This window comes from Oncorhynchus gorbuscha, linkage group LG24 (assembly GCF_021184085.1).
Source record: "Oncorhynchus gorbuscha isolate QuinsamMale2020 ecotype Even-year linkage group LG24, OgorEven_v1.0, whole genome shotgun sequence".
Classification (NCBI taxonomy): domain Eukaryota; kingdom Metazoa; phylum Chordata; class Actinopteri; order Salmoniformes; family Salmonidae; genus Oncorhynchus; species Oncorhynchus gorbuscha.
In genome coordinates this window covers 25124212-25251217 of record NC_060196.1, presented here as the reverse complement: position 1 = coordinate 25251217, position 127006 = coordinate 25124212, and the positions used below count along the sequence as shown (strand labels likewise).

Here is a 127006-nt window from a genome sequence, read left to right as displayed (position 1 = left end):
GTATTCAAAAGTTTAACTTCATGGACACTGCTAAAATATATTACTGTAAATCATGTTTTGACAACTATGACAACACAACTCATAGTAGCTACACATCAGTTACTACACATCAGAATCAACGTTGTTTCCACGCCATTTCAATGAAATGACGTCAAACCAATGTGGAATAGATGTTGAATTGACGTCTGTGCCCAGTAGGCTCCTACCAATAGTTTTGAGTTGCACCATCAGTATATCGTGATGATTGCCTCTTACTTGTAGTGACAACATCGCTGACAGTAACTGCCCACGACAGCAGCAGATTACTTTCCCGACGGCTTTGCACTATTTGTCCAGATCACCACCTTCCTGATCGGGGTACCTGGCAACATCCTGGCATTTTTTTGCAGAAAAGTGAGCTGCAAACGTGCCGCCATCGACATCCTGCTACTCAACTGACCATCTCCGTACTCATCTTTCTGCCTTTCAAGATGGAGGCGGCTGACAAACCAGGAATAGAACCTTTACTGCTTCCGGTGTCCAGTTACTTCTACATAGGGCTGTGGTGTTCACGAAATTTCATCAGCAAGTGGATTGTCAAGCGAATAATTGTCGGTCTCACGGTAATTGACTGTTAATTAACATAAACACATTTAGTATCTCCTGGCTTCTTTACAAGCCATTGATGCAGATCTTTGGAACATCTACATTTTAAAAAGTCTAATAAATCCATGTAATATAGCCTACACCTTCACAATAAATCCATTATTTATTTTCGAAAGGTCTAACATGATATGAAGAAAATGTGGTCTATTTCAGAAGAACAGAATAGGATACTCTGAGTTGTCCTTACGTTAGGTCCTGATTGAGCTATGCAAATTGACTGTGTGTTACATTAGTTAATTTAGCAGAAAATATTTTTTTAGAATTCAGTGGAATTATTTTATATTATTTTATAGTATGTAGAATACAATTTAACAACGCTGGATAAAATACAAAGGATATTTTCTCCAAACGATTTGAGGGAGTGTTCACATGCGGCTGTTCTGTGTTGAGTGGTTAATGAAGAAACATGTCCCCCTATATGCTTAATTTAGAGTTATTTATGTAACTTTAGTTGTTCTACAAACGTTGACTTATGTTTTGATTTTGAATACATTGTAAGGCTGCATGATGCAACTCTAATGATGATTTGAAAAAAAGTTGAATGAAAGGCATGAACCTTTGCTCAGGCTGTACACACTTCATCAGTCTCTCATTCGCAATTTGACAAGCACTTGCTAATTCCTCTAATTTCCCGGCAGCATCCCCTCTGTGTGGCCATAATGGACCCTAAAAAGATCCATGCCTTTTGCTGACAGTGTCCACTGTGCCCTTGGCCTGGAGTGCTGCGCGCGTCCTTATCCAATTCCAAGATGCATATTGAAGATATAACTGTCCACATCAACATAAGTAGTTTAAAAACATATGTGATTGACTCTGCCATCTGGTGGGCAGAAACATCTGATTATTCCCAGATTATTTCAATATCTCATATTTTCACAATCAAAGTCCAATGATTTCCTTGCTGACCAACTATCTGCCATCTTATTTTACACTGATCTTCATGTGATTGCAACTCATTTCCCTGTAAATTTATCTGAGATACATTACATTGGACATGCAAGGGTTGCTGAGAGACAATGTTTGGAGAGCTTATGGGAACAAAGATTGTGACAGGAGTTTATTAAATTTGCGCAGCATAGCACATCACAGACACTTGGCAGTGGGTAATGCAGTGAGGGAGGAGTGGTCTGATTTGATCTGACAATCAGCATCCGGCAGACACTTTGTGCTGCCAGTACATTTGAGGATCCAGTCGGATAACATAGTGATCATGGGGATACAGATTTTCAAGATGGAGGTGAGTTTGTCATTAGAAAACAGACACTTTTCCTTACAGTATGAATGAGGTATCAGTAAAAAAAAGAAGGTTATTCACAAAACTTCACCACAACAGAATGTATCATCTACTTTGAAATTAATATTGAATAGCATCTATTCACTCTTTTACTGTATATCTTGTTAGCATTCTAAGTCAATTCTGAATTTGCATCAATCCAATCTCTTCTAAAGATGTAACTTCTTCAGAACACAGGTGATACATTTAACAGTAACTCCATTTTTAGAAATAACCCCAAAGTTGAGGCTTATGTTTTATACAGGTGAACAATCAAATCAAAACACAAAAGCAGACAAAATGATGGCTGACATGTAGTATTTCCTACTGCTGACAGATAATGTCTGAAAGTTAGTATCTCATGAGATATTTTTATGGGACACCTTTTCGGTAACACAGTGCCTTCAGAAAGTATTCATACTCACAATACCCCATTATGAAAAAGTGAAAATGTATTGAAAATAAAATAAAGAAATATCTAATAAAATAAAGAAATATCTAATTTACATAAATTATCTTACCCCTGAGTTAATATGTGTTAAAATCCCCTTTGGTATCAATTCCAGCTGTGAGTGTTTCTGGGTAAGTCTCTAAGAGCTTTGCACACCTGGATTGTACAATATTTACCTATTATTCTTTTCAAAATTATTCAAGTTGGTTGTTGATCATTGCTAGACAACCATTTTCAAGTTGTGCCATAGATTTTAATGCAGATTTAAGTCAAAACTGTAATTCGGACACTCAGGAAGATTCACTGTCTTCTTGGTAAGCAACTCCATTGTAGATTTGGCCTTGAGCTTTAGGTAATTGTCCTCTGAAAGGTGAATTTATCTCCCAGTGTCTTGTGGAAAGCAAATTGAACCAGGTATTTCTCTAGGACTTTGCCTCTGCTTAGCTGCATTCCATTTATTTTTCATCCTGAAAAACTCCTGTTCATAAAGATTACAAGCATACCCATAACATGATGCAGTCACCACTCTGCTTGAAAATATGTAGAGTGGTACTAAGTAATGTGTTCTATTGGATTTGTCCCAACATAACACTTTGTATTCAGGACAAAAGTACATTTGCAAACAGGATGCATGATTTGGAATATTTGTATCCTCTATAGGCTTCCTTCTATTCACTCTGTCAATTAGGTTAGTATTGTGGAGTAAGTGTGGGGTACAAAGATGAGGTAGACATTAAAAACCATGTTAAGCACTATTATTGCACACTGAGTGAGTCCATGCAACTTGATAAGCTATTTTTCACCCTTTTTTCTTTCCAGTTGTGTCGTGAGTCTCCAAGTGTCTGAGACTGATGAAGTAGGCTAATCGCCATGCCGATCACTCATCTGTTGCTGTCTGTTTACATTGCCACCTTCCTGATTGGGGTACCTGCCAACATCCTGGCATTCTGCACCTTTTGCCAAAAGGTGCGCCGCAAACCTGCCCCCATCGACATCCTGCTCCTCAACCTGACCATCTCCGACCTCATCTTCCTCACTTTCCTGCCCTTCAAGATGAAGGAGGCTGTTGATGACATGAACTGGAACCTCCCCTTCTTCTTGTGTCCAGTCACTGGTTTCCTGTTCTACTCCACCATCTACAACAGCACCCTCCTCCTGACCGCGGTGAGTGTGGAGCGCTACCTTGGTGTGGCCTTCCCTATCAGATACGCCCTGTGTCACAGGCCACGCTATGCTGTGGTGGCCAGTATCATATGTTGGGTGGTGTCATCACTGAATCTTAGCATTGTGTACATTGTGCCCTGCTCCCACTGGATATATAGCAATGGGACCATTATGGACGATCCCCCGACAACGTGCTACCTAAACTTCACCCAAGGCCAGCTCAGCATCCTTCTCCCAGTGCGTCTGGAGCTATTCCTGGTCCTCTTCTGCGTCCCCTTCCTGGTCTGCACCTTCTGCTATGTCAACTTCATCCGTATCCTGTCTCGGCTGCCCAACATCGGGCGACGGCGGCGCCTGCGGGCCATTGGGCTGGCTCTGGGCACCCTGTTGGTGTTTGCCCTCTGCTTTGGGCCCTACAACGTATCCCACGTGGTGGGGTTCGTCCGGAAAGACAGCGAGAGTTGGAGGGCTGTAGCGTTGCTCTCCAGTACCCTCAACGCCTGCCTAGACCCCATCATCTTCTATTTCTCCTCGGTGGCTGTCAGGAGCATGCTCAGTCACTGCTTCAGGAGCTTCGTGGCTACACTACACATTTTAAAGTGTGAGAGGGGTCAAGTCTGATAGGGGTCATCCTCCAAGACTGATACATACAGAAAAACATGCCCTCCTTGAGTGTTTATGTTCCAATTAGTCATGCATGAAGATGTATGTATGTTCAGTGCAATTATGTATATTATATGTATTAGGTATACTCTGTTATGTTATGTAACTGTTGGCCAAGATCATCTATGATGAATTACGTTCCCTAAAACTGTACCACAATTATAGTATAACCATTACCCATACCTCCACAAACCATATTTATATTTAATTTAAAAAGTTATGAATAAATTGATCATCCGTATTACTTAAATAGTTTATATTACAGTACATGTGCTCTAACCAGTAGGTTACATCCAATAAAAATTATAGGTGGGTGTGAAAGATGTCCAATTTTGAGTTAATTTTGTGTAACAAGCGTGTAAATAGGATGTGCAAACATGGGGAGATTATACAGCGCTGAGTCACAGTGTCTCATGCTCGTTGCTAGGAACTGTAAACAAATCGACAACCGCTCTCTTTTGTGCCGGTCTTGATAAATACAGATAACTGCTCTTTATAGTGTCCTGTGAACTAGTTATGTTAATTATTAGTTTACAAATTGTACACCCAGTAACATTATAGATTCAATGGGATTGAATTCAGAGGGAATTAAATGAGTGCCTTGTTTGACAAGGCAGATTGGCAATTAGGGCTGACCCCATTTAGTCGACGGGTCAGTTGTTTGGTCGATAGGCCAAAAAAACATTTTTTTATGCCACACGAGACACCTGCCTGTTTCGTGCCTGTCTCAGTGGATTAATCCATTGCGGAGGCTGCAGGGATGGCACAGTCCATCACTCTAAGACACATATGTGCTACAGTGGAGGCTTGTGGGAGGAGCTATATGAGGACAGGCTCATTGTAGTGGCCGGAATGGAAAAAATGGAACGGAGTCAAAAATGTGGTTTCCATATATTTGCGTTTGATACCGTTCCATTTATTCCATTCCAGCCATTACAATGAGCCTGACCTCCTATAGCTCTTCCCACCAGCCTCCACTGATGTGCTACTGAAATTGTACCTGGTAATATTATGTCAGAACAATGGTGCAACACTAATAACTAATATTTTATAACAAATCTGATTTCCTGAAGTGTATGTTTATTACTATTAACATATAATGCCAGACATCCCCTTTCATCTCACTGTGTATCCACCTGAGTTTTGTGCAGACGGCACATTTGTAGCCTAAGACTTCTTCTGGTTATCTTGGTCTCAAGCTCCTTGAGTTGGTCATCAAAGATTATTTTCAGTCGGTGACAGCTCTATTGGCAATACAAAACAAATCAGCTACAAGCTCCAAATTACACAGCAACTACATTAAGTATACCATAACTTAAGGGAACATTTTGACATTCGCCATATGGTTAGTGAGAAAGTCCATATTGCAAATGTACGGTCCCTTACTAGACGTCCAAAAATGTTTCTAAAAACGGCGTCGGGCCTGCAGAACGAACTCTCTCAGACATTCGGTTTCCGTTTTATAAAATAATCAAATTTTGGTCATTTTTCCGCTGTCCCGGTAAATCCCACAAGAGGGCATAAGCAATCATATTGCAAATGTACAAAACATCACGAATCACGACGTGGCCTTATCTCCAAAACGGAAAATATTTTGAAGCCGAAACTTGGTGAGCGTAGGTTTGGCATAATGGGCAGTTGGCCCCGAACAAGATGGCGTCTAGGCCTCAACGGTTTTTGAGTTATGGCCATTTTTCTGGGATTACAGGTCCAAAATGAAAATATCAAGGAGCCTCCGGTGTCAATAAAAAAAGAACCAGCCATTTATCTATCGTCATTTAAGAGAAATCGTACAATGTCAAATTGGTGATGTTCAAAAATAGTTTTTTTTTGTTTAAACAGTTACAGATCCAGTTTTAGGGTGTTCATACGAATCTTTTTAAAATGTGCTGTGGAGCTCTGTGAGATTTCTGTGATGTTCTGAAATGACACACACTCACCAAACCCTCCGTAAATAACTTAGTTCTTAACGTAAAGACTTAAAACTCAGGATTCTGTAAAGGCATACCCCAATCAGGATATATGTTTACTTATAGCTTCCTGTGCCAATCAGAAGTGCCATAATTGGTGTCACAGGGGCTGTTTCGAAGGGTTAAAAAAGTCAGATCTTTCCAAAACTTCACATGTGTGATTAGGCAACTCCCATGAACTGTAAATCAGTCATTTTTCCCATAAAATTTCAAAGAAAAACTAAATCACATACAACTTGGAAGGAGAGACGTATTGGGGTGCGTAGAGACAGACAGTGCCTGCAATAGTTGGCTTTGTTAGAGCTAAAAAAAGAACCGTCAGACCTAGAGTTCCGAAACTTTAGAAACCTGTTCTAGACCTCAGGTCGATAGTGTGTGGTGAGTTACGTGGCTCTAGAAGGTTCTCGGACCGAGAAACAGCCTCGTACATTTGCAATAACTTCAATTCATTTTTGCATCACGTGAATGACGACATTTAGAAATGTCCCAGAGTCGCAAGACTAGGTGCATTGCGACCGTCTCGGCCCATATAGACGGACCCCAACGTTTCTGTCTGATAGCTCATTCAAGGACCCCGTAGCAAGTCATGGAAAAAAAGGGGATTTTCAGCACCAATTAGGGTCTTGCTCGGGCACCAAATGACATATCGAGCCGAAACTTGGGATTCGGGGTCGCCTCAGCTAGGCCTACACATAACATCTTAACTGGACCCGCAGCTGGAACGTAACTACGTGTTTTATGTTTTTATTATGGTTTGAGTAGAAGGCATTGTGAATTTTGGGCCAGCTCTGTCATGCTGGTGAATGAGGACCCAAAAGCGACTTGGCGAAAACAGAGTATTTAATCCAGAATAAACTTTACAAAACAAAAAGCATAATACTACACGTAAAGACAAGAACAGACTGGAGACTTGATCGAGAACTGCAGGTTGCCTCGGGAAGGCACTTGAACCTAGCAGACTCAGACACCTGCTCACAACGCAGCATCTGAGGGAAACACGACACGACAGGGCAAAACATAGACACAGCACGGTGAATTATAAATGAGGATCCGACCTCTGTCATGCTGGTGACCAATACATACAAGGATCCGACAGGACAGGAACGGAACACAAAGGAAGAAATAGGGACTCTAATCAGGGGAAAGGATCGGGAACAGGTGTGGGAAGACTAAATGATTGATTAGGGGAATAGGAACAGCTGGGAGCAGGAACAGAACGATAGAGAGAAGAGAGAGCGGGAGAGTGAGAGAGGGAGGGGGAGAGAGAGGGACAGAAAGAGGGAACGAACCCAACAAGACCAGCAGGGGGAAACGAACAGAAGGGAAAGCACAAGGACAAGACAATATATGACAAAACATGACAGTACCATTCCTGCTCGTGTCTGCCGAGCATGGCTCCTTGGATCTCGACGGCAGTGTAACGAGCGTCTGTAGTCGCTGGGTCCATTCCTCGGTCGGATCCTTCTGTCATGCTGGTGACCAATACATACAAGGATCCGACAGGACAGGAACGGAACACAAAGGAAGAAATAGGGACTCTAATCAGGGGAAAGGATCGGGAACAGGTGTGGCTTTCCACTCGCAACCTTCCTCTTACGACAGCTTCTCGTAAGTTGACTCCACGGCCTTACAGCACCTGGTATTCCCAGGAGGTCTCCCATCCAAGTACTAACCAGGCCCGAACCTGCTTAGCTTCCGAGATCAGACAAGATCAGGGGTACTCAGGCCTGTGTGGTCGTAAGCAACCCGAGCTCTCTCTCTAGAGTATGTGTTGGGTTGGAGAGAGAACACAATCTCACACTGGGTGAGAAAGAAGCGGCACTCAGTGGGCTGCCCGGAGTAGCAAGGTGGGTTATTAACCCTAGGTTCTGGAGGCTCGGCAGGCCAGGAAGTAACAGGTGGCACGAGACGAAGACTCTGGAACTGTCCAGAGAGGTCGGAAACCTGAGCGGCCAGGTTCTCCACGGCATGGCGAGCAGCAGACAATTCCTGCTCGTGTCTGCCGAGCATGGCTCCTTGGATCTCGACGGCAGTGTAACGAGCGTCTGTAGTCGCTGGGTCCATTCCTCGGTCGGATCCTTCTGTCATGCTGGTGAATGAGGACCCAAAAGCGACTTGGCGAAAACAGAGTATTTAATCCAGAATAAACTTTACAAAACAAAAAGCATAATACTACACGTAAAGACAAGAACAGACTGGAGACTTGATCGAGAACTGCAGGTTGCCTCGGGAAGGCACTTGAACCTAGCAGACTCAGACACCTGCTCACAACGCAGCATCTGAGGGAAACACGACACGACAGGGCAAAAGTTGACTCCGCGGTTCATTGGTCCGTTCCGTGTCTCCCAGGTCGTCAATCCTGTCGCTGTGCGACTGCTTCTTCCGCGACATCTTCGTCGCGTCCATCCTGTCTTCCATGTCTCCTGTGTCAAGCCCTTTCTTCGCACCCCCGTTCGTCTTCCCTCCCCCCCCCTCCCGTCCTTGTCGAGAGCGCACCTATTTACAAGGTACATAAGATCATGGACATGCGTTCTCGGGGACGGGGTCACCAATACTTAGTGGATTGGGAGGGTTACGGTCCTGAGGAGAGGAGTTGGGTTCCGTCTCGGGACGTGCTGGACCGTTCACTCATTGATGATTTCCTCCGTTGCCGCCAGGATTCCTCCTCGAGTGCGCCAGGAGGCGCTCGGTGAGTGGGGGGGTACTGTCATGTTTTGTCATATATTGTCTTGTCCTTGTGCTTTCCCTTCTGTTCGTTTCCCCCTGCTGGTCTTGTTGGGTTCGTTCCCTCTTTCTGTCCCTCTCTCTCCCCCCTCCCTCTCTCACTCTCCCACTCTCTCTTCTCTTTATCGTTCCGTTCCTGCTCCCAGCTGTTCCTATTCCCCTAATCAATCATTTAGTCTTCCCACACCTGTTCCCGATCCTTTCCCCTGATTAGAGTCCCTATTTCTTCCTTTGTGTTCCGTTCCTGTCCTGTCGGATCCTTGTATGTATTGGTCACCAGCATGACAAGCTCTGTAGTATGTGATAGTTGGCTACTAAACTAGTTGGAAAAAGTGGGTTTGGTGTCAGTTTGTATCAGTTTGGTGTCAGAATGATATCTAATTGACTGATGGACGGTGACTTGCTGGTGACTCTTGTCCATTTGTAATATGTTTAAACAGTGAAGTACCATCACCAAAGTGACATTCTGAAATCAACCCTAACGAGCGATGGAGAGGAACCAGAATCACTGCCCAGCCATCCCGAGTTCATCGGGTCAGTCAATTTCACATTCCTGCAGGATTTTTTATAGCATGACAAATTTGTGATGGTAAATGCCCATTGAACCATATTGCAAATGCACAGTGAATTTGCAAAAGTGAGAAAACATAAACAAATGGACATAATGAAATCAACACAACGAGCGATGGAGAAGAACCACTATCAATACCCGGCCATCCTGTGTTCATCGGGCCAGTCAATTTTGCATTTCTAAAGGATTTTTGAGCATACCAAATTTGTGATGGTAAATGCCCATTGAAACATATTGCAAATGCACGTGCATTTGCAATATGATTCAATAGTGAAAAAAACATCACCAAATGGACATGATGAAATCAACACAACGAGTGATGGAAAGGAACAACTATCACTGCCCGGCCATCCCGAGTTCATCAGGCCAGTCAATTTTGCATTTCTGCAGGATTTTTGAGCATGTCAAATTTCTTATGGCATTTGGCCCCCAAAAAGTTACTTTTGACTTTGACTTTTGACTTCCTATGAAATCATATTGCAAATGGCGAAAACATATTCCTTATGTACAAGTAAAAAAATAAAATATGATAATAAAATATGACTAAAGTATGTTGATACAGTTCTTATACATGTTTAATTGACACAAAATCGAAAGAATTTTGAAAAACGGTCCAGAAAGCACTTTTTAAGGGGTTGCTAGGTTTTTGAAAAATAAATCACTTTTTCAAAATTTCTGCTATATTTGACTTTTGACTTTTGACTTCCAATGAAATCATATTGCAAATGGACAAAACATATGCCTAATGGCAAGTAAATAATAAATAAAAAAATATGATAATAAAATTGGACAAAAGTATATTCATACAGTTCTTACACATGTGTAATTGTCAAAAAAATCGAAAGAATTTCGAAAAACGGTCCAGAGAGCCCTTTTTTCAGGGGTTGCTAGGTTTTTGAAAAAAAAAAACTTTTTCAAAATCTTGCTTTTGGATGTTGACTTGTGTTGCATTTGCAACATGAAAAACCACGATGGAGCGCGCTCGCCACCTGTTGGATTTTCAAAGTGTTACTCCTGGCATTTGCCATATGGCATTAGCAATCAACTTTGAATGAAACGACGCCGAATTGAGTGGTATTAGACACTGTGTATATGGTTTGTCCAGTGCCAATGACTTCCCATTCATTTTAGTCCATTTCAGGGGGGTGTTCCCTTACAAACATTAGGAACAACTTCCTGCTAATGAGTTGCAACCCCCCCCCCCCACCCTCCTCAGAACAACCTCAATTCGTCACGGCATGGACTCTACAAGGTGTCAAAAGTGTTCCACAGGGAACACAGCTGGCCCATGTTGACGCAAATGCTTCTCACAGTTGTATCAAGTTGACTGGATGTCCTTTGGGTGGTGGACCATTCTTGATACACATGGGAAACTGTTGAGCGAGAAAAACCCAGAAGCATTGAAGTTCTTGACACAAACTGATGCGCCTGGCAACTACTACCATATCCTGTTAAAAGGCACTTACATGTATTGTCTTGCTCATTCACCCTCTGAATGGCACAAATACACAATCCATGTCTCAATTGTCTCAAAGCTTTAAAAATCATTCTTTAACCAGTGTCCTCCCCTTCATCTACACTGATTGAAGTGGATTTAACAAGTGACATCAAGTCAAGGCTCTGGCTGTGCCACTCAAGTATATTCAGAGACTTGTCCCGAAGCCCCTCCTATGTTGTCCTGGCTGTGTGCTTAGGGTCGTTGTCCTGTTGGAAGGTAAACCTTCGCCCCAGTCTGTGGTCCTGAGCAGGTTCTCATCAAGGATCTCTCTGTACTTTGCTCCATTCATCTTCCCCTCGATCCTGACTAGTCTCCCAGTCCCTGCAGCTGAAAAACATCAACACAGCATGATGCTGCCACCATGCCTCACCGTGCCTGGTTTCCTCCAGACGTGACACTTGGCATTAAGGCCAAAAAGTTCAATCTTGGTTTCATCAGACCAGAGAAGCTTGTTTCTCATGTTCTGACAGTCCTTTAGGTGCCTTTTGGCAAATTCACAGCGGGCTTCGTGTGCGTTTTACTGAGGAGTGGCTTCCGTCTGGCCACTAAGGCCTAATTGGTGGAGTGCTGCAGAGATGTTTGTCCTTCAGGAAGGTTCTCCCATCTCCACAAAGGAACTCTGGAGCTCTGTCAGAGTGACCATCGGGTTCTTGGTCACCTCCCTGACCAAGGCCCTTCTCCCCCGATTGCTCAGTTTGGCCGGGTGGCCAGCTCTAGGAAGAGTCTTGGTGGTTCCAAACTTCTATTTAAAAATTATGGAGGCCACTGTGTTCTTGGGGACCTTCAATGCTGCAGACATTTTTTGGTACCCTTCCCCAGATATGTGCCTCGACACAATCCGGTCTCGAAGCTCTACGGACAATTCCTTCGGCCTCATGGCTTGGTTTTTACTCTGACAACTGTGGGGCCTTATATAGACAGGTGTGCCTGCCTTAATCATGTCCAATCAATTTAATTTACCACAGGTGGACTCCAAGTTGTAGAAACATCTCATGGATGATCAATGGAAACAGGATGCACCTGAGCTCAATTTCGAGTATCATAGCAAAGGGTCTGAATACTTGTGTAATTAAGGTATTACTTTTTTATTTTTTATAAATTGGCACAAAATAAAGGCTTTTCTATTATGGGGCATTGTGTGTAGATTGATGAGGATACATGTTTTTATTTAATCCATTTTAAAATAAGGTTGTAACATAACAAAATGTGGAAAAGGGGAAGGGGTCTGAATACTTTCCGAATGCACTGTATATGTGTGCACCTGTTGTTTGAGTAGCTGGTTGTCTGCCTGAACTCTCAACACCTCTTTGAAGTGGTCCTGCAGTCGCTGGTCTCAGCTCCCAAAAGTAGTCACACACTTTCGATAAGATCCCTCCTTTCTTCTAAAGAGACGAGGTCGCACATGATTTCGCACAATCTGCCATTGTGGGTGAGTTTCTCAGACACAGATTAAGCCTACTTCTGGACTAAAAACCTATTTCAATGGAGTGTTTCGATTGAGCATGCTTTCTTGTCCAGGACTAGGCGTAATTTGTGTCCAGGAAACCGTCCCATAAAGTCTGTAAACGTCTTAAATTATATAATTTACCACCCCTACTGCTCCAGTCTTAGTACTGTCTATGTTGCAGTCTAGGACGATCTTTGAGAGAGTGATGATCCGGCTGTTGATCTTGTCTCTTCTCCGCCTCTCCACTGCAAATACAAGAATCCCATAGCTTAGTTGTTAAAGCTACAGTGGTTCTTCCTGTAAAAGTTGCGTCATACTGCAGCACACCTTGCGGGCTTCCGCAGAATCCTAAGGCACGTTATTTAATTGTCAGCTATTGTTGCCAATATTGCTAGTTAGTGCTAGTTTGACCACCAGAGGGCATCTTTGAGAAGCATTTGGCAGTCTTCAATATTGGCTGTACTAGAAAATGTTTAAAAAAATGTTTAATTAAGAACATAGTATATGGATTGATTTTAACGAATGTAGCTTAATTAATTAGATTAATATTATGGTGTTTCTATTCCAAGAAAAAAGAAACCTCAGTGTTTCCGTGAGGAAAATATGGTGCTGTATAACGTGACCTTAATTTAATTAGGCAAGTCAGTTAAGAACAAATTCTTATTTACAATTACCGCCTACACCGGCCAAACCTGGGCCAATTGTGCGCCACCCTATGGGACTCCCAATCACAGCAGGTTGTGATACAGCCAATCTAACTAAGAAATACATTTGATGAAACAATTCTCCCCCTACCCTCCTTCTTGGCAAGAGTCTATTGTCCTGCTAATAGCCCATAATGGCACTGTGCAACGTGACCAATCGGGAGTAGGCTACAGTAGTACAGTAAGAGCAAAATAATCCTAACATTTCCACACCCTAATTGTAGTCTAACCAATACCCAAATGGTGATTAAGTGAAAATAAAAATCTCATTGATTTATCAAGACCAGTCCCTATGCTTGTCTCAGAACAGCGCTGTCTTGACCTCTAAATGTTGTCTTTTCCCCCTTCCACTTGCCTCTTCCATTAATTTTGAAAGAGTATTTTCCAGTAAGCATAAGGGTACGTTACTAAACCACAAATGATCTCAAAATCCCGCAGCATAATCTCAAAACTTTTAGTTGAGCAACCACTGTACAGCATGAGCCATACTCCCATTCGGAAGTTAGTCAATACCACTTGCACAAGATAATCAAAATCATTTTGGAAGGACATGAAAACATTTAGTAAGGCTTCTCCTTTTTCTCTCTATGTTCATAGTAAGTCTGAACTTTTACTTTTAAATCTCCATTTGTCAGATAAATTCATTTTTACTTTCATTGTGTTGTGCTCTTCTTATCCCTAGGTGCCCAGGGGGGCATCCATCTTCCTGCATAGAGAGACTAAGACAAATAAATGGTCAAACGTAATGTCACAGTTACGTAAAACCTACGCACATAAAAACAAACAAATTGACAGTGTATTCAAATACATTGTCCACAAATTCAAATTATAATGATAAACAAATTGCCTATAGTATTTTTGCATTTAGGATTTGCCTTTATTTCTCGTACTGCATTTAAGACACCATTTATTTTACAATGGCAACACTTTACATTTGTGCACAACAGTTGAAACAATCTACTTGAAGATGTTGGTCATACTTTATTTGGATAGTCCAGATAGTGTGTTGATCGTATGACCATCTGTTGATAAGCAACTGCTTGAGAAGGTAAGGGTTACGTTTTTAGGGTTAGGATAAGGGTTAGTTGAAATGTTACTGATAGTCCCATCTGTAGATGCTCTACAGACTATCCAAATAAAGTGTTACCGAGACGTTTCCTTGCCCGATTAAAGAGGACTCCTTCGGTCATCCTATAACCCAAATCTAAATATAACATACATCATGTTCACCTGACAGGGACACGAAGATGTATGATTCATCACGACTAGTGGATTAACCACACGTCTGTCTAACAAAGATGGGAGAGGGGCAGTTTTAGGGATGCAAGCAAACGTAGGCCTCACCAATTTCAACTGCCATGCTGTAGAGTCTACTTTTCACCAAGGTCTCTGGGGATGGCAGGTAAGTGAGACAGTTTTTGTTTTCTCCCATTTTAATGTATTTTTATGTCATGATACACACAATCACAAACCAATCACGCAAAAAAATTGGAGGGAAAATACAGAGGGGATCATTTCCTGAAGGTTTAACTAGGGAAAGTCCATTCCAATGTGGAGTTGGGGGGGAGAACTGAGGAGAACCACATAGATGGGGGAGCATTGGGGTGTGATGAATGTGTATGGAATACTAAACTGTGTGGCAGGTGAAGCTGTACGTGTGTGCGCAAGGGGCAATGGTCCGTGGAGTGCCAGCTTGCAACACATCAGGTGGGCTCATCATCACATTGAAGTGACCTGGTGTCAGAGAAAGGGGGTACAAATCAGGGATTTATAGGATTCTCAAGAAAGACTAGTGACTTAACGTCTCTGGCCCTATTGTGATTAAGGCAATGGTCAAAACTAATTTCAGTCAAATGAATGCAACTTTTAGTTTTTTTTTTTAATGGACTGTATTATTTACCGTGTTGAATGTGGGACCTATTTTGCGGACAGACCATTGCCAGGCAACAGTGAGAGAGTGAAGGGAGGACAATCCTTCGAACTCCATGAGCTAGCAAGACAGCTATTTGATTTTTTTACAAAGTTGTTGTAACGCGGTCTGAGTAAACCAAAGTGATGAACCGTTAGCTAGTCCCGCATCCCTGACCACCGTCACCGTGAGGACAGCATTGGAATTGTTTCTGGTTCAACAGTCATCGGATGGTCTCCGCTTTTTGATGCTGTGAGACACAGAGCTCGGTGTGATGTGAGTCACATTAGCAACTGGTTGTGGTAAAACAAGAGAATAACTGTAGCTATATAATTAGCTACATTGAGACCAGTCCCGTTTAGTCTTTCGACTGTTGTTGCACTCGCGCGCTTCTCATCGGTCACGCGTAGCTGATCTGGATTCAGGGCAGTGAGTATTCTACTTATTTTATCGGTTTAAAAGGTGTCCCCACTGTTTATATGAGTGTTCTTAGGTATTAAAACCTGGTACCAGGTCCTTACTAATTAACATAGACGTGATTGAAATGTGTTGATAATTGTTCATTTTTTATTTGAAACGGATTTGGTACGTCTTGATTTTTATAATAATGAATAACTTTACATCTTGTTTGTTGTGATCATTCTTTAACATAGTTCAAAGGATATCCATTTGTTTCTTTTCACTATGTGGGCATCTTACTAGTAAGTAAATACATGTATTTAGGGGTAAATTACTTATTAGGTGGAGGCACTGAACTACAGTATTTATGGTTATGCCCATACATGTTTACACACATTAACCTTCACATGCTAACTATTTACAGACTAAATACTGCCACACCTCGATACTAGATCAAAACTGATTCGAACTAAGGTCCCTCAGAAAACAGGGTTAAAAACTGAATTTGAAAATATATATATATATAATAATAATAATAAAGAGTGACAGTGACACATTTTATGTTGTTTTGGCACTGCACTCAAGCACTTTGGATTTCAAATGATACAATGACTATTTGAGGGTATTTTCATTTGAGGGTATTTTCATCCATATCAGGTAAACCATTTAGAAATTACAGCACTTTTTGTACATAGTCCCCCCATTTTAGGGGATGAAAAGTATTGGGACAAATTCACTTACTGTATATGTGTATTAAAGAAGTCAAACGTTTTGTATTTGGTCCCATATTCCTAACACGCAATGACTACATCAAGCTTGTGACTCTACAAACTTGTTGGATGCATTTGCTGTTTGTTTTGGTTGTGTTTCAGATCATTTTGTGCCCAATAGAAATGAATGGTAAATAATGTATTGTGTCATTTTGGAGTCACTTTTACTGTAAACAAGAATATAATATGATTTTAAACACTTCTACATGAATGCTACTATGATTAGGGATAGTCCTGAATGAATCGTGAATAATGATGAGTGAGAAAGCTACTCACCTCCGACCTGTTTAAATGTTGGGTCAGACTGCACCGACACTGCTTTGGCTGCCCCATCTCTGACTGTGTCAGCAGAGAAATTGGCATAAAAAAACTCCTCTCCCACCATCTCCTCCGCAGGACTACCCCCATTACTGAAGGGGTTCTGAATGAGGAGAGAGGTAAATGAAACATCAATACTTCACTAAAATGATATTGTGTACGCCACGCGTGTACACACACACACACACACACACACACACACACACACACACACACACACACACACACACACACACACACACACACACACACACACACACACACACACACACACACACACACACACACACACACACACACACACACACACACACACACACACACACACACACACACACACACACACACACACACACACACACATATGCTACTGCTTGCTGTGCTCCAGTAAATGCAGCAGTGAAGACCACACTGACTGCCCCAGTACCGTCGCCTGCTGCCTCTAGCTGGTCATCTGTCACCTAGACCACATGATAGGTCAACTGGAGTGAAGAAAGTCAAGGGGAGGTGGTCAGGACATGAATATGCCAAACATTTCATATAGAATCAGAATCCAAGTATATTTAGATGTACCAGGAATTTGAGCCGGTGAAATGGTGCGGACAACCATAAATAGAATATACAATCAAGAAAGAATACAGACAAAATTGACTGGGTCATTGATTGAGCTCACCTATCCACTGTGCAGAACTGGTATTGAACATTATGATCTGCAAAAGCTGCGGCCTGCTGTACACTCTGTATGGTAACTGCAGTCTGCTCCTCCGTCACCACACCCTCTGAGAAAAACACACTAGCACGTTAGAATCCACACTTTCACAATCTCTCTCTCACAAAAACACATTTCAAAATTCCAGCATTTGAACAGAGGAAATTGCACATCCGATACCTACCTTCCAATTGGAGAACATTTACATATTTACATTTACATTTAAGTCATTTAGCAGACGCTCTTATCCAGAGCGACTTAGAAATTGGTGCATTCACCTTATGACATCCAGTGGAACAGCCACTTTACAATAGTGCATCTAAATATTTTAAGGGGGGGGGGGGTGAGAAGGATTACTTTATCCTATCCTAGGTATTCCTTAAAGAGGTGGGGTTTCAGGTGTCTCCGGAAGGTGGTGATTGACTCCGCTGTCCTGGCGTCGTGAGGGAGTTTGTTCCACCATTGGGGAGCCAGAGCAGCGAACAGTTTTGACTGGGCTGAGCGGGAACTGTACTTCCTCAGTGGTAGGGAGGTGAGCAGGCCAGAGGTGGATGAACGCAGTGCCCTTATTTGGGTGTAGGGCCTGATCAGAGCCTGGAGGTACTGAGGTGCCGTTCCCCTCACAGCTCCGTAGGCAAGCACCATGGTCTTGTAGCGGATGCGAGCTTCAACTGGAAGCCAGTGGAGAGAGCGGAGGAGCGGGGTGACGTGAGAGAACTTGGGAAGGTTGAACACTAGACGGGCTGCGGCGTTCTGGATGAGTTGTAGGGGTTTAATGGCACAGGCAGGGAGCCCAGCCAACAGCGAGTTGCAGTAATCCAGACGGGAGATGACAAGTGCCTGGATTAGGACCTGCGCCTCTTCCTGTGTGGGGCAGGGTCGTACTCTGCGGATGTTGTAGAACATGAACCTACAGGAACGGGCCACCGCCTTGATGTTAGTTGAGAACGACAGGGTGTTGTCCAGGATCACGCCAAGGTTCTTAGAGAACCTCCTCTGTTTGCCGTGACTGATGGAGGGATAAGGGAGTTCTTTTAAAACACTCATATTCAATTAAAACAGTTGTGTACTATAGGCAAATTAATAATACTCCAAGGGCTAAGAACCAAATATACATGAGATCCTTCCACTTCATGATACAAGTGTCAAATAATATACTAATAGTATACTAATACTAGATACCTTAAGGAACATTTTAAAGATTGGAGGCAGTCTGGGAAGCATGTCAGTCAACCAGGGTGGCCATTTAATAAAATGGCTGCCATTCGGATTTCCTGTTAATTAAAAAAAATATATAGGGTAGAATCATTCCAAACAATATCAAAATAACTTTATGTTATCTACCCACTAAATAAACTCCACAGATAATATAGACAATCATTCTGACCATAGAATACTCTTGACCTTCATGGGGGTTATAAGACCTTCATGGGGGTTATATTGAGGTCATTTCCAACATAGTCCAGCAGCTACGGGAAAAATGTGAAATATTTTTGGCTCGAGCCATCACAGATTTTGTTCATTACACCCATGGCAGACATTTTCATTATGGACAGCTATGGCCACCAACCAGCTGGATATTATACGCTACGTGGCCAAAGGTATGTGGACTCCTTCAAAATTTGTGGATTCTGATATTTTAACCACACCTGTTTCTGACAGGTTTATACAATCAAACACACAGCCATGCAATCTCATTAGACAAACATTGGCAGTAGAATAGCCCGTACTGAAGAGCTCAGTGACTCAGTGACGAATCTGGGTTTAGCGGATGCCAGGAGAACGTTATCTGTTTTAATGTAGTTGGGTGGAGGCGGAATAATGGTCTGGGGCTGTTTTTCATGATTCGGGCTAGGTCTCTTAGTACCAGTGAAGGGAAATCTTAGAGCTACAGCATACAATAACATTCTAGGCGTTTCTGTGCTTCCAATTTTGTGGCAACAGTTTGGGGCCTTTACTGTTTCAGCATGACAATGCCCCCGTGTACAAAGTGAGGTCCATACAGAAATGGTGTGGAAGAACTTCACTGTACTGCACAGAGCCCTGACCTCAACCCCATTGAACACCTTTGGGATGAATTGGAACGCCTAATTGCCAACATCAGTGTGCAACCTCACTAATGCTGTTGTGGCTGAATGGAAGCAAGTCCCCGCAGCAATGTTCCAACATCCAGTAGAAAGCCTTCCCAGAAGAGTGGAGGCTGTTATAACAGCAAAGGGAGGACCAACTCCATATTAATGCCCATGAGTTTGGAATGAGATGTTCGACGAGCACGTGTTCACATACTTTTAGTGTACATTCATGTAGTGTACATTTACAATGGGATTTTATATAAAAAGTTACGTGTACACAGGTTTCCTGTAATTTGTCTTAAAATTGACATAAAACAGAATATCATTATATATCATTGCAATCAATAGACTTCAGGTAACACACAATAGTTTTTAGTGTTTACATGTAAACTATTGGAACTAGCTATGAAACAATGTACAAACAGTAGTAAGTTGGCACACGTTTTCAACAGTAGTGAGTTGGCACACGTTTTCACCACTTTTCTACTAAGATTTTAAGGGATATGTATATGGCATCTTTGGGCCATTTTATTGTTTTCCAGACCCCCTCAAACATTTTAAGACATCATTGGGCTGTATGTAGCAATCATTTATGGAGATATGGCCATGCGAATCATGTCCAATATGGCCCTATACAGCTAGTTGCCACCTGTACAAAAGCCCTCAGAGTGGAGCAGCATACTACTGAGATGAACTTGATTAACCAAGCTGATTTCACCTGTTGACTCTCTCTAAATGTCACACACTTGTCACTAATTATCAGGACTGCCTTGATAGGCTCATAAAAAAATGTTTGTTAAGATGTCATGTAATTTCCTTATTTGAGATTTATTTGTTGAATAGATTCGTCCTTATCACCTTTACCTTTTATGTTATGCAACTTGCTTATAAAGCCCCACAGTGGGTGTGTCATAATATCCATAAAACCTCGTGGTCAAACAGGGAAATGGTTTTTCCACCATTCATTTTTCCCATATTGTCACACCCTGACCATAGTTTGCTTTGTATGTTTCTGTGTTTTGTTTGGTCAGGGTGTGATCTGAGTGGGCGTTCTATGTTGTGTGTCTAGTTTGTCTATTTCTCCGTTTGGCCTGATATGGTTCTCAATCAGAGGCAGGTTTTAGTCATTGTCTCTGATTGGGAAACATATTTAGGTAGCCTGTTTTGTGTTGGGTTTTGTGGGTGGATGGATGTTTCCTGTTTTTGTTGCACCAGATAGGGCTGTTTCGGTTTGGCCACATTTATTGTTTTGTATTATGTTCATGTTGAGTTTACATATTAAAAAACATGAACTATAACCACGCTGCATTTTGGTCCGCCTCTCCTTCCCAGGAGGAAAGCTGTGACACACATGGGATTTTTGAAACACTTAAATGAGGGATGTGTTTTGATAACTGTAAATCGCTTTTGGACATTGTGAGTTTTATCAATATATTTGGCTCTATTTACTCTCATATTTGAAAATGCTAATTAGCCTCAAAGTAGATATGACAACAAATTCCTGCATGTCATCTTTAGCTGACACCTTTGCAAACAGGTATTGTGTAAATTTGTAACTTGCCCAAGGCAGTTCACAGAATTGTAAATTTAAGGAAATAGAGACAATTTATTAATTACTAAATGTAGTTAACATAATTTCATCCAGAGATTCTTACCTTTCCCTCGATTCTGCAGTCTCATCCAGATCATCATGGCATTTGAATTTCTATATGATAGCCACATTAGCAGCTAATTGGCGCTGCATTTTTTTTTGTGGGGGGGGGGCTAAATACAGGAAAATATATTGATAAAAATCACATTGGTCGAGATATTTACACGGTTATCAAGACGTCACTGCAGGGGAAGCCTAAAATCCCCTATGTGAAAAAAGAATGGTGGTAAAACTATTGGAACCATTTAGGTCTGACCCCATTTAGTTGACTGGTCAATTGTTTGGTCGACAGGCTGTTAAGTCAACCAAGATTTTTTTTAAATTGAGCAGTCTAAAACCTTTACGATACCAGTCAAAAGTTTGGACACACCTAATTCAAGGGTTTTTCTTTATTTTTACTATTTTATACAGAGAATAATGAAGACATGAAATCATGTAACAAAAGTGTTAAACAAATCAACATATGTTATATTTCAGATTCTTCGAAGTAGCCACTCTTTGCCTTGACAGCTTTGCACACTCCTGGCATTCCCTCAACCAGCTTCATGAGTTTGTCACCTGAAATGCATTTAAATTCACTGGTGTGCCTTGTTAAAAGTGAATTTGTGGAATCTCTTTCCTTCATAAATCCTGTTTGGGATAGGGGGCAGCATTTTCACATTCGGATGAAGCATGCCCAGAGTAAACTGCCTGCTACTCAGGCCCAGTTACTAATATATGCATATTATTAGTAGTATTGGCCAGAAAACACTGAAGTTTCTAAAACTGTTTGAATGATGCCTGTGAGTATAACAGAACTCATATGGCAGGTTAAAACCTGAGATAAATCCAACCAGGAAGTGGGAAATCTGAGGTTTGTAGTTTTTCAACTCATCGCCTATTGAATATACAGTGTCTATGGGGTAATATTGGACTTCCTAAGGCTTCCACTAGATGTCAACAGTCTTTAGAACCTTGTTTGAGGCTTCTACTGTGAAGTGGGGGCGAATGAGAGCTGATTGAGTAAGAGGTCTGCCAGAGTGGCATGAGCTGATCACGCGCACACTCGTGAGAGCGACCTGCATACCATTGCATTTCTAAAGACAAAGGAATTCTCCGGTTGGAACATTATTGAAGATTTATGTTAAAAACATCGTAAAGATCGATTCTATACATCGTTTGACATGTTTCTACGAACTGTAATATAACTTTTTGAACTTCTCGTCTGAACTTTCGCCTGGACTTGCCATCGCCTCGTGAGTTTGGATTTGTTTACTACCGCGCTAACAAAAGGAGTTATTTGGACATAAATGATGGACTTTATCAAACAAAACAAACATTTAATGTGGAACTGAGATTCCTGGGAGTGCATTCTGATGAAGATCATCAAAGGTAAGTGAATATTTATAACGCTATTTCTGACTTTTACTGACTCCACAACATGGCGGGTATCTGCATAGCTTGTTTTTGTGTCTGAGCGACGTACTCAGATTATTGCATGGTTTGCTTTTTCCGTAAAGCTTTTTTTGAAATCTGACACACAGTGAATTAAGGAGAAGTATATCTATAATTCTGTGCATAATATGAGTATTTCTGTAAATTGATGAGGCTCTTTGAAAATTCACCAGATGTTTTCGAGGCACAACATTACTGACCATAAAGCGCCAATGTAAACTGACGTTTTTGGATAGAAATATGTACTTTATCGAACAAAACATACATGTATTGTGTAACATGAAGTCCTATGAGTGCCATGTGATGATGATCATCAAAGGTTAGTGATGAATTGTATCGCTATTTCTGCTTTTTGTGACTAGGCTCTGACCTAACATAATCATATGGTGTGCTTTCGCTGTAAAGCCTTTTTGAAATCAGATACGATGGGTAGATTAACAAGAAGTTCAGCTTTAATTTGGTGTCTTGCACTTGTGAATGTATGAAAGTTAAATATTTCAAAAAAATGTTTTGGAATTTCACGCTCTGCTTTTTCAGCGGATGTTGCTAGCGGAACCCCTAGCCCTAACAAGTTATCCTCTTGAACCTCTGGGGGCAGTATTTCATTTTTGGATGAAAAACGTTCCCGTTTTAAACAAGATATTTTGTCACGAAAAGATGCTCGACTATGCATATAATTGACAGCTTTGGAAAGAAAACACTCTGATGTTTCCAAAACTGAAAAGATATTGTCTGTGAGTGCCACAGAACTAATGCTACAGGCGAAACCAAGATGGAACTTCAAACAGGAAGTGAGACAGATTTTTGAGGCGCTGTGTTCCAATATCTCCTTATATGGCTGTGAATGCACCAGGAACGAGCCTACACTTTCTGTCGTTTCCCCAAGGTGTCTGCAGCATTGTGGCGTATTTGTAGGCATATCATTGGAAGATTGACCATAAGAGACTACATTTACCAGGTGTCCGCCTGAGGTCCTCCGTCGAAATTGGTGCGTAATCTCCAGCTGCATGTAATTTTCCATGTGATTCAGAGGAGAAACCAAACTGCCACGAATGACTTATCACCGAATAGATATGTGAAAAACACCTTGAGGATTGATTCTAAACCACGTTTGCCATGTTTCTGTCGATATTATGGAGTTAATTTGGAAAAAAGTTTGGCGTTTTGATGACTGAATTTTCGGGGGGTTTTCTCAGCCAAACGTGATGAACAAAAACGGAGCGATTTCTCCTACACAAATAATATTTTTGGAAAAACGGAATATTTGCTATCTAACTGAGAGTCTCCTCATTGAAAAACATCCGAAGTTCTTCAAAGGTAAATTATTTTATTTGAATGCTTTTATAGTTTTTGTGATAATGTTGCCTGCTGAATGCTAGGCTTAATGCTATGCTAGCTATCAATACTCTTACACAAATGCTTGTTTTGCTATGGTTGAAAAGCATATTTTGAACATCTGAGATGACAGTGTTGTTAACAAAAGGCTAAGCTTGAGAGCCAATATATGTATTTCATTTAATTTGCGATTTTCATGAATAGTTAACGTTGCGTTATGGTAATGAGCTTGAGGCTATAATTACGATCCCGGATACGGGATTGCTCGTCGCAACAGGTTAAAAGGACTCGCTGAGAATTTAAATACAGACCAGAGAACGTGAGGACATGGTCCACATGTAGAAATGGTTAAAACTACAAGACCAGAACATGGTAAGACCCTCTGAAACTCTCTACGAGTAACAAAGGTGAAGACTAGACCAAACATGCACCGTCTGCAGCTGGTGTGTAAAGTAGTCTAGGACAATTGACCAGAGGGGAGGGAAGGACAGTTCCCTCTCAACACCGTGTGGTAAACCTGAAGGATCCATTCTAAAAACACTCCAGAACAAAAGAGGTCTACAATTGAGAAGGACATTGTGACTTCTGGTGGACACCAGAAACTTACATGAACTACTTCCCATAGACGGACCGAGTGGTTTCAACAGAGAGACGACAGAGAAAGACATCTAAGCATAAATATGTTGCATTTCTAATCCGAATGAGCGGTTGTTAGGGTGCTAAATATTCATATTTACGGTGAGCGTAGTTTCCAAATGTATGTAGGACAAGTCCACTCTCTTTGTATCTCCCTGCTCTTTATCTTTCCCACCCCCTTTCCATTGTGTAACAAGCAGTGATATCGGGTTAGTCCACTAGGGACTGTTTTCATTGCATTATGTTAGTAATCAATAACCTATACCGTGTGTGTGTGTGTGTGTGTGTGTGTGTGTGTGTGTGTGTGTGTGTGTGTGTGTGTGTGTGTGTGTGTGTGTGTGTGTGTGTGTGTGTGTGTGTGTGTGTGTGTGTGTGTGTGTGTGTGTGTGTGTGTGTGTGTGTGTGTGTGTGTGTGATTATTTAGTTAGTAAATAAATAATTTAGCCAATTTGTGTATCGCTGATTCATCACTTAGGTAAGGGTTTGTGGAAATTTACGAAGTCAGCTATGTTCAGAATGAGACTGAGGTAATAACTAATAATTGACTGTTACTGATGTAAGAGATATTTATATTATCTTTAGAGCTTAAGTCGGGAGATAGTAACTCGTTACAGAACTGCCATGGTGCCCCAAATTCCTAATGAGTTAATTGTTACATGATGAATTCAATCAAGTAATATTTCAATGTAGTAGGTAATTATGCGATAAATAGCAGTCATCACATTAATGATAGTAACGTCACAACACTATCTGATTACTTCTTATCCCTTGCGCAAATAGCCTACAGCTATGTCTGTCCGGAGCCTGCTGGACCGGGAAAATCTGAGGGCCCAGTATATTTTATACATTTAATACAATGTTGAAAGTTTGCTAGTGCAAATTCAGGCTAGACCCAAGTTAATTGTTGATACAATGTTTCAGGTTTGTTGATAGAATCTATCCTGATAAAAATAAATATCCTATCTCCAGGCTGCAGATATTTTTATTTGTTGGCTTTATGTAGGCTATTTTTACATAGTTGCTAATATAAATTACTTTTAGAATTTTGATTAAGTACATGATAATGCTTTTGAAATAAAGACTTTATTATAAATTGAATGAAACTGTTCCGTGAAAATGTCCATATAAAAAACATAACTAGAAATGGTAAGATAAAATGGAAAATGTTGCAGACCCCTGGTGTAGGCAATTAGGAAACTTAACAGCAGGAGCGAAGGCCAGCAGCAGCGGGGGTAAGAGGGTCAGGCACATTTAAAAAATATATATATATATATAATCTGGTTAGGCTATCTTGATCTCTGTGTCCCTTGAGCCATTTGTGTGTCTTAATTATTTAATCATAGTGTGCTTAAAGCATCAGACAAGTTCAGTAGCCTATATATAGGTGATTTTATTAAAATACAAACGGTGTTGCTATATTGGGAAAAATACACATTTTAAAATTTAAACCAAGCAATTGGTCGAAAGAACAGAAGACTTTTTATATTTTTTATTGGGGACACCCCTAGAATCATTTCCCTGTTTGACCGCTAGGTTTTATGGGTATTACATTTACATTTACATTTAAGTCATTTAGCAGACGCTCTTATCCAGAGCGACTTACAAATTGGTGCATTCACCTTATGACATCCAGTGGAACAGTCACTTTACAATAGTGCATCTAAATCTTAAAGGGGGGGGGGTGAGAGGGAATACTTATGACTCATACTGTGGTACTTTGTCTCATTTGTTTTAGAACCACACACAAATCCAACTGTTTAGTCTATTTTTCAACGACCATATTGAAAATGACAGCTAGGGGACTAACGGACAAAATCTGTGATGGCAATTTAGCCAAAATGACTTACTTAGACATGCCCTAGCTGTGTGTGAAATGTGGTGGCTCTATGACAAATTCTATTACATTTATTCCTGTAGCTACTGAACTATGGTAAAAATGACCTCAATGTGACCCCCATGAAAGTCTTATGAGTATTTTGTTATCAGAAATACATTTACATTTAAGTCATTTAGCAGACGCTCTTATCCAGAGCGACTTACAAATTGGTGCATTCACCTTATGACATCCAGTGGAACAGCCACTTTACAATAGTGCATCTAAATATTTTAAGGGGGGTGAGAAGGATTACTTTATCCTATCCTAGGTATTCCTTAAAGGGGTGGGGTTTCAGGTGTCTCCGGAAGGTGGTGATTGACTCCGCTGTCCTGGCGTCGTGAGGGAGTTTGTTCCACCATTGGGGAGCCAGAGCAGCGAACAGTTTTGACTGGGCTGAGCGGGAACTGTACTTCCTCAGTGGTAGGGAGGCGAGCAGGCCAGAGGTGGATGAACGTAGTGCCCTTATTTGGGTGTAGGGCCTGATCAGAGCCTGGAGGTACTGAGGTGCCGTTCCCCTCACAGCTCCGTAGGCAAGCACCATGGTCTTGTAGCGGATGCGAGCTTCAACTGGAAGCCAGTGGAGAGAGCGGAGGAGCGGGGTGACGTGAGAGAACTTGGGAAGGTTGAACACTAGACGGGCTGCGGCGTTCTGGATGAGTTGTAGGGGTTTAATGGCACAGGCAGGGAGCCCAGCCAACAGCGAGTTGCAGTAATCCAGACGGGAGATGACAAGTGCCTGGATTAGGACCTGTGCCGCTTCCTGTGTGAGGCAGGGTCGTACTCTGCGGATGTTGTAGAGCATGAACCTACAGGAACGGGCCACCGCCTTGATGTTAGTTGAGAACGACAGGGTGTTGTCCAGGATCACGCCAAGGTTCTTAGCACTCTGGGAGGAGGACACAATGGAGTTGTCAACCGTGATGGCGAGATCATGGAACGGGCAGTCCTTCCCCGGGAGGAAGAGCAGCTCCGTCTTGCCGAAGTTCAGCTTGAGGTGGTGATCCGTCATCCACACTGATATGTCTGCCAGACATGCAGAGATGCGATTCGCCACCTGGTCATCAGAAGGGGGAAAGGAGAAGATTAATTGTGTGTCGTCTGCATAGCAATGATAGGAGAGACCATGTGAGGTTATGACAGAGCCAAGTGACTTGGTGTATAGCGAGAATAGGAGAGGGCCTAGAACAGAGCCCTGGGGGACACCAGTGGTGAGAGCGCGTGGTGAGGAGACAGATTCTCGCCACGCCACCTGGTAGGAGCGACCTGTCAGGTAGGACGCAATCCAAGCGTGGGCTGCGCAGGAGATGCCCAACTCGGAGAGGGTGGAGAGGAGGATCTGATGGTTCACAGTATCGAAGGCAGCCGATAGGTCTAGAAGGATGAGAGCAGAGGAGAGAGAGTTAGCTTTAGCGGTGCGGAGCGCCTCCGTGATACAGAGAAGAGCAGTCTCAGTTGAATGACTAGTCTTGAAACCTGACTGATTTGGATCAAGAAGGTCATTCTGAGAGAGATAGCGGGAGAGCTGACCAAGGACGGCACGTTCAAGAGTTTTGGAGAGAAAAGAAAGAAGGGATACTGGTCTGTAGTTGTTGACATCGGAGGGATCGAGTGTAGGTTTTTTCAGAAGGGGTGCAACTCTCGCTCTCTTGAAGACGGAAGGGACGTAGCCAGCGGTCAGGGATAAGTTGATGAGCGAGGTGAGGTAAGGGAGAAGGTCTCCGGAAATGGTCTGGAGAAGAGAGGAGGGGATAGGGTCGAGCGGGCAGGTTGTTGGGCGGCCGGCCGTCACAAGACGCGAGATTTCATCTGGAGAGAGAGGGGAGAAAGAGGTCAGAGCACAGGGTAGGGCAGTGTGAGCAGAACCAGCGGTGTCGTTTGACTTAGCAAACGAGGATCGGATGTCGTCGACCTACTTTTCAAAATGGTTGACGAAGTCATCTGCAGAGAGGGAGGAGGGGGGAGGGGGAGGAGGATTCAGGAGGGAGGAGAAGGTGGCAAAGAGCTTCCTAGGGTTAGAGGCAGATGCTTGGAATTTAGAGTGGTAGAAAGTGGCTTTAGCAGCAGAGACAGAGGAGGAAAATGTAGAGAGGAGGGAGTGAAAGGATGCCAGGTCCGCAGGGAGGCGAGTTTTCCTCCATTTCCGCTCGAAATGTTGTCTATATTATCAGTGGGGTTTATTTAGTGGGTATATAACAATGACTTTGTAATGTTATATTGTTTGGAATGATTTTACCCTAACAGGAAATCTGGATTGACTGGTAGGCTTCCCAGACTGCCTGCAATATTTAAAATGTTCCTTAATGTATCTTGTATTAGTGTACCAAGTTTGATACTTGTATCCTAAAATGTAACCATAATTGACTGTGTACTGTACACTGATATAAGTAGCAAGAGTGCCCCCTGGTGTTTGCGGAAGAAAATGTGGCATACTAGTCTGCTAAAGTTGAATCAGTAAAATGTATACTAACTTAACTTTGGGATAATCAGTCAATGGAACTTGCATGCATCAGCAGGTCAACACTTTCCCTCCAAAACATTGACAAATGGTAACGCCCTCATAATCCTTCAAACCGAGGCTAAAACACGTATGGCTGCAATCTTTTTTAAGGCACAGCTCATAACAGAAGAGCTTTCAATTATTATTATTATTATTATCATTATCAAACCCATAGTGGAATATTGCATAATGATATCAAAATGGAATCGTTGTAAAAAAAAAAAAAAAATTATAATAATACATTATGCAAGCGTGGGCAAAATATAGCCCGTTTCATGTAACCAATAATGAAATATATTACTGAAAATACATTAATAAAGGTGGCGCTAATGTGTTGCTAAGGAAGAAGGTGCCTAGGCTTGGGAAGTTATTACGAGCGGTGAGCATAGGACGCGTTTTCTTACCTCTAATAGCTGTCCAAACTCTGTTCAACCATATCCATGAAGGTTACAGTTTAAAATATGATATTCAGCGACACTGAAATGCGGATATGGGATGTACAGATCACCCGGACAAACACACGAGTCATGGGATAAAGACAGTCCAGAGGTACCGACCTGGTACCGACCTAAATTAAAATGGAAAACGCGAACTAGGAGTTGTTGATGTCGCTTGTTCGAAAATGCGAGATTAGGGCTTCAGAATTTGACACTGTTGAAGGGTCAAACAACATTTACCGTCGGAGTTATACAGGGCCATTGGGAAGATATTTCCGTCATTAACTGGTTTATTTTGTGCCTTTTTGTTTATTGTAATTATTTAAAAAAATCCTGATTGGGCTATTACACTCGTGGTGTACATGTAGCCATCCGCAAGGCTGCGGCAGTAGCCGTGTCGTTGTGGATGATAAAATATTGAGTGGAGTGTACTCGAAACACGCGATTATTCTTGATTCTGCTGAATGTGAACAATGGCATGAGATGAGCTATAAAAGATCACATTGCTCTCTCTGACCCATGGCAAAAAGAGTAGGATTACAGACAATTAGTTTTAAAACCGCAACATTTTCTCTTAGCCTCATGACAAAGTGTGTAAAATAGCATTATAAAACTGCAAAAATTCAATAATTCAGCAAGTTAGCTGCCCCACCAACAACAACAAAAATACATGAAAAAATATATTATTATTATTTACATACATACAAACATACATACACACATACAGTGCATCTCTGCCTGGCCAGTTCCCCTCTTTCCACTGGGATTCTCTGCCTCTAACCCTATTACAGGGGCTGAGTCACTGGCTTACTGGGGCTCTTTCATACCGTCCCTAGGAGGGGTGCATCACTTGAGTGGGTTGAGTCACTGACGTAATCTTCCTGTCTGGGTTGGCGCCCCCCCCCCCCCCCCCTTGGGTTGTGCCGTGGCGGAGATCTTTGTGGACTATACTCGGCCTTGTCTCAGGATGGTAAATTGGTGGTTGAAGATATCACTCTGGTGGTGTGGGGGCTGTGCTTTGGCAAAGTGGGTGGGGTTATATCCTTCCTGTTTGGCCCTGTCCGGGGGTATCATTGGATGGGGCCACAGTGTCTCCTGACCCCTCCTGTCTCAGCCTCCGGTATTTATGCTGCAGTAGTTTGTGTCGGGGGGCTAGGGTCAGTTTGTTATATCTGGAGTACTTCTCCTGTCCTATCCGGTGTCCTGTGTGAATTTAAGTGTGCTCTCTCTAATTCTCTCTTTCTCTCAGAGGACCTGAGCCCTAGGACCATGCCCCAGGACTACCTGACATGATGACTCCTTGCTGTCCCCAGTCCACCTGACATTGCTGCTGCTCCAGTTTCAACTGTTCTGCCTTATTATTATTCGGCCATGCTGGTCATTTATGAACATTTGAACATCTTGGCCATGTTCTGTTATAATCTCCACCCGGCACAGCCAGAAGAGGACTGGCCACCCCACATAGCCTGGTTCCTCTCTAGGTTTCTTCCTAGGTTTTGGCCTTTCTAGGGAGTTTTTCCTAGCCACCGTGCTTCTACACCTGCATTGCTTGCTGTTTGGGGTTTTAGGCTGGGTTTCTGTACAGCACTTTGAGATATCAGCTGATGTACGAAGGGCTATATAAATACATTTGATTTGATAGTGACCCAAGAAAATTGTCCGAAAGACCTATTCAGATAGCAGCCAATAAGACAGCTAACGATTAGCGGGACGCAGATTGGCGTTCAGGTAATGTCGTGAGGGGCCTGTTGGATAACTCCCTCAGGCAGATAACGTCAGTAGTCCAGTTGTGAAGGACCGGTGGGGCTCCGCATCGGCAGTAAAAGGGGTCCGGATAGGTGATTGTAGCCCAGGAGTGGCTGATGGAACTCGTCAGCTGGCTAGCTCCGGAATAATTGATGTTTGCTCCGGGACCCGACGTAAGCCAATAGTCACTCGGATAGCAGCTAGCTAGCTGCAAGATCCAGGTGTAAATGTCCAGAGCTTGCGGTAGAAATCCAGGGATATGGAGAGAAAATAGGTCCGGTATGCTCTGGTCTGACTTGCGTTGTACAAAACTGGCGATAGCTTTTCGAGCCAACCGTGGTTAGCTGAATACTAACGTTAGCCAGTAAACTGGCTAGCTTCTGGCTAGCTTCTATTGTGGATTTCAGATTTGGGGTGAATAATACTTTTTTTTTGTTAATTGGTGAGGCGGGTTGCAGGAGAGTCTTTTGAAGTTGAGTTTTTAGAAAAGAAAATATATAAAAAGATATGCGAAGAAAACATGTAAATATATATATACACGGGACACGACAAGACGAGGACAAAGGACGTCTGACTGCTATGCCATCTTGGTTTATTGCCTACCGTCTGTAAGCTGTTAGTGTCTCAACAACCGTTACACAGGTGAATGTTCATTAATTGTTTATGGTTTATTGAACAAGCATGTGAAACAGTGTTTAAACCCTTTACAATGAAGATCTGTGAAGTTATATGGATTTGTACGAATTATCTTTGAAAGAGAGGGTCCTGAAAAAGGGACGTTTCTTTTTTTTCTGAGTTTATATCTCAATTGCAAAAGGTACTGTCCTTGGCTTGATAAAAACAACATTTTGGGCAGTATTTTGTTGAGAAAACATAAGGAACATTATTTGTTGAATACAGAGGTTCAATCCAGTGTCCCTTATGGCTATTAGCTGGACCACAATGTTTCCATTTGGGATAGTGATATCCGCACATACTATATGTCCTCTTCAGGTTGGGATGAGGAGCAGAGCAGCACAGATGGTCTCCCCCGACTGCCCCTAAGAAGTCAGCAACATACTTCCGTGGACGCTAACACTATCTGCGGGAACGTTTTGTGCCTCTTGCCACGGATAAGAAGTACCAGCTCAACCTACCTCAGTACCCCAATACTGACTGTGTGTACCAGCTGTAGTGGTGCCCAGTGATATACAGTAGTGGAAAAAAACACTACTCATTGTGAAAAGTGATGAAAGTAACACTCCCATTTACCCTCCGCTAAACCACTGGTGCCAACCGTTTAGAAAGGGCTGGGTAAGTACACTTGGTTTTGAGAGGTTATCAACATCAGTGGATCTATTATGAATTTGGTGAGATGTTTACAATGGCAAGATAAAGTATGTGAACCCATTGCAATTAACGGGATTTCTGTATAAACTGATCATTAAATTGATCTGTTCTTCATCTAAGTCACAAGAATAGACAAACATAGTCTACCTAAACTAACAACACACAAACAATTATATGTTTTCATGTCTTTATCGAATACACCATGGGAGCGTTACTTTACTCACAGTGCAGGGTTGAAAAAGTATGTGAACCCTTGGATTTAATAACGGGTTAACCCTCATTTGGCAGCAATAACCTTACCCAAACGTTTTCTGTAGTTGCGGCTCAGACCTGCACAACGGTCAGGAGGAATTTTGGACCATTCCTCTTTACAAAACTGTATCAGTTCAGCAATATTCTTGGGATGTCTGGTGTGAACCGCTCTCTTAAACGGGTTGAGGTCAGGACTCTGGGCCACTCCAGAAGGCATATTTTCTACTGTTGAAGCCATTCTGTCGTTGATTTACTACTGTGTTTTGGGTCGTTGTCCTGTTGCATCACCCAACTTCTGTTGAGCTTCAATTGGCGGACAGATAGCCTAACATTCTCCTGCAAAATGTCTTGATAAACTTGGGAATTAATTTTTCCGTTGATGATAGCAAGCTGTCCAGCCCTGAGGCAGCAAAGCAGCCCAAACCATGATGTTCCCTCCTCCACACAGTGTTGGGTGTTCCTTCCAAACAACACAACTGTAGTTTCATCTGTCCACAGAATATTTTGCCAGTAGCGCTATGGAATATCCAGGTGCTCTTTTGCGAACTTCAGATGTGCAGCAATGTTTATTTTGCACAGCAGTGGCTTCTTCCGTGGTGTCCTCCCATGAACACCATTCTTGTTTAGTGTTTTACGTATTGTAGACTTGTCAACAGATATGTTCCATAGAGATATCCAGAGATTTCTGTAAATCTTTAGCTGATACTCTAGGATTCTTCTTAACCTCACTGAGAATTCTGGGCTGTGCTCTTGTAGTCATATTTGCAGGGCGGCCACTCCTAGGGAGAGTAGCAACAGTGCTGCACTTTCTCCAAGTATAGACAATTTGTCTTACCCTGGACTGATGAACATCAAGGCTTTTAGAGATACTTTTGCAACCCTTTCCAGCTTTATGCAAGTCAACATTTTATTCATTTTAGGTCTTCGAAGATCTCTTTAGTTCGAGGCATTGTTCACATCAGGCAATGCTTCTTGTGAATAGAACACTAATTTTGTGAGTGTTTTTTATTTGGCAGGGCAGCTCTAACCACCATCTCCAATCTTGTCTCATTGATTGAACTCCAGGTTAGCGGACTCCTGATTCCAATTAGCTTTTGGAAAAGTTATTAGCTTAGTTAAGGTTCACATATTTTTTTCCAACCTACACTGTGATTGTTTAAATGATGTATTCAATATAGACAAGAAAAATACAATAATTTGTGTGTTATTAGTTAGTCTATTGTTGTGATTAGATGAAAATCAGATGGAATTATATGTCCAATTTATGCAGAAATCCAGGTAATTCCAAAGGGTTCACATACTTTTTCTTACCACTGTATATACTGTTTACAGGAAACGTTATACCTAAATTGATGGGTATTTTGCTGCAGCAGTTTGATTGAAATGTTTTGGCGTTCTTATAGACAGCTGTAATTGCACTCTGTTATTTAAATAATGAAAATTAAAAGTTCAATATTAAAAATGGCCAATATTCACATAATTGATTTTATGATTTTATTTGTCATTATAATCACATAACATTGTACATTGTAGGCCTATGTCTTCATTACATTTACATTTAGCAAGACCAAATGAACTGAGAAGACATCATAGTCGATCACATTCTATTATAAATACCTTTTGAAGCTTAGTACATTTCATGATGATTGTGCATAATTTATAAGACATACAACAGGTGGAGTGGATGGATTGATTTACGTTTTCTTTAATCCCTTTGGTGCTATTTTCATAAGCATGTGGTGAATTTTCCAAACTTAAGTACAAGACTCTAAATTGACAACACTTGTAATACCCCCTCCCCTATCTTATGTTCAGAACCTTTGATTGTGCATTCATTGGGGTCTTTCGCCCCTGAGTCATTCATGCAAAAAGTTCTATGAAATACTAATACTTGCTTAGTCAGCAATACCTCAGATAATGTTCACTATTTAGTCATTTTAACTACTATTAAATCCATTAGCAAATAATACAAGATACAAATGTCAAAACAGTTATTTTTAAGGTGATGAATAGAGTGAAATGGTAAATATGATTTTCCATGCAGTTTGACTATAACTTGACATGTAACATTTTTTAATTATTTGTATTCAATGGCAGGTTGTGAGCATGTTGAGAACTATGTCAGTCTTACAGTTTCATTACATACATACACTACATGACCAAAGGTATGTGGACACCTGCTCGCTCGTCAAACATCTCATTGCAAAAGCATGTGCATTAATATGAAGTTGGTACCCACTTTGCTGCTATAACAGCCTCCACTAGTGAGGTCTGGCACTGATGTTGGGCGATTAGGCCTGGCTCGCAGTCAGCGTTCCAATTCATCCAAAAGATGTTCGATGGGGTTGAGGTCAGGGCTTTGTGCAGTTCAGTGAAGTTCTTCCACACCAATCTCAACAAACCATTTCTGTATGGATCTCGCTTTGTGCACAGGGGCATTGTCATGCTAAAAGAGGAAAGGGCCTTCCCCAAACTGTTGCCACAAAGTTGGAAGCACAGAATGGTCTAGAATGACATTGTATGCTGTAGCGCTAAGATTTCCCTTCACTGGAACTAAGGGGCCTAGCCCGAACCATGAAAAACAGCCCCAGACCATCCTCATCCACCAAACTTTACAGTTGGCACTATGCATTGGAGCAGGTAGAGTCCTCCTGGCATCCGCCAAACCCAGTTTAGTCCGTCGGACTGTCAGATGGGGAAGCGTGATTCATCACTCCAGAGAACGCTTTTCCACTGCTCCAGAGTCCAATGGCGGCGAGCTTTACACCACTCCAGCCGTCGCTTGGCATTGCGCATGGTGATCTTAGGCTTGTGTGTGGCTGCTTAGCCATGGAAACCCTTTTCATGAAGCTCCCGACAAACAGTTATTGTGCTGACGTTGCTTCAAGAGGCAGTTTGGAAATTGGTAGTGAGTGTTGCAAACAAGGACAGACGATTTCTACGCACTACGCGCTTCAGCACTTGCTGGTCCCATTCTGTGAGCTTGAGGCCCACCACTTCGTGGCTGAGCCGTTGTTGCTCCTAGACGTTTCCTCTTTACAACAACAGCACTTACAATTGACAGGATTCAGCTCTAGCAGGACAGAAATTTAACGAACTGACTTGGTGGAAAGGTGGCATCCTATGGTGGTGCCATGTTGAAAGTCACTAAGCTCTTCAGTAAGGCTATTCTACTGCCTTTGTTTGTCTATGGAGATTTCATGGCTGTGTGCCTGATGTAATACACCTGGCAGCATAGGGTGTGGCTGAAATGTCCGAATCCACTCATTTGAAGGGGTGTCCACATACTTTTGTATAGATAATATACGTAGGACAAATCATCAGAAATAGGGATATTGTAAAGCAGTTGGCTGTTGTAAAAACAGCACTGCCCCATGCAACATTGCACAAGATCACCTTTTCTACGGGACTTGTCAACTGATACAGTATCACCTCTCTCTCTGCTTGAAATTCATCAGCTTACAGTGTCTCAATGAAATTCAGATAATGAGTGGAATCTATTGTTATATACAACCTAGACCTATGTATTTCAGCAGTGTATTGTACACAGCAGTATAATTCCAAATGGTAGCACATACACTACCGTTCAAAAGTTTGGGGTCACTTAGAAATGTCCTTGTTTTTGAAAGAATAGCACATTTTTTGTCCATTAAAATAACATCAAATTGATCAGAAATACAGTGTAGACATTGTTCATGTTGTAAATTACTATTGTAGTTGGAATATCTACGTAGGCGAACCAGAGGCCCATTATCAGCCACCATCACTCCTGTGTTCCAACGGCACATTGTTAGCTAATCCAAGTTTATCATTTTAAAAGGCTAATTGGTCATTAGAAAACCCTTTTGCAATAATGGTATTACAGCTGAAAACTGTACTGATTAAATAAGCACTAAAATGGGCCTTCTTTAGACTAGTTGAGTATCTGGAGCATCAGCCTTTGCGGGTTCAATTACAGGTTCAAAAGTGAAGAGGCGATTCCGGGATGCTGGCCTTATAGGCAGAGTTGCAAGGAAAAAAGTAATATCTCAGACTGGCCAAAAAAAAAAAAAGATTAAGATGGGCAAAACAACACAGACACTGGACAGAGGAATTCTGCCTAGAAGGCCAGAATTCCCGAGTCGCCTCTTCACTGTTGACGTTGAGACTGGTGTTTTGTGGGGACTATTTTATGAAGCTGCCAGTCGAGGACTTGTGAGGCATCTGCTTCTCAAACTAGACACTCTAATGTACTTGCCCTCTTGCTCAGTTGTGCACCGTGGCCTCCCACTCCTCTTTCTATTCGGGTTAGGGCCAGTTTGCGCTGTTCTGTGAACAGAGTAGTACACAGCATGGGACAAGATCTTCAGTTTCTTGGCAATTTCTCCCATGGAATAGCCTTCATTTCTCAGAACAAGAATAGACTGACGGATTTCAGAAGAAAGTTATTTGTTTCTGGCCATTTTGAGCCTGTAATCGAACCTACAAATGCTGATGCTCCAGATACTCAACTAGTCTAAAGAAGGACCGTTTTTTTTATTGCTTCTTAAACAGAACAACAGTTTTCAGCTGTGCTAACATAGTTGCAAAAGGGTTTTCTAATGATCAAATAGCCCTTTAAAATTATAAACCTGGATTAGCTAACACAAGTGACCCCAAACCTTTGAACGGTGGTGTACATGTAGACTGACTCTTTTCGATTTTGTCCTATTGAAACACACTGGCTGATGGGAAAAAAATATGATGTAGTATTTACAGCCATATTCATCTATGATTTGTTTTACCTTCCACCATAAATTGATGTCAAATTGATACATTTTGTATATATTTTCAGTGTTCAGCAGTTATCAAACTACATACGTTAACTAGGCACTAATTATGTAGTGCCTCGTTAACGTATGTAGTTTGATAACTGCTGAACACTGAAAAATTATATACAAAATGTGGTTCAGTATTTATCAGTTTTGAGCAGTATGATTAAGTGAGTTGTGTTGTTTACAAATGACAAGAAAATCATATCAACAGCAAAGTGAATATTGCATTTTGAAAAACAGTTACTTAGATTGAGCATGTATACAAATTGAAAGAGTGATTTGGTGCAGTGAACTAGTGACTTTGAATTTGTTTGTTGTACTCAGTCAATGGGAAATGTGCTTAGAGTTTTGAAACATGATTTTTGTGATTAGAGTTGTGAAAATGTACCACATACTTGTGAAAATTGCACCCCAGTCATTGGGAGAAAAAAAAATGAAATACAGTGTGTGATAAAGTTATCTTGATAGCCATTCAATCAGATTAATTCTCTCACAATACCTCTTAATATAAATGTACATACACTTTAGAGACCGATCATTACAACTGAAAAAAATACCTTGATGCAGGACACACAATGATTAATTATTTGAATTAGAAACATGCTTGTGTGTAAGCACCCCTGAAAAACCATAATCAAAAAAAGAAATTTTAAAAAAGTATATATATGTTTCTCACAAAAGTAGTGTGTATTAGCTGACGATATCCACCTCATTTTTGAAAACTTTTAAAACACAGAAACCAAATGCCGAAACTATGGATACAACTTCCTCCATGCTCATGCATGATCACAATTCATATGTGCACCACTAGAAATCCCTGCATTTAATAGTAGGTTTCTGTTAGCTGATACATAATGACAAAATACACCATATTACTGTCCTGCTAATGTGCCTGGACTTTTTAGGCTAAACTGCCTTGGAAAAAAGCATAACTGATCCAGATGGTTGCCCAATCAGACAACCTGGATGCGCTTATTTCAAAATGAATATACATTCTAAATGCCAGGTTTTTAATTGTTATTCGAATGGCAGGCTATTCACTGCCGTTTACAGCGTAGACTAGAGTTTTTACTCACTTGAAAACAATAACATTCTTCATTACATTGTGTTGTTGTAGCCTATACAGGATACATTGCTTGTCCCTACAAAACTGAAACAATAGGGTATCTTTTCGAGCATCGTACCTGGGTACTGGGAGGGAGCGCGCACATATTGTAAACTACCTAGGCTTTATTTTAATGATACACTTTTTTTTCCCCCTTTGACTGGATATATGCACTGCAGTATTAAGCCTAACATTGGTCTTATGAATTATGGTCTAATATGCACACGCTTCTAACTTAAGCTATATGGTACATGTCGAGCCTGTCTGTCTTCATTGTTCTGTTGCGATATTATGCATCTGGCCTCTCCGCTGTCACGGCTATTCCTTTTAAATGTTGTTGAGTCCCAGTAAAAGCCAAAAGCTTGTTGGACACTTGTTTAAACGTATTTCCATTAGCCTACTAATAGCCCATTGGAGTTTAGATGCATGCTTGCTCTTGCTTGCTGAATGTAAAATATGCTACATCATTAACGGGCGGGGAGATGGAAAAGAGCAGTCCAATATTTATAGTAGGCTACTCCTATTTTAACACCGGGCTACATCCTGACAAAATAGGTCTACTCTACACCATATGAATGACCAGCTAATGTATCTTTCTGGACCTTATACACTGTTGAGGATAGACCCAAATTGACCCAAAATGGTTGTATAATCAGGCCCACGCTGTTGACCTATGCAGTTATTTCGGCATGTGTGCGCAGTTATTCAGATTAGCCTACATCACTGCAGTTTACAGCCCACGGACAATAGTTTCGTATTCACTGAATAACAATAATTCATCCCTCATTGCACTGCGTTGTTGTAGGCCAGGTATAATGATTTTCTAGTCTTAAAAACGTAGGCCTGGGACTAATCAATAGTGGAGCTTTGCGTGCCTGGGGACAACGGAGCGCAGCCTGCTGGAACGCACTACAGATCTGCCATATCATAATTTGTTAATTTATTTTTCTCGGACTTTGACAGGTAACTATTTAGCCTATAGTTTAATATTTAGCTAGTGAATGGCCTAATATCTAGCTAATATTTCGCTTCTTATTCCGGCTAAACATCAATAGCCTCTCTCTTCCAGTTGTTCCCGTGCGCAACAGGCAAGCCTCTCCGAAATAGGCCATTCTTCTTCGTGTGAAATCCCAGTGAAAGTTATAGTCTACAAAAGCTATAGACATTTTGATTTTTTTTTATACTAGGCCTAATAGTTTATTCGGGGTAAGAAGCATGATTGTTCTTGCTAATCGTTGAATGTAAAACAGGCCATACAACAGCATAGAAAATGCATGTCGAGGAAAATTGAGGGAAAGTGCATTGGTGTGATTACTTTTGGCCAGTTATGATACTATTGTTGCACTGATGCATTGCAAATAGTTGCACAGAACATACAGAGACGAGCACAGTGAAAAAGAAGACCCAAAGGAATTGACAACCATTACAAAAATGGAAATCACTTGCAAACCACTGGAGCAAAAAGGCAATGGCATGCAGTACAATATGTGCAGGCTAAATGGCATTTGTTGTTGAATTGCTACATTTAAACACAAGTTACTATATCATTTTTCACTAGGCCTACATGTACATTGAAGTAGCCTATTATTTGCAGTTGACAATGAACACACCCTAAAAGTACTGAATGGTCACTGAACCAGTAGCCTGTCTGTGCGTTAGAGAACTCGTGAATGGTCTTGTGTTACCACCTTATCAATAGGCAGCCTGCAGTAGACTGCTTTGATCAGTTGATTGACAGGTGTAGGACTGTAGAATGATAAACGATCTGCTTTCCTCTAGGATGGAAGCTCACCAATGTTTTATAGTTATGTAGCCAATAGTTTATCATTGTAGTCAACATTAGAGTTATTGGCTTGGTGGATGGCCCAGGCCTTAGTTAACTCTACCACAACAGAACCAGCCTACTAGAAGATCTAGCTAACATTAGCGCACTTGAATCAAATAAAATAAAATACTTATACACTGACACTTACTTAAAACTGTTTACTTGACTTTTATACTCTATGAATTGACTCTTTCAAATAATTGACTCTGGAAAGTTTGCCACCAGCACGCTGCAGTAGGGATATAAAGTGGAAGTCGAATCCATCACATACATTGTTTGGCTGTGCCCATTGCAAATATCACTCCGATACTTGAATTTCGTAGGCTACTATGTGCTGTGCTGCATTCCCATTATTTATGCTTTGAGTTTACGTATCCTTTAACTTGCTGATAACAGTTTTTTTTCATGATATACCTGTTTTATTCTGCCACTTGCACTCCTGCACAGTTATCTTTACTCTCCGAGGCAATAGCTAAATATTCTGCATTCCTGGAAAGAAAAGAGAAAGAGAAGTGGTTAGAATATTGTCTGCTTGTTATCTCAAAACCTGAGCGATAGCATCCCATAGACATAGATAGAGGACTTTAGTGCCCAAAAGCCCATTTTAACATGGGCAGAGCCATTAAGAGCGTTCACCCTTTTGATGTAGTCAAATGGGTGAGACTTCCTATGGGTTAAGGAAGGATCACATAATTCCATCAGGAGGATTAATTATACTTGTGAGCAAACATTCCATAACTGCAGATGCCTTGTCTTTATACCTGTTCAAACGACACCCTCCAGGGGGCACTATGCACCCTTTCAGTTTCTTTATCAACTCATAGAAGTAACAGAAGAAGAAGATCGACTACTTCAAAATGGAAATGGCCCAAATGGCACCATCCATGCTCTGACCGATGCCATAGTGGGACAGATACAATGTTGCTTCCTCTAACTATCTCTATGTTTCATCCTATCCTCAATCATTCATCTCTCCATTCATCCTTTATTCGTCCATCTATAACCATTCTAATCACTGTCATTACTTAAAGAATTTCAATAAATCAAATACATTTTATTGGTAGCATATATATATATATATATATATATATATATATATATATATTATGCAGATGTGATCGCAGATGCAGCGAAATGCTAATGTATCTAGCTCCAACAATGCAGTAATACAAAACAATACAAAATAATAATATCCCAAAAAAAAGATAGAAATTAAGAAATATCAGAACAAGCGATGTTAGATTCCAGAATATAAAAGTACTGTAATGTATATGATGTGTATACATTAAGGACAGTATATGAACAGGTGTGGACAGCAGTAGTTACAGTGCATATAGGATGAGCCTATATAAACTGTATGAAACATTATTAAAGTGACCAGTAATAAATTCAACTACACAGCATATCTCCTACTATTCCTACGTCTATTCCTTCATAACCTCTTTATCAATCCACTTAGCCCTCTAACCTCTCATTCAACATGCCATCCTTTTTTCATTCATCCATCCATAACTTCCTTTATCCTTCCATGAAGCAACCATCCATAGAACTTAAGTAAACAGACATATTGCTTTAATGTAGCAAAGCAAAGCAAGCAGTGGCAGCTGAGCTAACATTCAATCAAAGACTGACCATAATTTATTTTAATGGCAGTTTATTCAGTTTGGCCATTCAGCAAACATCATCGCTTCAAACTGCAGCGCGTTTGCCAACCAGCCCCCCTGCCTCCACCTGCTTTGGTTCTGTCCTTCTAGAACCCTACCTATAGCTTGGTTTTGATCATTTAAGTTCACTGAGAACTTTCCCCAAGTTTAGCACCCCACGGAGCACAGCCTGAACACCAAGGCCATATCTATTATCATAAACATTTTTATGTTCAGTGAAATATGATGTCAATGGAATACATGAGTTTCCTCCTGACACAACTATATTTCACTCCTTTACCTTCTATTCAGCTTTAAGCAATTTAAACATTTCACACAACTACAAAACATAGTTCTAGACTGCTGAAGCAAGCAAACAAACGTTGTACCTTCTTTGGCTTTTCTAGAGGGGCAAATGTGACGATTGAGGGACAGAGGGATGGGAAGAGTGAGAAAAGGGAGTGGCAAAGAAGACGAAGATAGAGAGAAAGACTGAGTACAGGAAGAGAATATTGAACAAGGAACAACAAGGAATTGCACTACTCAGCACTATGGAAGAGAGAAGAGAACACAAATCAACAGGATGAACAGGTACAGAACAGACAAGGACAGTGAGATTATGTAGAGGGAGACAATAGAGGACCAAAAACAAAAGGATACAGCTGCAGGAGAGGAAGTAGGGTTACAGTGTTACTTACGCGCTTTCTCTTATTGCTTCCTCTCCTGCAGCTGAGATCTTTCTGAAGCAGTATACCATCTCTATGTAGAGCCAAGCCTGTAGCCCGATGATGGACACGTACATCATCACCTCAGAGACTATGGAGGCTGTCCCTCTGGTGGCTAGAGAGAGAGATGGCGAGAGAGAGGGTGGGAGTCAAAGCACTCAAAAATGCAACCACATAGGCTCTCAGCACTTACAAAGGCCTTAAAAGCTTTAAATTGCATACAAAACATTAGTCTGTATAGTAATACTGAACCTTTAGCCACCACTTTCAGGTGCACAAGCTTGCTGACAACGGTCTGGTATTCGTAGAACTCGTACGTCAGGAGCCGGTGGAAGAAGCAACGGTAGGTGCCCGAGTCATTGAAGGTGACATTGAAGACGTAGATGGACGCATCCTGTATGTCTTGGCTCCTCTTACTGCCGTTCCAGTCCACGCGGTCCTCAAAGCGCTCATCCACAATGTGGGGGCCCTCCTCATTGTAATTATATATCTAATGACACAATGACATCTGGGTTGTTTACCTGGCATTGAAAATCTCTCCGGTGTCACTTCCTAGATCTCCACCCGTATCTGGCAACATCCAAGTTGATAGACTCAAAAGGATACAACTGTGTTTTGAGAGAGGTTCTTTGAGTAGGAAAGTATACTCAAAGTTCCATAAAGTAGCTGTGATCCTATCTGCCCATCGGCTGTCTCAGTTGCCCTTGTGATCTTTGAGATCTAAAATGGCATCCAGATTAATTCCAATGGAACCGCACTCAAAACTCTGCCATATAATGTAGTTGGGCATTGTGGTGTGTGCATATGTGCGTGCATACCTTTTGTGTGTTGTGCCTTGTGATTGTGTGCTCAGGGATGGGCTCTGGGCCATGTGGCGTAAGACAGTATTGTCTAGAGGACTACTGCTGGCATACTCTAAACAGACTGCAGACTATAGTGGCAGCATGTTTTGTGTGGGCACCAGAGCAAACAAAACCTCGACCCTAATCCTACAATCTACTGCAGTTTGTAGTAATTTGGAATACTATAGCAATCATAATCAGTCTCAGATACTCACATGTGCATAGTCAGCTTCCCCTTTGGCCTTGAAATACCAGTCGACCGTGGCAGAAGCCTCCACCTCGGGCCTCATCTTACAGGAGATACAGCCCAGTTTGAACCCTTTGCCTGCAACGGCCTCAGTGTCCGAGTCCACCTCTGAACAGGCCCCATGGCACAGGGACACTGTTGTTGAGAGGAGAGATGCTATTAATACTTAATATTTTGATATTAGAAATGGGTAGCTTCACAATTCAACAGTACACAGAAGAATATCCATATATTGAAAGATGTTGTCTATTAATGGTCAACTCCACTAAGGTGGTCAACTCCACTTACCAAAGAGGGCACAAAGCAGAGACAGGAGCAGCAGCCGCACAGCAGACATGTCCTCGGGTGTAATGTAGCAATGATAGTACAGATCCTAGGGCTGAGAAGCCTCAAAAGCTATCAAAAAATATCCCAACAGTCTCTTTGAACACTTGAGAGTATGATATTCCTTTGAGATGTTATCCAGAAAGACTTTGTTTGAGCAAAGTAAGAAATGGTAGGGACTGAAGTTGCTTCCTCCGAAATGACCTTGGAAATAACAAAAATAGGAGTCCCAACATCTTCAATAATACAATTGACGTGTGTTAAATTCCTTCAACCAACACTTGATATTATAATAATATATGCCATTTGGCAGATGCTATTATCCAAAGCAACTTAGTCATGCATGCAAACATTTTACTCACTGATGTTCCCGGGAATAGAACCCACAATCTTGGTGTTGCAGGCGCCATGCTCGTTGTGCCATGCTCTTAGTGCCATGCACGTCTCTTTAAAGGGAAACAATCTTCTTATCAAAGACTATTGCATTAATGAATTGACATTGTTACTACCGTTCTCATATGCTTTTTCATGCAGGATACATGCAAGTTTAACCATTAATATTGGTTTACAATTCATGTTTTTTAGGAAAACTCTGGCGCTTGATGACTTCAATTCAATAAAGTGCAAATATAAGGCCAATAGGCCAAGGAGAGACTTTCTAGAGAACAAACATAATACACAATACAGGCTAAGAGTGCTAATCTAATATACAGTCGGCCTATTTAAAAGCCTCCCGTAAAAAGATGACTGCAGCCAATATACACGTTTTTTTTCCAATTTAAATCTAGCAAATAAAAGTGCTTCACTTCTTTGGCTTGAATCAACAAGTTAAACATGGGTTACAATGTTTAATGCAACATTGATCGGATTACTGCTGTTACAAAAGAGCCTACACATCCCTAAACTATAGCTATGATTATGGTTCGTTTTTTTCTATTGTTCCAGATCTTTGTTGATACAGTGTTTACAAATCTATACCCTGGCCTGGGATTATCAGTTCCCTGAAGTCCTAATATCAAATACACTGAGCTATTATTATCTTTACAGGCTATTTATACCAACTGTAGTCTGATGTTCTATTCGAATAATAGGCCTACTTCTAAATTACATTGACACGGTTATATATGACACTTATTTGAATAATCTGTCGACATTATAGGTCTTCGGTTATTTTAATAGGCTACTGTAAAATCGCAAGCCACTGCATAGGCTAAATTAATAATTAATTGCATGCCAGAAGAAAGAAGGCCTAGGCTACATAAGCAACATACCGATTATATATATATTTTTTAGGAACACTGTAAATGTGTTATTGCTCTATTTGGTTTAAATGATCATCATTTGCGTTGTCTCACATTTTACTGTCCTCACGTTGTCCCTTCTGAACAAAATTGCCTCCTTATGCCGATCTGTCCTTTTTCCGGGGAAATGTAGGCTATCTGTTCCTTCTGATGGATTATTATTATTGATTCTTTTGAGTGGCAAAAATTATTCCACCCATCAAATGACCCTGGATTTGTAGGCCTAGAAGAGCTGTTTCTCCCAGGGTTGCATTGCGAATAATAGACTTCTCGCCCCCTGTCTGTCGTTATATATTTTTTTTTACCGCAGTGCATTTGGTTGCAGCATCCTCCAAACAGGACACCTGTGTGAAGCTAGCCACAATAAGGATTAGCCACAATAGCGGAATGAGCTTCTCCTTCAGAATAAAGGTCCTCCATTAGAAGTGATTCAAATGGATACAAATACTGGAATCATGCCATATTTGGACTAGATAGGCCTAATGCTAAATAAGGTTGGAATGTTGTTTTATAAATTCAACAAAAGACAATAATTAGTTAATTTGACACAACGTTATAAAGAATCTGTAGAAATCACACTGTGGATGTATTAGACTTTAGAATTGCATTACTTGGTGACACTGACAGATTACAATTCTGAAGAGTTTACACAAATATTATATTAGGGAACTTTAACTGTGGTAAATCACCTCACAATACAGCGTATTGTGCGTATTGACATTCATATTGCAATGTACAGCCTTACCTATGGATCTTGGGATCTTGGGTTCCACATGAACCCTTTAAAGCATGACAAATGGTTATAGATGCTTTGTAACACCCACAGCCTACTCAGTGACACACACAGAACACTGTGGAGCAGATCCTTTGTTCACTCCCTCCAGAGCAATTAAAGTCATTCCAGAGGCCGACCCAAAACATTGCCGGTGGAGGAGAGGCACTCGAGGCGGCCTGCTGGTTCGACTTAGGAGGGGCGCATACCACCCACCGCTTCTGAGTATATTACTCGCTAATGTTCAGTCCTTGGATACCAAAGTTGATGAGCTTAGAGCAAAGATTTCTTTCCAGAGAGACATCGGGGCCTGTAACATACTTTGTTTCACAGAAACATGGCTCTCGGGATACTCTGTCAGAGTCGGTAAAGCCAGCAGGAGTCTCAGTACATCGCGCAGACAGGAATAAATATTTCTCCGAGAAGCAGAAGGGCAGAGGGGTGTGTTTCATAATTAACGACTCATGGTGCAATTCTAGGAACATATAGTCAATCAATCAATCAATCAAATTTTATTTATATAGCCCTTCGTACATCAGCTGATATCTCAAAGTGCTGTACAGAAACCCAGCCTAAAACCCCAAACAGCAAGCAAGGCAGGTGTAGAAGCACAGTGGCTAGGAAAAACTCCCTAGAAAGGCCAAAACCTAGGAAGAAACCTAGAGAGGAACCAGGCTATGAGGGGTGGCTAGTCCTCTTCTGGCTGTGCCGGGTGGAGATTATAACAGAACATGGCCAAGATGTTCAAATGTTCATAAATGACCAGCATGGTCGAATAATAACAAGGCAGAACAGTTGAAACTGGAGCAGCAGCACAGTCAGGTGGACTGGGGACAGCAAGGAGTCATCATGTCATGGCGTCCTGGGGCACGGTCCTTGGGCTCAGGTCCTCAGAGAGAGAGAGAGAGAAAGAAAGAGAGAATTAGAGAGAGCATATGTGGGGTGGCCAGTCCTCTTCTGGCTGTGCCGGGTGGAGATTATAACAGAACATGGCCAAGATGTTCAAATGTTCATAAATGACCAGCATGGTCAAATAATAGTAAGGCAGAACAGTTGAAACTGGAGCAGCAGCATGGCCAGGTGGACTGGGTAACAGCAAGGAGTCATCATGTCAGGTAGTCCTGGGGCATGGTCCTAGGGCTCAGGTCAGTTGAAACTGGAGCAGCAGCATTGCCAGGTGGACTGGGGACAGCGAGGAGCCATCATGTCAGGTAGTCCTGGGGCATGGTCCTAAGGGCTCAGGTCCTCCGAGAGAGAGAAAGAAAGAAGGAGAGAATTAGAGAAATGTAACTCAAGTCCTTTTGTTCACCCGACCTAGAATACCTCACAATTAAATGCCGACCATATTATCTCCCAAGAGAATTCTCCTCCGTCATTGCCATGGCGGTTTACATCCCACCTGAAGCCGATCACTCAACGGCTCTCAAAGAGCTTCACTGGACTTTATGCAAACTGGAAACCACGTATCCCGATGTTCATTTATTGTAGCTGGGGATTTTAACAAAGCAAATCTGAGGAATAGGCTGCCAAAGTTCTATCAACAAATCGATTGTACTACTCGCGCTGCTAAGACTGTCGACCATTGCTTTTCAAACTTCCAGAATGCTTACAAGGCCCTCACCCGCCCTACTTTTGGCAAATCTGACCATGACTCCATCTTGCTCCTCCCGTCCTATAGGCAGAAACTCAAACAGGAAGTACCCGTGCTTCGAACAATTCAATGCTGGTCTTACCAATCGGAATCCACGCTTCAGTATTTTTTTGATCACGTGGACTGGGATATGTTACGGGTAGCTTGTGAAAATAATCTGGATGCATACACGGATACAGTGAGTGAGTTTATCAGGAAGTGTATAGGAGATGTAGTTCCCACTGTGACTATTAATAAAAACCTACCCTAACCAGAAGACGTGGATAGATGGTAGCATTTGCGCGAAACTGAAAGCGTGAACCACCGCATTTAACAATAGCAAGGTGACTGGTAATATAGCAGAATATAAACAGTGTAGTTATTCACTCCGCAAGGCAATCAAACATGCTAAACGTCAGTATAGAGATGAAGTGGAGTCGCAATTCAACGACTCAGATACAGACAGTGGCAGGGACTACAGACAATCATGGACTACAAAAGGAATTACCAGCCACATTGCCGAGACCGACATCTTGCTTCCGGACTGGCTTTACACATTCTTTGCACACTTTGAGGATAACACAGTGCCACCGACGCGGCCCGCTACCTAGGACTGTGGGCTCTCATTCTCTGTGGCTGATGTCAGTAAAACATTTAAACATGTTAACCCTCGCAAGGCTGCCGGCCCAGATGGCATCCCTAGCCGCATCCTCAGATCATGCGCAGACTGGCTCGTGTGTTTCGGGCATATTCAATCTCTCCCTATCCCAGTCTGCTGTTCCCACATGCTTCAAGATGGCCACCATTGTTCCTATACCCAAGAAGGCAAAGGTAACTGAATGTAATTACTATTGCCCCATAGCACTCACCTCTGTCATCATGAATTGCTTTGAGAGACTAGTCAAGGATCATATCACTTCCACCTTACCTGACACCCTAGACCCACTAGACCCACATTTGCTTACAGCCCCAATAGATCCCCAGACGATGCAATCGCCATCACTCTGCACACTGTCCTATCCCATCTGGAGAAGAGGAATACCTATGTACGAATGCTGTTTATTGACTATAGCTCAGAATTAAACACCATAGTAGGAAGGTAGGAAACATCACCTCCACTCCGCTGATCCTCAAAACACACTTCACAAGGGTGCGGGCTCAGCCTCCTCCTTTACTCCCTGTTCATCCATGACTGCGTGGGGGGGACATCCCAGTGGCAGATGAAGGAAGGGTATTATGGGCATACTCGACCCAGGGTAATTGAGATGACCAAGAGGTGGGATCAGAGGAGACAAGACAACGCAGCGTGGTCTCCATCTTCTGGTTGGCTCTTTCTGCCTGACCATTAGATTGTGGGTGAAATCCAGAAGTGAGACTGACTGTAGCTCCAATGGCCAAACAGAAGGATCTGCAGACAGCAGAGGTAAACTGAGGACCACGGTCAGAAACAATATCACTGGGCAATCCGTGGACCCTGAAAACCTCCCTAACCAGGATCTCGGACGTCTCCGTGGCAGATGGAAGCTTGGAGAGAGGGACAAAATGAGCAAACTTGCTGAATCTGTCCACAATGGTCAGAATGACCGTGTTCCCAATAGAAGGGGGCAATCCAGTGACAAAATCCAGGGCCAGATGCGACCAAGGTCGCCGAGGAATAGGTGGGGGGTGAAGAAGCCCAGAGCTGGGCCGATTGGTACTTTTGTTCTGAGCACAAACAGGACATGCGGCAACAAACCTCCGGGTATCTTCACCCATGGCAGGCCACCAAAATCGTCTGCGCAGTAGCACCATAGTCCGAGCAACGCCAGGGTGACAAGCTATCTTGCTGGCGTGGGACCACTGAAGAACAGCAGAACGGACCGACTCAGGCATGAACAACCGACCGGGTGGTCCGTTACCGGGGCCGGGCTGTGTCCGAAGGGCCGCCATCACATCCTCCTCAATCCTCCATGTAACGGCTCCCACGACAAGGTTCTGGGGAAGAATCGTCTCAGTCTTGGCCCCACTCTCATCCGTCATGGAGAACATCCGGGACAAGGAGTCCGCTTTGCCGTTCTTCGACCCAGGTCGGAACGTCAGGGAAAAATTGAAGCGTCCAAAAAACAAAGCCCACCTGGCCTGACGGGAGTTGAGATGTTTACCCGATTGCACGTAAGCCAGATTCTTGTGGTCAGTCCAGACCACAAACGGTTGCTCCGCTCCCTCCAACCAGTGACGCCACTCCTCCAAGGCAAGCTTCACAGCGAGAAGCTCCCGGTTACCCACATCGTAGTTTCTCTCAGCTGGTGAAAGACGACAAGAGTAGAAGGCGCAGGGATGGAGTTTACCGTCAGTGGAGCTACGCTGGGACAGGATGGCGCCCACCCCCACATCAGACGCGTCCACCTCAACAAACTGACGGGAAGTGTCAGGTTGAGAGAGAATCGGCGCGTTGGTGAATCGGCTCTTCAAGTTCAGAAATGCTCGGTCTGCCTCAGGAGTCCAACAGAAAATTCTGGTGCAAGACTTCAGAGCAGTTAAAGGGGCGGCCACCCGGCTGTAATCACGGATAAACCTCCAATAGAAGTTTGCAAATCCCAGGAATCTCTGGAGCTGCAATCTCGTACCGGGCCGGGCCCAATCCCGAACCGCCCGAACCTTCTCTTGGTCCATCTTGATCTCACCCCTGGAGATGATGTACCCGAGGAAGGATGTAGTGTGGGCGTGAAAATCACACTTCTCTGCCTTCACAAACAGACGGTTCTCCAATAACCGCTACAGGACCTGCTTAACATGCTGGCTGTGGCTGGAAAGCTCCTTGGAGAAAATCAGGATGTCATCCAGGTAAACGAACACAAACAGACCGATCATATCCCTCAGCACGTCATTCACCAAACCTTGGAAAACTGCTGGAGCGTTGGAAATTCCAAACGGCATCACCTGGTACTCGAAATGTCCCATAGGTGTATTGAATCCAGTCAACCACTCGTCCCCCTCTTTGATCCGAACCAGATGATACGCATTGCGTAGATCAAGCTTCGTAAACACAGTAGCACCCTGTAAAGAATCGAAAGCGGAGCTCATCAAGGGCAAGGGGTACTTGTTCTTGACCGTAATATCATTCAACCCCCGATAATCAATACACGGTCGAAGAGAGCCATCCTTCTTACTCACAAAAAAAATCCAGCTCCCAGGGGTGATGACGAGGGACGAATGAGACCTGCAGCAAGAGACTCCTTTATGTAGGTCTCCAGGGCTTCCCGCTCAGGTCGAGAAATACTGTATAACCGTCCCTTGGGAAAGGCAGCTCCAGGGAACAGCTTAATTGTACAATCATAAGGTCGGTGGGGAGGAAGTGACTGAGCTTTCTGCTTACTGAAAACCTCACCCAACTCGTGATATGTTTCAGGAACCAGGGACAAATCAGGAGGAGCAGACTCACTGACCCGACTGGTGACAGCATGAGAACAGGCGGTCCTGAGGCAGTTAGCATGGCACTCAATGCTCCAACTAGTTACCTTACCAGTCACCCTATCGAACGAAGGATTGTGTTCTATTAGCCACGGGTATCCAAGAACCAGAGGAACATGGGGGGAAGGCAAAATGAAAAAATAAATAACCTCTAAATGATTCCCCGACAACAACATCTTAACCGGTTCAGTCCTCATAGTGATCCGTGCCAGACTACTGCCGTTCAGAGTGGTTGCTTCAATGGCTTCCGGTAATTGCTCCTTTGAAAGACCCAGCTGTTCCACTAAGTCGGCATCAATGAAGCTGTCATCGGCACCTGAATCGATGAAAGCATTCATCGCTAAACTCTGATTCTTATTTATGAGGGTAGCAGGAAAACGAGGTCTGACAGGACTCTTGAGAGGTTGAAACTGGCTCGCTAACAAACCTCCCAAACTTAACGAGCCGAGCAGTTTAACGGGCGCTAAGGACAAACGGAGATGTAATGTCCCGAGCTACCACAGTAGAGGCAGCTGTTGGTCTCACGTCTACGTTGGCGCTCGTCCTTAGTTAACCCGTGCCGCCCCACTTTCATAGGTTTGGGATCTGGCGGCAGGACTCCTCCACTAATCCCGTGTGAGGGAAAATGATCAATCCGTTCTGGTCCACTTCCTGACCCGAATGGTAACCGAGTCTCAGATTGATTAGATGGACCCCACTGCTTCTCCCTCCTTCTCTCTCGGACTCTATTATCTACCAGAATAGCTAAGGTGACCAAACTATCTAGGTCACTAGGCTCTGGATAGGAGATCAGCTCGTCCTTGAGTTGCTCCGACAACCCCTGGTAAAAAAACGCTTGTAGTGATTCCTCATTCCAACCACACTCCACAGCCAATGTCCTGAATTCTATCACAAAGTCTGCCACACTGCGAGCTCCTTGGCGAAGAGAGAACAAACGTTTAGCTGCATCATTACCTCAGACTGGATGGTCAAAAAGCTCTCATCTCTGCCGTGAAACCCTGGTATGACGTCATGCATGTGTCCCGTCGTTCCCAAACAGCTGAAGCCCATTCCAGAGCTCTACTACGCAGCAGCTCAATAACAAAAGCTATCCTAGCCTTATCTGTGGCGTAAGAGTAGGGCTGCAGATCAAAAACTAACCCACACTGTAAAATAAATAAACGGCATCCTCCCAGATCTCCCTCGTACTTCTCCTGTGTCGGAACCTTGGGTTCACGGAAGGAAACCGCACCAGACACGGCAGGTGAGATGGGTGAAACAGGTGGTGAATGAATCGCCGGCAAACTGAGCTGATCCTGGATTTGTGTCAAGCTTGCAGATAAGTTCTGGATTGAACCCGCTATCTCCTGTAGCGCCGTCTGGTGTTGTCCCAATGTCTTCCCCTGCTGGGTAATGGCATGGCAAACGGAGTCCAGGTCCGCTGGGTTCATCCTTGGCCGGATCGTTCTGTCACGTTCTTTCAAAATCGAACCCAGAAGCAGATCAGGACAAGGAGAGTAGGAAGAAGGTGAGTATTTATTTACAAGTGAATGTGAATGGGTAGATATATCCAGGTGGCGTAACGGGCAGCGATGGTGAGTTGATGGGAGTAAATAGGTGGATCCAATGGGGTAGCGGAATCCTCCGACGACCAGGCGGGAATGGGGTAAATGATCCGGGTGAGTAACTGAAGACAGAACAAACGGAGGTAAGTTTAAGGCAAGCAATACGTAAAAAACAACAAAACAAATTCTATCCAACTTGAGGCTGATACTATGGCACAACATACTGTTCATGGCTAACGATCCGGCAGGGAATGGATGTCAGGTCAGAGCTTTTGAAGGGGAGAGGTGATGATCAGGACAGGTGTGCAGATTACTGATGGGATACAGGTGCGGGTGAACATCGATCTCCCAACAAGCTAATTCGCCCGGCAACCAGACAGGACACCGGAAACACACTCCAGGACAGAAACACAGGCAAACACAGACTCAGGAAGCGGGATTTGTGACAATGATAGTGAAAATCTTTGGAGCACCTTAAATTAAGTTTAGGAAAAAAAGGCAAATTCAGTCCATCATTCCTTGAGTCAGATGGCTCATTCATCACAAAACCCACAACTACTTGAATGATTTTTTAATTGGCAAGATTAGCAAATTTAGGCATGACATGCCAGCAACAAATGCTGACACTACACATCCAAGTATATCTCACCAAATTATGAAAGACAAGAATTGTAAACTTTTGGGAAAAAATGTTTTTTGACCAGATACAATGCTATTTTACAGTGAACAAATTGACAACAGATTTTCAGTACGCTTATAGGGAAGGACATTCAACAAGCACAGCATTTACACAAATTACTGATGATTGGCTAAGAGAAATTAATGATAAAAAGATTGGAAGATATGAAGAGGGGACGCAACACCCTGCTACAACTCAACTTCCCGTGGAGTGAAAGAGGTATGGGACTGTAGGTGCGAGTAAGTATGACAAAAGGCTGAGAATATACAGTTTATTAGGAATTTATTCCTTCACACAGTAATATGGGGAAAAGGGGCTGGATGGAACCAAAGCAAAGAAAGTAAATGTCAAAGCCCCCTCTCCTACCTTACCTCCCTACCCACTACTTATCTAACTTAGCACCACCTGGTGCGATAACCAAAATACAGGGGGTGGTCCACCCAGGTCTTACCCAGTGTGCATAGACAGAGTATATACTACGGGTATATGTATGCCCGCGGGCCTCTTGCCTAAGCACTCCCCAGGTGCCTTCCCCTTCCCCCCTGGGAACAAATGAAACAGACTATTAAACAATCCACTTCACAACAAAACTGAGAAAAAACTAACTCAGGCCATTAAAGAAGCTCTGACAAAGCAACAAACACAGAACATACCAAAGCTGCTACCAAGAACAACTAAACATAATACATACTATCTACCAACATGAGGTTAGCTTCAGAATGGGTGGCAAGGAATAAATTAATCCTAAATATTTCAAAAACTAAAAGCATTGTATTTGGGACAAATCATTCACTAAACCCTAAACCTCAACTAAATATTGTAGTGAATAATGTGGTAATTGAGCAAGTTGAGGTGCCTAAACTGCTTGGAGTAACCCTGGATTGTAAAACTGTCACGGTCAAACATATTGATACAACAGTAGCTAAGATGGGGAGAAGTATGTCCATAATAAACCACAGCTCTGCTTTCTTAACAACACTATCAACAAGGCAGGTTCTACAGGCCCTAGTTTTGTCGCACCTGGACTACTGTTCAGTCATGTGGTCAGGTGCCACAAAGAGGGATTTAGGATAATTGCAATTGGCTCAGAACAGGGCAGCACGTCTGTATCTGGATGTACACAGAGAGCTAACATTATAATATGCTTGTCAATATGCATTATGGAACAGCGGGGACTGTGAGGAAACTCAAACACGGGCACAGATATGTGGTGACCTGAGGGCACTCAATGTGTTGTGAAATCTGTTGTGAATGTATTGTAATGTTTTTAAATTGTATAACTGCCTTAATAGGGTTGGACCAAAGGCAGAGTAGCTACTGCCTTGGCAGCAGCTAATGGGGATCCATAATAAATACAAGTACAAATACCACCTGGTATAAAGGTATCTGGATGGCAAGCAGTTCAGCCCCAGTGATGTACTGAGATTTACACACTACCATCTGTAGCGCCTTGCGGTCGGGTACCGGATCCTTCAGTGGGATTCTGGAGACGGTTTTGGACACAACATGGACCACCTCTTCCAGTTCAGCTTGAGTTGGTGGTTTATTGAGAAACTGCCCTGTCAGTGGATTATAAGACCTGGTGTTGACATTCAACATTCATTAATTAGTTAGGTGTGACATTTCTCTGGCCCATCCCTCAGCTGTATACCTAATGTTGTGGACTGTGATGTGCATTGTCAAAAGTCACACTGGTGTCCTCTTCCTTTTCCACAAAGCTTTGAAAAGTAGCTATGCGAGTGTATACTTACTGTTTTCCAATTCAAAATCACACTGGTGTCCTCTTCCTTTGCCACAAAGCTTTGAAAATTAGCTATGCGAGTGTATACTTAATGTTTTCCAATTCAAGTATCGGTTTCTTCTTTGAGTGTCTTTCCCAGATGTTTTTAGAATATTTTGCACTTGTTTTGATGTTTCTATGACAATCAATGAAAAAATGATTGTGAACGAGATATAAATGCATTTTTACATGATTTAATTATTTCTATAAAATCAAAACTTTACTTTTTATGAAGGATCAACGTTTGTAAAAGTAGGCCAGACCTTTTTAGAATAATTAGCAATTGTTTTGATGTTTCTATGACAATCAATGCAAAAGTGATTGCGAACAAGAGATTTGGGCTCCCGAGTGGTGTAGCGGTCTAAGGCACTGCATCTCAGTGCTAGAGGCGTCACTACAGACCCTGGTTTGATTCCAGACTGTATCACAACCGGCCATGTTTGGGAGTTCCATAGGGCGGCGCACAATTGGCCCAGCGTCTTCCGGGTTAGGGTTTGGCCGGGGTAGGCCGTCATTGTAAATAAGAATTTGTATTAACTGACTTGCCTAGTTAAATAAAGGTTAAATAAATAAAAAATAATGGTGAATGTCTGTTGAATGTCTGAGACAAAACCCACCTCTGAAACAACGACCAACCCAGGGCCATAGCAAAACATGTCACAGTTGGTTGCATGGGTTAACGGCATCACCGGCCTGAATCTAATCCAGTCTGGAGAAAGTCCTTTTGTAAAGCATAGAATTAGCTTCCAAATTAGATTGTTATTTCTTAAGCTATGTTTATAATTGATGGATGATTACAATTGTTGACCCTGTTTGTCTGTTAGACAAAGTGCCCCGCTGGGTGCCAGACCGATCCCCTGGTCATGAATGGATGCTGGGATCTACCACACAAGAAGGTTAGACCACTCTGAGTCTCTGACGTGTTAGCCAAGGTGGCCTCATTACCACCAGACAAAATGCAGATAGGCACAGTATCTGTCTCGGCTGGGAAGGACAATGAAAGATGAAAGCTGCACATTGTTATATTACAGAACACTTCTTCTATGGTATTATGTAAAGGGTTGTTTATTCTACATGGACCTGTTACTACATTTGAAAGTTATCAAAACACTTAGTTTAGAATATCTACATAAATTCAACAATTGCGTTCTCATATTACTCTGTAGGTTACTGACATACTCAAAGCTTCCTCCAGCATCTAACCATACATCAACCTGCAGGAGGTTTGTTTGTTGCGATTGAGTGAGGGGAAACAGCTGCAGGAAAGGCTCTAACAGATGGGTGTGTCTTCGTGGTGGCAAGGACACACTCAAGAAACACCCACTGCAAACCACAAGCCAACTCAGGTTTGGCTTCTGTCATAGCCGCCAGCATTTCTTGAGGAGCAAGCCAAAAAATTAGGTCAAATCAGTGGTGCAGTTCCCCTTTAACTGTGGACAATCACCTCACTATATAGCCTATTGTATGTATTGACGTTCATATTGCAATATACAGCCTTACCTATGGGTCTTGTGTCCATGAAATGGTATCTCAGCCTACTCAGTGACATAAACAGATTACAATTCTGAAGAGTTAACACAAATATTAGTGTATTCATGGGGATCTGTTATTCAGAGCCCCATGAAATGACACCATATAAACATTCTACAGACGCTACTGACTATTCCCTACAATACTTTTACTGTGGCACCCAGAATAGGTTTTGCTCTATAAGCCAACATGTAATCGATATGCAGTGATTCGCATTGGTGGCATTTATGGGACCTTAAAAAGTTTTAAAACCCAAATTTAATGCAAATGTCACTTAAATATGAACAAATATCAATCCTTATTTTATGTTTAAACAATAATTTATAATAAATGATGAATAAATAAAGGTTATTATATTGACACTTTTCTACTATTACGTGGGGTACTTTTATTTAGAAATGATTCAACATTTCGCGAACCGGAAGTGTTTTTTTAGTGCTGCTGACGAGACGCTGATTAGATTTATCAGATTTAGTTGATTTCGTAAAAATGTGTGGGCCTGTGCGCTGGTTGTGTGAGATAATGCTATATTATTTGAATCCTCAATGCAAGCCCTGGCGAAACATCTCTTCAACAAGTAGCCTAGCCTACGGTGTTGCTCCATAAAAGAACAGCGCTGTGTAGATAAATGTGTTGATCCATCAAGAAGGGAAGGGTAGCCTACATTTTTTTCCCCGGAGAAAGGACAAATCGGGATAAGGAGGCTATTTTTCAGAAGGGACATCGTCAGGACAGTCAAATGTGAGACATTGCAAATTATGATAATTTAGCCTTATATAAATAGAGCAATAACACTCTTTACAGTGTTCAAATAAAATGATTGGCATGCAATGTATTATTAATGTATGCAAGTGGCATGCGATTTTGCTGTATTTAAACCATACAGTGTCGACACATTCAAATAAGCATCATGACGAGTACGCTATTTGAACGCATTTACAGTCGATGCCCTATTCTGTGGTGCATTGCATAACAGTGTTAATATCATTTAGAAGTAGGCCTATTATTGCTATAGAAAATTAGGCTACAGTTGTTATAAATAGCCTATAAAGATAATAGCTATTTGACCTTGCTATTCGGGATACCTTGGGACGTCCAACTCTGCCGTCACCCCATGGAAGTTGAAACGTAAAATGATTCATTATTATATCCAAGGGGGGGACATATAAATCAGAAATATCAGTAAATGTCATCAAGAAAAATAGTATTTTCGCTGCAGCTATCTTTTTAAATAAGGGTGGCTTTTAAATAGGCCTAACTGGATATTAGATTACCACTCTTACCCTGTATTCTGCCTGTTCTCTAGAAAGTCTCTCCTTGGACAATTGGCATTTATTCGTTTGCACTTTAATAGCGTGATGAAGCATCCACTTAAAGGCACATTATATTTCATTGCAATGATCAAGCTCCAGTCTTCCTAAATTTTAAACAAATGTGCATGGTAAATACTTGCATGCATCCAAAAAGTGAATGGAGAAAGCATATTGTGAATGAAAAAGCCTATAAAAACAGTAGCTTATGTAACAAATCAATTAATTAATGCAATAGTCTGAGAATATTTCTTCCATTAGAAAATAAGTGTTGGTTGAAGGAATTAAACCCACATCAAATGTACTATTTTTGTTATTTCCAAGGTAATTTCGGGGGAAGCAACTTCAGTCCCTACCATTTCTTACTTTGCTCAAACAAAGTCTTTCTGGATAACATCTCAAAGGAATATCATACTCTCAAGTGTTCAAAGAGACTGTTGGGATATTTTTTGATAGCTTTTGAGGCTTCTCAGCCCTAGGATCTGTACTATCGTGCTACATTACACCCGAGGACATGTCTGCTGTGCGGCTGCTGCTCCTGTCTCTGCTTTGTGCCCTCTTTGGTATGTGAGTGTAGATGTGTAGACTGAACATTTGTGGATAGTCACAACATCTTTCAACATATGGATATTTGTCTGTATACTGTTGAATTATGAAGCTACCCATTTCTACAAACAAAATATTGCACTAATAACAACTCTTCTCTCCTGTAAACAAGTATCCCTGTGCCATGGGGCCTGTGCAGAGGTGGACTCGGACACTGAGGCCGTTGCAGGCAAAGGGTTCAAACTGGGCTGTATCTCCTGTAAGATGAGGCCCGAGGTGGAGGCTTCTGCCACGGTCGACTGGTATTTCAAGGCCAAAGGGGAAGCTGACTTTGCTCATGTGAGTATCTGAGACTGATTATGATTGCTATAGTATTCCAAATTACTGCCATGGTAGTAGATTGTAGGATTAGGGTTGGGGTTTTGTTTGCTCTGGTGCCCACATAAAACATGCTGCCACGATAGTCTACAGTCTGTTTAGAGTATGCCAGTGCTTTTAAAAATGGGTTAGGTTTACATAGTCCTCTACACCAGGGTTTCTCAAACTGGGTGCTGGGTCCCCCTGGATGCACATTTTGTTTTTTACCCCAGCTCTACACAGCTGATTAAAATATCCAACTCATCATGAAGCTTTGATTATTTCAATCAGCTGTGTAGTGCAAGGGCAAAAACCTAAACGTGCATCCAGGGGGCCCCAGGACCGAGTTTGGGAAACGCCGCTCTAGACAAACCTGTCTTACGCCACATGGCCCAGAGCCCATCCCTAAGCACACAACCACAAGGCACAACGCACAAAGGTATGCACACACACACACACACACACACACAATGTCCAACCACATGATATGGCAGAGTGCTGCATGCAGTTACTATTGACTCAACCTGGATGCCATTTTAGCCCTCAGAGAGCACAAGAGCCACTGGGACAGCAGATGGGCAGATAGTGCATAGCTCACAGCTATGTAACCTTGAGTATACTTTCCTACTGGAAGCCTTTTCAAAACACAGTTGCGTCCTGTTGAGTCCATTTTCTTGGATGTTGCCAGCTACGGGTCGCGATCTAGGAAGTGAAACTGGAGACGTTTTCAATGCCAGGTGAATGACCCAGATGTCATTGTGTCATTAGATATATAATTACGATGAGGAGGGCCAGCACATTGTGGATGAGCGCTTTGAGGACCGCGTGGACTGGAGCGGCAGTAAGCAGAGCAATGACATACAGGATGCGTCCATCTACCTCTTCAATGTCACCTTCAATGACTCGGGCACCTACCGTTGCTTCTTCCACCGGCTCCTGACGTACGAGTTCTACGAATACCAGACCGTTGTCAGCAAGCTTGTGCACCTGACAGTGGTGGCTAAAGGTTCAGTATTACTATACAGACTCATGGCTTTGCATGCAATTGGAATTCCGATGTCAATTATCCCAATTGTTAGGAAACATTTATGACCTGTGGTTAGATTCAAAAAGTGCTTTGTAAGTGCTTAGTGAGAGACTCTGTGGTGCCTTTTGAGTACTTTGACCCCCCTTCCCCCCTCGCTGTCTCTACAGCCACCAGAGGGACTGCCTCCATAGTCTCTGAGGTGATGATGTACGTGTCCATCATCGGGCTACAGGCTTGGCTCTACATAGAGATGGTATACTGCTACAGAAAGATCTCTGCTGCAGGAGAGGAAGCATTACGAGAAAGCGCGTGAGTCACCCTACTTCCTCTCATGCTGCTGTATCCTTTCATTTTAGGTCCTCCTCTATTGTCTCCCTCCGTATACAGTAATCTCACTGTCCTCCCTTCCTTGTATGCTCTGTACCTGTCCATCCTGTTGATTTGAATTCTCTACTGTCTTTCAAAGTGCTGAGTCGTACAATTACTCTGTTCCCATTTGTTCAATATTATCTGTCTTTCTCTCTATTTGTTGTCCTTTCCACTCCCACTCTCTCTCAATCTTTCCATCCTTGTGTCGTCATATTTGCCACTCTAGAAAAGCCAAAGAAGGTATATTTCCTAAATAAAATGTGTGTGCTTGCCTCAGCAGTCGTGAAGTGTTAAAACCAATTATGTTCAGTCTCTGATTGGATGTTAGCTCAGCTGATACTGCTTGCTTTGCGTCTCTACATTAAAGCAATAGGTCTGGTTACTTAAGTTGGATGGATGATTGCTTGATGGAAGGCTAAAGGAAGTTATGGATGGATGAAAAAAGGCTGGAGTGATGAATGAAGGTTAGAGGGGTTGTTGGATGGATAAAGAACATTTAGAGGGGTAAGTGGATGGATAAAGAGAGGTTAAAGGGATTAATGAATAGATGAAGAGAGGTTGAAAGATTGGAATAAACGTAGGAGATATGCAGTGTAGTTGAAATGATTGAAATGCTTTAAGTGATGAGTGGCTAGAATGGTTATACTGTAAGATGGATAGATGGATGAATAAAATGTGAATGGAAGGATAATAAGCAGGTGATGATATTCTAACCACTTCTCTTTCTCCTTTCTTTCCAGGAATGCAGAATATTTAGCTATTGCCTCGGAGAGTAAAGATAACTGTGGTGTGCAAGTGGCAGAATAACCCAGGTTTGTCATGAGAAAAAAACATAATCAGCAAGCCAAAGGAAGCATAGTGTATTTATCTTGTTTGACACATGGGCAAGTTAGAATAGCTTAGAAAGAGTGATGCCTTACTGTCAGTGGGAAGATTGTAAGGAGAAACTAAAAAAGCTCTCAGAGACCTTTACAAAGATGGCACCGCTTTTTGGATCTTGGATCTAATTTAGGATCTAACACATCCACTGAACAATCAATATGCAGTACTACCATCAGGGCGCAGACTCAGGTGTTTACCTCCTAAAAACAAGAGTGACACTAACAATTGTGTACCAGCATCAGTATGGCTTTTAAATGAAAATTTAAAAATTACAGAGGGGGAGTTACAAAATAGGAGAGAGGGGGGTTACAAAATAGGGGAGATTCGTGTTACAAAATAGGGGAGAGGCGTGTTACAAAATAGGGGAGAGGCATGTTACAATATAGGGGAGAGGCATGTAACCTGTCGGGAGGTAGACAGCACATGGTGCTGAAATTAGGCTAATTCAAGTAATTAATTTCAACAGTCTTGAAGGCTATCCGTAGATTTGCCAGCCAATTCCTCCAATAGTGTCACCACTCCTTAAAAACCTCTGTGTCCGTGAAGAGCTTGGTGTGGTAAGTTAAAACCATTGCTCGAATTGAGGGGGTAGGTCTTTGAAGGTATGCCATAGCCTACTTTTTGTCAAAGAACATGTCAAAATGCATACTCCTTTGTTAGTTTAAGATTTATAAGAAACTAAAACATGTTCTGATTATATAAAGCGATTTACAACAACGCTTTCCTCCACGATGCTCTATGCTAGAAGCAAGCAACACAAGAAAGATGTGTCTGATGCATATGGTGATATCTTTGGTTCATCTCTGTGGCATTCAGAGGCTGAGCCAGGAAGTTGGATGTAGGGGAGATCGGGGAACAAAGTAACACAGGTCAGTTGTAACAGCTTAATAACTCAAATTAGAAACCACTTAGAAATCTGTTATTCAATGTGCTAATGTTTGGTTAGTGTCTAAATGCCTAGGAAGGTTCGTTTAAATCCTTCAATTATTTTGTATTTTATTGTAATGAAAACAAGTAAATATACTTGCTGCCTCTTTTTTTAAATTATTGACCTGTGGATCATTTCTACATGTATCCAAACACATATCATTTTTATCAGTAAGATGGGGTCTTTTGATTGGTATACTTGATGACAATAATTCTTGTTGTATTTTTGTCAAACTATTCAGATTAGTAGAGGGTCTTATGTTGGGGGGTTTAGATGTAACATAAAACTGTGTATGGTATTTAGACACATTGACATCATGATATAAAATGTCACTTCTTTACATCAAGTTTAGCAGTACAGCTAAGATAATACCTTAGAACAATCCACTAAAAAGTCAAATTCATACTTTTGAATGCTAATATAAAATAGTCTATCTACATTTTGGTAACTTTTGAGTTTTTGGTCAATATTACATGCCTGAAAGATAAAAATCAAAATATCAGTTTAAAATCATAATTGTTTATCATTGAAGACAGTATTACATTTAACCCCACATACTGGTTTAATTGTAACATTTCACTCCTTCCACTTTCGGTTGAATTGCAAAGGACTGGTATGTTGTAGTTACAGTGTGTAATGGTAGCTGAGATGCGTAAGTTGTTTGTAGAACAATATTGTTCATCTAACTCAATAACATTTTCATAATATAGCCCAACCCTAAAAGTGTTACTTGGTGTTACCCGGTCTCCTTCAATCAGATAGGCCTACAGTGTGTAACTCCGTCGCTTTCAATTGAGCTATTCGCTTTCTGTTAAAGAGATGTTTAAATGCTCAATGCAGATGTTTTTATATCAATATCATTTCTGGGTAACAATTAGGTACCTTACTGTAGTAGTTTTCCATTAAAATTGGCAAAAAAATTTTAGCAAAAAATCGAAGTTAAGTAAGAATTTATGCTAGGACTGGAAACTAGCTGTTATTGGCAGAAAGTTTTGGAACTCTCTTTGTTGTTATTGGTCTATTAACCAATTGACCACATGGTGATGTCACCATGGAAAGCTGAAACTCCTGCCCATGCAAACCTGGTTAGATTGTATTTTCAACCAGCAACTTTCAGGAAATAACACTGATCACATTTTTTCAGACTTTTACAGTGTTTGTTTCATCAACTGTTGTACAATATGGTACAAAACACAAGAAAACAGAATTTTAGGGACGCACTTGTGGCGTTCTCTTTTTGGGTTAAGTCACTGAAGAGTAGTTATCAGTTAAAGCTTAAATTGTTCTGTGTCAGACCTCTTTCTGGATTGGAAAGGTAACTTTAGGCTAAAATGCATATGACGTCTCAGATCAAATGATTTGCAAACAGCGTCAGTTTCGTTGCAAACAAGTCACACTGGTTTGACATGGGGAAATGTGGTAAGATTTTTTTATTTTACCTTTATTTAACCAGGCAAGTCAGTTAAGAACATATTCTTATTTTCAATGACGGCCTGGGAACAGTGGGTTAACTGCCTGTTCAGGGGCAGAACGACAGACACCTTGTCAGCTCGGGGGTTTGAACTCGCAACCTTCCGGTTACTAGTCCAACGCTCTAACCACTAGGCTACGCTGCCGCCCCAAGATGAACGCATATCTATTCCATGGAAAGTTTATTTTCTAAATCTGCTTTTCTTTTGGGACTTTTTGAGAGCGACATTTTCTCTTGCAAACGAGCTGATTGTTTTGAGCTAATAAAAAGTAGAGTACCAAGAAAGACCAAACTCATTTATTAGAGACATTGTTGATTTTATCAAAATGATTATGTTATTGTCATTGAATTGATAATGTACTTACCAGATGCCAGTGTTAAAAATAGTGTACTGTAGGTCTATAAATTGGGCAGCTATTATTTTATGTTCTGGTCCGCCGACTAATAGCTGAGAAAAACTGTGGTATTAAAAAAAAAACATTCTGCTAATGTCTTTAGTCGTAAAATTAAAACTGAAGTAGTATTTTTTTCAGGAGCCTTTTTTTGCCACTGATCGTAGTAGTAAGGCCCAGGCCTACATTGTCACATATTTTGAGTTAATTCAAAAAAAAATTCATACATTTTTTCAAGTACAAGGGGAGGATCATGTGGGAAAAATGTAATGTTGGGGAGGAGGGTGCGTTTTTGGGGGGGACATATCGAGTTGGATAATTTTCGTACGGTCCCTTACATTTATCTTTAATTTACCGTCTAAGCATTTGTATCTGTCATGTGTGAATGTCACTGTTAATTTGTTTACAATATACACTACAATACCAAAAGTATGTATACACCTATTTATCGAACATCTCATTCCAAAATCATGAGCATTAATATATGCATCACTCCAGAGAACTCGTTTCCACTGCTCCAGAGTCCAATGGCAGCGAGCTTTACAGCCGACGCTTGGCATTGTGCATGGTGATCTTAGGCTTGTGTGGGACTGCTTGGCCATGGAAACCCATTTCATGAAGCTCCCGACAAACAGTTTTTGTGCTGACGTTGCTTCCAGAGGCAGTTTGGACCTTGGTAGTGAGTGTTGCAACCGAGGAAAGACGATTGGTCCGCTCTTCAGCACTCGACGGTGCCATTCTGTGAGCTGGGTCGTTGTTGCTCCTAGACGTTTCCACTTCACAATAACAGCACTTACAGTTGACCGGGGTAGCTCTAGCAGAGCAGAAATTTGACTTGTTGGGAAGGTGGTATCTTATGATGGTTTCACGTTGAAAGTCTGAGCTCTTCAGTAAGGCCATTCTACTGCCAATGTTTGTCTATGGAAATTGCATGGTTGTATTCTCAATTTTATAAACGCCAGCAACAGGTGTGTCTGAAATAGCTGAATCCACTAATTTGAAGGGGTGTCCACATACTTTTGTATACATATATCTTATCTGACTTGCCATAACTGAAGTTCCTTCTGGAAAAAAAGTAATTCTATTCTATGCACACAATTCAACCAGATTCAAGCATCAAGCGAGTGGAGAGGTAATTATTGTAGAATCGAGGCTTGTCATGGATATGCACATTTACATCTAACAAGAGTTCAACTGTACTTGACCTCTCTCTTGTCACAGGACGAACCATGTGTAATGTATTGATGTTTAATTCTGCTTTCAGGAATTCAAGCAGTGCCATCTACATACTGGCCTCATCACTGATACGACCCCTTGTTTTGCATGAACCGGAAGATGTATAGTATCTTTGAATCTTTATTACCTTTCCTGTTACAATGTTAATGGATAAATGTGATATGATGACATGATTACTTTTAGAGTAGTATGTGTATGAATCCTATTTTTCAGTTGTAATGGTATCTCCCTTTAAAGTGTATGTACATTTATATTAATAAGAGGTATTGTGAGCATAAGGACACAAGGCGAAATGCAGGCACAGGAAGCAGATGGTTGAGCTCCAATATTTATTAATCCAAGGGGTAGGCAAAATGTAGGTCAGGGACAGGCGAGAGTTCACGAACTGTGTCAGAGTCCAAAACAGTACCAGGCAAAGGACAGTCTTGAGGTCAGGTCAGACAGGGTGTTCAGTAACCAGATTGGAGTCCAAACAGTATAAGGGGATAGGCAGGCTTAAAGACAGAACAGGCAGAGTGGTCAGGCAGGCAGGTTCAGAGTCCAAACAGGCAAGGGTCAAAACCAGGAGGACTAGAACCAAAAGAGACTGGGAAAAAATAGGAGCAAGAAAAACCGCTGGTTGACTTGGCAAACAAGGCAAACTGGCACAGAGAGACAGGAAACGCGGATATATACACCGGGGATAATAAGCAACACCTGGAGGGGGTGGAGACGATCACAAGGACAAGTGAAACAGATCACGGTGTGACAGTGAGAGAATTATTTTGATTGAAGTGTTATCGCGAGATCACCTTGGAATTAGAATACTAGAATGGACATGAACTTTCTTATGATAGAGTAAAAGGTCAGCCATTTTGGTAAAGGAGTTGGGTCAACCACAATGGTCAGCGAGTGCTGTGAGAAGATGTTATTTAAAACAATGAATTTAAAACAATGACTTTGAAAATGATATGCACAGTAATGTTTATTAGCTAGCTAGTCTGCCAGTTTAATTAGAATGATTCCATCATTTTTTCCTAAATGACTGCCAATATGTCTGACATTCCAAACAAACAATGTAGTCAATACACAGGCTGAAATCAGTTGGTGATATGACTTAGACAAAATGTAAATGCAACAAGTAACTGATATTGTATTATATTATAAGATTCAAAACTTTCCAAGAAAACAAACATTGAAAACATTTTTGAGGCAATTTATACAGAACATTTCTATAAAACCTGTATTTACAGGTCAAAAGTTTGGAAACCTTCTCATTCCAGAGTTGTTCTTTAATGTTACTATTTTCTAACACATGGAATAATGTAGTAACCCAAAAATTAAAATATGTTTTACATTTTAGATTATTCAAATTAGCCACCCTTTGCCTTGATGACAGCTTTGCACACTCTTGGCATTTTCTCAACCAGCTTTATGAGGTAGTCATCTGGAATACATTTCAATTAATTAGGTGTACCTTGTTAAAAGTTAACATGTGGAATTTCTTTCCTTAATGCTTTTGAGACAATCGGTTGTGTTGTGACAAGGTAGTGGTGGTATAGACAAAATACCAAGTCCATATTATGGCAAGAACAGCTCGAATAAGCAAAGAAAAACGACAGTCCATCATTACTTTAAGAAATTAAGGTCAGTCAATCTGGACATTTTCAAAAACGTTGAAAGTTTCTTCGAAGTGCAGTTGCAAAAACCGTCAAGCGCTATGATGAAACTGGCTCTCATGAGGACCCACACAGGAAAGGAAGACCCAGAGTTACCTCTGCTGCAGAGATTAAGTTCAATAGAGTTACCAACCTCAGAAATTGCAGCCCAAATAAATTATTCAGAGTTCAAGTAACAGACACATCTCAACATCAACTGTTCAGAGGAGACTGTGTGAATCAGGCCTTCATGGTCAAATTGCTGCAAAGTAACCACCACTAAAGAACACCAATAATAAAAAGAGACTTGCTTGGGCCAAGAAACACGAGCAATGGATATTAGACCAGTGGAAATCTGTCCTTTGGTCTGATGAGTCCAAATTTTAGATTTTTGGTTCATTGTGAGACGCAGAGTAGGTAAATGGATGATCTTCGCACGTGTGGTTCCCACCATAAAGCATGGAGGAGGACTGTGATGGTGTGGGGGTGCTTTGCTGGTGACCGTGATTTATGTAGAATTCAAGGCACACTAGACCAGCATGGCTACCACAGCATTCTGCAGCAATATGCCATCCCATCTGGTTTGCGCTTGGTGGGACTTTCATTTGTTTTTCAACAGTACAATGACCCAACACACCTAAAGGTTGTGTATGGGTTATTTGACCAAGAAGGAAAGTGATGGAGTGCTGCATAAGATGACCTGGTCTCCATAATCACCAGACCTCAAACCAATTGAGGTTGTTTGGGATGAGTTTGACCACAGAGTGAAGGAAAAGCAGCCAACAAGTGCCCAGGTGAAGCTGGTTGAGAGAATGCCAAGGGTGTGCAAAGTTGTCATCAATGCAAAAGGTGGCTACTTTGAAGAATATCAAATATATTTTGATTTTATTAACACTTTTTGGGTTACTACATGATGACATATGTGTTATTTCATAGTTTATGTCTTCACTATTATTCTACAATGTAGAAAATAGTTTTAAAAAATAAAGAAAAACCCTTGAATGAGTAGGTGTGTCAACTTTTGACTGGTACTTTTTAATTATGACCATATTTAGGTTGACAATAATTCTATTACACAATTTCTGATATATCACCTGCCTTACTTTTATTTTCCTGCATAAGTAAAAGCAGGAAATGAACCACCTATGCCTCTACTGCCATTCATTCCAATTTTATTTTACTACAATGACTGCCATTATCATCCCATTCTTGAACTCTGAGGGTTTATTACATACCCGCTCAAGAAATGTCATAGGACCTCTATGTATTAATAAATCCATCCACTCCACCTGTTGTATGTCTTCTAGATAATGCACAATCATCACGAAATGTACTAAACTTCAAAAGGTATTTATAATAGAATGTGATTGATTGTGGTAGACTGTCTACAATGTACAGTGTTGTGATGATAAATCAAAAAAATAAACCTCATTGAAGTGAAGATTGATCTTACCCGTTTTTATATTGAACTTTTAATTGTCTCACAAGAACTCACAAGAACGCCCAAACATTTCAAGCTAACTGCATCAGCAAAAGACCCATTCATTTAAGTATAACCTTTCCTGCGAACAGTACATGCAAATCTCACCAAATTCATAATAGATGTTGATAACTTCTCAAACCCCAACTTTACTTACATAGCCTTTCTCCTATACAGCTGGCACAAGTAATGTAGTGGAGGTTAAACATGTAAATGCCTATCAATTGGAGTAAAATGCAAAATATTGGGAGCGTTTACGTTACTCACTACAAACGACAATCACTGTTTACCCCCTCCAATATTTTTTTTGCCACTACTGCAGCTGGTACACACAGTCAGTATTGGGGTACTGAGGTGGGTTGATCTGGTACTCAGGAAACGTCCCTAGATACTGGTGGCATCCATGGATGTGTGTTGCTGACTTCTCAGGGTGATTAGCATAACTGGCTGGAGTCCGTCTGTACTACCCTGCTCCACGTCCCAACCTGAAGAGGACATGTACAGTATATCCGGAAAGTATTTACACCCCTTGATTTTTCCACATTTTGTTACGTTACAGCCTTGGTTTAAAATTGATTATATTGGGGTTTTTTCTCTTCAATCTACACACAATACCCCATGATGACAAAGTGAAAATAGGTTTAGAAAATTAGGCACGTTTATTGAAAATAAAAAACATATATCATATTTACCTTTGGCAGTGATTACAGCCTCGTGTCCTCTTGGCACACCTGTATTTGGGGAGTTTCTCCCATTCTCTGCAGATCCTCTCAAGCTCTGTCAGGTTGGATGGGGGAGCGTCGCTACACAGCTATTTTCAGAACTCTCCAGAGATGTTCGATCGGGTTCAAGTCTGTGCTCTGGCTGGGCCACTCAAGGACATTCAGAGACTTGTCCCGAAACCACTCCTGCGTTATGGTTGTGTGCTTAGGGCCATTGTCCTGTTGGAAGGAGAACCTTCTCCGCTCTGGAGCAGGTTTTCATCAAGGATCTCTGTACTTTGCTCCGTTCATCTTTCCCTTGATTTTGACTAGTCTCCCAGTCCCTGAAAAACATCCCCACAGCATGATGCTGCCACCACCATGCTTCACCGTAGGGATGGTGCCAGGTTTCCTCCAGATGTGACGCTTGGCATTTAGGCCAAAGAGTTCAATCTTGGTTTAATCAGACCAGAGAATCTTGTTTCTCAGTGTCTGAGAGTCTTTAGGTGCCTTTCGGCAAACTCCAAGCGGACTGTCATGTGCTTTTCACTGAGGAGTTGTTTCCATCTGGCCACTCTACCATAAAGGCCTGATTGGTGGAGTCCTGCAGAGATGGTTGTCCTTGTGGATGGTGTTCCCATCTCCACAGAGGAACCAGAGTGACCCATCAGGATCTTGGTCATCTCCCTGACCAAGGCCCTTCCCCAGATCTGTGCCTCGACACAATCCTGTCTCGGCACTCTTTGTACAATTCCTTTTACCTCATGGCTTGGTCAGGGAGGGGCCCACCTATGTGAGGGGATGTCGATTCTAGCATTTAAATTCAACCTTTATTTAACTAGGCAAGTCAGTTAAGAACACATTTTTATTTGCAATGACGACCTAACGGGGAAATGTGGGTTAACTACGTTGTTCAGGGGCAGAACGACAGATTTTTACCTTGTCAGCTCAGGGATTCAATCCAGTAACCTGGCCCAATGCTCTAACCACGAGGCTACCTGCCGCCCCTATGGGTACAGAGGTCTTCTTCAGCAGGTCCAGGATGGAGCCAAAAGGCACAAGACAAGGACTTTGACACTTACCATCTCAGATGGTTATTACATTGTTCCTGTAGCTTGAAACAGATAAGATTAGCCCCCCTGCAACATTATTTTGTTGAAATATAATTCGGTTTGGACTCAACTTTTTTTTCTAACAATGAGTTAGACATGAGGAATCCAAAGAAATGTTGAAATGCCATCCACGGATTCCCCACACCAATCCCACCCCAACAACATGTATATAGTATCAGTTCTCTGTGGGCCGGGTTGGGTGTGATGGCTGTGAAGAGTAAAGGGGTGGGTGTGTGCATGTTTGGTTGGTGGGGTAGCCTACTGCTAGATACCATAATGATCATAGGAACATAGCCTATAAATCTAGGCCAGTGACAAGTGAATGTACAAAAAGAATAAAACAAAAATGTGGTTGAAAAGTTCATTTATTATGTACTGCCTATCAAGGTGTCAGTACTATATGGCATACTGTACAGTATATAAGCATATGATATGACCATAAAGCGTAATGCAGACCATATGTTGTAATTATATGGATTACACCACTGGTAGCCTAAATAAGGACATCTACAGTGGCCTTCTTTGATACCATAGATGTGCCTGGGACTGCAGTATAGACATTCAGCCAGTGGAGGCCGATGATTGGCTGAATACCTGGGGCGCGAGGTGGTTGGAGTTGTCAACAAAGCAGCATGACAGAAATATGATGCCAAGTTTTCAAACTACCGGTAGTTTCTTAGAGAAGATATAAAAAGCGATCTGTGCATTTGAACAACAGCATAAATACTTTTGTATGTCAAAACTGAATGACCACTGCTAAACTGTTTTGAACAGATTAGATTATACTATTTAGAATGAGCAGATAGCTCACGAACGAATGAGGGCACCACGGAGAAAGAATGCAACAAGCATGCAGATGCAATAAGTGAAAGCACATTATCTAATTGGCGATAGCTAGCTAGCTAACATCAGTGGTGTAAAGCACTTACGTAAAAATACTTTAAAGTACTAAGTACTTAAGTCATTTTTGGGGGTATCTGTACTTTATTAATCATATTTTTGACAACTTTTACTTTTACTTCACTACATTCTTCAAGAAAATTATTGACTTTTTACTCCATACATTTTCCCTGACACACAAAAGTACTTGTTACATTTTGAATGCTTAGCAGTAAAGGAAAATGGTCCAATTTACACACTTATCAAGAGAACATCCCTGGTTATCTCTACTGCCTCTGATTTGGTGGACTGGCTAAACACAAATTTGTGTTTAGCCAGTCCACTGGCTATCCGTAAATAAAATAATAAAATAAATAATTGTGCTGTCTGGTTTGCTTAATATAAGTCATTTGAAATGATTTTTATACTTAAGTATATTTTAGCAACTACAATTATCTTGATAAGTGTGTGAATTGAGTATTTTCATTGATAAAAAACTTTAATGAGCAAACATTCCTTCGTCAACTGGCCTCTGTAAGATGGTATAGAATCAGCTTGATCCCCTCTGTCGATCCCCACCTTTTTTGACATTTCGAGCGATATTGTCAACAAACACACCCCATAAAAAAAGAGAATTAAAACAGGTTCTGCCCCTGGTTCGACCGTGATCTTTCAGAGTTACTCCACCTCAAGAGTTGCATTTGGCTAAAGGCTCGGCACAAGCATACTCAGGCTGACTGGTTCTCGTTCAGGCAAATGAGAAATAAGTGCACTCAGGCTATCCGGGAAGGCCAAAGTTAGTTACTTTAAGGAGCAGTTCTCTCTCTGTGGGTCTAACACCAAGAAGTTCTGGAAAACGGTTAAAGACCTGGAGAATAAACCCTCCTTCTCATAGATTTCCCATGTCCCTTAAAGTTGATGATGTGGTTGTTACTGACAAGAAGCACACAGCTGAGCTCTTTAATCACCACTTCATTAAGTCAGGATTCCTATTTGACTCAGCCATGCCTCATTGCCTGTCCAACATTTCCTCATCTCCCACCACTTCTAATGTGACTAGCCGCGATACTCCTCCCTCTTTTCCCCCTGCCCCACTACAAAGTTTCTCCCTGCAGTCTGTCACTGAGTCCGAGATGCTAAAGGACATCCTTAAACTTGACCCCCCCCCCCCCCCCCAAAAAAAAAATGATGGTTCACCAGATGGTTCAGACCCTTTTTTCTTTAAGGTTGCTGCCCCTATCATCGCCAAGCCTATCTCTGACATTTGTAACCCGTCTCTCCTCTCTGGGGAGGTTCCCATTGCTTGGAAGGCAGCCACGGTGCATCCTTTATTTAAAAGGGGAGATCAAGCGGATCCTAACTGTTATAGGCTATTTCTATTTTGTTTATTCTACTTGATGAGCAAACATTCCTTCGTCAACTGGCCTCTGTAAGATGGTATAGAATCAGCTTGTTTATCAAAAGTGTTGGAAAAGCTTGTCAATAATCAACAGACTGGCTTTCTTGATGTCTCTAGTATTCTCTCTGGTATGCAATCTGGTTTCCGCGCAGGTTATGGATGTGTCACTGCCACCTTAAAGGTCCTCAATGATGTCACCATTGTCCTTGATTCTAAGCAATGTTCTGATATTTTTTTAACGTTTAAAAAAAATATTATAATAATATATTTTTTTTTACCCCTTTTTTCTCCCCAATTTCATGGTATCCAATTGGTAGTAGTTACAGTCTTGTCTCATCGCTGCAACTCCTGTACGGACTCAGGAGAGGCGAAGGTCGAGAGCCTGGGGCGCCAGGCAACTCCTGTACGGACTCAGGAGAGGCGAAGGTCGAGAGCCATGTATCTTCCCGAAATGCAACCCAACCACACCGCACTGCTTCTTGACACAATGCACATCGAACCCGGAAGCCAGCTGCACCAATGTGTTGGAGGAAACATCGTACACCTGGCGACCTGGTCAGCGTGCACTGCGCCCGGGCCACCACAGGCGTCGCTAGTGCGCAATGAGGATATCCCTGTCGGACAAACCCTCCCTAACCCGGACGACACTGGACCAATTGTGTGCCGCCCCATGGGCCTCCCGATCGCGGCCGGCTGCGACAGAGCCTGGGCTGGAACCCAGAATCTCTGGTGGCACAGCTAGCACTGCGATGCAGTGCCTTAGACCACTGCGCCACCCGGAAGGTCCTTTGTGCCGCAATTTTTATTGACTTGGCCAAAGCTGTTGATACGGTAGACCATTCCATTCTTGTGGGCCGGCTAAGGAGTATTGGTGTCTCTGCGGGGTCTTTGGCCTGATTTTCTAACAACCTCTCTCAAAGAGTGCAGTGTATAAAGTCGGAACATCTACTGTCTCAGCCACTGCCTGTTACCAAGCGTGTACCCCAAGGCTTGAACCTAGGCCCCACACTCTTTTCAATTTACATTGACAACATAGCTCAGGCAGTAGGTAGCTCTCTCATCGATTTATATGCAGATGATACAGTCTTATATTCAGCTGGCCCCTCCCCGGATTTTGTGTTAAAGCTTTCTAAGTGTCCAACAAGCTTTCTCTGACCTTAACCTTGTTCTGAACACCTCCAAAACAAAGGTCATGATTTCCACCTGTCTAATGTCCATTGCTTGTGTTTCTTGGCCCAAGCAAGTCTCTTCTTATTTGTGTCCTTTAGTTGTGTTTTTTTGTAGCAATTCAACCAAGTTGAAGCATTTATTTGGGCTGCAATCTGAGGTGCAGTTAACTCCAATAAACTTTTCCTCTGCAACAGAGGTAACTGGGTCTTTCCTGTGGCGATCCTCATGAGAGCCAGTTTCATCATAGCGCTTAATGCTTTTTACGACTGCTCTTGAAGAAACGTTCAATGTTCTTGAATTTTTCCGGATTGACTGACCTTCATGTCTTAAAGTAATGATTGACTGTCGTTTCCCTTTGCTTATTTGAGCTGTTCTGACGTAATATGGACTTGGTCTTTTGCCAAATAGGACGATCTTCTGTATACCCCCCTACCTTGTCACAATACAACGGATTAGCTCGATTGCATTAAGAAGAAAATAAATTCTACAAATGAACTTTTAACAAGGCACACCTGTTAATTGAAATGCATTCTAGGTGACTAACCCATGAAGCTGGTTGAGAGAATGCCAAGAGTGTGCTGTCATCAGGGCAAAGGGTGGCTACTTTGAAGAATCTCAAATAGAAAATATATTTTGATTTGTTTAACACTTTTTGGGTTATTTCATAGTTTGATGTCTTCACTATTATTTTACAATGTAGAACATAGTAAAATAAAGAAAAGCATTTGAACGAGTAGGTGTGTCCAAACTTTTGACAGGTACTGTATATACACAAAGATCTTTAAAAGGGATTACCCTAATAAAGTTGTGGATTTATTTCCATTGTGGGCCTTATTCTTTATTTTCTCTGCTAAATTACAGTTTTTTGGGGCATCTGTACTTTACCATTTATATTTTTTGTCTACTTTTACTTTTACTTCACAACATTCCTAAATAAAATAATGTACTTTTTACTCCATACATTTTCCACGACAGCCAAAAGTTCTTGGTAAATGTTGAATGCTTAGCAGGACAGGAGAATGGTTCAATTCTTATAAATGGAACATCCTGGTCATCTGTACTGCCTCTGATCTGGTGGACTCACGAAACACACATGCTTAGTTTGTAAATGATGTCTGAGTGTTGGTGAGCCCCTGGCTATCCTTAAATAAATAGAAAATATTAATAAAATGGTGCCGTCTAGTTTTAATCATAATATAAGGAATTTGAAATTATTTATACTTTTACATTTGATATTTTAGCAATAACATTTACTTTTCATGATTAAGTATATTTAAAACCAAATACTTTTAGACTTTAACTCAAGTAGTATTTTAATGGGGGACTTTCACTTTTACTTGAGTAATTTTCTTTTAAAGTATCTTTACTTTTACTCAAGTATGACAATTGAGTCCTTTTTCCACAACTGAGAAACTGCCAGAAGCTTCTATTTGATTCTATCTGGTCTCCTCTACCTTTCCTGGCTATAATGTTTTCTCTTGTTTTGAATCTGAATTTAGAGAACAGAATTTCAAAACTGAATCTGAATCTGAGGAAGTTGAATATGTGACATTTTGATAAACTTGAAATGATAGTTTGTAAACTTGATACAAAGACTATGAATGCAATATTTACGATATTGAAACTGAATATATAAATATTGAACTTGAATATTCAATTAAAGAGGAATTTAATTTTAAAACAACAATGCAATACTCATTCAATTCAGTTTGAAATGATAAAACACATGTTCATTTTTTAAATGTAATTATTACATTTGTGCAATAATTAAAAATTATGGAATTCAAATACAATTTCTGTTGGTATTGAAATTGCTCCACAGTAGCACCCAGGCACACCACTCCCAGTTTACCTCACTACTCATAATGGGGAGTTTTAGCATACCTATGTTGGGATTGTTCTTCTTGTGTGTGACTCTGTCCAGGAATAAGAACTGTTAAGCAAGATGAGACTGCCATGTGTTCTGCTATTGTTCCCTTTCCCCTGACAATTGGAAATACATTGAAAATGATTGCAACTGCTCCAGATCTCATTGGGATCTTCTACACTATATGCCAAGAGGTCTGAATCTTCATGGCACAGGTGACAGTGTGATCACCCTTAGCAGGGTTGTTGGTTCATGCCACACCATGGAGCTGTTACCAACAATATCGCTACATTGGTAGTATAATCCCTGTAGTCTCTCTCAGGGCTTTGTTGTCAGTAAACACATTTACTGCAGGTGGCAGTGTCTTTATACCTGTTTAAACAACACCCTCCAGGTGGCAGTATGCACCCTTTCAGTTTGCTTGCCAACTCATAGAAGTAGCAGAAGGAGAAAATGGACTACTTCAAAATGGAGATGGCCTCAATGGCACTTCCCATGCTCTCAGAGATGCCATAATGGGACATACAATAAAGCAATGTCTATATAAGTCTATGGGTGGAACTCAAAGCACACCGTGTGCTGGTCCCTTTACCACATGGTCATTGCTGTAGTGGTAAAAACAATAAGTGGGTAAACGCTGATCGCTGGTTGCGGTGGAAAAAGTAATGCTCCCTATACTTTCAAGGAATTTTTCTGCAAAGTGAACTGCTTATGGTAATGAAAAAAGGGACAAGAATGTAGCAGCCAGCCTTTTTATATGGATATTCTAATTGTAAAATCATGAATAAAGGTTAAGTAGTCTGCATTCTTTTAAATGAAAATCGTCAAATCACAAGTATTCTTGTCTTTTTTTAATATGTTCATTGTGATGATAGGCCTAAACTCCTAATAAATAGATGAATAAATAGATAATTCATCACTAAAAGTGCCAAGGCTATAATGACCATGCCTCTAATGATTATCAGCCTCTGATAATGGGTGGATAGCTCTGGGAATCGGGTATATTGACAAATAAAGAGGGGTAGATAGCTGCCCAAACCTACATTATTTTAGTTCTGCGCTACTGTAACGACATGAGTTAGCAATGGTTGGAACTTGGTACATGACGGGCAGTCGCAGACAAGCTCTACACTCCCACCCACTTGACATGATGGAACTGTGTCGAGTTGAGTGTGCGTTACCAAACGAGAAGGACTGAGTGATTGAACAACGCTGCAAAGAATGTGCTTTAGCTGAAATCACTGGCATATGTTGAAGACTCGTTTCGCGTTTGGAGAACCTGATAAGAGGTAATTAGCTAATAGAATTGCACACATTTTTGTTTCATGCTAACTTGGCTAGCCTAACTAGCTAGCCACTGACTACGAGTTGAGTGCACTGGGTTGAATGGACTAGATAAACAATTATTGGTCTTGCTAATGTTCACTGTTCCTGGCTATATTAGACTGACAATAAATTTGCGCACGGTTAGGGCTGCGAAGATTACGGTTGGGCAGTTCAACCCTTTCTGGTTGTAGCTAGCTAGCTAATGTAGCTAGATAATGTTAACAAGCTAGCTAGCTAGCTAGCCACACCACAGATAGAACCAAATGTTTCACCGGTTGTATAAATCTGAAACATCCGGTTGGCGTTTACATTCCACTCACCACCAGATGGTGATGAGAGCACGCCCAGCGGCCGACAGTGGGGGAAGATGGAGCGAAATGGTTCCCAGAACTCAGGGTCGTTTTAGGTGTCTGGCCCGCCCTACCTTACCTCCTTGCCCGTCCAAATCAAATATTGAAATATTGTTCATTTATTTGACTGAGACGCGCACCGACAGAAAGACGTATCCGGGCGAGCGAAACAGCGCCCCTCTGTCTCAATATTTGTAGACCATGTATCTGATGCTGTCTGGATCAAAAGAGTATGACATGACACTATATTTCCGGCCATACAGCTTCAGATACATGGGCTACATATAGAGGGGCGTTGTTTCGCTCCCTCGGCGTCGATAATTACCAAGTCTCAAAGTGAAAGAGCGAAATATCGTGATCTGATGATCCCATATATCCAGTGGAAACGTCCTAAAAAAACAGCTGTCTGTCCGGAGCTCACTGGCCCAGGAAACTGAGGGCACAGAATAGGTTAGTTGATACAATGTTGCAAGTGAAGCTGTAGCTAGCGAACTTGCAGTGAGGATTTGATAGTATGGTTACGTGCCATTGGAACACATGAGTGATGGTTACTGACAATGGGCCTCTGTACGCCTATGTAGGTATTCCTTTAAAAATCCACCGTTTCCAGCTACAATAGTCATTTACAACATTAGCAATGTCTACACTGTATTTCTGATCAATTTGCTGTTATTTTAATGAGCAAAAAATGTGCTTTTCTTTCAAAAACAAGGACATTTCTAAGTGACCCCAAACTTTTGAACGGTAGTGTGTAAAGAGACAATAAAATATGATATTGTTCAGAGGTTGTCCCGTCATACCATTGCTGCAACAAACAGTGCTAGAAATGGGTGTAATTGGCAAATCTCTTCCTCTTCTCTGCAACTGCACACGTGTTTGATTGAGCAACAGGGAGAATGAGCAAGAGAGAATTTGAGAAACTTTACATGACTGTGGCAGAATGTGGAACGTGGCAGAATAGGACATTGGTAACTGCTGTAGAGGCATATCATTGACATATTTCAGGAAATGTAAAGTCGGAGACTAATCATTATTAACAATTACCTAAGGTCTTCACTAAGTTAGACTTAGCCTAGCAAGTACATTGACTATGTTGCTCCTCAGCAATCTGCCGGGTTGAGCCTATGCTTTGCTGTCTATTTACATTTCTTAGTCAGCAGGCTGGATAACTCCTGTAGTCCTTCCAATTGTTCCTTCCATCCAAGCTAGAAGATCCATGCAAAAACAGAGAATCGAGAATTGAAAAGGCCAGTTGACAGGTGTAACCTTGGAATGTGTGTTGATGGAGAGCAGGGATTGGCAAAATGTACGGTATTTTCAAATACAAAATCTGTGATGAATCAGGAAAATGTTCACATCCATATTGGGGTACACGTTTCAAGAATGAGCCTAGTTTACTGTCTTACACACACAAACAATTAATATTTTGTGTATTCATGTACCATCCCCCTCTTTCATATACACACACAGCTAGCATGACAATGTTGACATCATCATCTCTCTTCCCCCTCTCTATCTCACACTCGGCTGGACAATATAACACGTCAATATTCACCCAAGGCTGAAAAATGGCCAAAGAACATTGGCTGAGCTAGAGCACTAGCCTTAGCAAATGAGGCCTTAGCAAATGAATTGAAACGAATCCTTCGCAGAGCCTCTTATAACTGGAGTGATGCTTGGAATTCAATGTCCTCTAAATGGTACAAAGAAATGTATCCCTTTTTTATTTTACCACTACAATCTGTTCTTAGCATGAAACTGAAAAAGAACAACTCATGTAGAAAGTAAACATCTCCACTTCGATGGTGTCAACTGTGCTTATGTCTGCGTAAGTAGGGAAAAAAATTGGGCTCATTGCCCAGTCTTTCCATATGAAAACAATGGCCGGAGCTCAGGGTTCAAAGGGCAAGAAGTATTTTGGAGCTAGAATTTGTTGACAAACGAGCTCTCTGCCCAGACTTCCATCATTACAAAGTGGACCAGAACATAAAATAATAGCAGCCCAATTTATACACCTACAGTCGTGGCCAAAAGTTTTGAGAAGGACACAAATATTAATTTCCACAAAGTCTGCTGCTTCAGTGTCTTTAGATATTTTTGTCAGATGTTACTATAGAATACTGAAGTATAATTACAAGCATTTCATAAGTGTCAAAGGCTTTTATTGACAATTACATGAAGTTGATGCAAAGAGTCAATATTTGCAGTGTTGACCCTTCTTTTTCAAGACCTCTGCAATCTGCCCTGGCATGCTGTCTATTAACTTCTGGGCCACATCCTGACTGATGGCAGCCCATTCTTGCATAATCAATGCTTGGAGTTTGTCAGAATTTGTGGGGTTTTGTTTGTCCACCCGCCTCTTGAGGATTGACCACAAGTTCTCAATGGGATTAAGGTCTGGGGAGTTTCCTGGCCATGGACCCAAAATATCGATGTTTTGTTCCCCGAGCCATTTAGTTATCACCTTTTCCTTATGGCAAGGTGCTCCATCATGCTGGAAAAGGCATTGTTTGTCACCAAACTGTTCCTGGATGGTTGAGAGGAGTAGTTCTCGGAGGATGTGTTGGTACCATTCTTTATTCATGGCTGTGTTCTTAGGCAAAATTGTGAGTGAGCCCACTCCCTTGGCTGAGATGCAACCCCACACATGAATGGTCTCAGGATGCTTTACTGTTGGCATGACACAGGACTGATGGTAGCGCTCACCTTGTCTTCTTCGGACAAGCTTTTTTCTGGATGCCCCAAACCATCGGAAAGGGGATTTATCAGAGAAAATGACTTTACCCCAGTCCTCAGCATCCAATCCCTGTACCTTTTGCAGAATATCAGTCTGTCCCTGATGTTTTTCCTGGAGAGAAGTTGCTTCTTTGCTGCCCTTCTTGACACCAGGCCATTCTCCAAAAGTCTTTCCCTCACTGTGCTGCAGATGCACTCACATCTGCCTACTGCCATTCCTTAGCAAGCTCTGTACTGGTGGTGCCCGTTCCCGCATCTGAATCAAATTTAGGAGACGGTCCTGGTGCTTGCTGGACTTTCTTGGGCGCCCTGAAGCCTTCGTCGCAACAATTAAACCGCTCTCCTTGACGTTCTTGATGATCCGATAAATGGTGGATTTAGGTGCAATCTTACTGGCAGCAATATCCTTGCCTGTGAAGCCCTTTTTGTGCAAAGCAATGATGACGGCACGTGTTTCCTTGCAGGTAACCGCGGTTGACAGAGGAAGAACAATGATTCCAAGCACCACCCTCCTTTTGAAGCTTCCAGTCTGTTATTCGAACTCAATCAGCATGACAGAGTGATCTCCAGCCTCGTCCTCATCAACACTCACACCTGTGTTAAAGAGAGAATCACTGACATGATGTCAGCTGGTCCTTTTGTGGCAGGGCTGAAATGCAGTGGAAATGTTTTTGGGGGGGATTTAGTTTATTGCTTGGCAAAGAGGAACTTTGAAATTAATTGCAATTCATCTGATCACTCTTCGTAACATTCTGGAGTATATGCAAATTTCCATCATACAAACTGAGGCAGCAGACTGTGAAAATGTATATTTGTGTCATTATCAAAACCTTTGGCCACGACTGTACTATGGAAATGGCTCATCAACTGTTGCTCGCCCCAATTCTGACTTGTGCTCTGATATTTGCTTCACTGATTTCCGCTCCCGTAAAAGACTGTTTTCTGAATGTTAACACTAGAAGCTTATTACCTAAAATGGATCAATTGAAAGTGTGGGTTTACAGCTCCAATCCAGATGTGTTGGTCATTATTGAGACGTGGTTAAGGACAAGTGTTTTGAATACTGATGTTAACCTTTCTGGTCTTTTTGTCAAGACAGCTCTTCCAAAGGTGGGGGAGTGGCGATCTTTACCAAGGATCGCCTTCAGTGCTCGGTTGTCTCCACCAAGTCTGTTCCCAAACAATTTGATTTGCCGGTTTTAAGTATTAAACTTTCAAATAGCTCTTTGGTGTCTGTTGCTGGGTACTATCGTCCTCCACCAGCATCAGCCTGTACGCTACCCAAAGCTCTCCCCTGGCCCCTTACACAAGTCTGAATTTGTCCTGCTAGGTAACCTAAACTGGGACATGCTTAAACCACCTGACCAAGTGCTAAAGGAATGGAACTCCCTAAATCTTTTTAATCTCAGATTATTACCAATCCCATAAGGTATGACTCCAAACACCCAGAAAAGGCTACTCTTCTCGACGTTATCCTCACAAATAATCCTGATATGTATCAGTCTGGTGTTTTCTGTAATGTCCTTAGTGATCAATGTTTTACAGCCTGTGTTCGTAATGGCTGCTCAGGAAATTAACCTGTCCTGATTTGTCATAGACGCTTGCCAAAAAACTTTAATGAGGAACTGGTCTCTGTAAGATGGTATAGAATCATCTTGATCCCCTCTGTCGATCCCCACCTTCTTTTTTGATATTTCGAGTGATATTGTCAACAAACACACCTCATAAAGAAAATGAGAATTAAAACAGGTTCTGCCCCTGGTTCGACCGTGATCTTGCAGAGTTATTCCACCTCAAGAGTTGCATTTGGCGAAAGGCTCGGGCACACGCATACTCAGGCTGACTGGCTCTCGTTCAGGCAAATGAGAAATAAGTGCACTCAGGCTATCCGGAAGGCCAAAGTTAGTTACTTTAAGGAGCAGTTCTCTCTCTGTGGGTCTAACTGGAAAAAGGTTAAAGACCTGGAGAATAAACCCTCCTTCTCATATATGCCCATGTCCCTTAAAGTTGATGATGTGGTTGTTACTGACAAGAAGCACATGGCTGAGCTCTTTAATCACCACTTCATTAAGTCAGGATTCCTATTTGACTTAGCCATGCCTCATTGCCCATCCAAAATTTCCTCATCTCCCACCCCTTATAATGTGATTATCCCCAATGCTTCTCCCTCTTATTCCCCTGCCCCGCTACAAAGTTTCTCCCTGCAGTCTGTCACTGAGTCCGAGGTCCTCGAGGAGCTCCTGCGACTTGACCCCCAAAAAACATCTGGATCAGATGGTTAAGACCCTTTCTTCTTTAAGGTTGCTGCCCCTATCATCACCAAGTCTATCGCTGACCTTTTTAACCTGTCTCTCCTCTCTGGGATGTTCCCATTGCTTGGCAGGCAGCCACGGTTTGTCCTTTATTTAAAGGGGGAGATCAAGCGGATCCTATCCTAACTGTTATAGGCCTATTTCTATTTTGCCCTGTTTATCAAAAGTGTTGTGAAAAACTTGCCAATAATGAACTGACTGGCTTTCTTGATGTCTATAGTATTCTCTGTGGTATGCAATCTGGTTTCCTCTCAGGTTATGGATAAAACTGCAATCTTAAAGGTCCTCAACGATGTCACCATTGCACTTGATTCTAAGCAATGTTGCGTTGCTATTTTTACTGACTTGGCCAAAGCTTTTGATACGGTAGACCATTCCATTCTTGTGGGCCGGAATATTGGTGTCTCTCAGGGGTCTTTGGCCGGATTTGCTAACTACCTCTCTCAAAGAGTGCAGTGTATAAAGTCAGGAAATCTGCTGTCTCAGCCACTGCCTGTCACCAAGGGAGTACCCCAAGGCACAATCGTAGGCCCCACGCTCTTCTCAATTTACATCAACAACATAGCTCAGGCAGTAGGGAGCTCTCTCCATTTATATGCAGATGATACAGTCTTATACTCAGCTTGCCCCTCCCCGGATTTTGTTTTAAATGCTCTACAACAAAGCTTTCTTAGTGTCCAACAAGCTTTCTCTATGCTTAACCTTGTTCTGAACACCTCCAAAACAAAGGTCATGTGGTTTGGTAAGAAGAATGCCCCTCACCCCACAGGTGTGTTTACTACCTCTGAGGGTTTAGAGTTTGAGGTAGTCACCTCATACAAGTATTTGGGAGTATGGCTAGACGGTACACTGTCCTTCTCTCAGCGCATATCAAAGCTGCAGGCTAAAGTTAAATCTAGACTTGGTTTCCTCTATCTAAATAGCTCCACTTTCACCCCAGCTGCCAAACTAACCCCGATTCAGATGACCATCCTACCCATGCTAGATTTTGAAGACATCATTTATAGATCAGCAGGTAAGGGTGCGATGGTCTTTACCATTTGCCACCAATGCTCCTTATAGGACACATCACTGCACTCTATACTCCTCTGTGTACCCGTCGCAAGACCCATTGGTTGGGGTGGATTGCGGCCTATCTGAGATATCTACTGCAGCCCTCATCCTCCACATACAACACCCGTTCTGCCAGTCACATTCTGTTAAAGGTTCTCAAAGCACACACATCCCTGGGTCGCACGCCTTTTCAGTTCGCTGCAGCTAACAACTGGAACTTGCTGCAACAAACACTCAAACTGGACAGTTTTATCTCAATCTCTTCATTCAGACTCAATCATAAACACTTACTGGCAGTTGTGGCTGCTTTGCGTGATGTATTGTTGTCTCTAGCTTCTTGCCCTTTGTGCTGTTGTCTGTGCCCAATAATGTTTGTACCATGTATTGTGCTGCTACCATGTTGTTCTGCTACCATGCTGTGTTGTTATGTGTTGCTGCCTTGCTATGTTGTTGTCTTAGGTCTGTCTTTATGTAGTGTTTGTTTCTCTTGTGCCTATAAATTAGATCATCAACTAAGTAAAATATATAGGCCTAAAGCCGACAAGTAAAAACAGAAAATATCCAGAAGAAAATGTGGGCCTTAAAATTACATGAATCTCTCTACTCCACCTGTCTGCCTCCCTTTCTATCTGTTTTGACTTGAGCTAGTGAAGTGCAACATTTAGAACGTTTACATGTACACTAATAATTCTATATTAAACGGATTATAGCAGTAAACAGATTATGCAATAGTCATGTAAACTACTTATTCTGCTTATTTTTTACTAATAATTAGAGCTATCGTTCGAATTATTAGGACATGTAAAGACTGTAATCGGTGTTCCAGCAGCGTATCTGTTCTGTGCATGTGCTATTACCGGCCGAGCAGCACAGTTGTCATACGACGAGATAAATACATATTTTACTGGTTGAAATCTGGTCGGGACATCATATAACCAGATCACAACCAGATTAAGACGTCTTCTTTATAAAGTCTTTTTGACGTCATTTAAAATACGTCTAATTTTGGTTGATATCTGTTTTTTGGTTGGAATCTGGTTAAATTACTGATCAGTTATCTAAATGCTTCTCAATTAATAGAAACCAATCTATATAAACATGTGCATAGTGCTTGTGGGCCATGCACCCATTGCATTATACAGTGGTGCAAAAAAAGTATTTAGTCAGCCACCAATTGTGCAAGTTATCCCACTTAAAAAGTTGAGAGAGGCCTGTAATTTTCATCATAGGTACACTTCAACTAAGACAGACAAAATGAGAAAACAAATCCAGGAAAATCACATTGTAGGATTTTTAATGAATTTATTTGCAGATTGTGGTGGAAAATAAACTTTTGTTATTGACCAAATACTTATCTCAATACTTTGTTATATACCCTTTGTTGGCAATGACCGATGTGAAGACTTACAGAAAACGTTTGACAAGGTTTTCACACACTGTTGCTGGTATTTTGGCCCATTCCTCCATGCAGATCTCCTCTTTAGCAGTGATGTTTTGGGGCTGTTGCTGGGCAACACGGACTTTCAACTCCCTCCAAAGATTTTCTATGGGGTTGAGATCTGGAGACTGGCTAGGCCACTCCAGGACCGTGAAATGCTTCTTACGAAGCCGCTCCTTCGTTGCCCGGGTGGTGTGTTTGGGATCATTGTCATTCTGAAAGACCCAGCCATGGTTCATCTTCAATGCCCTTGCTGATGGAAGGAGGTTTTCACTCAAAATCTCACGATACATGGCCCCATTCATTCTTTCCTTTACACGGGTCAGTCGTCCTGGTCCCTTTCCAGAAAAACAGCCCCAAAGCATGATGTTTCCACCCCCATGATTCACAGTAGGTATACTGTTCTTTGGATGCAACTCAGCATTCTTTGTCCTCCAAACACGACGAGTTGAGTTTTTACCAAAAAGTTATATTTTGGTTTCATCTGACCATATGACATTCTCCCAATCTTCTTCTGGATCATCCAAATTATCTCTAGCAAACTTCAGACGGGCCTGGACATGTACTGGCTTAAGCAGGGGGACGTGTCTGGCACTGCAGGATTTGAGTCCCTGGCGGCGTACTGTGTTACTGATGGTAGGCTTTGCTACTTTGGTCCCAGCTCTCTGCAGGTCATTCACTAGGTCCCCCCCGTGTGGTTCTGGGATTTTTGCTCACCGTTCTTGTGATTATTTTGACCCCACGGGGTGAGATCTTGCGTGGAGCCCCAGATCGAGGGAGATTATCAGTGGTCTTGTATCTCTTCCATTTCCTAATAATTGCTCCCACAGTTGATTTCTTCAAACCAAGCTGCTTACCTATTGCAGATTCAGTCTTCCCAGCCTGGTGCAGGTCTACAATTGTTTCTGGTGTCCTTTGACAGCTCTTTGGTCTTGGCCATAGTGGAATTTTGAGTGTGACTGTTTGCGGTTGTGGACAGGTGTCTTTAATACTGATAACAAGTTCAAACAGGTGCCAATAATACAGGTAACGAGTGGAGGACAGAGGAGCCTCTTAAAGAAGAAGTTACACGTCTGTGAGAGCCAGAAATCTTGCTTGTTTGTAGGTGACCAAATACTTATTTTCCACCATAATTTGCAAATAAATTCATTAAAAATCCTACAATGTGATTTTCTCGATTTTTATTTTTTTATAAAAAAAAAAAATGTATTTCTCATTTTGTCTGTCATAGTTGAAGTGTACCTATGATGAAAATTACAAGCCTCTCTCATCTTTTTAAGTGGGAGAACTTGCACAATTGGTGGCTGACTAAATACTTTTTTGCCCCACTTTAAGACACTAACAATTACAATTATACAAATTCGAGTAATGTTCTTTTTCAGCAGGGTTTGCGTGAATCATGGGGGTGGGCTTCATGTGGGCCGAGCTCTTCCTCGAATGTCATGCCCTGACCTTGGTTATTTTTGTTTTCTTTATTATTTTGGTTAGGTCAGGGTGTGACGAGGGTGGTTTGTTTAGTGTTTGTATTGTCTCGGGTTTTTTGTAAGTCTAGGTGTTTGTGTCTGTGGTTGCCAAGATTGGTTCTCAATCACAGGCAGCTCAGCTGTTTATCGTTGTCTCTGATTGGGGACCATATTTAGGTAGCTATATTCCTTGGGTAGTTTGTGGGTTCTTATTCTATGTTTAGTTGCCTGTCTGAACTAGCCATATTAGCTTCACGGTTTGTTTTGTTCAGTGTTTGTTCTTTAATTAAAGATGAATGTACGCTTACCACGCTGCGCCTTGGTCTCCTCTTTTTGACGACCGTGACACCGAATCCGTCAGAATCATATTACTCTGGATTCCGGCTAATGGTACTAGGGCCGAGTCCACTTCAGCTTATCCAGCCCGCCCTTACAAAAAAAGATTGCAGTATAACTGCAATATGCTGCAAATACTGCGTCCAAAATACCAGTTACTGCAAGTATTTATTTTTTGTCCCCGCCTCCTGTATACCGGAGTTCTCCTTACTAGCTTGCTATCTGGAAAGTTATCACCTGCTGTGTACTGGAGTCCTTCTTACTAGCTCACGTAAACTCACCCCATTCTGTACAAATGTGCGCGACCGCGACATTCAAACGAGGCTGCAAAGAAAACTAGCGACTGTGTTGACTTCAAAATCTGGGGTGTGAGCTACGTTTCTATTCAAGCGTTGATCGACATGGTAATGGCTCTATAATATTGGAGAAAAGTTGATCAAACTGACCCTCAGTTACATTGTTATGTGTCATGCCGTAACGTACAGCACGCATGAAACTAATTCTGTTTTACAGCCTCTCCACCAGGTGTAGCACTTCTCTCATCATTTAAAAACAAGAAATGGACAGTGAGGGGGGATACCTAGTCATTTTTGCGTCATCATTGCATGCGATCATGACTCTCAAAGCCGCTGTTTACTTCTGAAGATCACTTTAGCACCGCCCTAAAAACCTGATTCAAATTCGACACAAACCTTCAAATAAGTACGTAATGACACATTATATAAACTCTTTATAGTGTTTTATTTACATTTTAGAGGCGATAAGGTGATAAGTTGGACAGATCGAGTGAAAAAAAGCAGTTTTCCCACACGACAACTTTCCTTCTCACTATCACGCATTAGTTTCGCTTCCCCACCGGCCATTTTTATAAAGACCCGACAGAGCTCATTGTCTTGTTGAATTATGCAGAAACGGGAAGCGTTTAGGTCATGTAATTGATTTTGTTGTACGGACCAAGGTGATGTACAAAAGTGAATGAGTTTACGTTAGCGGGAGGCGGGGGCGACACCAGTGTCCTTTACTTCCGCCGGCAGAACACCTGCCCTGACCATATTTTACAGAACAGCGGGAAATCAGTGCCCCAACCAGCGGATGCAAAGGACACTGCCTTCCGGTCATCCCCACTTCCCGCTAGCTACTACGGTACACAGCAGTCGGGAGGTGGGGACGACATTGTGTGCTAACTAACAAGCTAGCTTGCTAGTTAAATACACTGTGTGCTCGCTAACTTGATAGTTAGCGAGCTCACGGTGCCGCTCCCGCATGCTGTGTACCGCAGTTTTCCTAGGACTAGCTAGCTAGCACACAATGTCCTTTGCTCCCGCCGGCCGAACACCTGCCGTCGCCGTCGTTAACAAAACTGCAGGAAAACAATGCCCGACAGGAGGAGACGAAGGACACTGTCTACCGTTGTCACCCTCACCTCTTTTTCTTCTGTAGGGTTTATTGGCGGATGGCAACCAACGGGAACCTACTGTACTGGAGCGCCCCCACCTCTCGCCTGTCCTAGGTTAAAAATGGAACAATAGGAGTATAAAGAGGGGTTCCTGCAGATGCAGGAATGCCAACATGCAGGAACACCCCGAATTGCGGGCCGCAATTGCACCCTTTTCCATTGAAATGTAAATTTAAAATGGTGTTCGAACCTAATTTTCAGAGTAAATAACTAGAGAAGCTTTACCAAGTTGAATTATTCCCAAAGAGTCGTTACGCTGTAATTCAGACAAATTACATTTCACACAAGCACTGATATTTAACCCTTTCTCCTAGGTTGAGTCTCCACCTCCTCAACTGAACAGCCAATGCATCTCTGTTGTTCAACAGAACCTTAGTGATATCTGTTCTTCCTCACTTCATCTAACCTGACCTCAACCCCATAGTGCTTACTCCTCCCCAACTCAAGGCTGTCTAGGTTATTGATACCAGACTGTGTGTCTTCTCCTCCCAGAGGATCCCTCCCATAAGATCCCTGAGGGTTAACAGTAACATATCCTGACATAATGTAAACGTTATACATGACCCTCTCTCCCTCAGTGACATTGTTAGTTTCTAAGATCTCCACCCGTCTCCCCTTATCGATGCCTGCCACATGTAATCGCTTCCCTGCACTCAACACATTCCAAGCTTGGTTGCATACACTATACACCTTCCTCCTATAACCCTTCTGGTGTAGGCCCTCTAAACCTTAGCATTCCATCAGTGACATGAATAAGTAGATTTCACATTCTCAAAACCCAACAAGGGTAGGGGTTCCGGTTATGGTTTCGGGACATCCCAAGGATCCCCAGATAGCACTAACTGTAAATGCTAGCTAGCTAACAGGATTTTATTCTTCTTTAGGCACAATGGATCAGGACTGCATTGTCTCTGGTGCCCCTGCTGGCCCAGTGGTCCAAGTATGCTTCCCCAGTGTGCGTGCAGCAGTTTTGGACAGCCTGAATGGACAGCGGGAGGAGGGCCGGCTCTGTGACCTCTCCATCCAGGTGCAGGGACAGGTGTTCAGGGCCCACCGCTGTGTGCTGGCTGCCTCCTCGCCATACTTTCACGATCAGGTCTGTCTGTGTTTATGAGCGTGTGTACTAATAGTCTCTCTGTACGTTAACAGCATAGAGGAAAAGGAGGAGTTAGCCTATGTGACTAGCCTATGTCTATCTGAAGAGGACCCTCCCTTGAATCTTTTTCTCTTGGTACCCCTTTTGGTACCCCTTTTCGAAGGTACCAAGAGAGTCCGTTATTGATCCCAAACATCGGCTAGTCACTGCAGTTGCAGTTGCAGGTCTGGGTTTCCGTGACTAGTGTATTAGAGAGAGATGTCTGTCTTTGCCTGTCTTTGCCTGTCTCTACACAATAGTAGTTTGTGTCTTTGCTCTGTCATGTGCATTGTTGTCTGGAAAAATAGCTTTGAAATCCTAGGTTTTTTTCATTACTTCCACCAGGTGTTGCTGAAGAATGTGACGACAGTGTCTCTGCCCTCTGTCATGGACCCTGTGGCCTTTGAGAGTGTCCTGATTTCAGCCTACACTGGCCGACTGAGCATAGTGCGTGATGACATTGTCAACTATGTAACGGTAGCCAGCTTTCTCCAGATGTGGCATATTGTTGACAAATGCACAGAGATCCTGAAGAGACCCCGACCCCCAACAGAATGCAACCCTGTGGATGTTGCAGCTGCCACACGCCATGGTGCCTCCTCAAGGCAGCAGTCCCCAAGCAGCACCGAGTGCCTATACATGGAGAGAGAGGGGAAAGAGAAGGAGACGAGGACCTACGGCCAGGTGCAGAATGCTCTGCCGCCATTGGCCACGTGGAGGAGGCCCCATCAGTTCCCCAGGTGGGGCCACTCCAGGCCCTCACCCCAGCCAGCCATGTCCATGCCTGTCCAGCACCTAGCTGACTCACAGCTGGACTCCCACCCTGCTGGGGAGAGTGACTACTCCAGCTGTGAGGAGGTGTGGATGTCCAGCCACAGCAAAGCCAGCCCCCTAAGCCATCACGATGGGAGAGGACTGGACCATAACCACACCAGGCACGGGGGATTTCCTGGTGAGGCATTGAGACTGAGAGCTAGACTGAGACAAAGGGCAGCACCACCAAGTACTGAGAAGCTGCATGGCAGGGATAGAGGAAGTGGCAATGGGGAAGATCCTCAGGAGAAGAAGGGGACTGAAAGAGTGATTGAAGCAAGTGAAGGAATGGGAAAAGAGTTGGAAGAGGAGAAGAGGGAGGGTCCTGAGCTGAGAGGACACTCTGGTAAGTAGTCCTAGTATGTGAAATGTAAACAGGACTTGGACATTGATGTGTTTATAAAGTGTTTATATTTGTATATATATATTTTTTAAATATACGGTGTGTGTGTATATATATATATACACACACACTTGAAGTTGGAAGTTTACAGACACCTTAGCCAAAAACATTTAAACTCAGTTTTTCACAATTCCTGACATTTAATCCTAGTACAAATTCCCTGTCTTAGGTCAGTTAGGATCACCACTTTATTTTAAGAATGTGAAATGTCAGAATAATAGTAGAGAGAATTATTTATTTCAGGTTTTATTTATTTCATCACATTCCCAGTGGGTCAGAAGTTTACATACACTCAATTGGTATTTCGGAGAATTACATTCCCAGTGTGTCAGAAGTTTACATACACTCAATTAGTATTTGGGAGCATTGCCTTTAAATTGTTTAACTTGGGTAAAATGTTTCTGGTATCCTTCCCCAAGCTTTCCATAATATTATGGGTGAATTTTTGCCCATTCCTCCTGACAGAGCTGGTGTAACTGAGTCAGGTTTGTAGGCCTCCTTGCTCACACACACTTTTTCAGTTCTGCCCACAAATTTTCTATGGGATTTAGGTCAGGGCTTTGTGATGGCCACTCCAAAACCTTGACTTTGTTGTCCTTAAGCCATTTTGCCACAACTTTGGAAGTATGCTTGCGGTCATTGACCATTTGGAAGACCCATTTGCGACCAAGATTTAACTTCCTGACTGATGTCTTGAGATGTTGCTTCAATATATCCACATAATTTTCCATCCTCATGATGCCATCTCTTTTGTGAAGTGCATCAGCCCCTCCAGCTGCAAAGCACCCCACAACATGATGCTGCCACCCACGTGCTTCACGGTTGGGATGGTGTTCTTCAGCTTGCAAGCCTCCCCCTTTTTCCTCCAAACATAATGATGGGCATTATGGCCAAACAGTTCTATTTTTGTTTCATCAGACCAGAGGACATTTCTCCAAAAAGTATGATCTTTGTCCCCATGTGCAGTTGCAAACTGTAGTCTGGCTTTTTTATGGTGGTTTTGGAGCAGTGGCTTCTTCCTTGCGGAGCGGCCTTTCAGGTTATGTCGATATAGGACTCGTTTAACTGTGAATATAGATACTTTTGTACCGGTTTCCTCTAGCATCTTCACAAGGTCCTTTGCTGTTGTTCTGGGATTGATTTGCACTTTTCGCACCAAAGTACGTTCATATCTAGGATACAGAATGCGTCTCCTTCCTGAGTGATATGATGGCTGCGTGGTCCCATGGTGTTTAAACTTGCGTACTACTGTTTGTAAAGATTAACGTGGTACCTTCAGGCGTTTGGAAATTGCTCCCAAGGAAGAACCAGACTTGTGGAGATCTACTATTTTTTTGAGGTCTTGGCTGATTTCATAAACGTCTAAAGCCATGACATCATTTTCTGGAATTTTCCAAGCTGTTTAAAGGCACAGTCAACTTAGTGTATGTAAACTTCTGACCCACTGGAATTGTGATATAGTGAAATAATTATAAGTGAAATAATCTGTCTGTAAAAAATTGTTGGAAAAGTTACTTGTGTTATTCCACAAAGTAGATGTCCTAACCGACTTGCCAAAACTATAGTTTGTTAACAAGTAATTTGTGGAGTGGTTGAAAAACAAGTTTCATGACTCCAACCTAAGTGTATGTATGGTCACAACTGTATATGGTCACTTAGAAATGTCCTTGTTGTTGACAGAAAATCACATTTTTTTCCATTAAAATAACATCAAATTGATCAGAGATACAGTGTAGACATTGTTAATGTTGTAAATGACTGTTGTAGCTGGAAACGGCAGATTTTGTTATGGAATACATACATAGGCGTACAGAGGCCCATTATCAGCAACCCTCACTCCTGTGTTCCAATGGCACGTTGTGTTAGCTAATCCAAGTTTATCATTTTAAAGGGCAGAGTTGCAATGAAAAAGCCATATCTCAGAATGGCCAATAAAAATAAAAGATTAAGATGGGCAAAAGAACACAGGCACTGGACAGAGGAACTCTGCCTAGAAGGCCAGCATCCTGGTGTCGCCTCTTCACTGTTGACATTGAGATTGGTGTTTTGCGGGTTCTATTTAATGAAGATGCCAGTTCAGGACTTGTGAGGTGTCTATTTCTTAAACTGGACACTCGATTGTACTTGTTCTCTTGCTCAGTTGTGCACCGGGACCTCTCACTCCTCTTTCTATTCTGGTTAGGGCCAGTTTGCGCTGTTCTGTGAAGGGAGTAGTACACAGAGTTGTTTGAGATCTTCAGTTTCTTGGCAATTTCTCGCATGGAATAACCTTCATTTCTCAGAACAAGAATAGACTTAAGAGTTTCAGAAGAAAGTTATTTGTTTCTGGCCATTTTGAGCTTGTAATCGAACCTACAAGTGCTGATGCTCCAGATACTCAAGTAGTCTAAAGAAGGCCAGTTTTATTGATTCTTTAATCAGATCAACAGTTTTCAGCTCTGCTAACATACTTGCAAAAGGGTTTTCTAATGATCAATTAGCCTTTTAAAATTATAATCTTGGATTAGCTAACACAACGTGCCATTGGAACACAGGAGTGATGTTTGCTGATAATGGGCCTCTGTACACCTATGTAGATATATTCCATAAAACAATCTGCTGTTTACAGCTACAATAGTAATTTACAACATTAACCATGTCTAAACTTTAGTTCTGATCAAATTGATGTTATTTTAATGGGGGAAAAAATGAGCTTTTCTTTAAAAAACAAGGACATTTCTAAGTGACCCCAAACTATTTAATGGTAGTGTGTATATATATATATATATATTCTTTATAAGTTATATTCTTCAATAATCATTGGGTAACATATCATTCTTTTATAAGTCATTCATTTATAAGACATACCCCATCAGAAGCCAAAATATAACCTTGTTTTACTGCAATGTTTGTACACAAAGCCTCAAAACATGGTTACAACTATATTTTTGATATCATGGATGGTCAGTCCTTGCATCCATAGCTCTGTATGTTTTTGAGAGTGGCTACATTTATCTAGCATTTATCCCTTAGCTTTTTACCGAAACCGGGGGCGGGGATTCGCATTGTTATTGTTTCAACTGCTGAATGTCCCTTTAAACATGTGTCTCATATTTACGAGAGGATAAGCACTTATCCGTGATAAGCACACCTCCCAGTGCCTTAAATACACTATCTTTATATATTTCTCTATGTCCATTGTACATCACTCTGTTTGTATTTCTCCAGTGGACTTCCACTCTAGTGTACACCAAGGTGAGGAGGGAGGACAGCCAGAGGGGAAAAAGACCTCAGGGGAGCTGCAGAAGAAAGAGGAGAGCCAGTTGGGGAGAAGTTCAGCCCTGACTTCTCCCCATGCTGGGGAACCAGATGAGGTGATTCCTGGACCCTCCTGCTTAGCTTCTACACCCTCTACCCAAAAGCAGTGGCAGGCGAGTCCCTGGTCTCAGCAAGTAGCTAGGCCGCAACCTGGAGAAGAAGACTACAGAAGAGAAGACGACGAAGAAAATGACGAGGGGGAAGTGGACTTTGACCGATTTGCGGATGGTGCCTTTGGAAGGGAAACCTATGATGAGATTGAGGATGGCACCGGACAAGTTTCTCAGAGACCCTTAGTACCTACCTCTCCTGATGACAATGACTTTATCCTGGGGGCCCCAGGGTTGAACTGGCCCAATGGGGCAAACATGACCCATGGTGGTGGTACCCCAACCTCCACCTCCAGCTGCCACCTGTCCCCATCTCCTGCTCCATTCCCCCCCTTCCTCCTCACCCCCCCAACCCATCTTCCTCCTCTTCCATCTCCCTTGCCGGGGCCCCTTACACAGGAAAAGTGCACTTCTGCCACTGTGGGAAGGCCTACACCCTGAAGAGTATGCGTGACCGCCATGTCAAGATGCAGCATCTCAACCTGCGGCCCTTCGCCTGCCCCGTGTGCGCCAAGAGCTTCAAGATGAAGCACCACCTGACCAAGCACCTGAAGACTCACGGCGGGCTGCGACCCTATGAGTGTGGCCTGTGTGGGAAGAAGGTCATCTGGAGGGATAGTTTCCTGCGCCACCAGGCACGCTGTGAGAGACTGGCCGAAAGCTACGATGGAGCCGCTGCCAGTAGTAACACCACAGCGGCTGCTGACATGGACGATGGTTATGCCTATGGGTTCAAGGAGGGGGAGGTTTTTCTTTCACAGGGCGGTCAGGTGAAAGTGGAGCAGGCAGACTGTCAGGGGGAGGCGGAGTCTGGGATGAGTGCGTTGTTAACGGGTGGGGTTGGGGCTGAATTAGGCTCTCAGTCAAGGACTGTGGTTAGTCACAGCTTTAAGAAGGAAGCCAGCAACAGGTTTAGCTGAAGCTAAAGGAAGGAGGATGGTGAAATATTATGTAATATAGGGCCCGCCGCACTTGAAAGTGGTATTAGGTAAGGTGATAATTATGTTCATCATGGTCCATGTGTAAACCATTAACTCAGATCAATGTTGATACGCCTGTTTGAAAAACAAATTTCTGCGTTATTATTTATTTAAAGGACTATCCCATCAAGTCATTGATATCTCGAGAGAGGGAAGAAACATGTAATTTGCTCAATGTGAATCATGTGGTTTTAAAAGTTTGTGAAGTGTGATGTGAGCACCAGTGAGTGTATATTTTGCATATGATTTTGTATACGAGATCTTCAGTTTCTTGCCAATTTCTCTCATGGAATTGCCTTCATTTCTCAGAACAAGAATAGACTGACGAGTTTCAGTAGAAAGTGCTTTGTTTCTGGCCATTTTGAGCCTGTAGTCGAACCCACACATGCTGATGCTCCAGATTCTCAGTCTGAAGAAGGTCAGTTTTATTGCTTCTTTAATCAGATCAACAGTTTTCAGCTGTGCTAACATAATTGCAAAAAGGGTTTTCTAATGATTAATTAGCCTTTTAAAATGATACACTTGGATTAGCTAACACAACGTGCCATTGAAACACTGGAGTGATGGTTGCTGATAATGGGCCTCTGTACGCCTATGTAGATATTCCATAAAAAATCTGCCGTTTCCAGCTGCAATAGTCATTTAAAACATTAACAATATCTACACTGTATTTCTGATCAATTTGATGTTGTGTTAATGGACAAAAATATTGCTTTTCTTTCAAAAACAAGGAAAGTGACCCCAAAGTTTTGATCGGTAGTGTATGTATACAGTGCCAGGCAAGATTTTAGACAAACCTACTCATTCAAGGGTTTTTCTTTGTTTGTACTATTTTCTACATTGTAGAATAATAGTGAAGACATCACTATGAAATAACACATGGAACCATGTAGTAACCAAAATAGTGTTGAACTCTTCAACTCTTCAAGAGTGTGTAAAGCTGTCATCAAGGCAAAGGGTGGCTACTTTGATTAATCTCAAATATAAAATATATTTTGATGAGTTTTCAGGTTAATACGTGATTTCTTGTGTGTTATTTCATAGTTTTGATGTCTTCACTATTCTACAATGTAGAAAATTGTAAAAAATAAATTAATACCCTTGAATGAGTAGGTGTGTCTAAAATATTGCCTGGAATTGTATTTTATTTATATATATATATATATATATCTCTAGTTGGATAAACACTCCAAACAGCCTACCTGACTGCCTGGAGGTGTCCGCATCGTCCTAATGTTGCCTATTTTTGTATCACATTCCAATGATAAAACTGGGGTGGACAAATTCAATTTCCCCAATGAAAGTTGCGTCCCTGATATTTTGTATATTTAAATGAGCTAAATGATCTTATCATGAGCCTTCTGTGAATGTAATTGAGACAATAAAATCTTGTTTGCACAGATATGGTTTGAACAATAAGTTATCAGGTTCATTCATGTCAAATTGGGTAACTTACGGAATGCTGCAAGTATGGTCCTTTGCTTCCCAGGAATTTTGAAGAAATTACATTGAAAGTCTATGCGGTGGTGGAAAAAGTACCCAATTGTCATACTTGAGTAAAATTATAGATATCTTAATAGAAAGTTTCTCAAGTAAAAGTGAAATTCACCCAGTAAAATAGTACTAGAGTATAAGTCAAAAAGTATTTGGTTTTAAATATACTTAAGTATCAAAATTAACTGTAATTTCTAAAATATACTATCAAAAGTAGAAGTAAAAATATGAGTCATTTAAATGTCCTTATATTAAGCAATGCAGACAGCACCATTTTATTGTTTTTAAAATGTACAGATAGCCAGGGGAACACTCCAACGCATTATTGTTTAGTGAGTCCGCCAGATCAGAGGCAGTAGAGATGACCAGGGATGTTCTCTTGATAAGTGTGTGAATTGGACCATTTTCCTGTCCTGCTAAGCATACAAAATGTAACGAGTACTTTGGGTTGTCAGGGGAAATGTATGGAGTAAAAAGTACAATATTTTCTTTAGGAATGTAGTGAAGTAAAAGTAAAAAGTTGTCAAAAATATAAATAGTGGCACAGTGGTCTAAGGCACTGCATCGCAGTGCTTGCTGTGCCGCTAGAGATCCTGGTTCGAGTCCAGGCTCTGTCGCAGCTGACCCGTCCGGGTTAGGGGAGGGTTCCTTGACCTTCACCTCTCCATACGGGAGTTGCAGCGATGAGACAAGACTGTAACTACCAATTGGATACCTACCATGAAATTGGGGTTAAAAATAGGAAAATAAAAAAAAGAGTTATATAAATATCAAAGTACAAATACCCCCAAAATATTTTTATTTAAGTACTTTAGACTATTGAGTATATGCCGGCTAAATGCAGTTCTACAATAATTATGAGTAGTAGAAGTCAGGGAACACAGCGAGTGTCTTGCTAAATGCAGCAAGGATGATGTCTTGTGATCATCATAGTTTGCTGCTAAAATTGTTTTCATGATCAAACACACACATAGGCTTCATCCCAAATGTCACCCTATTTATTATATAGTGCAGGTTGTGCACCATCTGGTCAAAAGTAGCACACTATTATAGGGGAAAAGGTGCCATTTGGGATGCACACATAGTATACACAGAGTTGATCAAAGCCTGTACAAGGACACTATGCCAAGAAAGCCTTGAGCTTAAATACTAGACATTGAGCCAGTAAGAGATGGAGATTATGGACTGATAGGGTTTTGATGTGTTCAGGTGTACAGTTTATACCAGGGGGTATAGAGATTTCCACTCCAAAGGGACATGCAATATTGGGAAAAAGAAGACCCCTACACGATCCTACAATGACTTTCTGAGTTGGTATTAGCTGATGCATATACAGCATCTTCAGAAAGCATTCACACCCCTTGACTTTTTCCACATGTTGTTGTGTTACAGCCTGAATTCAAAATGGATTCAATTGGGATGTTGTCACTGGCCTACACACACAGTACCATATAATGTCAAAGTGGAATTATGTTTTAGAATATTTGACAAATTAAGAACAAATGGAAAGCTGAAATGTCTTGAGTCAATAAATATTCAACCCCTTTGTTATGGCAAGCCTAAATAAGTTCAGGGGTAAAAATGTGCTTAACAAGTCACATAATAAGTTGCATGCACACTCTGTGTGCAATAATAGTGTTGAACAAGATTTTTGAATGACTACTCCAGTGTACCCCCGGTGATGCGTTGGGCAGACTGCACCACCCTCTGGAGAGCCCTGCGGTGGCGGGCGGTGCACTTGCCATACCAGGCGGTGATACAGCCCGACAGGATGCTCTCAATTGTGTATCTGTAAAAGTTTGTGAGGGTCTTAGGGACCAAGCCAAATTTCTTCAGCCTCCCGAGGTTCTTCTTCTTCACCACACTGTCTGTGTGGTGAAGCATTTCGCTACACTCGCATTAACATATGCTAACCATGTGTATGTGACAAATAAAATTGTCAGTGATGTGTACGTCGAGGAACTTGAAGCTTTCCACCTTTCCACCTTCTCCACTACGGTCCCGTCGATGTGGATGGGGGTGCTCCCTCTACTGTTTCCTAAAGTCCATGATCAGGTCCTTCATTTTGTTGACGTTGAGTGAGAGGTTATTTTCCTGGCACCACTACTCCAGTGCATTCACCTCCTCCCTGTAGGCTGTCTCGTCATTGTTGGTAATCAGGCCTACGACTGTTGTGTTGTCTGCTAACTTGATTATTGAATTGGAGGCGTGCGTGGCCACGCAGTCATGGGTGAACAGGGAATACAGGAGGGGAATGAACACGCACCCTTGTGGAAACCCTGTCTTGAGGATCAGCGAAGAGGAGGTGTTGTTTCCTACCTCACCACCTGGGGGTGGCCAGTCAGGAAGTTCAGGACCCAGTTGCACAGGGCAGGTTTAAGACCCAGGGCCCCAAGCTTAATGATGAGCTTGGAGGGTACTATGGTGTTGAATGCTGAGTTATAGTCAATGAACAGCATTCTTACTTATATATTCCTCTTATCCAGATGGGATAGGGCAGTGTGCAGTTGATGGCGATTGCATCATCTGTGGATATATTGGGGCGGTAAGCAAATTGAAGTGGGTCTAAGATGTCAGGTAAGATGAGGTGATCCCTAACTAGCCTCTTAAAGCACTGACGACAAAAGTTCATTAAGGCTGTATGTAATAAAATAAAATAAAACGTTCTGGGCTAATAATGTAAGAAATAACACACAAAAAAATATAATACTGCAAAGTTACTTAGGAGCTAGAAGCAGAGCTGTCTGTCGACGCCCAAGTATTCAGACCACTTGACTTTTTTCACATTCTGTTACGTTACAGCCATATTCTAAAATTGATTAAATTGTTTTTTTCCCCCCTCATCAATCTACATACAATACCACATAATCACAAGGCGAAAACAGGTTTTTAGAAATGTTTTCAAATTTATACAAAATAAAAACAGAAATACTTGTACTCAGACCCTTTGCTATGAGACTCGAAATTCAGCTCAGGTGCATCCTGTTGCGTCCACCTGGTAAATTCAATTATTTGGACATGATTTGGAAAGGCACACACCTGTCTACATAAGGTCCCACCATTGACAGTGCAGAGCGAAAACCAAGCCATGAGGTCGAAGGAATTGTTCAGAGCTCCGAGAGAGGTTTGTGTGAAGGCACTAATCTGGGGAAGTGTACCAAAAAATGTCTGCAGCATTGAAGGTCCACAAGAACACATTGGCCTCCATCATTCTTAAATGGAAGAAGTTTGGAACCACCAAGACTCTTCCTAGATCTGGCAGCCTGGCCAAACTGAGCAATAAGAGGAGAAGAGCCTTGGTCAGGGAGGTGACCAAGAACCCGATGGTCCCTCTGACAGAGCTCCAGAGTTCCTCTGTGGAGATGGAAGAACCTTCCAGAAGGACATCCATCTCTGCAGCACTCCACCAATCAGGCCTTGTATGGTAGAGTATCCAGACTGAAGCCACTACTCAGTAAAAGGCACATGACAGCTCGCTTGGAGTTTTCCAAAAGGTACCTAAAGACTCTCAGACCATGAGAAACAAGATTTTCTGGTCTGATGAAACCAAGTTGGGCTTGGATGCCAAGCGTCACGTCTGGAGGAAACCCTACGGTGAAGCATGGTGGTGGCAGCATCATGCTGAGGGGATGTTTTTCAGTGGGTGGGACTTGGCCACTAGTCAGGATCGACAGAAAGACGAACGAAGCAAAGTATAGAGAGAGCCTTGATGAAAACCTGCTCCAGAGAGCTCAGGACCTCAGACAGGGGCGAAGGTTCACCTTCCAACAAGACAACTATCCTAAGCACACAGCCAAGACAACACAGGAGTGGCTTCGGGACAAGTCTCTGAATGTTCTTGAGTAGCCCAGCCAGAGCCCGGACTTGAACCCAGTCGAACATCTCTGGAGAGACCTGAAAATAGATGTGCAGCAACACTCCCCATCCAACCTGACAGAGCTTGTTAGGATCTGCAGAGAAGAATGCGTGAAACTCCCCAAATAAATGTGTGTCAAGCTTGTAGCGTCATATCCAATAAGACTCATGGCTGTAATCGCTGCCAAAGGTGCTTCAACAAAGTACTGAGTAAAGGTTCTGAATTCTTATGTCAATGTGATATTTTCGTTTTTGCATTGTCATTATCGGGTATCGTGTGTAGGTTATTGAGGGGGAAAAATATTTTATCCATTTTAGGATAAGGCTGTAACGTAACAAATGTGGAAAAAGCCAAGGGGTCTGACTCCCTTATCTCTGTACCCCCCACATCTGTAAGGTTCTTTAGTCGAGCAGTGAATTTCAAACACAGATTCAACCAGAAATACCAGTAAGGTTTTCAAATGCCTTGTAAAAAAGGGAACTCATTGGTAGATGGGTATAAAAAGAACCCAACATTGAATATCCGTAGGAACATGGTGAAGTTGTTATATAGTTACACTTTAGGTGGTGTATCAATACACCCAGTTGCTACAAAGACACGGGCATCCTATCTAACTCAGTCGCCGGAGAGGAAGGAAACTGTTCAGGGATTTCACCATGAGGCCAATGGTGACTTTAAAACAGTTACAGAGTTTAATGGCTGTGATAAGAGAAAACTGAGGATGGATCAAAAACATTGTAGTTACTCCACAATATTAACCTAAATGACAGAGTGAAAAGAAGGAAGCCTGTACAGAATACAAATATTCCAAAACATGGATCCTGTTTGAAATAGGGCACTACAGTAAAGCTGCAAAAAAATGTGCCAAAGATACTAACTTTATGTCCTGAATTCAAAGCGTTATGTTTGGGGCAAGTCCAACACAACACATCACTAAGTACCACTTCATATTTTCAAGCATGGTGGTGGCTGCATCATGTTCCGGCGCCGACTGAGATGGCCGCCTCGCTTCGCGTTCCTAGGAAACTATGCAGTTTTTTGTTTTTTTACGTGTTATTTCTTACATTAGTACCCCAGGTCATCTTAGGTTTCATTACATACAGTCGAGAAGAACTACTGAATATAAGATCAGCGTCAACTCACCATCAGTACGACCAAGAATATGTTTTCCGCGACGCGGATCCTGTGTTCTGCCTTACAAACAGGACAACGGAATGGATCGCATGCAGCGACCCAAGGAAACGACTCCGAAAAAGAGGGAAACGCGGCGGTGTTCTGGTCAGACTCCGAAAAAGGGCACATCGCGCACCACTTCCCAGTATTCTTCTTGCCAATGTCCAGTCTCTCGACAACAAGGTTGATGAAATCCGAGCAAGGGTGGCATTCCAGAGGGACATCAGAGACTGCAACGTTCTCTGCTTTACGGAGACATGGCTTACTGGGAAAACGCTATCCAGGGCGGTACAGCCAACGGGTTTCTCCACGCATCGCGCCGACAGAAACAAACATCTATCTGGTAAGAAGAGTGGAGGGGGCGTATGCCTCATGACTAACGGGACATGGTGTGATGAAGGAAACATACAGGAACTCAAATCCTTCTGTTCACCTGATTTAGAATTCCTCACAATCAAATGTAGACCGCATTATCTTCCAAGAGAATTCTCTTCGATTATAATCACAGCCGTATATATCCCCCCCAAGCAGACACATCGATGGCTCTGAACGAACTTTATTTAACTCTTTGCAAACTGGAAAACATTTATCCGGAGGCTGCATTCATTGTAGCTGGGGATTTTAACAAAGCCAATCTGAAAACAAGACTCCCTAAATTTTATCAGCATATCGATTGCGCAACCAGGGGTGGTAAAACCTTGGATCATTGTTACTCTAACTTCCGCGACGCATATAAGGCCCTGCCCCGCCCCCCTTTCGGAAAAGCTGACCACGACTCCATTTTGCTGATCCCTGTCTACAGGCAGAAACTAAAACAAGAGGCTCCCACGCTGAGGTCTGTCCAACGCTGGTCAGACCAAGCTGACTCTACACTCCAAGACTGCTTCCATCACGTGGACTGGGACATGTTTCGTATTGCGTCAGATGGGAATATTGACGAATACGCTGATTCGGTGTGCGAGTTCATTAGAACGTGCGTCGAAGATGTCGTTCCCATAGCAACGATAAAAACATTCCCTAACCAGAAACCGTGGATTGATGGCAGCATTCGCGTGAAACTGAAAGCGCGAACCACTGCTTTTAATCAGGGCAAGGTGTCTGGCAACATGACTGAATACAAACAGTGCAGCTATTCCCTCCGTAAGGCTATCAAACAAGCTAAGCGTCAGTACAGAGACAAAGTGGAATCTCAATTCAATGGCTCAGACACAAGAGGCATGTGGCAGAGTCTACAGTCAATCACGGACTACAAGATGAAATCCAGCCCAGTCACGGACCAGGATGTCTTGCTCCCAGGCAGACTAAATAACTTTTTTGCCCGCTTTGAGGACAATACAGTGCCACTGACACGGCCTGCAACCGAAACATGCAGTCTCTCCTTCACTGCAGCCGAGGTGAGTAAGACATTTAAACGTGTTAACCCTCGCAAGGCTGCAGGCCCAGACGGCATCCCCAGCCGCGCCCTCCGAGCATGCGCAGACCAGCTGGCCGGTGTGTTTACGGACATATTCAATCAATCCCTATACCAGTCTGCTGTTCCCACATGCTTCAAGAGGGCCACCATTGTTCCTGTTCCCAAGAAAGCTAAGGTAACTGAGCTAAACGACTACCGCCCGTAGCACTCACTTCCGTCATCATGAAGTGCTTTGAGAGACTAGTCAAGGACCATATCACCTCCACCCTACCTGACACCCTAGACCCACTCCAATTTGCTTACCGCCCAAATAGGTCCACAGACGATGCAATCTCAACCACACTGCACACTGCCCTAACCCACCTGGACAAGAGGAATACCTATGTGAGAATGCTGTTCATCGACTACAGCTCGGCATTCAACACCATAGTACCCTCCAAGCTCATCATCAAGCTCGAGACCCTGGGTCTCGACCCCGCCCTGTGCAACTGGGTACTGGACTTCCTGACGGGCCGCCCCCAGGTGGTGAGGGTAGGCAACAACATCTCCTCCCCGCTGATCCTCAACACGGGGGCCCCACAAGGGTGCGTTCTGAGCCCTCTCCTGTACTCCCTGTTCACCCACGACTGCGTGGCCACGCACGCCTCCAACTCAATCATCAAGTTTGCGGACGACACAACAGTGGTAGGCTTGATTACCAACAACGACGAGACGGCCTACAGGGAGGAGGTGAGGGCCCTTGGAGTTTGGTGTCAGGAAAATAACCTCACACTCAACGTCAACAAAACTAAGGAGATGATTGTGGACTTCAGGAAACAGCAGAGGGAACACCCCCCTATCCACATCGATGGAACAGTAGTGGAGAGGGTAGCTAGTTTTAAGTTCCTCGGCATACACATCACAGACAAACTGAATTGGTCCACTCACACTAACAACGTCGTGAAGAAGGCGCAGCAGCGCCTATTCAACCTCAGGAGGCTGAAGAAATTCGGCTTGTCACCAAAAGCACTCACAAACTTCTACAGATGCACAATCGAGAGCATCCTGGCGGGCTGTATCACCGCCTGGTACGGCAACTGCTCCGCCCTCAACCGTAAGGTTCTCCAGAGGGTAGTGAGGACTGCACAACGCATCACCGGGGGCAAACTACCTGCCCTCCAGGACACCTACACCACCCGTTGTTACAGGAAGGCCATAAAGATCATCAAGGACATCAACCACCCGAACCACTGCCTGTTCACCCCGCTATCATCCAGAAGGCGAGGTCAGTACAGGTGCATCAAAGCTGGGACCGAGAGACTGAAAAACAGCTTCTATCTCAAGGCCATCAGACTGTTAAATAGCCACCACTAACATTGAGTGGCTGCTGCCAACACACTGTCATTGACACTGACCCAACTCCAGCCATTTTAATAATGGAAATTGATGGGAAATGATGTAAATATATCACTAGCCACTTTAAACAATGCTACCTTATATAATGTTACTTACCCTACATTATTCATCTCATATGCATATGTATATACTGTACTCTACAACATCGACTGCATTCTTATGTAACACATGTATCACTAGCCACTTTAACTATGCCACTTTGTTTACTTTGTCTACACACTCATCTCATATGTATATACTGTACTCGATACCATCTACTGTATGCTGCTCTGTACCATCACTCATTCATATATCCTTATGTACATGTTCCTTATCCCCTTACACTGTGTATAAGACAGTAGTTTTGGAATTGTTAGTTAGATTACTTGTTGGTTATCACTGCATTGTCGGAACTAGAAGCACAAGCATTTCGCTACACTCGCATTAACATCTGCTAACCATGTGTATGTGACAAATAAAATTTGATTTGATTTGATGTTATGGGTATACCTCTCATCGGCAAGGAATAGGGAGTTTTTTTGTTGATTAAAATAAACAAATTAGAGCTAATCACAGGCAACATCCTCAAAGAATACCTGGTTGTCTTCTTTCCAACAGACACTACGATACAAATGTATCTTTAAGGACAATAACCTAAAACACAATACCAAATCAACATTGGAGTTGCTTACCAAGACAACATTGAATGTTCCTTAGTGGCCCAGTTACAGTTTTGACTTAAATCAGATTTGTTTACATCCCTGTTAGTGAGCATTTCACCTTTGCCAAGATAATCCATCTTCCTGAGAGGTGGATTTTGGACATCAATTTCAGTTATTTAAATGTATGATTCTGAGAACTTGTTGGCAATTTTAAAAATCTTTATTTCAAAGAGCATTTTACAAGAAACACATTATTCTGGTCTTCAATCCATTTATCCACCTTTAGCACCAAGTCTATGTTACTGAGCACCCTCAGAAAAATGTATGATTTTATAAAGTTTTAATCATATTTTTTATTGAACACTCACAGTGAACAGACAGATATGTGCACACAAGGGAAGTGACAAATTAATCAAACACATAATACAATTGTTTGAGAGAGAATTTGCAAAACTACATGCTCTCACCCACGTTTTTACTTTGGAGATTTATTCGACCTCTTAACAACTTTCCATTTCACCATCTCTTTTACTCAAAAAGCTCACTTCAAATTAACCAAAGCATTGAAACTACAAATTTAAAGATTAGTCAGAAAATATGTTAAATGCTCTTAATCAGCTTTGAAATATATATTTGCAAAGTTTAACAGTGCAGTTTGGAAGGGCATTTGTTTTAATTAGTTGTTTTAATAGGCTTGGACACCATAACACTATACAACATTGATGATTTAAGTGCCTAAATAAAACACAACTTTTGTAATATGGCTAAACGAATCAAATGCAATTTTTATACTACATAATGTTAGTTTATAACTTTTGCAGGTTTTCCCATTACATTTTCAAATACGCAAGTACTGCATTCATAACATACTTTCACAAGACAATTTTGACAATTGCATGCATAACAAGACCCACAAACACTTTCTTAGACTAGATTTCACATAACTGGCGACATACAAAACGAAACACGGTTGTGTGTGTTTGAGCTCCTAAAAGAAACAAGGGGGAATATAAAGCCTATTGCTATTCTATTTCTATAGAATAGATCATCCACGTACAAAATGCAGACAAATAGAAAAGCACAACAGCCCATTAATAGTAGACTCTAGCATCATCAGAACAGGTTGCTAGATGAGGCGAATAGCCCATTGAGCCAGATGTTAGAGTAGAATCCTTTTGTTGCATTTCCAAAACTCTAAAGGAGAACTTTCCCTTAAAACTCAGATTATAAGGCTATTGACAAACTCAACAGCTCCCACCCTCAATGACTGCACACTTTCATCCCAGCATGCTAAATATTAGGTGCCAAGATTGTGTCACTATCTGCAAACAAAGGAGACATGCTGGTGTTAGTGTGTTAACGTTGTCAAGGGTTGTTGTGAGTCTGTCAAACGGAGAACTTTCTCCTCTTCATCCTTTTCCATGGTTTTCTCATCTAAGGAGAGCTCAGAAGATGGTGCTCCAGCGTTTGGGGGGAAGGCGGGACTTGGTCTCCTGTAAACAGAGGGAAGCAGTATATTAGACTGATATCTGAAATATTAAATTCTATACGACCAAAAGAGGAAATATAGAGCTTTAAAATTGCTTGTCATGGTTGTACGAGTGTCTCTATTCGATGGAAAGAAGGATTTGTATTTTCTATGAGAAGATTAGGGTTAAATTTGTTATTTGTATTTACATGATTGTCAAAAGTCACATTTTCAGGGATTCAAAGTTAGTATATACTCTCAGGAAAGAGGGTTGAGGTAGGTATAAAGACATCAATAAAGACATCAATGAGTTGTGCAATAGAGACTAAACTGAAAAAGTATTGATAACAAAAGACACCATCCACTTTACCATTCATTTCTCTAATACCTATGCATTTACATGAAAATGACATAGCCAGGTACAGTGTAATTACAGTGTACTTAATATACCTGTTTGCTTACAGTAATACCTGTTTATATCAATGTGTACCTACAGGAGCATACTCGATATCATAAAGTGCAGCCCAACCGGTCAAGTTAAAAGTATATAATTGTGTCCATTTAATTCATGCACATGTTAGCTTAGTATGATATCAAATAAATCACAACGTAATTCGTTTTTGTTGTTGCGATTTATGTCTAAATGAATGAAGATTCAGCATGGATATGGCTAGGTTACATCTCTCATGTACTCACTTTGATAACATCACCACTGTTTTTTTGGGGAGGTAAACACAAATAAGAGACAACGTTTATCAGGTGCACTCTTTCGACAGTGTAACTGTGTAGCGACAAGATAAACCTGGGACACAAACATCAGGATGTCTCGCCAGGTTGAAGATTTTGGACAGTGTCCCTTGGTCTCTGCGGCATCTGTAAGATGACTTTGTGGCATCAGCATGTGGTGGCGAGGCCTAGAACAAGATGCTTTATAAACACATGGAACGTGGCTGGACCTGGGTATAAATCAGTGCTCATCTCTCATTGGATGAAGTAGGGGGAGGACACCAAAATGGTGTTGAACTAGTAGTTATGTTGAGTTTGAATATATTTTGGTAAACACCATATGTATAAATGTTACATTACTACAATGCTATTTTGCATTAAACCCAGAAATGTCATGTTTCTATCAAAATTAGTTTACTTCATTCAGTGGTCTGTTACTGTAAAAGAATGGTATGAACAAGACAGGAAGAGAAATAAATGAGGAATGACCAACATTACAGCAACCTTTAGGGGGAAAGAAGATGGAAGACAAAGGCATGCATTACTTCAGAGCACACAGAACACAGAGAACTGGCGAGGAGTACATTTCAATTCTTACACCCTGGACAGCTCACTCTGTGAACACAGAGGAGTTGAATGAAGAAACGCACTAATGCAGGAAGATTAGTGAGTCACCATGAACAGAGAATGGGTCAGCGATGAAAGAGTCTCACAGACTGGTATAAGGAAAGGAAGGCGGAAACTGACGTATATAGGGGTCCCTGAGAGTGTCTTTACCGGTTGCGGTTCAGAAATAGTTGAGCAGTGTCAAAGTCATCCAGAAGCAGTGACTCTAAATTAAAATGTCAGAAAAACAAAAACCATGAGATGTAATGTCACCACAGTATAAGCTGTATTTGAGCTTTTCATCAGCCACTACGTCCCATGAATAATTCCAATGTGAGGAAAACTGTGTTCGACGTTGATTCATGCATCTGACATTTTCCATTAGAGTAAGAAGAGTAAGGTAAACAATGTTATTTAGGCTTTCGAAGAAATATATATACATTCTTTTGGATGTTAACTGTCTTGAAGTATCACACAGGGAAGATGCAGAGTTGAGAGAGCAAACGTTAAATAAGAGGGAAGAACACAATCAAAACGCTCACAGAAGGACATTAGAGAAAGTCTTCAGACAGAGGGAAACAGTTAAGATGTCATTATCAAACACAGGGCTGTGAGGTCAACGCTGTTTTGGGGGTTTAGGGTTGAGTTTGAATGACCTACCAAGCCCAAGACCTCCCTCCACTAGACATGAAAGAAAATGAGATAAATCAGGAAGATTCATGAAGGCCTACTGGAGCAGCACCTGTTACTATAACGACAAAAATGTTAAACCTACTATACTAGCTAGCCAACTTGCACAGGCCCATGAAGTCATGTGCTGTAAAAAGCAAGGAACAGTTTAAAGCTAATTACCTGACAGAGGCCTAAAGAAACAGTAACCACAGTAAAGTAAAATGTTTTTTAAAGGAGGTAATGGAACTCACCCTGGACTTGGGACGGGGAGAGGCTGTCACCTGAGGATACAGAATCCAACAAATGATAAGGTCCTATTCCATGAGTTCAATGATGGAAACATAAGGACATTGGCTAATGGGGAAAACCCTTTGCAAACAGCAGATTTAAAAAACAGTACTTTGGAAAGTTTGAAGCAGTGGTGCAGGCCTAGAGACACTGCTAGATAACTACTCTACCCAATATCTTGTGAATATGTCTCCACTTGAGGACCAGAGCTCGGCAAAACATCTGGCCGGTCCAGATTATGAATAATGAAACCAAAGGTTGTGGGGGAACTTCAATAGGTGAAAAATAACTTTGCCCAAGTTTACATGTATCTTGATGAGAGAACATACTGCTACATTATTCTATGAGCAGTATGTTCTCTCATCAATATAAATAGGAACATGAATGGATGAAGATGAATACTGTATGCACAACAAACCACTTATTAACAGCTACAAGTAAATCTTGTTCCAATTGTATGGCAAGTTTGATCATGCCCTTCTTATACTGTATCAAACAATCACCATTGACCAAAGCGGATGTAACTTCAGGTAATACGTTTTCTCCAAGGTCTCTACAATGCTTCAGGGAAGATAAATACCTTTGAGAATAAACTAGTTTATAATTCTTCGACAACAAAACATCTTGCGTAAGAGTAAGTTCAATATATTTATTTTACAACCTTTTCAACTTTACAATTATAATTTGTTTAAATAAAACAAATATAATACAAGTTATAATGTATAACGTTGCACAGAGGTAGTCAATCTAAGATACTCACTGTCAAGCTCCTGAAGAAATGCATTACTGCATTCTCATTAGCCCGACGTCGAGGGGCTGGCTTTGGGGAGGTGGCGTGACCCCGGAAGGACCCCTAAAGGTATAAACAGTAGTCAAAAACTCACAGAAGTCACAGAAGACAATCAGGCTCAATTAAATGGCTATGAGTACATGAACCTCTACGGGATCGGTGTCCCTATACCAGGACGGTTGTGCTAACGTGCGCTAATGTGATTAGTATGAGGTTGTAAGTAACAATAACTTTTCCCAGGAAATAGACATGTCTTATATGGGCAGAAAGCTGATTAACTTCTTGTTAATCTAACAACACTGTCCAATTTACAGTAGCTAATACAGTGAAAGAATACTATGCTATTGTTTGAGGGGAGTGCACAACAACAAAAAACCTTTATCACGGCAACTGGTTTGATACATTCACCTCTGAAGGTAAATAATGTACTTACTGTCACACCCTGATCGGTTTCACCTGTCTTTGTGCTTGTCTCCACCCCTCTCCAGGTGTCGCAAATCTTCCCCATTATCCCCTGTGCATTTCAACCTGCGTTCTCTGTCTATTGCCGGTTTGTATTGTCTTTTCAGGTCTTACCAGCTTGTTTTCCCATCTTCCTGCTTTCTCACGTTTCTGTTTCCTAGTTCCCACGGTTCTGACCATTTCTGCCTGCCATGACCCCGAGTCTGCCTGCCGTGCTGTCCCTGCCTGACTTTGACCTGGATTACAGCCCTCTGCCTTCCTTTGACTTGTCTTTTACCTGTCCCCTGTTTGGGTCAATAAACATCTTTGATTCTAGCTGTCTGCATCTGGATCATATCCTGAGTTCTGATAGTAGGAACTGGCCATGACTGACCCAGCAGACTCAGACCAGCTCCACAATGCTGTCTCCCAGCAAGAAGCCATTGGAAGACACAAGGAGTTACTGCAATGCCTTATGGAGGGACTCCATACCCTGGCGGAATGCCATGACCAGGCGTTCAATACATTACTGGAGCAATTCCGCGTATTCCCTACAACGCAGCAAGCCACACCAGTTAGTCCCCAGACTCTCAGTAATCCCACCACCAGTGACATTTCTTCCCAGCCTACACCAGTGTACCGAGAACTACATTTACCTCCTCCCAACCATTACGCTGGAGATTCTGGAACCTACCGGGCCTTTCTCTCCCAGTGCTCCCTTGTCTTCGAGCTGCAGCCTTCTTCGTACCCCTCGGACCGCTCGAGGATAGCGTACGTCATAACGCTGATATCTGGGAGGGCACTCGCCTGGGCTACGGCGGTGTCTGCCGTCTGCCTCAGTCTGGAGGAGTTTGTGGTGGAAGTACGGAAGTTCGAGTCCGGGAGAGATGCTGCTCGTAAATTGCTCTAGCTATGTCAAGATGCCCTCAGTGTGGCAGGCTATGTAGTGGATTTTCGCATGTTGGTGGCTGAGAATGCCTGGAACCCGGAAGCATTGTTCGACATGTTCCTTCACGGATTATCGGAGGTGATCAAAGATGAGCTCGCAGCCCGGGAGTTGCCCATGGACCTCGACTCCCTCATAGCCTCCACCATCTGAATCGATGGGCAGCTACAAGAATGTAGGAGGGAGAAGGAATCTTTCCCCTGTCGCCTCGACACTGAGGAATCCTGGAAACCCCAGAAGGCATTTCTGAGAGACTCTGACATCACCCGAGTGCTCACAGGAATCGTAGAGAGTGGTCGACTTGCTTCCTCCAGAGCCCAAGCTACTGGGAAGGGCTCGATTGTCTCAGGATGAACGTTAACGCAGACTGAACACCAGGAGCTGTCTGTATTGCGAAACTACAGGACATTATATTTCCACCTGTCCTTTGAAAAGACCAGGTTCATCAGTAGGCACAAATACACTGGTGAGCCGTACAGAGATTTTCCAATCATTACTCGCACCCTCTCCATGCCACCCTGTTATGGGGTGACCAGGACAAATCACTCCGGGTGCTCCATGACTCTGGGGCCCATGAAAGCTTTATCGATGCTACCTTGGTGTCAGAGCTTGGTATCACCAGTCATCCCCTTTCCATTCCAATGGATGTCAGAGACCTGCAATACGATTCCTATCGACATACGAGTTTCAAAGTGTATGCAGTTCCTGCTCATCAAATCTCCCCATGTACCTGTGGTTTTGGGATATTCATGGCTCCAGAAGCACAATCCCCTGATCGACTGGGCTACTGGTGCCATTGTGGGTTGGAACCCGTTCTGCCATGCTCATTGTCTCAAGTCAGCCCAGCCTGCTCCGGGATGTCTCCCTGCAAGCTTGAGAGAAGCCTCGTACCTCCCCGCCATGCCCGCGGAGTATCAGGACATCTGGGAGGTCTTCAACAAGGCCAGTGCTACTTCTCCCCCTCCGCATAGACCCTTATGTCTGCGCCATTGAAGTTCTCCCGGGCACCACAACCTCTCGGCGGAGGCTTTACTCCCTGTCACGTCTGGAGACCAAGGCTATTGAGGAGTACATTGAGAATTCACTCGTTGCAGGGAGGTTTCACCCATTGCCCCCCCACGCCAGCGCAGGGTTCTTTGAGGAGAAGAAGAACCAAACTCTGCGCCTGTGTATCGACTACAGGAGTCTTAATGACATCCCTGTAAAAAAAAGCAACACTCATCTCTGGCTTTCGAATCTCTTCAAGGAGCGAACATTTTCTCCAAGGTGGACCTTCGGGAACGCTTACCATCTGGCTCGGATATGGGAAGAAGATGAGTGGAAGACTGCCTTTTACACAGCTAGTGAGCACTGTGAGTAATTAGTTATGCCATTAGGGCTGACCAATGCTCTCGCTGTGTTCCAGGTGTTTCAGGATGTGCTGAACTGGTTCGTGTTTGTGTACCTCGATGACATCCTGGTCTTTTCCTGGTCAGCTCAAGAACACGTCCTCCACCACCAACAAGTCCTTCAGCGTCTCCTGGAGAACCAGGTTTTCATTAAAGCGGAGAAGTGTGAGTTCCATCGCTCCACTATCTCCTTCCTTGGATACGTCATATAGGACATATACAGATGGATCCAGACAAGGTGGTGGATTGGCCTAAACCAACATCCAGAGTGCAGCTGCAACATTTCCTGGGGTTTGCTAACTTCTACTGCGGCTTCATCCATTTTTTACAGCATCCTGGCTTCCCCCTTCTCAGCACTCACCTCTCCCAAGGTTCCCTTCACATGGTCGCCAGCAGGTGACCAGGCATTCTCGGGCCTCAAACTTCAATTCACTACAGCCACCATCTTAATCCATCCAGACCCGTTCTGCCAGTTTGTGGTGGAGGTCGATGCCTCGGATGTCGGAGTGGGGGCCGTCCTGTCCCAGGCTTCTGCCCAGGACCAAAAGCTGCACCTCTGTGCTTTCCTCTCCCATCTTCTTACCCCTGCTGAAAGGAACTATGATGTGGGAGAACTCCTCGCCATCAAGATGACACTGGAGGAGTGGAGGCACTGGTTGGAAGGGGCAGAACACCCATTCTTGGTGTGGACTGACCATAAGAACCAGGAATATCTCTGCACCGCCAAGCGCCTCAACTCTAGGTAGGCTCGTTGCGCCCTGTTATTCGCCTGGTTCAATTTCACTATTTTCTACCGCCCAGGGTCCAAGAACGTGAAGCCGGTCGCACTCTCATGGTTGTCCCTGCTGCTACTCCATCTGACCCCAAAATCTGGGGAATAGATAGCCTGGCCTGTAAGGCGCAGCGTTCCCAGCTGGAATCCGGAGTACCGGGGAACTGGCAGAGTGTCCTGGACTCTGCCCTTTCCCCGGTCCTGGAATAGGAGCATTCCTCCAGACTGACCTGTCATCCAGGCTCCCATCGGACGCTTTTGGTGGCCTTCCATGGTGCCGAATGTTTCTGCATTCGTCGCTGCCTGCACGGTGTGTGCACAAAATAAGACTCCTCTGCAATCTCCAGCTGGCCTTCTACAACCACTCCCTGTTCCTCCCCACCCCTGGTCTCATATTTCCCTGTACTTTGTTACTGGGCTTCCCCCGTCAGACGGCTACACTACTATCCTACCGGTGGTGGATAGGTTTTCTAAAGCCGCCAATTTTATTCCCCTTCTAAAGTTACCCCCCAGCCAAGGAGACGTCTCCGCTCATGGTGCAGCACGTCATCCTGATCCATGGACTTTCGGTCGACTTGGTCTCCGATTGGGTTACCCAGTTCTTGTCCCAGTTCTGGAAGGCATTCTGCAATCTCATTGGGTCGTCGGCCAGCCTGTCCTCTGGTTTCCATCCCCAATCTAATGGCCAGTCAGAGCGAGCTAATCAGGACCTGGAGACGGCCCTTCGTTGCCTTGTCTCTGCCAACCACACCACCTGGAGCCAGCAACTCGTGTGGGTGGAATATGCCCACAACACCCTTCTCTGCTCGGCCACTGGTCTCTTGCCCTTTGAGTGTTCCTTGGGATATCAGCCACCGCTCTTCCCTGAGCAAGACAAAGAAGTCAGCATACCATACCCCTCCAGGTGGAGTCCCGTAAACTTTCCCCCTGTTTCATTGGCCTGATCCCAATCTCAAAAATACTTAGCCCCTCTGCTGTTCACCTTCTGTTGCCCCACACCTTCTGTATCCATCCTACATTTCATGTGTCCAAGATAAAAACCTGTGTCTCACTGTCCTTTGTCTTCTGTTTCCAGAACAGACTGCCTGCTGTTCTGTACCTTATTGACTCTGCCCTGTATTATAGACCTCTGCCTGCCCTTGACCTGTCCTTTCCCTGCCTCCTGTTTGGGTCAATAAACATCTGCGATTCTAGCTGTCTGCATCTGGGTCTTATCCTGTGTTCTGATACTTACATTCAGTAATCTTGCTCTGATTTGTCGTCCTGAGGGTCCCAGAGATAAAATGTAGCATAGTTTTGTTTGATAAATACATTGTTATAGTCAAATGTAGGAACTGGGTTCTACAGTTTGAACCCCTGTTGTCTCTTGCTCCACACCCACCCCGCCCAGCCATCTAGATGTGTGAAAGTTAGTGTATGAGCTAATGATCCCTCATGTATGACATTCCTGGTAGTGTGTAAACTTACATTTTGTATTACCATATCATTTTTGTGTGTTCTCTATAGTTATGTACTTGTAAATGTATTAATTGACCAATTCAGCACATTTGGACAGACTTGATACAAAATATTGTCCAGTATTGCAATTCTTCACCGGATCAATCTGAAACTTAAATCTAGTGGCCAAAACCTAAATTGTGCCTAAACTGCAATATTATATCATGGCCTTTCTCTTCTATTCAATGATGATGAAAAAAATTAACAACAGAAAATGTATGTTTTTTTGTTTGTATTATCTTTTACCGGATCTGATGTGTTATATTCTACATTCATTTCACATTTCCCTAAACTTCAAAGTGTTTCTTTCAAATGGTGTCAAGAATATGCATATCCTTGCTTCAGGTCCTGAGCTACAGGCAGTCAGATTTGGGTATTTCATTTTAGGCAAAAATGGGTCCATAAACTGCTTTGTACAGTATGTACTGTATGTATTTTAATCAATTTTTCAACTTGAGGTGACTTTCCGAACAGATACTCTGCTCTGTATTTCTTTGCAATGTTATGCATCCTAGTTCACAGAGTTCGTTTTTTTTTACATGGGAATTAGAAATTAAATTAAATGCACACAGGTGAGTTCAAAAAAAGGGTTGCATAACCAAATGCTCCCTTACATGAAAGTGATTGGGAGTTGTTTTTTAAAAGCTGTCTGCCTGGAGGATTGCACTTCAATGGCATATGTTCAAAATATGTATCAATAACCTATTCTAGAAAGTAAAGTATAATTGTGCAGAAATCAATTCTGCCTGAATTCAAGCCTTTTCAAGGCCCCTCCCTCCAGATATAGGTTTTAATTGATAATTTTTTTGTTGCTAAGAATTTTCCTGCACTGCAGGAAAAGTAGATGAGCTTTGTGATTTACACAAATTTACTGAAAATCTGCACTAAAACACGATTATATTAACAGTATTGCACTTTGTAGCCTACTTTTGTCCAGCCCATAACCACAGATCAAGCAAATTATGGGCTAAACGTTCAAATCCTGTTGCAGCAGGATTATTTTGCTATGATAAATACTGGTCAAAATAAGATCCTAGGTCTGTAATCCAACCTACAGCATTATGTTAATTTCCATGATCATAGCTGACAGTGATTAATACAAGCGCTGAGTGGAGAAGACTGGATATTATTTTAGAATGTCTGCAATGGGAAAATTATGCAATTTTTCGGGTTAAAATGCATATATATTGACAAAATATATTTTTTAAATTTCATAACATCAGAGATAAGCAGTTGTTAACCTGCCATCACTCAGCAATGTGCCCCCCTTCCCTAGTTTTGGTTGCAATAAACTCGAGAGAAAATACGCTGAAGACGAATTTCAGTATCATTTGAGGGTGTTTGATCGACTTGCTTACCTTTAGGAAAAAACATGAGACCTTGTAAGAGGAACAACTGGTGCATGATGCAGACAGATCACATTGGATATTCTGTTTGCTATCAAGTCTGTACAGCTAAATAAATGGTGGTCAAAGTTTTATGAATTCAAGCTATGTAGTAGTTGTATATTAGACACCTGATTTGATCATACGAAACACACCTGTCCATTTTAAAAGTTACATTCTCACACTTTCTCAATGGGGAAGCTTCTGGGGAATTTGTAGCAATGCACCCAGTCAAACACACAGCTATGCAGGTTGGGGTCAGTAAAATAAATTCAGTGGTCAATTAAGATTCAAGCCCAAAATGAAGTTTAGAACTAAAATGGAAATTAGATGAACCCTTTGGAATGTATTCGACTTGATTCTGACTATTGCAATAATTTGAGGAACTATATTTTAACAATATTTTAAGAGGTAAGGTATTGATTTTTCAATGTTGGTCATAAATATTAAAGACATGCCTCGGAACTTTGACAACTAGTAAATATGTAGTTCATACATGCATAATCTATGAGCAGAATTAAGTTTTTAGTACAATTAGCCACAAAATTCCTAGTTTGAAAGCGACTGTTTACTGGAAGCTGTGCGGCACCATTTCCCCTCCATTTTCCCACTTGTGGGCCAGCCGCATGCAATTCAAGTTCCAGCCAATGAGCTTTAGCCCCTCGCCATTTGAGTGACAGCTAGCAGGATGCATACACAGCAGAGCAAGAGAGACATCGATGACATGGTGCACATGTCTGCCGTAGTACGCAATTTTCATGGACCACTTTTGGCTCATGAGCGCTACTTTAAGAACTACAGGCCAAAAAGTATACAAACGTACTGGAAAATCTCTAAGAGATTGTCAGCAAATAAATGGTGTATTCCTGTTAATCACCGAGAATCCCTGTTATCTTTAGTGGTTCTATAGCTATTCATTTTCCCCCAAAAAAATCCTCAACATGGAGAAACAATACCAAACAATCTTTACAGCAAGTAGTCCATTTGATATTTTGGGTAGACCTAGAATAAAAATTAAATGACAAATCATCGAAGATTATTACATCAGGTATTCTACAAGTACTTTAGCTCTGCACAATAAATAAATCACCTTTTTTCAAGGAATCTCTCTCGACCGCACACAAAAACTGGACAGATCTATCCTTACCATCGTCATATTAGAACTCTATAGACTGGAAGAGTCTTGGTGAGGCCATTGATCACAACAGTTGGTAACCCCAGATGCTCACCTTGCCCCTTTTATGTTTGTCACCTCCAAAGAACGTGCTAATCTGATCCATCAGGCCAGGGGCCTTCTTCCTCCTGCTCAGTCCAAATGAGCTTAGCCCTGAGGTACTCGCTGTGGCCATGCTGGATAGTGGTTAGGTAGGGTTGGACGACCGCTCTGTATCTTGGATTAAGACCTTTCAAACCAACTCTGTAAACACTCTGCTGTTGCTCCTTGGATAATTTTCTATCTGTCTGACGTTGAATGGGCAGTCTTTGAAGGCGCCGTCCCCGTGCCCAAATGTATCATGGGAGATGAGGCAGGTCAGGTGGGGGTAGGCGGGCACAGTGGCGTACATGGTGCTGGCCTGACTCCAGGCGTTCTTTGGCCTCACAGTGCCTGTGGAGTCAGTCACTACCGCCCTCTGCGTGGGCCAGCCATTGTACCCCAACCCCCCACCTTCCCCCGGCCTGAACTAGGGCCCTGATGCAAAACAGTCTCCAGCACTGTGAGGCCATTGTTTAAATGAACCCCATATGTCTTTTTGATTGATTATATTCAAATAAGATTTTTCCATACAGTTGACTAGAAAAGGAAACACGTAAATGCTAACTAATGTTGAAACATACGGAAATAATTTCTCCATTAAATAAGTTGTTAATCACAACTACACAAAAGTTTTGGTCAGTTATGGAAACAGACATAGAAACCATACCTACTTATTTATCTCATAATTCATCCGAAATTCAATGCATTTATTAAGAAATAGTTATTATAGCTGATATTTACTCATGCTGTTTTGCCAATGCAATATACACGTTTAACCAAAAATTTTTTTATCAAACTCGATTGTGTTGTTTTAATCCATAGAAGCCGCAGCAGCTGTGAAACAAAGCGGATTCTGTTCGAAAACACCCTAACATTAGCATATTCATATTTGTTTTTACAAAGAAAGCTATGTCAAGAAGGTAAATTTAAGAGCAAAAGAACCAACTCTTCTAAACTCTAGTTTTCCCGTGACAATTTGGGGTGAATTCCAAATATTTAATACCATTTTAAAGTTAAACAGTTCACAATGCAAAATATTGACCTAGTAGGATTAACCTGCAATGGCCTTAAAGACATTCCAAATACTACTTTCACAGATCTCACTCTGTTTTCCGATAAACTTAGAGACCTCTGCTCTGCACACCAAATGAGAGCACAGATAATAACTTCCACAAAGTCAGATTAGACTGCTGTGAAACATCAGAAGAACAGATAAGCAGCTAAAATATAATCGTAGTGTTAAAAAAGGAGTGTAAAATAGAATGTTTCTTCAGAAAATGTGAACTACACATTGTATGCCATGCAAAAAAAAAGAAGCTATTATCCTTTAGGCCTATTAACTGTGTGTCAAACTAAATCTGCACAATGCTAATTTTTCACTGCATGCTGGTCATTAGTCAAAACTCCATGAGAACCTACTGTGGCTTGCCCAACAGTTACAGTTAATTCTACAAAGGACCAGACTCACTGACATGGAACAAACCACATAGGAACCATGAAGGAATGTGAGGAAGAGTTTGAGAATTTGAGTTATGCTATTCCATTGAGTTATGTTGTCCATGGGTAGACACATTGCTTCGTGTACTGCACGTGTGCCTCCTTACTATATATAGTATGTGGCCTAGATGGTGCCTAAATAGTAGCACGGTTTTAATGGCTTTTGGCCACTCTATAAATGGAGTACACTTGGAGGGAGACATGTTTGTCCATTATGTCATGTCTACAGTAGTCCACCTGTTTTGTCAGGGAGGGTCTCTGAACAGCGCCCACTGGCCTGATAGAGAGAAGGAATGCACAGAGTGGGTCGACTGCACTGCATGTGCCCTCGTGTCTAAAAGACTCTTGGCTTTGTCCCACCAGTTTGGAGGGTCGAGAGAGACCGCAGGGAAAACAATACGGGCCATGGAGGAAAACTGTGGGACACAAACACGGGAGATATCCTTGAACCACGAGAAGAATGTAGATCTAGAAACCAGGACACCCACCTCGGGTAGCAGATGAGATTCTACTACTTAACAAGGCATTGTGTTGCCAATGTGCCTTAGGAGCCCACCAGTCAGGGAGACAAATCTCCTCTGTTTCATCACATGTGGCTGGGGATAGACAATACAGGAGGTTGTTTGGTAGGCCTCTTATCACAACAGCAGTTATACTGCTTCTTGAACATACTGTATCACTACATAAACAAATAACATCAGCAAGGCTGCGAATGGTACTGTGACATATTTGAGGGCTCGTCCATCGTAACAGGTTGGTTGTTGGAAATGATTAAGTTGTCTCTCCAAGATCGTACACTGAAACAGTATAATTTGATATTCAAAGTCTTGACTGACCGTGAGGTCTGTAATGAAAACTGGGATTTCAAATGATAAACTTGATAACAGATAACTGTCCTCTGTCTGTTATCATGAGTATGCTATCGCATGTTACACATGTCAGAAGAGCTTAGGAGCTTGTTTATTCTTCTTCTATCAGCATTGGTTTTTATCAAAGCATCTTGTAGCAGCAGTACAATATATGATTTGGCTTCTGGGTCGAAACAAAAGAGCATGACATTGTTGTGACAAAAAACAAATGGCCGCATTGTGCTCGGGCCTGGGCAGTGGCCTCTGCCAAGTGTTGATGGAATCGCTGGCTTTCTAGAGTTGAGACATTTGCATTGTTTCAACCAGCCAAAAGGATCTGAGGACACTCAGTGAGAAAAGCTAAAGTCTTACAGCTGATCTGATGAGTTCAGAGGTCTTAAGAGTTCACAGCCAAACAATGGGCTTTTTCCAGAAACCAAGCCGACCCTTTACATCAAAGTCATTGATCACTCTGTACGACAGAACTATGCTTTAAAGGTACTACATAAATACTGTTCCATTTGAGTGCCATGTATCACATCCTAATGATCCAACAGACAATAACCACAGACGGACAATGTTTTATAAGACACAGGAAACAGTCAAAAGCCCCATTCCTGGCCTGTGTCAATTGAATGGTGAAAGATTATGGCCATGCCCATGTCCTCGTCTACAGGCTGCCTAAAACATGGGAAGGTCATGTAGGGCTAGGACACCAATATCACACGTATTAAGGCCTTATAGAAGAAGGTCATGGGACAAGCGTGTCATCCAGGTCATATTGAGTGGCATCAGCGAGACACCTCAATCAGCATAGATGTATAGCAGAGCCTCCTAGTGATCCTTTAGTGTGTCTCATAAACAATACATATTAGTGTTGTTCACCTGTATTTATCAGGACTGACAGTAGCAATGGTTGGATTGTAACCTCAGAAACCCTCTGAAAGAGAGTATAAGCAGGAAAGCAAGCATTATCGAGAAGCTGTTGAACATATTATTTATTCAAACTCTTACACCATGGCTATTACTCGATAGCTTAATATCAGACAATCTATTTGGCTTGTTTACACAATCATTTGATATGCCTCCTCCACCAGTCATAAGATTGTACCTCCACAGGGCTGTTTTTATAACAATGCTCATTGTAATATGCTTTCCTAATATTGAGTTGCACCCCCTTGGCCCTCAGAACAGCCTCAATTCGTCACAGCATGGATCCTACAAGGAGTTAAGTGTTCCACAGGGATGCTGGCTCATGTTGGACTCCAATGCTTCCCACAGTTGTCAAATTGTCTGGATGTCATTTGGGTGGTGGACCTTTCTTGATACACACGGGAAACTGTTGAGCATGAAAAACTCTGCAGCGGTGCAGTTCTTGACACACCTAGACCAGTGCGCCTGGCACCTACTACCATACCCTGTTCAAAGGTACTTAAATGTTTTGTCTTGTCCATTCACCCTCTGAATGGCACACATACACAATCCATGTCTCAAGGCTTAAAAATGCTTCTTTACCAGTGTCCTCCCGTTCATCTACACTGATTGAAGTGGATTTAACAAGTGACATCAATAAGGGATCAAAGCTTTTACCTGGATTCACCTGGTCAGTCTACGTCATGGAAAGAACAGGTGTTTCTAATGTTTTGTGCACTCAGTGTATGTGTAATATATACGCTCCCAATTCAAAACCCTTTCCATAGGGTTCTACATGGAAACCAAAATGGTTTTACCTGAAACCAAAATGGTTTCGACCTGGAACCAAAAATGGTTCTTCTATGGGGAAAACCTTTTTTTAAGAGTGTAACCACAAAAAAAGAGAACAAAAAATGTACTTATTCAGTCGGAGTCATATTCCAATGGCAAAGCAATAGCATTGTTAAAAGAGAGTGAGTAGGAAAGAGCACAGGGTGTTACTTAAATGTCATAGGTGGTCCTAACCTACTATATTATGCATACAAAAATGAAATATTAGTCATAAACATGATTATATTTGGAACTGGAGAGTCTTTACCACCATGATAAATTAGTAGTCATATATAAGACCCTGAGTTTTTCTGGGCCCAGAATTTCATCTAGTCATGACTCATTAGTTGGCTTAGCTGTCAGGCGAAAGTGCAGAATTTTTTGCCCTCTTCAGAAAACTTTAGTGGTTCAGCTGAATATGTAAATGTACACGTTGAAAGATATGGTTGACCATATTAGCTGTAAAACTTGTTTCAGCATTTCTATTGCTTATTCTAAAATGTTATATGACGTAAAAATGTATGAAAGTCAGGCCCAATTCAAAACCGTAAATAACCACAAAAGTAATGTTATTTTGCCTCTGAAGCAAATCATATGGTCATTCAGTCCTACGCCACTGAGTATCACTGATATGATTCCAAGAGAAATGTAAGTAGCTAGATTTCCATCCAACTTGTGACATATTTTCATGCAAGCGGCAGGTAGCCTAGCGGAGTGTTGGGCCAGTAACCGAAAGGTGCAGTTTCGAATCCCCAAGCCGACTAGGTAAAACAATGTATCCGTCTGTGCCATTGACCTAGGCACTTAACCCTAATTGCTCCTGTAAATCCCTTCTGGATAAGAGCATTTGCTAAATTGATAAAATGTCTATGCAAATGTTATAAAATATGTACATTTTTACACTAGGTTTGTTCCCATCAAAACGGACTTGATGTGTAGAAAAGGCTGTGCATTATGACGTAGTGCACATATGCTTTTGCGCTAATTTCTCATAAAATAATATAAAGTTCAATGTGTATCCATTGCATTTTCCCCTCTATCAATGGTTTTGTCACACAAATTGTTGAAATAAATGGCAAAGTTACTCAATCTGGTTTTCGTGCATGCTCTCTAGACAACAGTTCACTGATAAGGGACTGTATGTTTTAATAATGAGGGACACCTATTATCTGACCTCTCTGAAATTAAAATAAATGTCTGTCACGGCGGTTGCTGGAAGAAGACCAAGGTGCAGAGTGGTGAGCGTACGTTTTCCTTTTTATTTCAAAATGTCACCAACAAAACAACAAACGAAAAAACAACCGTGAAGCTTACAGGGCATTAGTGCCACAAACAAAGTTAACTTCCCACAAAGAAATGAGGGAAAAGGGCTACCTAAGTATGGTTCCCAATCAGAGACAACGATAGACAGCTGTCCCTGATTGAGAACCAAAACCCGCCAAAACCTAGAGATACAAAATCATAGAAAAACAAAACATAGAATGCCCACCCCACATCACACCCTGACTTGACCAAATAGAGAAATAAAATGGCTCTCTAAGGTCAGGGCGTGACAGTACCCCCTCGCAAAACCTGAACCTATAGGGGAGGGTCCGGGTGGGCGTCTATCCGCGGTGGCGGCTCTGGTGCAGGACATAGACCCCGCTCCACCTCTGGAGGCTGTCGCTGGGGGCTCCGGACTGGAGACCGTCTCTGGAGGCTCCGGACTGGAGACCCGTAGCTGGAGGCTCCGGACTGGAGGCCTTCGTTGGAGGCTTCATGCCATGTCTCCTCACTGGAGGCTTCGTGCCATGACTCTTCACTGGAGGCTTCGTGCCATGGATCACCACTGAGGCTTCTTGATATGGATCATCCCTGGAGGCTCCGTGCCATGGATCATCACTGGGGACTCCGTGCCATGGATCATCACTGGAGGCTTCTTGCCATGGATCATCACTGGAGGCTTCTTGCCATGGATCATCACTGGAGGCTTTGTGCCATTGATCATCACTGGAGTGGAGAGACACACAGGAGGCCTGGCTCTGGGAGCAGGCACAGGACTCACCAGGCACAGGACTCACCAGGCTGGGGAGACATACAGGAGGCTTTGTCCTTGGCTGAGGCACCGGATACACTGGCTCGTGGAGGCGCACTGGAAGTCTCGAGCTTAGAGCCTGCACAACCCGTCCTGGCTGGGTGGTTATCTTCGCCCTGCAAATGCGGGGCGCTGGCACAGGATGCACTAGGCTGTGCAGATGTACCGGAGACACAGTGCGCAGAGCCAGCGCAGGATATCCTGGGCCGAAGAGACTCACTGGAGACCAGGCGCGCTGAGCTGGCATCCTCCAGCCTGGATGGATGCTCACCATAGCCCGGCAGATGCGGGGAGCTGGGATGTAGCGCACCGGGCTGTGAACGCGCACTGGAGACACCGTGCGCTCCACCACATAGAATGCCCACCCCACATCACACCCTGACCTAACCAAATAGAGAAACAAAACGGCTCTCTAAGGTCAGGACGTGACAATGTTCCTCCCTTCAGTCAAATATATTTTTACCGCTCCCTGAACGCTTGAAAAAAAAGTGACCCTCCGCTATACCCTAAATAATATTTAAATCAAAGTAGAGAGCAGAGAGCATGCATTCCATGTTCACTATCCACATCGATTGGACAACAGTGGAAAAGGTGGAAAGTTTTAAGTTCATCGGCGTACATATCACTGGCAAACTGAAATGGTCCACCCACATAGGCAGTGTGGTGAAGAAAGCGCCTCTTCAACCTCAGGAGGCTGAAGAAATGTGGCTTGTCACCTAAAACCCTCACAAACCTTTACAGATGCACAATTGAGAGCACCCTGTCAGGCTGTATTACTGCCTGGTATGGCAACTGCAGGGCTCTCCAGAGGGTGGTCTGCACAATGCATCACCGAGAGCAAACTATGATACCAACTGCACCCGATGTCACAGGAAGGCCAAAAAGATAATCAACGACAACAACCACCTGAGTCACTGCCTGTTCACCCTGCTACCATCCAGATGGCGAGGTCAGTACAGGTGCATCACAGCTGGGACCGAAAGACTGAAAACAGCTTCTATCTCAAGGTCATCAGACTGTTAAACAGCCATCAATAATACAGAGAGGCTGCTGCCAACATACAGACTTGATATAATTGGCCACTTTAATAATGCCACTTTAATAATGTTTACATATCTTGCATTACTCCTCTCATATGTAAACACTGTATTCTATACTATCTATTGCATCTTGCCACTCTGACATTGCTCATCCTTATATTTATATTTATATATTCTTATTCCATTCCTTACTTAGACTTGTGTGTATTAGGTATTTGTTGTGGAATTGTTAGATATTACTTGTTAGATATTGCTTCACTGCTCTCTCTAATTCTCTCTTTCTTTCTCTCTCTCGGAGGACCTGAGCCCTAGGACCATGCCCCAGGACTACCTGACATGATGACTCCTTGCTGTCCCCAGTCCACCTGGCCGTGTTGCTGCTCCAGTTTCAACTGTTCTGCCTTATTATTATTCGACCATGCTGGTCATTTATGAACATTTTAACATCTTGGCCATGTTCTGTTATAATCTCCACCCGGCACAGCCAGAAGAGGACTGGCCACCCCACATAGCCTGGTTCCTCTCTAGGTTTCTTCCTAGGTTTTGGCCTTTCTAGGAAGTTTTTCCTAGCCACCGTGCTTCTACACCTGCATTGCTTGCTGTTTGGGGTTTTAGGCTGGGTTTCTGTACAGCACTTTGAGATATCAGCTGATGTACGAAGGGCTATATAAATACATTTGATTTGATTTGTCGGATCAAGAAGCACAAGCATTTCGCTACCCTCGCAATATTTTCTGCTAACCATGTGTATGTGACCAATCAAATTTTATTTTATTTTATTTTATTTGGGGTTGTGGATTCACAGAGCATCGTGGACAGGGTAGTAGGTAGGGGTGAAAAGATCTCGATTAAATTAAAAACACTGCATGAATCTATCATCCTATTTGTGGTTCTAAAAATAATCATTTTACGTGACTGGAGATGAGCAGAATCTTTAATTCCACAAAGAGCAGATGCTGCAGCCCTGGAGACATTTAGATTTCTCTATAAGGTAAAGAAAGTAGAAGTTTGGAACTTGGCTCAAGTTGTTTATCAACTGTAAACAGCACAACAGAACCAGTTACAACTGAAGTATCCAATTCCAGTTCCAATTCCAATTTCATCCTAAAAGGTGTTTGTTGGAGTTCAGGGCTCTGTGCAGGCCAGTGAAGTTCTTTCACACCAATTTCAACAAACCATTTCTGTATGGACCTTGCTTTGTGCACAGGGGCATTGTCATGCTAAAACAGGAAAGGGTTTTCCCCAAACTACTGCCACAAAGTTGGAAACACAGAATCGTAAAGAATGTAAATGTATGCTGTAGTGTTAAGATTTCACTTCACTGGTACTAAGGGGCCCGAACCACTAAAAATAGCCCCAGACCATTATTCCTCCGCCACCAAACTTTACAGTTGGCACTATGCATTCAGGCAGGTAATGTTCTCCTGGCATCCGCCAAACCCAGATTTGTCTGTCGGACTGCCAGCACCCCGTGCTTCACGGTTGGGATGGTGTTCTTCGGCTTGCAAGCCTCCCCCTTTTTCCTCCAAACATAATGATGGTCATTATGGCCAAACAGTTCTATTTTTGTTTCATCAGACCAGAGGACATTTCTCCAAAAAGTATGATCTTTGTCCTCATGTGCAGCAGCAAACCGTAGTCTGGCTTTTTTTATGGCGGTTTTGGAGCAGTGGTTTCTTCCTTGCTGAGTGGCCTTTCAGGTTATGTTGATATAGGGCTTGTTTTACTGTGGAAATACTTTTGTACCTGTTTCCTCCAGCATCTTCACAAGGTCCTTTGCTGTTGGTCTGGGATTGATTTGCACTTTTCACACCAAAGTACGTTCATCTCTAGGAGACAGAACACGTCTCCTTCCTGAGCGGTATGACAGCTGCGTGGTCCCATGGTGTTTATACTTGTGTACTATTGTTTGTACAGATGAACATGGTACCTTCAGGCATTTGGAAATTGCTCCCAAGGATGAAACAGACTTGTTGAGGCCTACAATTCTTTTTCTGAGGTCTTGGCTGATTTTTCTTTTGATTTTCCCATGATGTCAAACAAATAGCCATTGAGTTTAAAGGTAGGCCTTGAAATACATCCACAGGAACACCTCCAATTGACTCAAATTATGTAAATTAGCCTATCAGAAGTTTCTAAAGCCATGACATCATTTGCTGGAATTTTCAAAGCTGTCAACCAATCAGCATTCAGGACTCGATCCACCCAGTTTATAATTACAAATGCTTTGTAGACTGAAAATCGACTGTAAGAAGCCCAAACAGATATAATATTTGACTAAAACACAATAATTTCAAACCTTGCTAACATTTGTATATGATCACTTGTCTCTCTATTATGTGTGTGAATACTTGGAAACATTTCCTGATGTTTTTACAGTCTTTTATGTCCAACAAGAATAATATTTTTTTGCTCAGAAAAATTGGGGGTGGGGGGCGGCAAATAAAACCGCCTGCGCCTCACTTGGGGACCCCTGAACTACACTTTTAGAAAAAAAGGTGCTATTTAGAACCTTAAATGGTTCTTTGGTTGTCCCCATAGGAGAACCCTTTGAAGAACCCTTTGGGGTTTTATGTAGAACCCTTTCTACAGAAACCCAAAAGAGTTCTACTTGGAATCAAAAAGGGTTCTGCCTGGAACCAAAAAGGGTTATCCTATGGGGACAGCTGAAGAACCCTTTTTGGAACCTGTTTTTCTAAGTGTGTAACTAGCTAGCTAGCTACCTAATGGTATTTTTATTATATTTTTATAATCTTTATAGAAAACACAAATACACTACTTCCAAAGTTTGGGGCCACTTAGAAATGTCCCTGTTTTTGAAAGAAAAGCACAGTTTTTGTCCATTAAAATATCATCAAATTGATCAGAAATACAGTTCCAACAATGTTAATATTGTAAATGACAATCGTAGCAGGAAATGGCAGATTTTTTAAGGAATATCTACATAGGTGTACAG

The 127006-nt window shown here is 42.3% G+C and overlaps 6 protein-coding genes and 1 pseudogene across 12 annotated transcripts; 3 read left to right on the top strand and 4 right to left on the bottom strand.

Moving 5' to 3' along the window:
* Positions 1-1824: 1824 nt before the first annotated feature.
* Positions 1825-4154, top strand: LOC124012188 (free fatty acid receptor 3-like). Its single transcript, XM_046325668.1, has 2 exons — positions 1825-1882; positions 3189-4154. Exon 2 carries the CDS (start codon positions 3240-3242, stop codon positions 4152-4154), a length of 915 nt encoding a protein of 304 aa, XP_046181624.1. The 5' UTR covers positions 1825-1882; positions 3189-3239.
* Positions 4155-5317: 1163 nt separating this feature from the next.
* On the bottom strand, positions 5318-29415 carry usf2 (upstream transcription factor 2, c-fos interacting). The gene is given in 10 exon segments (XM_046325667.1): positions 5318-5440; positions 12221-12290; positions 12292-12341; positions 12557-12651; positions 13762-13816; positions 14744-14844; positions 16465-16625; positions 16873-17002; positions 17184-17285; positions 29394-29415. Coding segments are annotated over 10 exon segments (909 nt in total).
* LOC124013442 lies at positions 7791-7909 on the bottom strand (annotated as a pseudogene).
* A 7861-nt stretch (positions 29416-37276) lies between the features above and the next one.
* LOC124012928 (sodium channel subunit beta-1-like) lies at positions 37277-45551 on the bottom strand. 3 transcript variants are annotated; one of them, XM_046326991.1, is made up of 7 exons: positions 45340-45551; positions 44347-44430; positions 43949-44188; positions 43629-43795; positions 42824-43061; positions 42545-42686; positions 37277-40692 (listed from the first exon to the last, which is right to left on the bottom strand). In XM_046326991.1, exons 3-7 carry the CDS (start codon positions 43995-43997, stop codon positions 40623-40625), a joined length of 666 nt encoding a protein of 221 aa, XP_046182947.1. In that variant the 5' UTR covers positions 43998-44188; positions 44347-44430; positions 45340-45551; the 3' UTR covers positions 37277-40622. The 3 variants fall into 3 exon arrangements, with proteins under 3 accessions (XP_046182947.1, XP_046182945.1, XP_046182946.1); XM_046326989.1 differs by lacking the exon at positions 44347-44430 and having other exon boundaries at positions 45256-45551; XM_046326990.1 differs by lacking the exon at positions 44347-44430.
* Positions 45552-57111: 11560 nt separating this feature from the next.
* LOC124013376 (sodium channel subunit beta-1-like) lies at positions 57112-66544 on the top strand. 2 transcript variants are annotated; one of them, XR_006834855.1, is made up of 8 exons: positions 57112-57411; positions 58305-58543; positions 58699-58865; positions 59652-59889; positions 60078-60219; positions 61020-61091; positions 61978-62030; positions 65217-66544. XR_006834855.1 is itself a non-coding variant. In XM_046327681.1 (7 exons), the coding sequence occupies exons 2-6, from the start codon at positions 58495-58497 to the stop codon at positions 61084-61086; spliced, it is 663 nt and encodes a 220-aa protein (XP_046183637.1). In that variant the 5' UTR covers positions 57112-57411; positions 58305-58494; the 3' UTR covers positions 61087-61091; positions 65217-66544. The 2 variants fall into 2 exon arrangements, 1 of the variants encoding a protein (XP_046183637.1); XM_046327681.1 differs by lacking the exon at positions 61978-62030.
* Positions 66545-76400: 9856 nt separating this feature from the next.
* On the top strand, positions 76401-94112 carry LOC124012785 (zinc finger and BTB domain-containing protein 20-like). Of its 2 annotated transcripts, none has more exons than XM_046326745.1 (4): positions 76401-76722; positions 88788-88999; positions 89384-90197; positions 93462-94112. In XM_046326745.1, the coding sequence occupies exons 2-4, from the start codon at positions 88793-88795 to the stop codon at positions 94100-94102; spliced, it is 1662 nt and encodes a 553-aa protein (XP_046182701.1). In that variant the 5' UTR covers positions 76401-76722; positions 88788-88792; the 3' UTR covers positions 94103-94112. The 2 variants fall into 2 exon arrangements, with proteins under 2 accessions (XP_046182701.1, XP_046182702.1); XM_046326746.1 differs by lacking the exon at positions 76401-76722 and adding an exon at positions 77436-77559.
* A 10703-nt stretch (positions 94113-104815) lies between these two features.
* mbpa (myelin basic protein a) lies at positions 104816-117080 on the bottom strand. 3 transcript variants are annotated; one of them, XM_046327429.1, is made up of 5 exons: positions 116823-117079; positions 109135-109227; positions 108338-108367; positions 108075-108095; positions 104816-106107 (listed from the first exon to the last, which is right to left on the bottom strand). In XM_046327429.1, the coding sequence occupies exons 1-5, from the start codon at positions 116940-116942 to the stop codon at positions 106060-106062; spliced, it is 312 nt and encodes a 103-aa protein (XP_046183385.1). In that variant the 5' UTR covers positions 116943-117079; the 3' UTR covers positions 104816-106059. The 3 variants fall into 3 exon arrangements, with proteins under 3 accessions (XP_046183385.1, XP_046183387.1, XP_046183386.1); XM_046327430.1 differs by lacking the exon at positions 104816-106107 and adding an exon at positions 107581-107640 and having other exon boundaries at positions 116823-117080; XM_046327431.1 differs by lacking the exon at positions 108075-108095 and having other exon boundaries at positions 116823-117071.
* Between the last annotated feature and the right edge of the window lie 9926 nt (positions 117081-127006).

Excerpts from the sequence above, each read along its gene's own strand:
- LOC124012188 (XM_046325668.1), top strand. The coding sequence starts at position 3,240 with ATGCCGATCACTCATCTGTTGCTGTCTGTTTACATTGCCACCTTCCTG.
- LOC124012928 (XM_046326989.1), bottom strand. The coding sequence starts at position 43,997 with ATGTCTGCTGTGCGGCTGCTGCTCCTGTCTCTGCTTTGTGCCCTCTTT. Across the intron at positions 43,796-43,948 it reads TCTGCTTTGTGCCCTCTTTG|TGTCCCTGTGCCATGGGGCC; the intron begins GTAAGTGGAGTT and ends TCTCAACAACAG. Across the intron at positions 43,062-43,628 it reads GGGAAGCTGACTATGCACAT|ATATATAATTACAATGAGGA; the intron begins GTGAGTATCTGA and ends TTGTGTCATTAG.
- LOC124013376 (XM_046327681.1), top strand. The coding sequence starts at position 58,495 with ATGTCTGCTGTGCGGCTGCTGCTCCTGTCTCTGCTTTGTGCCCTCTTT. Across the intron at positions 58,544-58,698 it reads TCTGCTTTGTGCCCTCTTTG|TATCCCTGTGCCATGGGGCC; the intron begins GTATGTGAGTGT and ends CCTGTAAACAAG. Across the intron at positions 58,866-59,651 it reads GGGAAGCTGACTTTGCTCAT|ATATATAATTACGATGAGGA; the intron begins GTGAGTATCTGA and ends TTGTGTCATTAG.
- LOC124012785 (XM_046326745.1), top strand. The coding sequence starts at position 88,793 with ATGGATCAGGACTGCATTGTCTCTGGTGCCCCTGCTGGCCCAGTGGTC. Across the intron at positions 89,000-89,383 it reads CGCCATACTTTCACGATCAG|GTGTTGCTGAAGAATGTGAC; the intron begins GTCTGTCTGTGT and ends TACTTCCACCAG. Across the intron at positions 90,198-93,461 it reads TGAGCTGAGAGGACACTCTG|TGGACTTCCACTCTAGTGTA; the intron begins GTAAGTAGTCCT and ends GTATTTCTCCAG.
- mbpa (XM_046327429.1), bottom strand. The coding sequence starts at position 116,942 with ATGGCCACAGCGAGTACCTCAGGGCTAAGCTCATTTGGACTGAGCAGG. Across the intron at positions 108,096-108,337 it reads CTCCCCGTCCCAAGTCCAGG|TGGAGGGAGGTCTTGGGCTT; the intron begins GTGAGTTCCATT and ends TTTCATGTCTAG. Across the intron at positions 106,108-108,074 it reads GGAGGGAGGTCTTGGGCTTG|GAGACCAAGTCCCGCCTTCC; the intron begins GTAGGTCATTCA and ends CTCTGTTTACAG.